Below are 119,631 nucleotides of genomic sequence, written 5' to 3'. Positions count from 1 at the left end.
TAGCTGTTTCTATACACTAGCAATAAACAATCTGAAGAACAAATTAAGACAGAATTCCAGTAACAATAGCATCTAAAAGAATATCCATGAGTAAAATATAATCAAGGAGGTCAAAGACTTATACGCTGAAAACTACAAAACTTGCTGAAAGACATTAAGACCTAAATAAATGAAAAGGCATCTTGTACTCATAGATAGGAACACTAAATGTTAAGATGTCAGCACTGCCCAAAGCAATCTAAAGATTCAACATAATTGCTTCCATAGTTCATAATTCAAATTTCCCATAACTTTTTTTTTCAGAAATGGAAAAGCCAATCCTCAAATTTATATAGAACTGCAGGGAACCCCAAGAAAACAAAATAATCTTGAAAAAGAAGTTAAGGACTCATACTCCTGATTTGGAAACTTATCATAAACCTAAAATAATCAAAACGGTGTGGTGATGGCAAAAGGATAGATACATAGACCAAAGGAATGGAAGTGAGTCCAGAAGTAAACTTTGACATATACAGCAAACAGATTTTCGACAAGGGCGCTAAGGCTATTCAGTGAGAGAAAGACAGTTGCTTCAACAGATGGTGCTGGGAAAACTGGATTTTCACAAGCGAAAGAATGAAGCTGGACTTCTACCTCACACCATATACAAAAATTTACTCAAAAATGCATTAATGACCTAAATATAAGAACTTTATATAACCATAAAGCTCTTAGAAGAAAATGTAGGGGTTAATCTTCATGATCTCGGATTTGCCAACAGATTTTTTTCTTATTAGGTAATCTCTAGGCCCAATATGGAGCTTGAACTCACAACCCAGAGATCAAGGGTCCATGCTCTACCAACTGAGCCAGCCAGGTACCCCCTGGCAATGGATTCTTACATATGACATCAAAAACATGAGTAACAACAACAATAACAAAAATAGATAAATTGAACTTCATCACAACTGAAAATTTTTTTGTGCATTAAATAACAATATCAAGAAAATGAAGGGGCTCCTGAGTGGTTCAGCCGTTAAGTGTCTGCCTTCAGCTTGGGTCATGATCTCAGGGTCCTGGGATTGAGCCCCTCCTCTCTGGCTCCCTGCTCAACGGGGAGTCTGCTTGTCCCTCTCCCACTCCCCCTGCTTGTGTTCCCTCTCTCGCTGTCTCTCTGTCAAATAAATAAATAAAACCTTAATTAAAAAAAAGAAAATGAAAATACAATATACAAAAGGGAGAAAACCTAGTCAATTCTCGTTCCCCTCAATAGTTACATTCTATAAAATCACCATGAACACTGAATTAGTGAATACTGAACACATGTTCCTAGGGTTAAGATCCTGGGAGCTTTGGATGATAACATTTTCATAAACAGATCGACACATAACCTCTGTTCTATGTGTTTTTGTTTAAAGATACCTTATTTAATATACACTGTTGATTGATTAACATTGAACTCTCAGCCAACAGCACTGTAACTCATGCCTGAAAGAAGATTGTCCAACATGTGTTTTCTCCATAAGGCATCTCACAGCCTTCTTGCATTTACGAACACTAGACAGCACTCCAGCACTACACTTGGGAGTCATATTAAATAGCGAAATCACCAATAAAAGACACAAAAATACTTAAAAAGCGGCACTACCAGACTATAGAAAGGATGCTTTCTAGAATCTGAGAGCTGAAATAAAGAGACAAAGCACCACTTTTTTTTTTTTTTTTTTACTTCATCTGGGAACATGCAGATTGGCAAGTGAAATGTTTTGCCACCACTCACATGTGCGTGGATGAGCACAGAAGTGCCATGAATATTTATTTGGGGATTACAAATACATTTTAGTGAGAATTCAAATTTCTATAAACAGAATCTGTGGAAGATGAGAATTGACTGTATTTGCAAATCATATATCTGATAAAGGTGTCATATGAAATATACAAAGAACCCCTAAAACTGAACAACAAAAGGTCACCCAATTACAACTTGGCAAAAGACTTGAACACACACTTAACTTCTCCAGAGAAAATATACAAATGGTCAGTAAGCAGATAAAAGATGCAGAACAGCATAAGTCATTAGGGAAAGGCAAATCAAAACCATGAGATACCATTTCATACCTATTAGGATAGTTCCAATAACACCTTTTAAAACTGAAAACAAAAGGTGTTGGTGAAGGTACAGAGAAACTGGATAATAGCAAAATGGATACAGACACTGTGGAAAACATTTTATCACTGTGGAAAAGTTTGATGATTCCTCAAAAAATTAGAAATAGAGTTACTGTTTGATTCAGCAATTCCACTTCTAGATATATATCAGAAAGAACTGAAAACAGAGACTCAAACAGATACTTAGATGCCCATGTTTACTGCAGCATTTTTCCAGCCAAAAGGTAAAAACAACCCAAGTGCCCATCACAGCAGAATAGATAAGCAGAAGAAGAGATAACAGAAGAATCAACAGAAGGATAAACAAAATGTACAAATGGGGTTGTTTAATCACTATGTTGTATACCTGAAACTACTGTAACACTGTGTGGCAACTACAAAAAAAACAAAAAACAAAAACAAAACACAGATACACTCTGGAATATTATTCAGCCATAGAAAGGGACAGGGGCACCTGGGTGGCTCAGTTGGTTAAGCATCCAACTCTTGATCTTGGCTCAGGTCTCGATCTCAGGGTTGTGAGTTCAAGCCCCACACTGGGCCCCACGCTGAGCCCCATGCTGGGCATGAAGCCTAATTTAAAAAAAAAAAAAAAAAAAAAAAAGAACAAAGTTCTGATATATAGTACAACATGAATGTATCCTGAAAACATGATAAATGTCAGGTATAAAAGGAAAAGTAGTGTGTGATTCTACTTACTTGAAATATCAAGAATAGGCAACTTCATAGAAACAGAAAGTAGATTAAATGTTACCAGGGCAGGAGGGGGAAGGGGAAATGCAGAGTTATTGCTTAATGGCTATGGAGTTTCTGTTTGGGATGATGAAAACGTTTGATAGTTGCCCAACATTGTGACCATACTTAATGCCATTGACTCATACACCTAAAAACAGATATAGTAGCAAATTTTGTTGTGTTTTACCACATTTTTTTTAACTCAGTTAATAAAATGGAAAAAAATCACTCAAAACTACTAATTGCTGCTAACTTTTATTCTGTATTCAAGGACATAATCAACTGGGAGAAGAGGAGTTTTGCTCTGTCAAATATATATATTTAAAAGCGAGCAAAGATCGAGCAGAATGAAGTGCCAAGTTTATAAAAGAGACAGAGGGGGAAATTATTACTAGTTATTTACGGCTATACAAAGTTGACACATTGCAAGGGAAACATGATATAAATGTATTATTCAAAGGCTGATTTCCAATACTTGACATTTCAAATTTGAAAATACGAAAATTGTCAAACAAAACTCAGACCACATTAGCAATGGTTTAAAAAAGGGAGCAATTTAATCATTATAATACAGAGTGCTTTAAGAAGTTTTTAAATGTGTAAAAGAAAGAACAGTTTAGTGCATTAAATTGTTACAGTCTTTACATTGCTTCTTCTTAAAAAAGTTAACAGTAGTATGAAAAAGCCACCCACAAAGCCAGCTGTCTGAGTGAAGAAATCAGCTAAATTGCAGCATTTTGGAATTACTAATAAAGCTATAGTTAAAAAATAAAAAGTTTATAAAAATGAAAGCAGCATGCATATTCAAGGCTTTTTCATAACATTTCATTAGCTGACAAACATTTAGGTAAAAACAAGAGCTTAATATTATTCATTAAATTAGACAAAAGAAACTGGCCGAGCCCACTACATCCGGTCATTCAGAAAAACATTTTAAAATCCAGAGCTAATTAAACTGAACATTTTCTCTATGAAGAAAGCACATTTTGAAAAACAATCCTATAGTCACAAAAAAAGGGTCCTTCTCAACATGAATGAATGAACAGCACCGGTCTTTACAAAGTTTATAAGTTAGTATGAACTTTCAGTCTCCTGATATGGCAAGAGTTAACAGTTAACACTCCCATGATTCATAAGTCAAAAGCTAACCTTTAACTCATTATGATCAGTTCAGAATTTTTTTCCTCTCTTCACTGAAATTGCTACATAAAGTAGAATTTCCCTGAAAGACAATTCTCGAAAATTCTGATCTGATAACTGTACAAACATTTCTGATTTCTATATGATTGTAAGAAAACACTAAGTATATATTTACTATATGGTTCTTCTTCACATTTTTGGTAAAATATTTATTTCAGAGTTTCACCCTATCCAAATTCTTATGCCATTTTCATTTCCTTCTTCAGTATCGATTATCTTTAATTTAATACAAAGCAAATTCGGCCTCTAATGAAAAAAATGAACAGAGTATTACAGAGTAATAGTGGTATCCATGAATGTGTTCAATTAAAGATCCAATCATTAAGGGCCACTGTTATCACACAATTTTATGTTTCAACATGTGTCAATAGGCTGGCTTTTTGTCACGTACATTGAAATTGTACAAGCCCATGCACAAATTTAAATCTTAGTGCAGGGCCTGATAAATAAGACATAGAAATAAATCAGGTTCTTCTTTTTCCTGTTTCTAACAATTTTTACTCTGTAAAATGTTTGGTCACTCAAAGCTATAAGCTTAATCACATATCAAAGAATATAGGCAATAAGGCCCATCTCACTAGACATACAGTATTAAGCTGGACAAAATATGAGGACAGGTTCTAGTGGTCATTAAACCCCCTCAGAAAGTCTAAGGATCAGAACATCTCCATCGTATCAGAATAAAAATGTACTATATTAAAATTCGAATTTTTACAAGTTGTTTAATTAGTGTTCTATTTACATTGCAGAACTTCCGCCAAATGCAGTAGTTTAACTTTGGCACAACATTAAGTTCCATTTCTTTTGGGTATTGGATCCTATTTTTTGAGAATGTGTATGCCCCAAAATGTTTTCAGTGTCATCAAAGATTGGGCCCATTCACAGTAAATCAGACATCTTGCGTTGAAGAATTGATTCTCCTCCAACATTTTAGGCAGCTATAAAAGAAAACATAATAAAATACTAAAATTTTAAAGAAAGCCATATTTTTAATGTTTACCACTTTCAAAACAAAATTTATACAAATTAGCCACGAAAATACATCCTCTGTATTTGCTTATTAACACTGAAATCACTTGCTATATACATCTTACATAAAGCACTAGGGTTTGTGTGCAAGTCCTACGTATATGTTCTGCATATAGACATTTTCACCTATATGTAATAATTTATAAAAACAATTATTCATAGGAAGTATCTATTTCACTGTCAGTTTTTGTAATAAACAGACTGAAATCTAAAGGCTTTTGTATTTTATATACAAGTCTGGCTTGTGCAAAAGAGATATATGTATTTCACTTTTTGCAATAACTACTTTGGAAAAGTTTTGGTTACCTATTTTTGGCAAACTGAACCATATTTAGGTGAAGAAATAACCATTAAGAGGGAACTTACGGTGAATCCTTTTATAAGATGAAACATTTTGTTCAGCCGACAGTAAGTTGCTAATTAATGTGTTTTATAATTTCAGACTTTTGAATATTTTAAAAGGCATGGCTGAATACATGAAGGTGTATGTCTAACATATGATACAATGTTTTAAAAACTGTGGCTTTATATGATTTTTTTTGTTCATAGTATCCATAGTATCAGTATAGAACATGAGAATTATCCACACAAACTTAAAGTCAAAAACTGTACCAAAAAGTTCCCGTTATTTTTAGGCTGCAGCTCCCTGCAGAATCACTGATGAGGTTACTACAACCACAGGGACAATTCACTACAGCAACACATTTGTTGATTTAATCTTGGCCGAGTGAGAATTCTTGTGTTTAGCAATAAAAAAAAAAAAAAAAATGCTTGTTAAAAATATTTTATGCATCTGGGTCAGGAGAAAGCCTGTCCTGAAAATTTCTGACATTAGGAAACAGAGGGCTGTACTTTAGGATAAAGCTGCACAAAACTTTAACTTCCTGTGACTTTCGTTACGCTCCATACCCGCAGTGAGATTTACTCTAAAATAGGTGTATTTTTAGTTTCATCTGTTTTTCTCCTTGAAAAAAAGTGTTAATGAAAAGAAAGTCTGGAAAAGGCATGGAAAGCCTGGAAAACTGCTAGACAATAAGAGAAATGCCTGGTACATATTAAGCTCTCTATAAATAATTGTTTAGCAAAATAAATAAAACCAGTGAGGAAGACATGGGGGAGTTAAGGAAATACTGTGCAGAATAACAGAGCATAAATTAGAAGATAGATAGGGATGCAAACAGCTACGGAAGTAGGTAAATACGCACATATGATCATGAGGATCTATGTTTCGTTTCCTTCTTTACTGTTCGAGAACACCTCAGTAGTTTTGATAATTAAATGCTTTTGGACTACTGATAGATGTAGACAAACATTTCATGAGAAGTGCGTTATTCTCAATAGAGTATAGTTTTATTCTAGAAGACTCCAAAACGGAGAGTAGAGAAGAATGGAACTATGCTATTAAATTCCAAAAGTATTAAGAACTGACGTCCTAACTTTAAATAAGGTATCTGATTTGCAGCTACAGTGAAATTTTAATTAATTCAATCTATAAAAGAATTAAAATGTAAGGAACATGCCAAACCTTTCAGATTTAAAGCATATTTACTTGCACTTTTATAGCAAGAGATATATTTTTAACCAAATACAGTGTTTCTGCTGGTAGCAGGTTTGTTTTCTATCAAAGAATGAAAAGACACTTTAGGCAACTGAGTTAATTTAATATCAAATCTGTTATTTACCTTTTGATCTCTAAGACAGAAATAATTTATATCACAGTTTTCAAAAACAGATGCCATCTAAGCAAATATGAATTTACACAGAGCCTAAAACAGACCTTTGGCTTTCAACAAAAAATTACTGAATAATTTTAACACATAAAGCATTTTAAACTCTAGTTAAAAACCTAATAGTTTGGGGGCAATACAATGAATTTAAAAAGATACCCATTTTTCACCTAGTTTCCTAAAACTGAGCAATCCTCGCCCCTGTGGTAAGTCTGTCCTTCAGTAACTTTTCCCCTTCTTTTTAGTTTTCATTTTTGAATTCTTTCCTTAAATAGGCAAAAAATGAAGCTTTAGTGAAGGAGGGTTGCAAGCAATACATTTTAGTTATCTTTAGTATCCATGAATTCTGCCCCCCCCATCAGTCTCCCTTCTATGAGAATGGGTAACCTTCCCTTAAAACAAAGTGAAAAAACATTTTATTTTAAAAAAGTAAATAATTAAAGCAGCATTAAATTCTACATAATAAATGTAATAGTTATAATAATCAGACCACACATAATAATCATGTCTCGTGGTCACAGTCAAGGTCCCTAGTCTTCTTATTAGCTAAAAGAAAAAAACCATTTTAGAAAAACTGTCAAAAGTGAAGGTGTCAGATACCAGATGACTATTCTAAATGTATGTGGTTGATGAATATACACTCAGATTAAAAACTTACATTTCAGTCATCTGATTTAGAAAGCTTCCGTTTCACATGTCGTGGGGGTTCCCAAGTGTCACTATCATCTGTCTCTTCTTCGTCCTCTTCCTGATCATCAATAACTTCATCTTCCTCCTCATTTTCCTCAAATAATTCTATCCCTAACTCTGATCTCCTCTGTCTTTCTGCAAACCACTCTCTGACCTGCTCATAACCCATATGTGATTTGTTCACAAGTTCGTCAAGGTCTTGCTCATTAAGAAATTTGTGCTTCAGGTAATAATCCTTGAGTATTGCAGTTCCAGTTTTAAATTTTATGAGTGATGGCCCCCTGTCCCAGTTGTTCATTCTCTTGCTTCCTCTTGGCCGCCCACGTGGTCTTCCTCTTCCCCTTCCTTTGGGTCTCCCTCTCCCCCTTTTCCGAAGTGAGGACAAACCATTCATACTACTCGAATTGGCACTTTGATAATAGTAGTACCATTTTAGATTTCCATTTTTCCAAGCATAACGAGTGTCGCCAAACCAACTGACGATGTCTGTTCTAGCAAGCCCGCTTTCTTCAGCCAACTTGTCATACTCTTCCGGTGACGGCCACTGTGTTCGGACAAAAGCACTCTTCAGCATGTGTAACTGCTCGGGTGTTTTTTTACAGATCTTGCCTGTGCTCCCTGGCTTAGGTGCACCAGAGTCATCTCTGGGAGAAGTTTCTCCAGCTTCTTCTTTGGAACTACCTGCATTATTTTCGTCTATTTCTACCTTCTCTTCCTTTAAAGCTTTTGATTTCTTCTTCTCTGTAAACCAAGCATCAATTTCCCTTCTGGTAAGTTTGGTTTGTGCTCTTAACCTATTTAATTCTTCATCGGTGAGTACAGAACTGTTGAGAAAACTCGCCTGAAGGGCACGAAGCTGCTCTGTGGTCTTCTCTTTAAACTTCTGGGGAGTGAAGTCAGGAAAAGGATTCCAGGATTGTTTCGGCTGTGAAGTAACCACAGTGGGGGACTCCGTGGTTTCATCGCTGGAGTCTATAAGAATAGTGGTGGAGGAGTCGTTGTTGAGATGTAAGCACTGATTACTCTTTGAATTTCTCTGGTTGTACCTTGTGTCACTAAACCATTTTTTAATCTCTCCTTTAGTCAGGCCTGTGATTTTCATAAGTCTGATGATTTCTGAATCATGGGGAAACTGGTTTTTAAGGTAGCTGACTTTTAATTCAGCCAGTTGCTCTTTAGTCTTTTTGGCCCGAATGCCAAAGGAATCAGGGTTCGCAGCTGCGGTTTCATGTTTGATGAGCGGAGAAGGTGGGATGGCTGCTGTGGCTGGCTTTGTCTCTGCATTCGGCTGAGCAGCAGGCGCCTGACTTTTTTGTACATTTGTTTGACTTGGAACCCCTGCCACGGTCAAGGCTATAGGTGCTGTTACAGGCAAGGTGTTCGCTCCAGCTACTTGTGTAAGGACCAGACCTGGCTGACCAACTATTTGGCATGTCTGTAAAATGGATGGTAAACCATTACTCCCCGTGGAAATGTGTGTAGGAATAACAGTTATGGTCTGAGGTACAGTGTGTACTGTTCCATTGAATTGTTTTCTTCTGGCCTCCTCTACCTCCTCGGGAGTCCAGCTGACACCATGTTTTAGGCGTTGGGCTGAAAACCAGATCTTGATCTGTTCCTCTGTGTATTTTGCTTGAGCGGAAAGAACAGTAATTTCTGACATTGTTGGGTAAGGGAATTTGTTGTAGGTGTTGAGCAAAAGGGGGTTGTTATCCAATGCAGCATTGTAGGTGGGAATGCTATTAACAGGGATTAAGACTTTGGGAATCAAACTGGAATTCTGCTGAGCTGATACAGCAGTTATCACCTGAGCTAACCCAGGGAGAACTGCTGCGGGGGTCACGAGCGTGCTGGCAGTATTCGGATGTATTCTATTTACAATGGAAGTACTTGAATTAGATTCAGAAGCCGAAGAACTTGGGTTTTCCACAGTTTCTTCACGGTCTGGTTTGATTTCATTCTCTTTGTCTTCGGGAACGTCCTCAGCTGAGTTGTGGTGAACTGTAATCCGTTTGTTCTCCACTTTATTTTTCATCATTTTCATGATCGGAGTTTTACTGATAGATATTCCTGAAGACGCAACTTCTGCAGGTTCAGCTTGCTCTGAATTCTCCTCTTTAACAAAACTACCATCAAAAGTCAGATCATTTATTGTCTGCTCGAAGATTGTCTGGTTATTTCGTTTCACCATAGTCAATTTAAAATTCTCTTCTCCTGGGTGATGTTTCAGATTATGCTCAGAAAGTGCATCATACCTTTTGGTAAGAAAATTGCATTCAACACAGACATAGGATGAATTTAGCACGACATTGGGATGTTCTGAATCCACATGGAAAGTAAACATATTTAGATCTGGGGTTTGAAAAGTACAATATTTACATTCATAGCCACCTTCAACTTTTTTATTTTGCTGATTGTCGGAGTCCACAGATTCATGAACTTCATCACTTGAGATGCTCTCTGCTCTGGTGTTTTCTACAGGTGTCAGTACAGGAGGGCCTTCATCCAAGTCTGATATCAATTCGAGGTCTGGATCCTGTTCACTGGCAAGGACCATGCAGGGGGTTGTGGATTTTCGCCTGCTTGCCATTCTGATGTTATGAGGAAGATCTCAGCGGTGATTAAAAAGCATTGAGGCTTAAAACTGTTCAGTATTCTTCATTTGAAAACAATGGCTTTTGGTTCTTCAAGTCCATTTTTGTGTTCAACAAGTTTTATTAGCAGCTTTTTCATGGTGCAATCAAGTAAAGAGCTTATTCTTGGCAGGTAATATACTGTTGAACTGCTGAAATGTTTGAAGCCCAACTCCAAACACCTATATTAAAATAAAATTAAAAGTGTTTTTAACGCATGATTTTGATCTTGTAAACAAACTGCAGTTATATTTCACTTACCTGAAGTTGTTGGACAGCTCAGTTATAAAGATCTAGAATAAGACCAGAACCAGGAAAAAAGTCCTCTAGGAGCAAAATACGTATCTCCAAGCCAAATCACTGAAGGTCACGTACTGTACTCACAGTCAGCCCCCAGGCCTGCTTACTTGGATTTTCAGCCAGCCCTGTATTGACAGGGAAGTGGGAGAAGGGTCGGCTTTGGCAAGCACACTATTATCATTGTGAAACGATAATGTGATAACAAGGAAGGAAACGTAAAACTATAAAAGACAGTCACAGGTACTCAGAGACTATGGCCATTAAGTGTATATGCCCTCTTCCTCCTGCTGGTCTGTTTTATCATTCCAGTAGCATAGCCGAGTACGACAGGAGCAGCAAAGACGGATATGAATGATCGACGTTTTAGAAACATTATTCTTAAATCATTTTTCATGGTGTTACCAGGATTTATAAGACATATCTGATCCTAAGAGTCTCCTGACTTAAAGTTTCCCCAGTACAGGAAGAATGAAGCCCAAACTCCTCGAGCCACAAGCAGTTCTTTTCATACCTGCCCTCAACCTCAACTTCCTGCCATCTTTCTCCTGACTCTTATTTCTTATGCTTTGGGCACAGCAGACCCAGTTGTTGCTCCAGGAGCACACAACAGGGCTGTTCCCTGTGCCAGGAGCCTTGTTTGGGCATGCACTATGATGATCTTTGTTTGCCCTATAGATCACCTCCTCCCTTTAACTTGGATCCGACCTCCTCCTCCTCAGTTCATCTTTTATTCTAGTACTTACCGTACTGTGCCAGAGGAGTATTACATTTCTGTCCCACAGCCTATCCATACTCCTGGTCTCCTTACCATAGGTGAATCTCATTCTTCCAAGGACCTTTGTATATCTTCAGTCTAATGCTCTTTTAGCTCAACTATCCTCGCTGACTTCTCATTCGTTTCTGTATCCTCTCTGCATACAAAAAGCCTAGAATAAGGGACTCACTAAATATTAACTTGAACTAGAATGAATAGGAAAACAGTCCTATGAAACTCAACATGCCCTGCCAAATTATGGAAAGAGCCCAAATGTCCACCAGCTGATGAATGGATAAAGAAGATGTGGTATATATATTTAATGGAATATTACTCAGCTGTCAAAGAGAATGAAATCTTGCCATCTGCAGCAATGTGGATGGAGCTAGAGCTATTATGCTAAGCGAAATAAGTCAGTCAGAGAAAGACAAATACCATACGATTTCACTCATATATGGAATTTAAGAAACAAAACAGATGAACACAGGGGATGGGGGGAAAAAGAGAGGGAAGCAAACCATAAGAACTCTTTTTTTAAATTTTTAAGATGTTATCTATTTATTTGACAGAGATCACAAGTAGGCAGAGAAAGAAGGGGTAAGCAGGCTCCCGAGCCCAATGCAGGGCTCGATCCCAGGACCCTGGGACTGTGACCTGAACCAAAGGCAGAGGCTTTAACCCACTGGGCCACCCAGGTGCCCCCAAAACATAAGAACTCTTAACAATACTGAAGGTTGGTGGAAGGCGGTGTGGGGCACATGGGCTGGAATGGGTGATGGGGATTAAGAAGGACACTTGTTGTGATGAGCACTGGGTGTTATATTTAAGTGATGAATCACTACATTCTACCCCTGAAACTAATATTACCATATACATTAACTATTTACATAAAAAAATTGAAATAAAGAAAAGAAACTCAATAAGCCCTGAGAGCATCACAATAGAGAACCATAGTTGAAATTCACAAGAATGACTGTGACTTATCAAGAAAAAGTGAATTATGCTCATATACACACATTTTAATAATTTTGCACCCAAATACTTATGCTACACCAGTGAAAAGTATTGTGCTTCTGAAGTCTAAACCAAAGGAAAATGAATTAAATGAGTTAAGTGGTTTATTCTCTATCACAAATTAGAACTATTTTCATTTATTTGTATAATCCTTGTCCTAGCTGAACTGAGGAGAAAAAGTTTACTTCAAATATTATAATGCAAAACCCAGTCTGTATGAGATGTACTGACTTTAGGAAAAGGACAAACATTTTTAGGAAACAGAACTGTCCAAAGAGAGAGTGCCCTGCCTTTGAAAGGGGCAAGATCCTCTTCACTGGGATTATTTAAATATATACTATATATCCATTTGATGGATCCAAGCGACAGATGGGAAGTTGGCCTAAATGTCCCCCACTCCCTGATTTCCCATATTACAAAGCAAAACGCATCAGATTAGTAATAAGAATATCCAATTTTCAAAGAATCCCTATTCTCGAAGGTGATTTTCCACCCCCTCACCGTGGAAAAAGCCTTTGTTTCTAAGGGGATATGAAGAAATCACTGATATTTAAAACTAAGGGGATATGAAGAAATCACTGATATTTAAAACTATTTCTTAACTGAGTATTTTACACAAAGCTAATGCCATCTCTCCCATTCAATTCAGTAGGATTTTAACTATTTCGTTCAAGTGCTAGTGCAGCTGTTTGATCATTTCTTTGTCATTAGAAACAGGGAATTCCTCAAATAGCTTGAAGTAAGGAAGAGTAACAAATGAGCAGCACCTACATTTTTGGCAGTGAAGGAGAATTGTTGAAAGGCAGGGGAGTAAGCTATTTTATAACTGTTATTCTCCTAGAATCTCAGATTATATTTAATTGGGAGTATACTATAGTTAGAAATCAAAGGTAGAAGGTTTTTCTTTTTTTTTCCTGAAACTACCTTTCCTTGGTGATGGTTTTCAAAACTTTTTGTTGTAAGCAGCAGAGCCCCTTCTTCAAACAAAATTCTATGAGAAGCCTTGGGGCAAAACAGATAAAAGAACAGCTGTCTGGCTGGAGAAGGAGAGAGGCTAAACTACTTCCTGATCCCATCCCATGGATCCTACAAACCCTACTTCTACCTTTGAAGGGTTCTGAGATGTGTCTGAAAGCCTGTGCCTTAAAAATTACTTTCAAGACAATGTACCAATGTCACCAAAAATCCTTCTCAGTTTATCACTACTGAGACATGAAATTTGAAAACGAACCTAAACTGAATTTAATGTGTCCTTCAGGTTGTTTCACTGTAGAAGGCAGGGCTTGGACACCTAGGGGTAGAACAGAGTAGCCAGGACTAATAAGAGATACAGAAGAGAAACTTGAGGAGCTAAGATCCCTTTATTACTTTGGCTCTCTAGGTCTTATGTTAAACTGCTTACGTTTCATTTTGTCTTGCTTAAAAATAGGAATTTGCTAAATTATTATTTTTATTTCTCTTCCTTATAGCTTACTAGCTCAGAAAGGTCAGTTCATAAGAACTTACGCAGATATAAACAAATTTTAAAAGCTTAAATATTTTTTGCTAAAGTCATAAAAATTACAAAATATTCATAGGTTATTTTACAATCTAATGATGTATACGCACCATGGTGTGTTCTCCTTTGGAAGCGCTGGTTTTGGCAATATAAACTTAAAACAAGCTACTTAAATGAAACTTTTTTTTTTTTTTAAGATTTTTTATTTATTTATTTGACAGAGAGAAATCACAAGTAAGCAGAGAGGCAGGCAGAGAGAGAGGAGGAAGCAGGCTCCCCGCTGAGCAGAAAGCCTGATGTGGGGCTCGAACCCAGGACCTGGGATCATGACCTGAGCCGAAGGCAGCGGCTTAACCCACTGAGCCACCCAGGCGCCCCTTAAATGAAACTTTTTAAAAATAAGTCTTCAATAATGCAAAAGACTCAAATCTGATTATCTTGGTATTAAACACAGCCTCAAGCTCAGGTGACTGCTACACTCAAATACACAAAAAACAATCTGTCCACTTTACTCCTGATACTGTTTACATTTACCTAACAAAACCAGAGTCACTGTACTGTCTAACATATTTCTAAAGGGAGACTGAGAATTCCCAAAAGAACCTCAAGGTTTGGGCCATTGACTCAGTTCTACTATAATGTATATAGTTCAAAAACAGACCAAAGCACAAATAAAAGCATCTTCAGGGTCCTGATTATATAAATTCATGATCTGGGGGGAAGCAGGGAACTCAGGACAAATACCCCGTTTTTCTGGCAGAAGAAACCAAGGCCCAGAGGAACACATTCACAGAGGCACTGTGATATAGGATCAAACCACTGTTTCTGGAGTCTCCTCTGTCACTCAGTGGTCCAGTGACTGTAAAAGTTACTCAGTATTGACCTCAATTTTCTCACCTATAAAACCGGCATTCTTCAATTCAATAAATTCACACAACTATTTGTTGACTGTCGACCATGGGCCAGGCACTGTGTTAGGTACTACTGTAAGGCTATGACTGCGACAGATTGCCTCAGGTCTGTCAGGTACTGGCAGTTGAACAAGAAAAACAGGCAGTAAACAATCACTTAAAATAGCTGTGATCAATGCTATGAGAGGAAGCATCAGGAACTCTACGAGCACACTGCAGGAGGTTTCTAGAAAGGAAACAGAACCAGTTGCCCTGGAGAAAATAAGAAGGGTGCTATCCACCTCAGAGGCTGATCAAATAAAAATGCTTCACACACTGTGATACACAGGAGATGCCTAATTAGTGTTATTTTCTAGTCTCTGAAAAATTCTTTTGGGAGATGAAGAAATACCACTTATCTAGTATTATTGTCTCTTTCTCTCTTTCTCTCAACTTAATCAGCTGATAAGGCACACAAATTGAATGAAAAAGCAGAAAGGGTAAAAAGAATAAGAATGTCTTTGGTGTAGGTCCAATTTATCTCCTTTTATCATTAAAGTGCAATGGGTCTGAGATAGGAAAATTGCCATACAGAAATCGCTATTAGCTGACAGCATCTCATCCTCTACTTGAAGGTCAACTAAAAACAGAGCTCAAAATCAAAAGCTCAAAATTTGGGGAACCTGGCACTACTTACCTGTAAAAAGAGGGTAGAGTTCAGTTGCACAACTGACTAGTTAACTAGCTAGGTGGTTTTGCAATTAAAACACAAAGTGAAGACGGCCAATAAGATAAAAAGTTATGGGGGCGCTTGGGTGGCTCAGCCTGTTAAGTGTCTGCCTTTGGCTTGGGTCATGATCCCAGAGTCCTGGGATCAAGCCTCACATCAGGCTCCTTGCTCAGCAGGGAGCCTGTTTCTCCCATGCCTGATGTTCCCCCTGCTTGTGCTTGCTCTGTGTCTCTCTAGCTCACTCTATGTCAAATAAAGTCTTTAAAAAAAAAAAAATTTAAAAATTGTGCTCTAAATGCATCCAGCACTGTAAATATAATTATATTTGAAAGCTATTTCAGTTAACTTTTCGGTAGAAAAATGGAAACAAAACAAAACAAAACAATCCGACCTGATCAACTAACTGTTATATGATCATTAAAAATGGTAATCAAGAGTAATTAAAGAATATGGAAAAAATAGCTTCTCAGCCTTTTGGCTAAGATCAAGTGTAGGAATATGAAAAAAATATTTATTCATTTACTGTTAAATTTAAAAAATCAGAACAAAATTTACATATTAATTACAAAATAACTATGGGAAAATATGTAGGCATATGGGAAAAAACTAGATGAGAATATAAAGAAATGAAATTTTCACATGAGATTATGGGTGAAATTTTTAAGAGTGCTATTTACAAATTTTCTTTAATATTATTATAATATTGCTTTATTATAAAATACAACAAACAAATAATTTCAAGGCCTTAAAATTGCAAATAGACTAGAATATTCTTTTTTTTTTTTTTTAGACTTTATTTATTTATTTGACAGAGAGAGAGATCACAAGTAGGCAGAGAGGCAGGCAGAGAGAGAGAGGAGGAAGCAGTGTCCCCGCAGAACAGAGAGCCCGATTCGGGGCTGGATCCCAGGACCCTGGGATCACGACCTGAGCCGAAGGCAGAGGCTTTAACCCACTGAGCCACCCAGGCAGCCCTAGACTAGAATATTCTGATGGTCATTTGGAGCTGGAAACAATATTTACTTTCTATTTTTAAGGTAAAAACATGTGCTACATAAAGGTTTTTTTCAGGGGAAGCAGAAATCCCTGAGTATGTAAAACATTCAAGTGTATTCCACACATTTTTGGGAGCTGCTCCATGGTCTGAGAAGTCAAACTAGTTCTATGAACCCTCAAGAGTACTCAGAATCTGCAGTGTACGGATCTAGGTCAGGCCAATTTCCATAGTTCTCTCTGCATCTTGGCTCTTCTCCTGAGGGTAGGATACCCCTTAAACAGTTCATGATTCTTAATTCATCAAAATAATTACAACAAAGTTTCCCTACAGAAAAGCATTTCATGAAAGCAAAATTCGCTTTATCACAACATAAAAACTGGGGACAATTCTAACAGCAGTTCTTACGTGAAAGAATGTCTACTTAGCTCTCCACGGTAGATCCCCAGTGCCAACGCGTGGCCTCTCAAGGCCTCATTAAGACTTGCAGGAAAAAGAAACCCTTCAAAGTTGTGTATTATAATATTTTACTTCATTAAACACTTATTTATAGAGGAGTTATAAAGAACAACTGTGTTTACTTTAGAGTGGATTACTTCCAATGGTAAAATCCTTACTAATAAAATTACCTTAGTCATTAGAATATTAAAACATCTTTATTTATAGAACTTTCTATTTATTAAAATATAGCAATGAATATGCAACAAACATTTACCAACATCTATAATTCTGTTGTAACAAATCAGCTTTATATATGAGTAGTATATGTTTAAATTTGTGGATTTTTTAAGAATGAAACAAGGGAGATAAATTCATTCACAGAATTAGTCCTGCAGTGAAATTCAGGAGAAAATTGTTCCTGTAAAAACAGCAAATGCAAATCTCAACTTAGAATCATTATTTTTCTGTTCCTGGAGAAAACTATACTCTAATGGTGTTCTACATTTTTAAAGAGATTAAAAAATAAGTTCTCAATGTAATACACTATAATAGTACATTGTTTCAAATTCTATACTTAGGGCTACAAAAAGTCTAAAATTTTTTATAGTTAAGTAGAGCTATAACTATACTGAATTTCTATGCCTCTGTTTCTTTGGCTGTCTTATACTTCAAATTAAATGCTTAACAGACAATTTGCCTCGTTAGCCACAAAAGCATATTATATTGGTAAGACTTTATGTGAATAAAAACAACTTTCATACCGATTCTTAGTCAAATATGAACACATAAAATAACTATAATTTTTAAGGATTATGTTAGTTTTGAGACGGTACCAGCTGAAAACTGTTCTCAGGGAAGCTAAAACATAAACTCAGAATCCTTTGGCATATGTATTCATACCTATACTGAGAATTCTTAGAACTCTGTATCCTATATAGTTTCACTTCTTATTCTCTGAGTCAGAGTTCTGTTTAACCTGAAAATAACTTATTTTAATATGTTTGTATTCAAACTAAAAGTTACAAATCCACCAAAATCACAGAATGCATGAAATAATAATTGAAGTAAAGAATAACAGGGTCAAATTAAAATAAAGAATATTCACCATGTTAAAGAAAAAAGTGTCTGAGAAGACGCTTTCTTTAATTTAAAAAAGGCCATTTTCAGGCCATTTTCAAAGCCAAAATGTAAAAATACTTAGAAACAATGGTCAAGTTCCTTAGAAAATTAAATGAGAAATGTGACAACCTAAATTTGTACCCACAGCGAATGTTTTTAAGAATTATGGTAGCCTAGAATCATTACCTAAGAGATAAATCTCAAGAAAACTGACAAAATGATCTCAAGACAATCAAAATTTGAGTATGAAGGTGTATATAGACAGGAGTAAATGTGATAAAAATGAAAGCATCGAAGAAACTCTGGCCAAAAATTATCTAATTTTAGAAGATCCTTTTGCTAATGCTAAACTAAGCTTTAAGGGTGTAGAAATTCTATCCTCTACCTGTTTTTTTTCCACCTGAGAAAGCCAACCTTAATACTGCTAAAGATTAAGAGAAGAATCCAAGTCAGACAGATTTCTCCTGATAAGCACTGATCCTAGATTTGAGGAGTGAAATGTCTTTTTGAAGTGTCTCTACAACACTAACGTCCTGTTTCTCTGCCTTCTGCTGGCATGTACGTACGTATGTAAATACTGAGAGTGATACATAAATAAGTACTATAATGAAATCTCCTATCTTTGTTATTAAAGTTTGTAGTATTACCCCAAAGTAATTTTTTGCTGGAAATAGTTTTCCCCTACTTTTCTCAAGGAGGTATGTTAAATCTTTCGTGTAAGACAGTCTTACACGAGAACACTATGCTTGATTACAAATGAGATTATCATTAAGAGGCTGAAAAATCATTTATCTGTTTGTTACCTTCCCTACTTATAAAATAACTGTTACATGTTTCACTCAAGATATAATCATTCGATTACTAAAAAATACTTTGAAAGATAATTATGCCAGCTTGTAAGGACTCTAATAATTTTTTAAAAAATGAAAGTTGAACCACCACATTAATAGCTATGGAATCCAGGGCTCCTTGGTAGCTCAGTCCATTAAGCGTCCAGCTGTTGGTTTCGGCTCAGGTCATGATCTCAGAGTGGTGGGATCAAGCCCCGGTTTGGGCTCCACTCTCAGCGGGGAGTCTGTTTGAAAATTCTTTCCCTTTGCACCCACCCCCTGCCACTTGTGTGTGCACATGCATGAGAGAGAGTTCTTTCTCTCTCTCTCAAAAATACAAAAATAAACCTTTAAAAAAAAAAATCTTTCCTAGTATGTTCTGGAATTAACTAAAATAAAATAACAACTGGACCAGGGATGCCTGGGTGGCTCAGTCGGTTAAGCATCTGCCTTTGGCTCAAGTCATGATCTCAGGGTCCTGGGATCAATTCCCACATTGGGCTCCTTGCTCACCGGGAAGTCTGCTTCTCCCTCTGTCTGTTCTGTCTGCTCTGCCTGCTGCTCCCGATGCTTGTGCTCTCTCCCTCTCTCTCTGACAAACAGATAAATAAAAAGAAATAAAATAAAATAAAATAACAATTGGACTAAAGTGTGACTATTTCAACACTACAGCATGTGATCTAATGCTTCTTATAAAAGCCAAGTTATGTCAGTTAACTAAAATATAAAATCATATGCTTAACCTAAAACAAAGTACTTAATCATCAATATCCTAATTTTTAGAATTATAATTAACTATTATTAGTAGACTATATATTGGAAATATATTTTCAGAAATTGTTCTTTTAAGTCTTGAAGAATTTTTCTGGATACAGGTGAAAAAAAAAAAAAGTAAAATTTCTAGATCAATTACCCCACAAAAGTTCTCTGCCTTCATGACCTTCATTTGTCTTATTTACCACTGTTACCACACCACCAGTACAGTGCCTGACACACAGTGTATTTCAGCAAATACTAACTGAAAAATCAATTATTAATATATCCACAGATTTATCATGAATTGTGATGCTGCTTCCTTTGTCATTAAAGCAGCCAATACTCCTATATTTTAAAGTTTAAAAGTATATTTCTTAACAAAGCATCAAGACTAAGTGCTGCTTTTTTAAGGAAAGCTTTTAAGACATTAGCCAAATATAGTATCATGGGATCTAAAGTGAGCATATTCAGAATCTGAGTTTCACCATATCCTATGAAACACATACTTGCCATAGCTTCTTCAGCATTCTGTTCTTTGACATGGAGGGTGTCCCTTCAAATTAGGTGTTTAGCTCAGGCCATCATTACCAACAGGTCTGAAGTACCTATCTGCCATATCCTACAAAAAAACAACAACAAAAAAATCACTTGAATACACTTGAATATCCTGGATATAATTCAGTCTTAGGACTTTAAAGTTTATGCCTTAGCTTTTTAAAAGTAAAGTAGTTTTGAGAAAAAAAATGTAATTTCCTCATAAAATTATAAAAGAATCATTTAAATGCCAGACTCAATGTTAGTAAAAAACACAAAATTTAAAACTCTCAAAAATTCTATTTATAGTATATAAAACAACCAAATCCTATTTTCACTATTGTATTATTTTCAGTAAAAATTATCAAAATGTGAATATATGCAGACTCTAGTATAAAAGTTGAGATAAAGAAATTGGGAATTGTAAATATTAAGTACACAAAAGTTATGAAAGACAACTTAGTTAAACTAAGAGGTGGGAGGAAATATATGTTCCGTATGTTTATACATAAACTCATTGATATTTGTATCCTGGTTTACAATGCATTAATTGGAATGGAGTAGATTATAAATGCTGGCAACAAGCCAATACAACTTAAAGAAACTGGTGGTACTCTACCCCAAAACATGTGGTATCTAATAGAATGACCTGTGTTTATTTCATTTTTGCAAGAAGGCTACTACCAAATGGCATTTCAATTGGTGTGCTGAGAAGCAGAGATTGTACAAACAAACGAAAATCATTCTCCAAAAATTGAGATACAAGTCCAAAAATGTGGCGTATTATTCAGAGTACTTAAACCAATCAGGAAAATTTAATGAAAACTATGATTGCTTCTCTTAGTAAATATCAGTAAATAGTGCATTTGAAGGGTTGAAGCATTTTAGCTGTTGTTCTTTAAACACTGAAACTGTAGACAAAATGAATAAATATTAAGGAAGATGATTTCTTCCAAATACCTTATCCCGTGATTCTGCCTGTTATTATACACATGCTCATGAAGAGGCTCTTAAGAAATAATGTAAATACCCCAAGCCTTTAGTAAAATACTTCTAGGTTAAGTTAAAGCTTGGGCTGAATGGCTACAGTATTTTCATGAAAAGGAAAAGAGCATTTTCCCAGTAGGCTCCGTGGAGCATCCTGTGATCTGCAGCCTGGGATTCTACAGTTTCATTTCCTGGTATCTCCTTGTTTGGAAACTCCTTTACTATCCATCTACAGGATGTGGACTAGAAGAGAAGATAAGAAACAGCTGCTAAGGAGGGGAAGTTATTTTCCAAAATGAATTATTAATACTATAGGAAATTGGTAACCTGTTTGAATCCATTCTTGAATCACACAGTAATTGCAAGATGTTTTACCGAACGAGAGTCTCTTGAGAAGAGCAGCTGAGACAAGTAAGGGCACAAGGCAACTAGAGGAGCAACAAATGAGCTCCTTGATACTTCTGGATGGAAAGCATACTTGCCTGATGTTATTTCAGCTCTGGATACTGGCATTATTTTAAAATACTTCTCTCTAACTGAAAGTATCTTTTTAAATTTTAAGATTAGAATGAACTTCAAAAATTAAAGAACTCATCTCAGCTATATACATTGCATAATAAAACAGATGAGTTGTTTTGGCAGAAGATGGACTGTAAATAAAGATGAAGAGCTTGGGTTTGGGAACCAGACTGCAGGGATTCAAATCTCAGATCTGTCACTTACTAGCTCTGTGGTCTTTGACAAGTGACTTGCCCTGTCTATGTCATCGCCCCCTCATCTAAAATGGGGCTCTACTATGATGTGTTTAAACTAACTCATGTAAAGTGTCTGGCACTAGTAAGCCCACAGTTAGATTTCCCTGACTTTTATTTAAGGTATTTAAGTTATACAATGAAGGAAGTCTTCACATAAACTTTGTACAAAAAAAATTTTAAAGCTCTGGGCAACAATCAATCAATTTTATTTTCCATTTCATACCTTTGAATATATTAAGAAATGCTAGAACAAGTTGGCTTCAACAGGTAGACATTAATCAATCATAATTTATACCCCCCACCCCAATATACACATACTTCCTCTGACCTTAGCTTCAAGGAGAATCATTAATGTACAACACATTTGAAAAGGTGTTTCATAGTACTAACGACGTTCTGACATAAATCATCTTCTTGTAGTCATGAAGAGAAATTGTTCTCTTCTCACCATGCCCTCACTTTCAAATACAGTCCATGCCCAGCAAAGTTTTCTTTCTTTTTTTCTTTGTTTTAAAGATTTTATTCATTTATTTGACAGAGAGAGACAGTGAGAGAGGGAACACAAGCAGGGAGATTGGGAGAGGGAGAAACAGGCTCCCCGCTGAGCAGGGAGCCTGATGTGGGGCTCACTTCTTGAGCCACAGGCAGACCTTGAGCCAAAGGCAGACACTTAACTGACTGAGCCACCCAGGGCCCATACCCAGCAAAGTTTTAAACAAGCTTCTTTTTGACAATATTTGAAGGTAAAAAGGAGCAGACTTAGCATAGAAGAAAAACACAGTTATGAAAGAAGTACTTAGAAATATCAATATCTGGGGCGCCTGGGTGGCTCAGTGGGTTAAGCCTCTGTCTTTGGCTCTGATCATGATCTCGGGGTCCTGGGATCGAACCCCACATAGGGCTCTCTGCTCAGTGGAGAGCCTCCTCCTACCTCTCTGCCTACTTGTGATCTCTCTCTCTCTCTGTCAAATAAATAAATAAAATCTTAAAACAAAATCAAAATCTTTCTATCTCCTTTCATTCCTCATAATAACCAAAAAAAGAGAAAGAAAGACCTTCAGGAAGGGGGAAAAAAGAGTCAGAAATTCTATGGGAAATATGAAATCACTAAAATTTAACAAAAACAAAATTCTTTTATTTAAAATAATATGTATATGTAAACTAATTTTTGATTTTTTCAGATAGGCTTTGAGAATACTATTTTTTAAAAATCGAAATCTAAAAACTGAAAACAAAATCCTGCGTAAAAATTCCTTTGGTTGAGCGAGACATACTCTTGGTCTAGGCTCAGGTCTTGATCTCAGGGTTGTGACTTTAAGCCCTGTGTTGGGCTCCACTCTTAAGAAAGTCTTCTTTAAAAAAAAAAAAAAAAAAAAGGTAAAAAATACTGACTGTCTTGAATAAATGTCATTCTTAACCTGCTCATAAAAACTCCTTTTCCAAAGTCTATCATATTTTTATTTAGATCAAAGGTATAAAAGACCATCTTACTACCTCTTGAGTACGTCATAGAATACCGATTGTATAAACTGCAAAGATTAAGTGTCCTTTAAGGTCAAAACCTGGCAACTATAGAAACATTTACATAAATATTTACTGTAAAAATTAACTCTATGGAATACAGATCTCCAACATGTAAACTCAAATGTATATCCTGATCAGTAATCTAAATCAGCAGCTTCAGCCATTCAAATTTGGTTACTCACAACCACAAATATATCAGAGCAACAAGGATATAATAATATAAGATCAGTAATATTATGGAAACATTGGCTATTATTCAAAGGATAGCATCACGGTTTATCCCCCCTTCAATTAAATGTAATTTAAATTACTTTTGAGATTACATAGGATGATTTAGAAGGATTTTAAGTTAGAAGAAATTTAGAAGTAAAAGTATGTGTTACACTGGCTACAGTACAATAGATATTTCCAAACACCTCCCTAAATTAATGAACATGATATTAGATTAAAACCTAGGTTAGGGAGGGGCGCCTGGGTGGCTCAGTGGGTTGAGGCCTCTGCCTTCGGCTCAGGTCATGATCCCAGGACCGTGGGATAGAGCCCCATATCGGGCTCTCTGCTCAGCAGGGAGCCTGTTTCCTCCTCTCCTGCCTGCCTCTCCCCCTACTTGTGATCTCTGCCTGTCAAATAAATAAATAAAATCTTAAAAAAAAACCAAAAAAACCTAGGTTAGGCACTGGAGTTTTAACACTGCTAATATTTAAATAAGTAGAGTCTCTTGAGCCCAAATCCACGATGATGCAATGTACATAAAAAGGTTATTTGCTAAGCTAAATTTATAATCATTTTGGTAATTTTAATAGTATTTCCATTTAAACATAAAGCCATGATTTACAGCAAATTAAGTTCCAAATAACCCATTTCTGTGCCCAATTAACATTATAAGAAAGAAAATATAAATGCATGATAACATCACCTTTCAGCCTTAATGTAAAATATAATACAAAAGAGAGAAAATCTCCAACATGAACCACCTCACCTATGTTATTAAGTTCATTAATAAAATAACTGTAAAACTTTATTCACATTTAATGAAAAAAAAAACCCTCACAAGTATCACGAGAAGTGAAATAATTGCTACATCATTCACGAACTGTCCTCCCAATCCAGTGAAATAATAAGCTCGCTATAAGCGAAAGACATCTACTATTAATGAGTACAAGCACAGCACAAGCACATTTATGTTTTCAGCCTGAGCATATTTTCAAACCATCTGGCATCAGTGCCACTCTGGTTCATCCAGCCTGATCTGTTCAGAATTGAATACAGAACTAGAGCTACATGCACTTTGGGGAAACCAAAGAATAGCTCATATGTATAATAATACTCCAAATGCGCGGCCCTCAACTAGTTTATACTTGAAATGTGTTTGAGAAGACATTTCCATGAAAGACATGAGAGCTCTTTTTAAAAATACTAGAATGGTTCAAGAAATCTGTATGAATCATAGCTGTCATCAGGTACCCAAGTCTTACTTTCTTTTTTTTTTCTCATTGTAATCCTGATCATTAAATGAGCATTTGAAGAGGTACTTCTACAAAAAGATTCACTAAGGGAAATGCTATCATTTCTATATTGAAACAACCCAAGAATTTACATTTTATTTTGCATGAAGATTAGTCAGCTTTGCCCTAAAATGCTTAGATTAAGGAGAGACGGATTAAGAGGAAAAAATATTCATGAGGGCCCTTTTCATCTTGTTAGTATTACTGGCTTTGGCAGCGCCCACATTTCTTAAGCTTGAAATCAGGAGTCAGAATTGTTACTTAAGAAATTTTTAAAAATCTATATCCCTGTTAAAACCAATTCCCGTTCATCCTCACTGATGGAATAAAAACAAACGACTTTGTTTTTGGATAATTTTTCAGAAACGAAGATAATTCATGTGACACCATAAAGCACAAGTTAAAGCTTTCAGACAAAGACTGAGATACAATGACCAATACCAACGACTCTAAAGGTGCGCTTAGGTAGGGGGTACACACATACACTGCAAACCCACAAACAGGCACTCTTCTTGGAGGGCAAGCTGCTGCTTCCTCCCTGGGAACCCTGTATCTTCCAGTCCTGTCATTCCTCTCCTTTTCTGTTATCCTCTTAATATCCAAGGCAATTGCTTTTTCAAGTTACGTGGAATCCCAACCTAGTCCCATCACAAATTATCAGCTTTTTCTTTCCTTTTTTTTTTTTTTTTTTCTTTCTTTCCATGTCCCCTCCAGAAAGATTAGCTCCTTCTCATGCTTTTCCTATGGGGAGTGATGACAGAGGAGCGCCTGTGGAATTCCCACTCTGCCCCATCTCTCCCCTGGATTCCTTCTCGATCCCCCTCTTTCTCCGCTTCCTACTTCCCCTGCCCTGAGTCTCTCATTGAAGCCCGGCCAGAGCTTGCTGCTCCGTTAATCTAAACTAAGGATATCAAGCGGAACCTTTTCTTTCTCTGGGGTTTTGCTCTTTCTTTACTGTTACCTACAGAGGGGAGAGGTGGAGGCAGATGCACGAAACAAAGAATTTCAAGTCCCTTTACCTAGAACTTTGGTGTAAATCCACAGGGAAAGGGCATCCGCCAGGGCGCTTCCTCGCTGCCGGGAGAGCCCGCTCCCTGGGCCGTCACACCTCCTTCCCAGCCCTCCATCCCCGCCACGAGCAGGACAGTGCTCCCGTTAGGCCCCACGGCCCGGAGGAGTCCGCGGTCGGCCTCCCTTGTCTCCTCCCTTCTGGAAGGGACGGACAACGTTTCCATTCTCCTTAATTAACTTCTAAGTCCCAGTCTTCCTCAAAACGCAATACAGTTCTTAAGGACTCAATTCGGAGTCTTGCCCCGAAGTGGGTGCTTAGCCTTCTCTGCAGTGGGGTACAGCCCCCCCCCACCCCGCGAAGGTTTCCCGGGGCTCCAACCCCAATGCCAATGCGTTCAGCTCTAGCAGGAGGATGTCTCCTTCCCGTCCGGGAGGCAGTCCCCACGAGGCCACGCGCCCCCTCAGGGCAGGCCTTCCGACCTCCTCCAGGACCCTCAGCATCGCTGGGCTCCTCCGTCCCTGCGGCGCCCCCCCCCCCAACCCCCGGAGGCCCCGTCTTCACTCCCCTCAACAGTCCCAAGTTGCTCAGTGCTCTTCCTAAAGACGGGGGCTGAGATTTTTCCCTCACGGAGTCCACCCCCAGCTCTTTTCACCGCCGCAGACACCCCGAAAGAGCGAAGGAGCCTCAGGGGCCCTCCCTCGGTGGCGACTCCCCGGTGCAGCCAGGCCGGGTCCCTCCCCCTCGGACGCCCCGCGCCGCGGCCGCCTCGCCACCCCGCCGCCGCCGGCGCGCTAAGTCCCCGGGGTCTCTGCCCTGGGGCCGCCCTCCTCCGGCCGGCCCGCGAGCCACTAGCCTGGCCCGGCCAGCGCTCCGCTCGCGGGCTCAGCGCTGCCGGTTCCCCCGCGCAGTCCCCCGGCGTCCCGGCCCACTCGTCCCGGAGCCGGCTCGCGCCGCTACCTGCAGGGGCCGCCGCGCCTCTCAGCGCCCCGCCGCCGCCATCTTGCATTTCAAACCGGCTGCACTTTTCAGGGAGTCAACTCTGACCTGTGAACCCTACACCCGGAACCGCTCGGCGGGCCGGCACACGGCCTCGGCAGCTCGGCGGGGCCCGCGGAGCGTGGAGGGTCGGGGGTGGGGGTGCGAGGCGAGGCGCGCTCCCCAGCGGCCGACCGGGGCGGGGAGGGAGGGAAGGAGCCGGCCGAGGCGGGGCCCTCCCGCGCGCGCGCCGTCCGCGCGCCCCCACCCCGCTCCGCGCCAGGCTCTCCACTCCCGTACCCCGCTGCTCCCTTGGGGTTCGACCCCGGCCTCTACCCTCTGGATTGGCCCGCGACGAGGTAGGGAGCCGCCCCGCCCCTCTGTCAACAGAAGCCCCGCCCCGGCCCGCGATAGCCCCGCCCTCTATCAGCAGAAGCCCCGCCTTCCCCAGGTCTGGAAGCTGCCCCGCCCGTTGCGGGAGGTAGCTCCCAGAGCAGGCTCTTCTAGACTCGGATCAATCCCCGCCTTCTGTCATTTGTGGCCCTGCCCTCTGGGCGCTCCGCCTTGCTAATGTCACCACGGGATCGCAAGAAACGCCCCTTGTCATCCTAAGCCCCATCTCTTGGTGGCAGTCCACCCGAGCCCCGCCCCTTCCTCCGAATCCCCGCCTACTGTCAAAAAAAGCCCCGCCTCTCCGAGACCCGTCTGGATTCAAGCCCGAAGCCCCACCTTCTGTCAACCGCCGCTCCGCCTCTTCTCGCCTTTGGGTCTCTGCTCCAACCCAAACAGCAGCTCCACCCGCTAACCCCGAAAGTTCAGTTCAGCCTCACTAAGAGCTGCCGTTGAAGATGGAGCCACCCTTTGCTCCCCGAAAGCCCTCCTTTCCCTCCTTGCGAGCCACTCTGCTCAAGGGCTTTCTTTTCAAGCCATGGTCTTCAAATTTGGACAGCTTCCATGGGAACTAGTCCCGCAGAGGGGGCCCGCCAAGGACCCAGGCTTTGGGGAAAACAGAACGGCGTCACCGCCCCTCCTCACCCTCCCCTCACTTTCAAAATTATGAAACTTGCAAACCAAAGCGCAAAGAAACGTCTCTGCACAGATCCTCCAAGCTACTCTGCACAGATTCATGGGCCTGGACGCTGGACCCTCTGTGCTTTGACAGCAATGCTCCCCTGAGCCACGTTAACCCTAAAACGTGCTGTTGCTTAAAGTGAAAGCCTGATTGTTGAAATCCACACCAGCTTCTTTATTTGTATGTTTCACTTTAGACTCCTAGAACTTGGGGAAGCAGAAGCAAGCTAAGCTTAACGATCCTATAAAGAGAGGTATTCAACCCTACTATACTAAACATCCCTTATTTACAACACGAATGTAACACCACCACTTTACTCTCCTGGAATTAAATTCACAGATAGTGTAAACTACGCAAATAAGTTCAATAAACCAGTGTAACGTTATAAAGGCGGGAAAAGGGAAAGTCGTTTATTCTAAAATACTAATATCAATAAGAATAATAAAATACGTTTTTCACTATGTAACTACTCTGGCCCCAATATGAGAACTACAGAACAAAAACTGCCCCTACCAAATTTCAGGACGCCCCCTAGGGGGCAGTACTGTGCCCACTGAGACACTGCTTAGGACTTTTTCTGAGGAAATGCTTCACATACAGAAATGGATTCTTTTGTTCATGCATTTAACAGCCAGGTTTTGAGCACCACCGTTCGCCAGGCACTTTGGGAAATGCAAAGCTGATTCAGGCAATATTTCTGTCTTCAAGGAGGCTACAGTCGAGTAACCAAGTGAAAAACATGAGCATAAAAACATCAGTCAAGGTGAGAGGGAAGAAGAGATCATGATGGAATCCAAAAAGAAATCCCTTTTAAGGGTATATTCTGATGAATGTAAATCTCACTCTCTCTCTCTCTGCCTTTTCCCTCTCCTTCCGTTCGTTTTTTCCTTCTTTTCCTCCTCCTCTTCATCTTCTTTAGCACCAGTTAATAGAGTCACCTCCTTCTCACTATAAGCTGTCTGCCTGGTTCACTGCCCAGTGCCGGCAGCCCAGAGTCCTCCCAGTTTAGGGCCATGCCCACAGGGCAATTCTGTCCAGGAAAACAACTTCAATAGCACAGTGCTTAGAACAGTGTCCTTGGCTGAGTTGCTGCCAATTATTTGGTATCCTTGTACAAAGCAAGACTATTATCACCCTTAAAAAAAAAAAAAAACTGCTTGCAGACCCAAGCAATATGAATATATGTTTAGCATAGCAGATTGTGCTAGCCCACATAAATCTGTTTAGAGATCATGCTCACAGAGTAACTTGTTTTTATTAAAATAAACTCATTTGTAAAAATTGTAAATATGACTGATTTCAACAGCTGTGTGGCTCCAGAAGTAAGTTTTGCGCCATGGATTGGCACAATTAGAAGAGTCTAGATTTTTTATGCATATGTTTTGCAGTTTGTCATACACAGTCTGGTATGGCAAAACTTCAGTGCTGCTAGAGATGAAAAGTTGTCCAGCAGGTTTTTAAAAAGCACAGCACTTTTGCTATTCAGAGTTTCTTCCGTATTTGGAACAGTGAAAAAAAAATATTTGTAGGAAATGAAGAGCTTTGAATCAAAAGTTCTAAGCTCTGGTGTCCTCTGAAGAGGAATAGGCTTCCAACAGGCCTTTTTTGTAGTAGTTCCTTCTGTTGTTATTTTTCCTTTTTCTACTTTTGGTGACAAAGTCTAAAAAACATGATACTGTGAAAACAGATCAGCCAAGAAGCCGTCAAACGAAGACACTTTACACTTTTAATTAAAGGTAGGTGAACTCAAGAATTTAGCCGGAGTGAAATACGCCCACATTTCTCTCCAATGGCTAGTTCCAAAGGTAAACAAAAACGTTCTGGCTGAAGCTGGTTCAGACTGAACAAACTTTCAAAGTCAGTTTAGGGTCAAGTCATTTCCTATTCCTCTGAATGCTTGCTTTGTGAAAATAGGAATGTTGTTAATAATAACAACAGTAAAAACAAGGTAATATTCTTAGTAATGCTCTCCCCAGCCCCCTCCTCCCCTGTTTCTACATCTAACGTAAGATTATACATACAGGACTATGGGATACAGATGCAAAACAAGAAAAACAGGAAAAACTGATTTCCCAGTATTTATTCAAGGAGTAACATGTTGATACACTTTTTTTTTTTTTTTTAATCATGACATCATCTGGGTTGGTTCAATCCTTGCTATGTATTCTATTTTCACCAAAAAGTTAGTGGTTATGTCAGCACTACCTCTGGGGAAAAAAATGGTGCCAGTATTATCTTCTTTGACCTAAAATCTTAGGACATAAGTAATCCTAGAGGAACACCCAACTAAAAAGCAACTAAAAATGAGAAGATGAAACATTTCACTGTATTTCAACGTCTTAGCAGAGAAGTCTAGGGCAGTGGCTCTTAAACGTTAATGTGCGTGAATATTACTGGGAACTTTGTTTAAGATGTAGATTCTCAGACTCTACTCCTGGAAGAGTCTAATTCAGTAGGTCTGGGATGAGGCCATGAATCTGCCAGGCAGCTGGTGACACTCAGGTAAGTGACCTGTAGGCTTCACTTTGAGAAATCGTGATCTAGAAAAATGCTTATAATTGAGGAAAAGTTATTGCATTCTTGTAGAACTAAAGGTTACAAGTCATCAAAGGTCTTTATCTCGGAGACATCCATTCCTACACCTGTCAGGTGGTTGGACATCAACACTGAAAGCGGAATCCTACTTCAGTCCTCAAGAACTTTTAGACCCATTGCAGACGTCCATCTTCCAGGAAAACACGTGCGGCACACTAAACCCTGGGCCTTTTAGATATACTCTCTCATTTTACCTTCCTGGTGTCTCTGCAAAGTAGTTGCTATTGCTTGAAGGTAACATAATGAGAATGCCAAGGCTTGGAGAGGTTAAGCTGCTGGTCAGTTGCCCAGTTACCTACAAGGTAAGGGGTTTTGAACCCACCGTGACCAATCCTACAATCTAATGAAGATGCTACATGCAATCCTTGTTAGAAGGGGGGGGGAAAGGGGGTGCCTGGGTGGTGCAGTGGGTTAAGCCTCTGCCTTCCGCTCAGATCATGATCCCAGGGTCCTGGGATGGAGCCCCGCATCCCGCTCTCTGCTCAGCAGGGAGCCTGCTTCCCTCTCTCTCTCTCTCTCTCTGTCTGCCTCTCTGCCTCCTTGTGATCTCTCTCTGTCGAATAAATAAAATTTAAAAAAAAAGAAGGGGGAGAAGGTATTGCCTTAGCCTGGCTACAGTGTGCATAGGATTTGAGAGCATTCCCGGGTGTTGAAGTCAGACAGTGTTCCGTTCAAGTCCCAAATCTTTTGCATCAGCAGCTGTCGCTTCATCCCAAACCTATAAAACCTTAGTGGCTTGAAAGCTCAAGCAGTTAATTTAGCTCATAAGTCTGTAGGTCAGCTGGGTGGTTCTGCTGATCTGGGCCAGGTTTGGTTGATCTTGGCTGGACTCACTCATGCGCTGTGGTCAGCAGATGGGTCATCCAGAGGCTGCCTGGTCCAGGATAGATTCGTTCATGTAGCTGGCAGTTGGCTGATGGTCAGTGGTTCATCTAGGTGCTGGCTCATGTAGGATGGCGTCAGTCATGGGCCACCTGTTTCTCATCTTCCAGTAGAATGTAGCCTGGACTCCTTTGTGTGCACAGCGTTCGAAGCAATTGAGAAGCGGTGTTTAAGACTTCTTATGGGTAGCCTCAGAATGGATACACGGTCATTCCTGCCACATCTACTAGTCATAGCAAGTCACAGGACTTGCCCAGATGCCACCTCTTTTATTATTATTTTTTAATTTTTACTAGTTTATTTGACAGAGAGCGATCACAAGTAGGCAGAGAGGCAGGCAGAGAGAGTGGGGGAAACAGGCTCCCCACTGAGCAGAGAGCCCGATGCGGGACTTGATTCCAGAACCCGAGATCATGACCTGAGCTGAAGGCAGAGGCTTACCCCACTGAGACACCCAGGTGCCCCAGATGCCGCCTGTTGATGGGAGCAGCTGCAAAGTCACACTTCAAAGGAGGAGGCTACAGGAGGGGTAAACGATTGTCGCTGCTTTTTGTAATCGATTTTCCACAATGAACTACATGACTCAAGGCAAGTTTCTTAACTTCTATTTCTACTCATCTTCAAAATGGAGATATTAAAATTGTTACCTTAATTTTTCAGAAAATATTGGCCAAGATAATGCTGACACTGCCCTCTAGGGCCTTCCTAGCCTGAAAGTCTTGTGAATCTGCATGGCAGAGAGAGAGAGAGTAGGTGGATTTTTTTGGTGACCTCTTAGGGCAAGACCTTGGTCCTGATTTTCTCTGTTGATTTCATGCTGTTCCACTTAGTACTCATCAGGCTGTGGTACAGAAACCCATTCAAGATAGTTCAATAAAAGAAGCCAAAGCTACTGTTTGTTCCTCCGTGTTCACGCCATCCTCTCCTCCCTTGACTCTCTTTTAAGACTCCTCTAGAACATGCCCCAGCCAAGTGTCCTGAGCCCTGGAGTCTAATATGACTGTTCAGCTTTGTTCATTAGAGCTAAATGGCCTGGTTCTCAGTGTCCCAATTCCAAAATCTACAGAGAGAATCTGCTTGGTCCAGCACATCTCTTCTTAAAAGGTCAGTTCAGTCTAATCCGCCATGGCGGGAGGGGTGGGCAGTCTTGGGGGGAAGGGGCAGCTTTATGTGGGCAACAGAGACTGTTAGCAAAAGCAGTTCCTTCAGGAGATGGCTCTGAACCAGCAGACACAATGATTCACATTTTCTGGACCCAGGCAGCCTTCTCTAATATTTTAAATTACCTTCCTATCAAACAGTCGAAGTACACAAGTTCAAGGACTCTATAAAAATCCATCTCCTTTCTGAAATCTCTAAATGAAGTGGACGTGGGTGGCTGTTTCTCCCACCCACTCACCAAAAACCCATCACAAGCTTTCGCTGTAAGCCTATGTGTATTCGTTTGCTAGGGCTGCCATCACGAGTACCAGAGACCACAAAGGACACTGTCGTGGCTTACACAACAGAAATATATTTTTCTCACAGTTGCGGAGGCTACAGATCCGGAGGTCAAGGCAGGATTACTTCCTTCTGAGGGTTGTGAGAGAGATCTGTTCCAAGTTTCTCTCTTTGACTTGCGGATGGCTGTCCTCTTCCCCAGTCTTCACATCATCTTCCCTCTGTACTTTTCTGTGTTCACATTCCTCTTTTATAAGGACAATAATCATATAGGACGAGGGGTCCACCGTAATGCCCCCATTTTATCTAATTCCCTCTGCACAGACCCTATCTCCAAATACAGTCACATTCTGACTAGGTTAGAACTTCCAACACATGAGTTCTGAGGAAGACACAGTAATTCAGCCCATTTCAGCCTGTTCTTTCCATTGCAACATCACTGCGCGTATCTATGGTTCTACTTATCGGAATGCCCTTCAGTCCCTGAGAGCATCCAGTAACTACTGACTGACTCTTTTCATCTGTCCTTTATAAATAAGCCTTCTTTAAAGCTCCAACTCTGTGAAAAAGCGGCCATACAATGTACTTTTTGAAGGCACTTTTGAAAAAATTCTGTTATCAAACAGCATTTTGCTTATACATTGCCTAAGAAAATGGTTCTCAACCCGGGGTAGACAGTAGAATCATCTGTTGCTTTTAAAAAACAGCCCCCTTCAACCATTCCTACCTCTAAAGATTCTGGTTATTTGGTTTAGGTTGGGATATAAGCACTGATTTTTTTTTTTTTTTTTGAAGCTTACCAAATGATTCTAAAGTAAAGTGAGTGTTGAGAACCAGTGGCTTCAGATAAAACATAGGGGAGGAAAACAACTCTTATAAAGGCACCTCAACCTGCCAGGCCCTGAGCTAAGGTGCTTTGCTATGTAGTTTAATTTTCAAAACAATCCTGTAAATATTAGTACTATGTCCTCCATTTTCCCACACAAGAAAACTGAGGTTCGAGAAGGTTGCCTTACTCAAGTCCCATGAGCTGTAGAAGCAGAAGGTTTAAATGCTGGGTCGTAGAAGCCTGGCTAGAGCAGGAGGTTGGTTAGGCCTTTTCCATTGCAGAGACCATCAGCACAAAAAAACACAATTTTGGGCCATTTAAAAAAACACACACACAGATCTGGGGTCGCCTGGATGGCTCAGTCAGCATCTGCCTTCAGCCCAAGTCATGATCTCAGGGTCCTGGAATCAAGCCCCACATGGAGGGGGGGTGGTCCCTGCTCAGCAGGGAGTCTGCTTCTCCCTCTCCCTCTGCCCCTCCCCCCACTTGTGCACTCACTCTCTCTCTCTCTCTCTCTCTCAAATAAATAATTAAAAAAAAAAACAAAAACAAACAGATCTGTCTTACTTTCACACTGATTTTTCCATGGCAAGACTCAACCACCATCAAAGGAATATATTCTATTTGTCAGAACAGACAAAGCTATGCTGCTATAACAAATGCATGCAAATCTTGGTTTAACATATCGTGATTTATTTCTCATTCATCAAGTTTCCTTATAGCTCTCAGTACCTCTCTGGATCAGTTCCTACCAAACGGTTACTTGGGGTTCTAGGCTGCTCCCTCTTTCTGGCTATACCTTTTGGAATACTTGTCTTCTAGGTTGCTCAGGCGGGAGGTGGGAGAGGGTGGGTATGAGATTTCTTTTCCTTTACTTTTTTTAAAAAAGATTTTATTTATTTGACAGAGATCACAAGTAGGCAGAGAGGCAGGCAGAGAGAGAGGAGGAAGCAGGCTCCCCACTGAGCAGAGATCCCGATGTGGGGCTCAAACCCAGGACCCTGGGATCATGACCTGAGCCGAAGGCAGAGGCTTTAACCCACTGAGCCACCCAGGCGCCCCAGGTAGGAGATTTCTACGAGCTATCAAATATTTCGGTTTACAAGTGACACATGGCCCTTCTGCGTAGAGCTCTTTGATTAGCCCTGATCACAGGAAATTCGGGGGAGCATGCGGACATTTTGGTGAACAGCAAATGTCTCTGTGATGTTACCTTAACAAAAGGCATCTTTTTTTTGGAGAACATGTTCAAGAAGATTGAAACCCATGTTTGACCCCACAAGCCTTCCTTCTCCATTCCACAGCGCAGCCTACGATCCATTCTTCTGTGAAGGCCTAAATTCTTAACTGAGGTCTGAGGCACTTTAGGCGTGTTAACATGTAATTTTACCTTATTATACATTTCTTAGGGGGCAGAGATCATATCTCATTTTTCTCTCTTCTAATGCACACAGTAGGTCCTCAATAATCATATGTATGTGCACATATACATAAATTCAGCAAATGTTAATTGGGCAAGACAGACATAGTCTCTGCCTTCATGACTACAATGAAAATATCCTAATAATAACATACTGGTTTTGTGTCTTGTCATGAGTAATGTGCTTTATACCATTATCTCATTTTAATTATGAATGTCATAAATTTAAAATATAGACCAATTAGCTTGGGCTTCTCATTAATTTCTCAGCTGTTTTGTCAGATATTTTATTACCTACCTCCATTTCTTTCCTTCCTGTTTCATGCTGGATGAGAGGTATGTCGTTTATAGCCGACAAGGTGATATAATGCTATGCTTATGTTATGCATGTTACATGCCTCTTTTCTGATCATGCAGAGATATGTAGGCTCTTAATAACTTTTTTGAGATATACTTGCCCAAAGACAGTTGAGGGACAATATAAAAATATAAGAAATACATAATTTTTCAGTTTAGATACACAAGGGTTTTTTATTTTTGCCTGCCTTTAGATAGCTCACATTTCATAATTAAGAATTATAGCTTAAAAGCAACTTTAAAATTTTTATATTTTCATTACCAAAGGAATATAATCACTTTCAGAAACTTAAAAAACAAAAACAGAGGTAAGAACCCATCTACAGTTCCCCTAACCACTATTAGCATTCTGGTGTATTTCCAGATTAGCTATTTTTAGATGAAAGAAAATACGTTATCTTTGTTTTTTCTCCTGCAGGGTTATTTCATGTAAGAAATTAGAAAACTGTCATTTTGGATAGACATTTTCATTTAGCTTGTATTTTAGTGATTATTATTTCATGCAACAGCTGTGAGGTGAAGGTTCAGAAGAAACCAGGCAATTCATTTGAGTGATGATGGTAAATTACATTTTCTCCCTAGTGGGGTGCGGAAGGAGACTTAGGAAAAATTTGCGGAAGACACAGAAGAGAGACATATGCTGTGGTCCTAAATATAAAACATGTAAATTGAATGAAAAAAATAATCACAGAACATAAGATTGGGGTAACTTATTTTTCTTCCTAAATAATTAAGGCAAAAGCTTGTGTCTTTTTTTAAGACCCTGATTTTCCTCAATGTTCACCACGGTAAATAGCTGCAATTAAGATTCATCACACGTAATCAGTTTCCAAATTATTTCATGAATACATTATCTACAGCAACAGGCCCCTCCTTTTTCCCCCCAAGTCAATCTTTAAGCAAGTTGAAGTTTCACAATGGTCTTTTAAACCAGTATTTGTAGCTCACAATGTCTGCATGTCCAGGGTGCCCATGTTTGGCACTCTTTGATCCAGTAACTGTTTTAGTCCCATATATTTTGGATGTTTAAATCACTTTGATTTGGCATGCGGTCTGAAGGTAGTGGCATTCCAAGAGCCCTCTCACTGCATGTTAAGTGCTGTTCTCTGACTCTCAGCCAGAGCTCGGATGTTGGCAGGGTTGACTGCTCAAATGTAGTGATTTCATTTCCAACCTTTGCATACTAAAATTACATAGCCCAAACATGAAGCTTCCAGATTTTTCCTCTTGAAAACAGAATAGAGACATAATTTAACATTGCTACAAAATAATTAAGACAATCTGTGAAATGGGAATGCATTTGAAAATTGTTAAGCTGTCACAATACTGAGGAAATTAATGCTGGTTTGTGAGGTTCGATACTAGCTGAGAAACAAACAAAAAAAAAACAGAAAAAAATTAGGGAATTTCATATTTTTCTACTTTTCTACTTTATAAAGGGAGTGTCATAGATTTAGTTCTCCCTAAGGTAGACCCTGAATAAAGGATGCAAGAGCAAGTGCTTATTTGGGATGTGGTGCCAAGAAGTACGGACGGGGGAGAGAAGCAAGACAGGGAAGGAAGCCACTAGTAGAGACTGTGGTTTCAAGATCTAGGGCCCAAGCCCAGTGGAGACTAGCGACAAAGTGCAAGGGAGCTAGGGTGTTATTATTCATCAGCCTCTCTGGTAGCTATTCCCAGGGATGTTGTACTTTCTGTCACCCCCAGCCTACATCCAGCATGGCCCATGAAGACACCTTCAGGTGGGGTCACAGGTGTTGGCAGGAGGTTACCAATGGCACACACCAGAATGTTGAGAGCCAAGACTGTATGAATAGGGCACCACAGCGTCTGGTTAGGGGAGGTGCTTAAATAGGTTTCAATCACACACACCTAGTAGGGTCCTGCTTTTGCCAAGTGTGTGTGAAATTGAGTAGATTACCTCATCTAGCCATTTCATTTGTAAAATAAAAATAATACAGATTTTTACCTCCTAGGGTCTTTGTAAGGATTAAATCAGATACTGGGTATATACTACATACAACATGAAATTTCACCATATGTATCAAAGGATGGACCCAAACACAGATTAGAAATTATGTCAGCAAATTGTGACTTTGTTAACCTGTATGACAGACAACTCTTGGGGGTGCCTTCTGGTTTTGCCCTTCCTTATAACGGTGATTTTAACAATGTCGGAATCATGTGGCCCTGGCCTCTGGCCATAGCTAGGGGGAATATCAAAACCAATTTAATTCTTTGATGGGGGGCACTTTGAAATCTGAAATGGAATTGGGGCGCCTGGGTGGCTCAGTCAGTGGAGCATCAGACTCCTGATTTTGGCTCAGGTCAGGATCTCGGGCTTATGGGACTGAGCCCCTCCCCCCTTTTCCTGGCTCTGCACTCAGCCGGGAGTCTGCTTCTCTCTCTGCTTCCACCCCTCCCCCTGTTCGTGTTCTCTCCCTTTCTAAAAAATAAGTCCTTAAAAAAATCAAATGGAATCAGTAAGCATGGTGTCTTTGTTGTGTTACATTAATTAATAACGACTATTTTAAGAACTCCTGCAAAAGCTTGGAGCAGCCATGATTCTCTCTACTGACTTTTGGTTGTTCTGACCATCCGTGAGGTAACTTAAAACATTTTAAAAATATGCCTTTTTGCTAAAGTTAGCCAGAGAGAATTTCTGTTGCTTGCAACCAAAACAATCTCAGCCAGTAAAATCCATCTGTTCTTAATTCAAAACTTTGATCCTGCTCTCTCATCAACATTTATATATAAACATAATTTAAAAATACACATGAAACAATTTAATTACATATAAATGATATCTTTTCATGCATGAATATAACTTTTATTAAATATGTAAATATTTTTTATATATGTAAATACTCCAGAGCTAGTGAAAAACAAAAAATGAAAAACCCCACAGCCTTCCAGTCGCTCCAGTCATTGTGCTGATGACCTGGACACCGGTTGCAAAGCTGAGATACAGTCCTTAGATGGGTTTCAGTTTCATGAGAATGCCCGCTCTGTGGACAATGAACTGTTAGCACATTGAAGTGAAAATCTCTTTTCACTTTTTAAGATTTATTTATTCATTTAAGAGAGAGAGAAAGAGAACATGGGCAAGCGACTGAGGTGGGGGGTGCAGAGAGAGAATGAGAGAGAATCCTCAAGCACGCTCCTCACCCAGTGCAGAGCCCAATGCGGGCTTGATCCCATGACCTTGAGATCATGACCTGAGCCAAAACCAGGAGTTGGGATGCTCAACCAACTGAGCCACCTAGGTGCCCCCAAATCTGTTCTTTTACAGTCCTGGAGCTGTATAAATCTAAGAGAAGCAGCTTCTAAAAATATAATCAAGAAGATTTTGTATCTTTTAAAAACTTAGATGCTGTTAGCTAGACCCTACTTTTTCTGAGGTATGGGGTTCCCTTCACTGTAACCCCCACGGGCCTCCATTTTCTGTCAACTTCAGAACTTCCTATTCTGCTCCTTATCTCCAGATTTCCTTTTCCATCACCCAGGCATTTGGTCAACTCAACTGATATTTATTTAGTGTCAGCTGTGCACATTATGTAAGTGCTGGATCTATGATCATGAAACAAAATAGGGGCGCCTGGTGGCTCAGTCAATTAAGTGTCTGCCTTTGACTTGGGTCATGATCACAGGATCCTGGGATCGAGTCCTGCATCGGGTTCCATTCTCAGTAGGGTGTCTGCTTCTCCCTTTCCCTCTCTGCTGCTGCTGCTCTCTCTCTGTTAAATAAATAAATACTATCTTTTATATATATATATATATATATATATATATATATATATATACACACACACACATAAAAAATCATAAAACAAAACAAATAGTTCTTGACTTAAAAAGCCTATAATCTCACGGTGAGACAAATGTTAAGTAAACACTGTAAAATATATAGTTACAAATTGTGAAAAATGTCATGTACGAATATTGGGGATTAAAAATGGAAGATTAAAATAGGAAATCTCATTTACATTGAAGGGGCATCAGGAAAACTTCTCTAAGATGATGACTTTTATGCTGAGAAATGGAGGATAGGAGTAGGAGTTAGACATGCAGTGGTGGAGGGAAGGGCATTCTAGACAAACGGAATAGCATATGAAAAAGCCCAGAGGTGGGAAAAAATAACTGAAAAAAGGCTAAGGGTGGCTGGAGTATTGTAGACCAAAAGAGTGGGGAGATGAAGCTGAGAGGTAGGCAGGGGCCATAAGGAACTGCGATGGAAAGCCCTAATGAGTAGGAGCAAATGATATCCCAGATCTAAGATCCTTAAAAGAACATTTGGACTACTGAATGGAGAATGGCTGGTAGGGGCAAGAAGAGAAGCAGGGCCAACCAAGAAGCTCCTGCAGTAGCATCGTCACGCGACTATGAGGTGAGAGAGCTAGTGGAAGAACCAGAACTGAGAGGTATGTGGGAGGCAGAAAATCAGGACTTGGTGATGGACTGGAAACTGAAGAAGGAAGCTTTAGGTGTCTGGCTTTAGCATTTGGAAGGATGGTAGTGGCATTTTGTTGATAATGGGAATTCTGAAGGAACAGTGGATTTCAGGGAAAGATCAAGGTATGTTGTTAGTCTATAGTTCAGGAAAGTGATTATGGACTGGAGACACACACTTGGGAGTTGTTGAAATACAGGTAGTATTTAAAGCCTTAAGAGCCGGGAAGGAGTGTAGAGTGAGAAGGGAGCTGAGGACCAAGCTCTGGAGAACAATATGAAGGTCAAGGATAGAGAAGGGCCATCAAAAAGGCAAAAGGCAAAATAAATAAAAAAGCAGTCCTGGAATCTGGAGGGAAAACCATATGAGTGTAGTGTTACATAGCAGGCAGGAAAAACAAAAACAAAAACTGTTTCAGGAAAGATGTGCTCTGTGGCATGGGATGGTGATGAGATGACAAAGAAATCCATATGTGATTCAGTGAAATGGCAATCATTGGTCCCCTCATTTAAGAGTAAAGCATTTTTGCAACCTGCTATGTATGCCCTGTTCCAAACGTGCCCTAACGCCTGATCAAAACCCAAAAGGAAGCAGAAACTATTCTTTTTGCTTTGAAACTTAGAGCACTCCTCCAAGGCGAGATTGATAAAATTGATTCAGAACCCTTCTTTCCTTCGCCATCTTACTCTCATATGACAAACTTATTTCCTGAGGAAAACTCATCTCAAGGAAATAGGTTCTCACCATCATTCCTTATAGACAATTACATCACCCCTCCAATTCTGAAGGCCAGAAATCCAAAATCAGGATCACCAGGCTCAAATCAAAGTGTTGGCAGGGCTGCATTCCTCTGAAGGAACGAGTGGAGAATCTGCTCCTTGCTTCTTCCAGCTCCTGGTGGTGGGTGGGCTGTCAGCATTTTCTTGGCCGCATGATGCCAGTCTTTGACTTGATGGTCACATCTTCTAAGATTTTCTAAATTCTCCCTCTGTTCTCCCTTCCATAAAGATACATGATTGCATTTAAGGTTCAACACAAATAATCCAGGACAATCTCCACATCTCAAGATCCTTAATTACATCTAAAGACCCCCTCTTTTTAGTTTCAGAGAAGGAAACATGTACAGATTCCAGGGATTAGGGTGAAGATGTCTTTTGGGTGGCTGCTTTTCACAAAAGTTATGTGACAAGCAGGGACTACAAAGGCTGTATTCCTTTCTGCCTCCTGGCATCCCTATATTACCTGAAAACCAAGTTATTTCCTACTGTATTCAACTCATCCCTAAAACTGACAACTCTTATTACTGTCAATATCCTCAAAAAAATCCCCTGGGCGTTCATCTTTACAACTATGGAATTATCTTTAATGTGTGCCGTATTACCAAATAAGGCCTAAGTCTTCTTTTGCCTCTGAGAGCTTCTTTTAGTCTCTCTTGCCTCTAGCCTGTCACTTTTCTACATCATCTAAGAAAATCTTTCAAGTTCATTTGATCATGCCACCTGTGTACTCAAGGACTCACTGGCTCTATTTTTTTAGCTTTCACTTCCTATGAACAGCAAGTCCTGAATAAGACCTTTCAAGACCTTAAGCATCGAAAATATTAATGTCCCTGATTCTTTATGTATCCTATATGCCTTTGCTGGCTAAGAACTGCATTCCATTATCAATAATAGAGACCCACCTAACAGCAGTTTAAACAAGAAAGTATCTTTCAATTAAGAAGTCCAGATATAGTTAAGCACTTGAATCACAATCCCCTGAAGTTATTATAAGCCAGGTTCTTTCTTCGTATACTTTTATGAAGTAGGGCATGGGTTCCATCTTTACGGTCACCTCATAGTCCAAGACAGCTTCTGGAGTTCCAGCCATTACACACACACACACACACACACACACACACACACACACACACACACACACACTAGGCAGCAGGTAAAAGAAAGCACAGAAAGATGGAAAGTGTTCTCACCCCCTTCCTTCTCAGCAGGTTTCCTAGAAATTGTGCACACTTCCCTTTGTATCTCCTGTGGTTTCATAGCCACATTTTGCTGCAATGGAAGAAAATCTAATTTTCCAGCAGGACAGGTTGCTGAGGGTATTGCTCTAAGGAATGAGAGAATGGATATTAGGAGGCAACTATCTTTGCCTCCATGTCCTAATACAGAGTGAGTTTTTAGCCCCACAATATCCTTTGGCAAGAAGTGGGACTCAGTTGCAAAGAAGTACTGTGTATGTGTGGTTGAGAGGGTAGTGGGGAGAAGACAAGTAAATCTGATATACCCTCAATTCATCCCACAGTGTATACCTATCAGGATCCCTGATAAAATCAGATTTTAAAAAAGGCAGAAGGGGGAGCAGAAGAGCTTCCCCATGCTTATGAGTAGGCTGTGCACAGTGATCTTCCAGAGTGTGCTACTGAGAGGGAAGGAAAAGCGATTTTACAGTGGTGAAACTGGAGAAAAACTAGTTCTGCCAGGTGATCAAGGGCAGTCAACAGCCATAAATCACATTGGCAGTATGCAACCTGATAGAACCACTTCAGTTCTGTCATCTTCCTCCCCCAAACTCAAAATCCCACTCGAATGAGAAAAACAGACTAATTTCAACAGAGAGGTGTCTTCCAAATACCTCAAAATTGTTAAGTCATCAAAAACAACCCTATTACTGAGTTACCTTTTGGTTGTTGAGCTTTAATAGTCCTTTGACAGTATTTATAAAAGAGAAAAGAGGGCTTTTCATTTTGATGAAGTCTTATCTACTTTTCCTTTTGTTGCTAGCGGTTTTTTTTTTTTTTTTTTTTGCCACATTTAAGAAATCATTGCCAAATTCAAAGTCAGAAAGATTTGTCCTTGTTTTCTTCTAAAGATTTTATAGTTTTAGGTCGTAAATTTAGGTCTTTGATCCGTTTGTGTTCATTTTTGTATATGGTGTGAGGCAGAGGTCCAACGGCATTCTTTTGTGTGTGGCTAGCCAGCTTATCCAGCACACCGTTTGTTGAAGACGCTATTCTTCTCCCATCGAATGGTCTTGGACATTATTTTAAAAAATCAATTGACCATAGATTAATGGATCTATTTCTGGACTCTCAATTCTATTGATCTTGTATCTATCCTCTATGCCAATACAACACTGTTTTATTGATGTAACTTGTGTAACTTTTAGAATTGGGAAGTATGAGTCTACTAACTTTCTCTTCTTTTTCAGGATTGTTTTGGCTATTCAGGGTCCCTTGCAATTCCATTATGCTACTGACTTCCAAATCTGCAAAAAAAAGCCACTGCGATTTTGATAGGTATTACATTGAATCTGCAGATTGCTTTGGTGGATAATACCATTGGGACAACATTAAGTCTTCTAATACATGAATGCAGGATGTCTTTTCATTTCTTGAGGTCTTAATTTCATTCAGCAACACTTGGTACCATTGTACCATGGTGTACAAGTCTTAGACTTCCTTGGTTAAATTTACTCTAAGATGTTTTATCATCTTAGATGCTATTGTAAAAGGAATTACTTTCTTAATTTTCTTTTTGGATTGTTTATTGCTATTGTACAGAAATACAATGGATTTTTATGCTGATCTTATATCCTGCCACGTTATTGAATTTATTAGTTCTAACAGATATTTTGTGAATTCTTTAGGATTTTGTACACATAAAATCATGCCATTCATGAATAGCTCTACTTCATTCTTTCCAATTTGGATGCCTTTTATTTCTTTTTCTTAAGTACCATAGACTGATTGCACTTTTATGCAAAAAATGTTAAACATTCTCAGCCTGCAATTTCAGCATGATTTTTAAAGTCTACATAGGAAATGTATACATACTACTTCCATGTCTGTAGATAGTACATCATGAAAAGTACAGGAGCACACTCGTCTTTGTAGCTAATGAACATACACATATGAACATTCCAGTGTCAACAGCATTTTAAACTATGCACAGTAACAAAACAGATTTTGTATTTGTTTTGCACTGGGTTATCTTTGGGATATTTTAAAATAATGAAGAAATAGAAACAAGTTTGAGGGAACCTGAGTGGCTCAGTGGGTTAAGCCACTGCCTTCGGCTCAGGTCGTGATCTCAGGGTCCTGGGATCGAGGCCCGAATTGGGCTTTCTCCTCGGTGGGGAGCCTGCATCCCTCCCTATCTATCTGCCTGCCTCTCTGCCTACTTGTGATCTCTCTGTCAAATAAATTAAAAAATCTTAAAAAAAAAAAAAAAAGTTTGAGAAGCAATTCTCACTTTTAAAATTTATTACAGAAGCTGTACATACAAAATAAAAGCCTAGTTACCAAAGATCTATCTGGAGTTATAATCTTCAATAAAAATGAGTATGTGTGTATACGTAAGTACAGAAATACACACTTTAAGGTTTTATAGTACTCCATTGCTTTATGCATTATGTAAGAGGATATCTATTAATTAAGGTATCTAAATTACTAGGTTCTATAAGGCTTTAAATACAATATCCAGATAAACAACAAAAGGCAGCTCAACTCTGAAACAGTGTTAGAATCCAGAATCTCTCATATGAGATCATTATCTCCTATTCCCTTTGAAGGAAGTTTCCAACTATTTTACAAACTAATATTAGAATATCTCTGTGAAAAAAACAAAACAACAGAATATGCATGGCAGTGAATGACTTTATTGCTTTAAGAAAGAAATGTATTTTTGGTATCATTAATACAAAATTTAAAATATTTATATTTATATAATTATATATAAAAGCTATCTATAGAATATAACCTAAACACAAATTTAGAAAGATATAATTTTCAAATATAAAACCTTTGTGCTATTAAAAGGATATTTAACAAAATAGTTATTAATACATTTGCTGCATGTATAATCACAAAAATAAACCAAAAAATATTTAAAATCTTTATTAACCCAAATTAGAATCATAAAAATTTTTATCTAAATTTTGACATTCAAGTACACAAGTTGTTCAGGGGCCTTCCCACAGATGACTTGAACCCTGGCTTTTAAGTAAATGGGGAGAGAAAGTAAAAGCAAATGGGAGATGGACACTGAAAAAAAGGACAAAAGGTTGGCAAAGACACAAAGACACGATACTTCAGTCAGTTTTTAGTCTGATACAAGACAATATTTTTAGGAAGGAAAAACCTTAAAAGTGCTTAAAACAAAAAATTGTCAATGTCACTAATTACTCTTAAGTGCCATAAAATATCAGTTAGCAAAATAACTTTTATTAAGAGCTGGCCATACATTTCAACTACCAATACGCTACAGAATTACTATTACTACAGTGCCTTGTTTAATCAAACTTCCAATATTTATCAGCTATAGCTGTAATATATCTTACACATGTACATAAATACCAGGAAAGTTTAAATATTTTTATTTACTATTTTAATCTTTTCCTTAAAGATGCAGGATTTCATCTTCCATCAGTTATACGGACATGACAACGGTGACTTAAATAGCAACTGAATATAAAGAATATTCAATACCAGGACATCATGATCTGGAACAACTGAAGTTTTCTACCTCCTGCTCCATTTTCTGGATAAAGGGCAAAAAGGAAAAACAGTAACTTTCAGTATGAAAAAAGTTAAAGAAACATTATTGCTATTTTTTTTTTTTTTTACATTAACCTCAAGAATATTAACCCATGTATATATCTGAGAGTTAAAATAGAAACTTAGGTCAGTATTTATGACTATCACATAAACTAGTATCACCAATGGGACTTGATTATTTAAATCCCTTTGAAATAAGTCTGAGATGCATTCATCTTAAGTTCAAATAGTTATAATCAAGGCACTAGTGTATTTCTAGATACTAATATTTTGTATTTATAGGTGTTAATATTACATACCTATTGTACCATGTAGGTTCCACAGTATACTTAGTAGGTATAATAATTACTATGTATATACTAGTAGATACATTAGTAGGTACCTACTAACACATTATACTATAGTATCATAGTAAACATATTATAGATATGTTATACTACATTGTTACAGATATATTATATTATACTGTTATTATCCAATATCTGTTTTTAAAAATTAGTATTAATGCCCAATACAAAGCAAGATAAGCAAGATTAAGTGAAGAGACATAGGTCTGTCTTAAGTCTATCCTGAAAAAGAGGTGTGTATCTTCATTAACACACACACAAAACAGATTTTTTTCATAGTCTACTGATACGATAGTTCCAATGTTTATTGAAGAAACATAACATAGTGAAGTGCTAGATTTTAAAAAGTACAGAACTTAGTTGTATCTAGAAATAATCCATAGTCCATATATTAAAAAATGGTCTTTAAAAATTCCAATAATTTTTTAATTTCTTATATAGATCACCTTACCTGGGTAAGTGTCGTTTTGTCATAGTCCATGCGATGCTGGTAAATACACTGGCTGATAACTGCGTATAAATTTTCCAACTGAAAAATATTGTATTCTTGACTTTTTTTCACAACAGTCTTCAAAAGATTCTAAAAGAAAACATGAGTGTTTACACATGTGAGAGATAAATTCCACGAGATATTTTAATTTTGAAGATTTGGGCAACTTTTAGCATATAAACCAGAGAGAGGGCAGACCATTTTATTTGATGAGACATGGTGACCTCTGACACTTAGCAGTAGCTAACTCAACCATCATCCTGTGGTCCTGATCTCTGCCCTAGGTAACTCCCACCTAAAGACTATAGCCGAGGAGGTAGCCAATCTCAATTTTAGCCATAAATCTCTAGAGACAAATTAAAATATAAGCTCAAACTAGATTAATAAGAAAAAAAGCAACATTTTTGCAGGGTATTTTATGGCAATGCAATTACATTATAATGTGAAACAAAGGAGATAGTACATAAATGATGAGCCACCTTATTACTCCTTTTTTTTTTTCTTTTTTTTCAAAGATTTTATTTATTTATTTGACAGAGAGAAATCACAAGTAGGCAGAGAGGCAGGCAGAGAGAGAGGAGGAAGCAGGCTCCCTGCTGAGCAGAAAGCCCGATGTGGGGCTCGAACCCAGGACCTGGGATCATGACCTGAGCCGAAGGCAGCGGCTTAACCCACTGAGCCACCCAGGCGCCCCACTCCTTTTTTTTTTTTAAGGACTTATTTATCTATTTTAGAGAAAGAGAGAGCAGGAGAGAATGAATGAGTGAGTGAGGGGCACAAGGGGAGGGAGAGAGACCTAAGTAGACTCACTGCTGAATGCGGAGCCCAAGGTGGGGTTTGACATGGGGCTCTATCTCAGGACACGAAGATCATGTCCTAAGCCAAAACTCAGAGTGGACACTTAGCAGACTGTGCCACGCAGGCATCCTGGTTCTTTTTCTTATAAAGAACCATCTTTATAAGAACTTTATAAAACTCCATCTGCTCAGTGTTTAAGGACTGAAATGGACTCACTAGATTTCTGTGATTCCTTAAGTCTGGGCCTACAAGGATATGCCATTACCTCTCAGTTAACAAAAACAAAACAAAACAAAACAAAAGCCATTATGATTGAGTAAAAACCAGCTAAATCATCACTGGTGATGGTCAAAAAACAATGCATATGGGCACTTGGGTGGCTCAGTTGGTTGGGCATCTGACTCCTGTTTTGGCTCAGGTCAGGATCTCACAGACTGTGAGAATGAGCCCTGCGACGGGCTCCATGCTCAGTGGGGAGTCTGCCTGAGATTCTCTCCCTCTCCCCACCCACCATGCTCACCCTCTGTCTCTAAAGAAATTAATTTAAAAAAGTGTACAGGATCAGTAATGCAGATAAGTATGTTAAAAACCAGAATATCAAGATATTAGACATCTCCAAACACTGCTTTTATGAAAATGATTCTATACCAAGTTCATCCTTTTATTAAAGATCATTATTTACTGCATGTCAGATTGATAAAACATTCTATCCCAAATTCATTTTTGGTGGGTTCTGTTATTAATCTGCACAATGAAAGCATTACAATTTCAATTTACATACTTTTAGTCGTTCATGGTCCACAACAAGTGAGGGTGTAGGCTGGGAAAGGATTGCCAAAGCCTTTTCAACACTGATGAGCTGCTGCTGTTCTACTTGGGAACGTCTGGCTCGAGTCATTCGCAGAACACACATTTCTAGAATGAAAAGTTTAGTAACTATTACATGGTTCACAGACATTATGTTTAAAATACACATTAGGCAGGACATATTTACTAAAACATAATCACCAACTCTGGTTTATTGGCTCTGCTGTAAGATGAAGATGCTACCACTTCTACTCTCAGAAAAAAAAAAAAAAGAATTACTTTTCAAATGGAGTATTTCAAAGGATCCTCAGCAGGCTCCTTTGCACTAAATTAGTTTGGCACAACAGTCCTAGAATGTAAAAGCTGGAAGGGACCTCAGTAATCTGGGAGTTGCAAACTGCCATGGATAGGCCCAATCTGCCCTACGGGTAAAAAGTCTAATTAGAACACAACCATGCCCATTGTACATGTGTGTCAATGTGGCTTTTCTAACAGGGTTGAGTAGCTGGGACAGAGACTGTTATCACTAAATATTTACCATCTGTCCCTTTACAGAAAAAGTTTGTCTATCTCTGAGCTAGAATAATTTACTCACTGATAGTAAGGAAAATGAAGCCAAGAGAGGTGAAGGAATTTTTTAAAATATCAACGTACCTAATTATTATAAGAGCCAGAACAAGAACCCCAAATCTGCTGATATGTAAACAAGTACCTGTCCCCCTTTAGTGTCCTTTAAAAAAAAATGATAGAAGAAAAATAAAACAATTCCGAACCCAAACAAAACATACCAACAGCTAGAGGATTAAGATTTAAAATATCCACATTGAGGGGCGCCTGGGTGGCTCAGTGGGTTAAAGCCTCTGCCTTCGGCTCAGGTCATGATCCCAGGGTCCTGGGATGGAGCCCCACATCGGGCTCTCTGTTCAGCAGGGAGCCTGCTTCCTCCTCTCTCTCTGCCTGCCTCTCTGCCTACTTGTGATCTCTGTCAAATAAATAAATAAAATCTTAAAAAAAAAATAAAAAAGTAAAATAAAATAAAATATCCACATTGAAAAGGCTATACTCCATGTCTATTCTGCTATGATTACTCAAACACACTAGAACTCATTTCAAGGAAGTTCTTGAAAAAGAACTGCCCATAATTATTAAGCCACTGAAAAAACACCAGTCTCATCATCAATACTTGTTTCTGACCAAAATAAATTTTTTTCTTTTTTTTAAAAAAATATTTTATTTATTTATTTGACAGAGAGAGAGAGATCACAAGTAGGCAGAGAGGCAGGCAGAAAGCAGGCTCCCCGCTGAGCAGAGAGCCCGACGCAGGGCTCGATCCCAGGACCCTGAGACCACGACCCGAGCCGAAGGCAGAGGCTTCAACCCACTGAGCCACCCAGGCACCCCATCTGACCAAAATAAATTTTTAACTGTTACTCTTCTTTTTGCTTTTTACTTGTTTGACTTTTCCAAAATCCAAACAAATCTACTGCTAAGGATCCAAGAAGATCCAGAGAGAAGACAATTCTAAATGAAAACCTTTGGTGGAAGGATCATTAGAATAAGTATAAATAATCTTGGACTTAACCTACAATAGAAATAGAGCAATGATAGGGGTGAGTAACATTTGTTCTATATCACTCAGCCAGAACTACAGAAAACTGCTGATTTTGCTTAAAAAGAAGAGGCTATCCTGCCAGTTTTTGAAAACTGTATAGCCAAGCACTTTGCTACATGCTTTAGATGGATTATTTTATTCAAGTTTCAAAATATTTCATTACCTGACCACTATCTACCCAAATTTTACAGAAGAGAAAACCGATAGTGATTGGTCAAAACCTTGTCCAAGGTCACAAGTTACTAAGTAGAGGACTAGGGCTCAAATCCAGGTCTATTTGATGCCACCTTGTGCTTTTAACGACAGTGATTTACAAGCTCTATAGTTATCAAGTAAGGAAATTGCTATTTTTCCTAATTAACACCTGCATTCTAAAAGACAAAGACAAGGAAAAATAATAAACTGAGATGGTAATTAGTCATTTAAAAACTTTGAGTGAATTTTTTTTTTTTTTTAAATTTATGTATTTATTTGAGAGAGAGAGAGGGAGAATATGAGCGGGAGGGGCAGAGGCAGAGAGAATCCCAAGCAGAATGAGCTGAGTGCGGAGCCACCTCACGAACCTGAGATTGCCACCTCAGGCTGAAACCAAGAGTCAGACACCCAGCAGACTATGCCACCCAGGTGCCCCAAAACATCTTTTAAAATTAAAAATAGGGGACTCCTGGGTGGCTCAGTCAGTTAAGCGGCTGCCTTCAGCTCAGGTCATGATCCCAGGGTCCTGGGATCAAGTCCCGCGTCGGGCTCCTTGCTCTGCAGGGAGCCTGCTTCTCCCTCTACCACTGTCTGCCTCTGCTCACTCACTCTCTCTCTGACAAATAAATAAATAAAATCTTAAAAAAAAAAAAAAAAGATAAAATAAAATTAAAAATAGTAAGTTGCTTAATTGAGAAAGACTTACCTTTTGCTTCATTTTCATCAGAAATATCTATTATCTGAGAACCAGAAGCCTCTCCATTGCAAACAATTTTATTCCTCACTTCTGTGCATGCTGTGGTCTTCCCAGATTCTTCAAGTTCGTTCTCAATACCACAGATACTTGAATTATTATTCCCCAATTCTATTTTGCTTTCAGAGGCATTTTGGTTTTTCTCATTTTCTTCTACAGAGGACTCTCCTGTGTTTCCAGTCTCATTGTGGTCTACACTTGTATCTTGATTTTCCTCTGTATCACTCTCAATTTTGTCGTCTGTGACATTCTGGCTCTCATCTTTCACCTGTGAAATCCTCCTTCGTTTTGTTATGGTGCCTAAGTACCACTTTGACTTTTTGCGGATTTTTCTCTTCAGCTGAGCTTCAAAGAATTTGAAGAAAAAGGATAAAAGAACATTGGACAATTGGACAAGTTCCTAAGGTGTAAGCAAGTGGGGGGGGGGTGGGAAATACCTCCTGCGATCTAAGAAGGTAGAGAATTTGAGACACTGCCGTAGTTTTTTTAATGGTTGGAACACAGCAAGAAGGGTAGCAAGTACTGTGAGAAGGCAGGCGATACCATGTGGCAATACCGTGTCATTCTAAGGAGTGTGGATTTTATCCAGAATAACTTTAAGGAGGGCGAGGATACCAACTCTCTGACGACTCTATTACAATTGCTGTGGCGGGAGTATGAGGAAGGAACTAGAGGAACGGCAAGACTAAAACTGGCCTACACTTGTGTAGGACCACGTAGTGGGGAGTCTTCTAAGCTCTTTATGCGAGTACCGACCCCCTGAAATTTCACTTTCACCTGGTTGGGTTTGCTGCCATTATCAATATTGTTTCACAGATGAAGAAAATGAAGTTGAAACATTCCGCCTGGACCAGATACAGAGTAACTACACTGTAATATTCTGTTTGGGAGATTCACCCACACTGTTGCATGTGCTCGCATTTGAGTCATTCTCACTGTCGTATAATAAATCCATATTTCCCCATTCTATCGTTGATGAACATTTGGGTTGGTCCCAGTTTGGGGCTATTATAAATACTGGTTCTAAGCACATTCTCATACATGTCTTTCAGCGAACATAATGTATGCAGTCCTGCTGGGTATACAGCTAGGGATGGACTATTTTAAAGGAGACCATTTCCATGTGCTCAATTTCCATATATACATACTTGCTCAAGGCTGATTTGACCAAGAGTATCTGGTAGTACAGGCCTCTTGCTCCTTTGCCCTTCTAATTCTCCCTTTCTCAGCTGCCAACTCCCATTTTATAAAAGGGCTTACTCCACCAATCTCAAACCACTTATCCCAGGATGGACAAGCATGCAATACGTAATGTTCCAACCCCAGCAACACACACACACACACACACACACAGAATTTTAAAAATTGTATTTAAAAGCATCTGAGATCTAACAAGGCACTGAGGAATTATGATACAGAATCTGGAAAAACAAATGAGTAACTGAGAGTCTAAGTTGCTGAGGAGAGTTGGGGCATTCACAGGGCTTAAAGAACCGAAACTGGAATTAAGAGCCTGCCAAGGCAGGCAGGCCTTGGGAAAAACCATGGGCTCTGGGTTAGTACCCTCTGGAGTTATACCCTAAGAATAAGGAGGAAGAGGAAATAGACTAGAATTTATAGAAATGAAAATCAATTTCAAATCAGTCAATCCGCAGTTAGGTGATGGTGACTGGGACTGCAAATGGTGTATCATATAAACCTGGATTTATTTCAAGACTGCAAAGTTGCCTTAACATTAACAAAATCAAGGTAATTTATTGCATCGATATAAATAGAGGAAACTAAGGAGAAAGTAAATGGCATCAGCAGAAAATAAAGGCTAGTTTCATTAAGGAAAAGCTACCCGAGGGCACTTACCAGGAGTACTGCAAGCCACAGGAGTACTGGTTGTCTTGAGTTTTTCATTCTGCTCTGGATCTGATCTTTTATCACCGGCAGAGGTGGAATTTTGCTTTGGCATCACATGATAGTAAGATGGGGCATACTTGGAGGAGCTACAACCTTATAAATAGACATGGGATATCAAGTCAAATGTCTAGATTTCAAAATTATCTGAAGGGTTAATGTAAAGGACTCAATACACTACATCAGAAGCATCTTTTTTCTGATGCCACATCATTTTCCTACCTCTCTTCTTCCTAGACTCCTGAATTTCTTCACAAAGCTGCTCAAAGTCTTCATCAAGTTCTTCTTTAATTATTGCATAAGCAGTATCTCTTAAAGCACAGGCTCTATGCCTAATAAGACGATCTGAGAAATGAATAAAGAATTCAACTCTAAAATCACTTTTAATAATTTACCAAAAATAAACTCAACATGTTGAGCTAAGATTATAGTCACTAAAATTCCTTTTTTACTTTTACCATGAATTGTGTTACTGCAATTGTATCATTCTGTTTTTACTGTTACTCTAATGTTCTGGACATCTGATTCAATATAGCAGACTAAACCTGAACGAATTTATTGCTCTGTCCTATCTAGCTCCCCTTGAAATATCATAAAAAAAAAAAAAAATCAATCAACAGCGAGACTATACAACAACATGATGACAACAAAAACAGCAAGGAAGGCTACTGGTGTCATTACTGAGCTAGAGATGTCAAGGAATTTTAGAAGATTGGATGCTACTGCACTGACAGAGAAACTAAACAGACAACGGAACAGCAACCTGACATAGGAAACACTGGGAACGCCCCTCTACTCAAGAGCCTAAGCACTGTGAACCGAACATGCTTTGAGGCCGAGGACAGGTAATGGGTGAGTGTAAAATTGCTTGAACAACTAGACTGGTGCCCTCCCAGGGCAGCAGGCTGCACTGTTCTCACCCAGCTTAGCCTGGCAGCAACAGCTGTCACATCAGAAGGATTCCTCAAGGGATTTCGAACATCACATTTGGGCCTGAAGAAAGGCACAGGCCCTGGTTCCCCAGGTGTGGCAGCATCAGCGTCACGTGGAAAGTTGTCAGAAAGGTCAATTCTCACGTTCTACCCTACATCTACAGAATCAGACACAATGGGGATGAGGCCTTGCAAGCTGCATCCTAACAGGCCTGTAAGGAGATGCTGACTGCTGCTACAGGCACTCCACTGGTCTCAAGTAATTTTAGATTGTCACACGGACAGGAGACGTGGCAGCAGCATGACTGCCATGATACAGCCTCCAGCATAAATGCTTCCTTCTTTCTACAATTAAGGGGTGTTCTCAGGTTGGTAGCCTGCTCCCCAGCATGAACCTACAGAACGCTGAACTGTAGGGAAAAGCCTAGGGGAGGTGAGGGCAGGGGCCCCGGAGCAGAACAGTGAGCTTTTCAAGTGTCAAAGAAACTTTCAGTAGGTCCCTATGCTAATTGGTCTAATTTATAAACACTACCAACTAGAAAAACAGAAAGCCAATGTACTCGGGGAGGGAGTTAACACAGCAAACAGGACTATTAAAGAATTATCCACTGAGAGTGTTAAGGACACTATCCATAAAACAAAAATAGTAAGCTAGGAAAAAGAAATTTTCTAAGAAATATTTTGGGGCGCCTGGGTGGCTCAGTGGGTTAAAGCCTCTGCCTTCGGCTCAGGTCATGATCCCAGAATCCTGGGTTCGAGTCCTGCGTTGGGCTCTCTGCTCAGCAGGGAGCCTGCTTCCCCCCGGCCCCCACCTGCCTCTCTGACTACTCATGATCTCTGTCAAATAAATAAAATCTAAAAAAAAAGAAATATTTTATAAAAATTTAAAATATTATTTATATTGATTATTATATTATATATTAATATAGTTAAAATAAGTATAAATACATTCAATATTTACTTATCAATATTTAATATTTTAAGAAATATTTTAAGAAAAATATTTTTTGATATGAATAAGTTTATATCAAACATATAGTTGACTATATCATTATATATATGAACAAATAAATCATTAAAAATCCCTTACTTTATAAGTTTTATTTTTTTAATAGATTGCATAGGAGAGGACAGAATAGGTATAGGTATAGAAAAGGTCTAAAAAGATATCCCCAAACTTAACAGTGTCCACCTTTGGAGAGAGGAAATGAGGGACTTATGAAGTATAGATGACTTACAATATTATATTAGTTTCAAGTGTACAACACAGTGATTCGACATTTATATACATTATGAAGTGATCACCATAATAAATCTAGAGGGTTTAGTTTTTAAAACATTAGCACGTTGGGGTGTCGGGGTGGCTCAGTGAAGTGTCCAACTTGGTTCTGGCTCAGGTCATGATCTCACAGTCCCGAGACGGAGCCCCACATCAGGCTCCATGCAGCGTCTACTTGAGACTCTGCCCTTCTCACTGCTCTCTCTCTCTAAAATAAATCTTAAAAAAAAAATTGGCAAGTATCCTATATTACTTCTGTAATAAAAATCACAGTGGTCTTAACTAAGAAAATTCTTTTAAACCTTTTTTATTGCAGAGTGTTTATTTTCCACTTGGACAAAGAGCGCTGATAAAGGAAAGAAGTGAAATTGTTGTGCAATTTTGTGTCATTAGAAGGTAGGCCACAGAACTGTAAACACGGGTATTCTGTAGTCAAAGAAACCTGCATTCAAATTCTGCCTCTGCCACTTCCTGGCAGTGTGACCCTAAGTTTGTTTGTTTGTTTTTTTTTTTTTTCTTAAAGATTTCATTTACTTATTTGACAGAGATCACAAGTAGGCAGAGCAGCAGGCAGAGAGAGGAGGAAGCAGGCTCCCTGCTGAGCAGAGAGCCCGATGCGGGGCTCAATCCCAGGACCCTGAGATCATGACCTGAGCCGAAGGCAGAGGCTTTAACCCACTGAGCCACCCAGGTGCCCCCTAAGTTTTTTAACTTCATTTTCATCAACTGTAAAGTGAGAATAATGTTGTATTGAATGGCACTGTGAATGTAAAATGTTTATAATATGTCAACTCACTACATGTTAGCGGTCCCTGTTCCACCCCCCCAGGGGGAAAAAAACCCACTAATGCTCACCTCCAGGATCTCTATCTGGATTGTATTCTAAAGCATTACTACAGATTAGATCAATATCACTCAAATAGTCTTTCACAGTCAGATACTTGTGGAGATCAATTTTACTGATTACAGATGAAAGGTCCATTGGTTGCTTTATCACAGTGACATAATCAGGAACCTAAAATTCAAGCAAATGACCAAATCACTAAGTTAACTCTAAACATAAAAAAACATCTGAGTCCAGTTGCTCTGCCAGGCAATACAGGGGAGAGAGAACAAATACATAAGAAATAACAATAATGTATTAATATGAAACCTTTGACTCTATTTAAAGCTGGTTTTGTTTTGTATTTACTTCTGTTCTTAGGCACTTATATCTCCAGTAATATCTTATTCCTCTTTCCTTATCCAAATGTCACCCATCCTTCAATGTCAACTTAAGACTTCAGCTTCACTCTCTAGCTCACTCCAAACCATGTAGGTCACAATAATATTATGTACCATTAAGTCAATCTTAAATCATGTCTAGAATGTTTGGGTTGGCAGACAAAGTTAACTGACTACTCTTGAGAGAAAGAAAAATGCATTACGCATAGCTTTGAAGCTTCCACGTGGTTAGGACACTACTCAGTATATTCTACATAAAATAAGCTCAGAGAGTAGACAGGGAACCACATAAACAATTCAAATATTCTCTAGTTCATTATAGTTTAGAACACATTCGAGTCAAAGATTAAAGCAATACCTCATCAGGGTCAACAGGTTTAGTAAATACTCGGAATCGCTTGTCAATAGCAAGCCTATGTGTAACATTCCTCAAGAAAATCCTCAGTTCTCTAAAGGTATCTTCTTCTTGTTCTTCTAGTCGTTTCACTTCTTCTGCTGTCAGTGGTCTTGGCTCAGGTGGTGGTGCTACAGGGAGTACCTCCAAGGCCTGCAAAACTTCATGCGAATGCAAGATTTTAGTTACTACTCTCCCATCACAACAAGAGTGACAAATGATTCAGTGGTCAGGCTTTAGGGGCTATCCTCCTTACATCTGTCAGGATTTAGAGGATTTGAAATACTCAAGTGCTACCATAATCTCTATCCCTAGCTCCCCTCCAGCAACAACTGGTAATTTGTAATTTTTAATGTTAATTCCTAGGTCATTACCTCTTTTCCATTTTAAGATCATTTAAGAGGCTATTAAAACTTTGAAAATGCATTATTTCCAGCACAAGAAAATTCTATTAAAAAAGCTTTTTACTAGTTAATTTCTGAACTAAGAAAAAATTGTGGTATGTTTCCAATGTAATAAGTTTAATTTTGTTTAAACAGACATGCACTGAATACTCAGGATAAAAGAAGGCATATGAGAGTGCTGCCCCAACAAATTGACAATCTATAAGGGGGTAAGACAATGATCACATCACTAATGTCATATCAGTAGGATGAAAAAAAGTACAATGGGTCATAATGGTAGAAAATTAATTTTGCCTAGCTCTGTGAAGGAGGAAAAAATGAGTTATAGTAGAAGGACAAGTGGTTCCTTAGGCAGAGATAGGTAAGAAGGATAGAAGCATTGATGGTAGAGAGCAAGCATAAATGAAATTACGAAAAGACAAGAATATGTTGCATGTAGTGTAAAGACGGAGTGTTTTGCGAAGAAAGAGATGGAGGAAGGTGGGGAGAACAAATGTGCCAAAAATGGGCTTGGGAAGACAGGCTGGAGCTTTATTATGAATTCTAGCTCAAATTCTCCATGGACTAGGACTACACTAGGAAAGACCTTGTACACTTAAATGGGAAGCTTAGAGACATGTAAGCAAACCTAATGACTGAAGTTCTGAGTTTGAGTTATTAGAAGATGATGATGCCATTAATATTTTATTCCCACTTTCTCAAAATTATTATATGTCAGACTTTGATAAACTAACCTGCTTTCTTCTTTGATAAAGGAGGCTTAGCAGCTTGCTTTAGAATTAGATCTTCAAAAAATTTTGTTCGTTCTTCTTTACCAGGTAACTGGACATTGAAAATTTCTCCATAATCACGGATAAACAATTCTTGAACCTTAAAAGAGAAAATATATGATTACATATGTGTATACACAATACTATGTAAATATCATTCAATGCAACAGTAGGTTATTACACATTTTTTTTTAAAGATTTTATTTATTTATTTGACAGACAGAGATCACAAGTAGGCAGAGAGGCAGGCAGAGAGATAGGGGGGAGCAGGCTCCCTGCTGAGCAGAGAGCCCGATGTGAGGCTTGATCCCAGGACCCTGAGATCACGACCTGAGCCGAAGGCAGAGGCTTTAACCCACTGAGCCACCCAGGCGCCCCTACACACATATTTTTAATGACCTGAACTGTGTAAGAAAGAGATGTTTTTAAAACAGATCTTTTATATATGCTGGAGTTACATATAAATGACGTATGCAACAGATTAGGAACTAAAATATATGGGATCTTCTTTAAAATTCAAGACTCCAACATATAATTCATGTGGCAACTGACATGGCAATATTTAATTTGAAGGGCTTTTCTGAGATCAGCTGATTCACTTTCATAGCCCCAGTGAGATACCCTGGCTGGCTCAGTTGGTAGACCATGCAGCTCTTGATCTCGCGGTTATGAGTTTTGAGCCCTACCATGGGTGTAGAAATTACTTAAAAATGAAATCTTTAAAAAGAAATTTAAAAAAAAAATAGTAAAGGCTAGAAAATAACAAGTGCTGGTGAGGATGTAGAGAAATTAGAACCCCTGAGCTAATGGAATGTTAAAATGGTGCAGCCTCTGTGGAAAACATAGAATTACCATGCAATCCAGTATACAGATATGAAGAGCTGAAAAAAAAAAAAAAAACAAAAAGCAAAAAACCAAATAACCCACCAAACCCACCACTCAAACACATACTTGTATACCAATGATCACAGCAGGATTATTCATAGTAGGCAAGAGGCAGAGACAATCCCAATGTTCATCACCAGGTGAATATAAAAAATGTGATATGTACATAAAATGGAGTATTATTCAACCTTAAGAAGGAGTGGAATTGTAGTGCATGCTACAACGTGGATGAATTTTGAAAACATGCTAAGTGAAATAAGCCAGTCACAAGAGGTCAAATACCATATGATTCCACTTATACAAGGTATGTAGAAATTCAGAGAGAAATTTATTATAACAGAGGTTACTAGGGGTTAAAGAAAGGAGGGAATGGGGAGTAACTGGTTAATGGGTATAAAGTTTCTGTTTGGGATGATGAAAATTTCTGGAAAAGATAGTGGTGATAGCTGCACAACATTGTGAATGTACTCAATGCAATGTATTTGAGGTCACTGAATTATACACTTAAAAATGGTTAAAATGGTAAATTTTATGTTATGCATATTTTACTGCCAAAAGAAAGGCAAAAAAAATCCCAAAAGGATGTTTCTAAACAACTCTTGACCTTTTCCAGTAGTTTTTACAAAGGTTTTATTTACTTGACAGAGAAGAGAGAAAGTGCAAGGACACAAGCTGGGGGAGGGACAGGGGGTGAGGGAGAAGCAGGCTCTCTGCCGAGCAGGGAGCCCGATATGGGCGATCCCAGGACCCTGAGATCAAGACCAGAGCCAAGAGCAGACACTTAACTGACTGAACAACCCAGGTGCCCCCCCTTTTATTCATTATTACTATTAGAGGAAAATAATGTTTATTTCTTGTGTGATGTTTGTGTACTTTGTTTTGGGTATCTCTGACATACAGAAGTTTACATTCATAGCTTTTGCATTACCTCATTTACAGGATCTTCCATGCTCCCGTATAAGAAAATGTTCCTGGTATGTTATATGAAGCTTTTTGTCCTATTATCTCCACATCATTTATGAAATGTCTCTATTTTTGCTAATTCATTTACTCAACTTTTTTGTAAACAAGAGTCTCATGGATTTTATTACGTTAATTTCTCTAAGCCAGCCCAAATTCCACAATTTTAATTTCTAATTTTGAGGTATGCTTTAGTATTTGGTAGGCCAAGAACCTCATTGCTTTTTCAATATTTTCTTGGAAATTCAAGCACTTTTTTTCCTTCAACACTGAATTTTAGGATCCTAGCTATTTTGCTGGGGTATTTATTGGAATTTGTGTCTCTTCCCCCTTTCTGGTGGCCTGAATGTTATATGCTCTATTTCTACTCTTTTATTACTCTAAGTTTTAACAGATAAAGTTAAACTTTTTCTAGCAAACTGTAAGGTTAATATCTACATACCACAAAAAATCTGAACGTGCTTTTACTTCCTTATTCTCCTCCACTATGCTCTTCCTGGCATTATCAAATTCAGACTAAGACCAACTTAGTTTCATATTCCTTAAACATTTTTTTCTATCACAATTTTGTGACAGTAAGTTTTACTGTTTTCTTTGTTCACTGCTTCTTATTTCTACAAAATAAAGATCCAAGAGAAATTTCTAATCCTTTAATAATTAATTCTTTCAGTCAAGGGTTTATAAGTAATAGATTCCTAGGCATTACATATTCAAAAATGTCTTTTGGGGCATCTGGGTGGCTCAGGTGGTTAGGCATATGACTCCGGATTTCATCTCATCATCTCAGGGTTGTGAGTTTGAGTCCTGCATCAGACTCTGCGCTGGGCACAGAGCCTACTTAGGATTCCCTCTTTCCCTCTCCCCTAGCCTATCTCTCTAAAAAATCTTAGCTTTGTTCTCTCTCTCAAATGCTAACTTTGTTGAAAAGAAAACTATTTTCCTTCAAAACTATGGAAATAAATATTGCTCACTTGTCTCCTTAGTAGCTAGTGTTACGAATGAGAAGGTAGAAGCAATTTGATTTTCAGTTCTTCCTATTTTCTCTCTTGGTAGATATTTTCTCTCTTGGTAGATTTTTAAATTTTCCTCTGTACTTCTGAAATCCTGAAAGTTTATCTAGATGTGGGCCTTTTAATATCCACCAGTTAGAACACAGAAACTCTTACATCTGAATTTAAGGTATTCCTTAACTCTATAAAATGTTCTAGTATGTGAATATTTTCTCTTCTACTTTATTTTCTCTTCTCATAAGGCCCAATAAATGGGGGTTAGACGCGAATTGATTGCCTTTATTTTAGCTTTTTTTCCTCCCTTTTCAAATCCCTGTCCTTTTGTATCATACACCATAAGAATTCCTGGTCCTGTGATGTTCCATTTCAATAATTGATTCTTCATCTGTGTTTGCTCCTTTTCAAAAGCTTCATCGAATTTTTTTTATTTGTGGGGGGGGGGGAGTTATTTCATGCATAATTATCTCCAATTGGTTCTTTTCTACAACAGTCTGTTGGTGATGCACGGATATGATTATTCATTGAACTGTCTTTCTCAAACACTTCTTTATAGCTCCTCTTTGCCTTTGAATTCTTAACTACCCATAGATGATGCTTCTGTTTATTCTAGCTTCTACTTCCAGTGATTAGGAAGAAGCCTGTCTATACTGGAAATAGAATGTACCTGTAATTTGCTTTCTGGGCAACAGGGTCTCCCCATTCTTCCGGATATTGGCAGCCATAGATAGTCCCTGCTCTAACATGGTAGTCTTTGGGTCCACCCTCTCAGCTCTAGCTAAGGACGAACAACTCTGGTGACTGCTGCTTGGCATGGCAGAAGTGAGGTGGAATGAAAGCAAGCTGGAAAGCCAGGTGATGAAAAGGGGAAAGCTCTCCCAGCCCAAGTATGTGGAACGACTACATGGGGGAGGATAGACCTGAATGTAGTCATCTGCGTATAGTTAAGTGAACGAGAAATAAACTTCTGTTGCATTAATAACACTAAGGAATATACCCTATCACAGAAGAAATGTTTAGTGTGAAGAAGCCTGGGTCAGATTGGGAAGATACAAATAAACAGAGTAATCATATATACAAAGAGTTTTCATGATGAAGAGAGATTTAACAGGTTCTATATAGTACCCGGAAAACAGAGATTAAGATAAGAAAATCTTTCAAAATAAGCTGATTTTTTTAGAAGTCAGTGCTAACAAACCGAACGGTGAGGAAAGTGTCTCAACAAAGCTAAAATATCCATATGAAGAAGCCAATCTAAAGGAAGTGTCCAGAATCAGATTAACTAAACTAGAAGCTTTTGAGTCTATAACATACACATGCTTATTTCCTGGATTATTCAATTTTCAGTTGAATAACTCACAATCAACTATTAGAACAGAGGTAACAGGGACAACATCTTGTCCTCCGATACCCTGAGCTCATTTCCTTCATTCTGCTCTTCACTCACTGCTCTGACCACCCTGGTCTTGCTGTTTCTTCCAACACACCAAACACACTTTTGCTTCAGGGTCTTTGCACTTCCTTTTCATCTGCCAGAAACCCTTGTCCCTCAGATGCCCAACTGGGTTACTCACTGCCTTACTTTTTTCAGGTCTTTCCTCAAAAGTCATCTTCTTAGTGAGGTCTTACCTAAGACTGTTTAACATTGTGACCAATCACACTCTTTTGGTATTGCTTGGCTAAATTTTCCTCCATAGCAAGAGGTTAATATTATATATTTTATTTCTTTTTCTCTCCCCCTACAATTAAAATGTAAGCCCTAGGAAGATAGAAATTTTTGTCTCTATTTTTCAATGCTATATTCCCAGTATCTAGAACTATGCCTAACAAAGAATAAGTACTCAATAAATATTCCTTTAATAAAATATCTGAATTTATCTTCCTACCCATAGTCTTAAAAAAATGCAAACCAATTTTGTCAAAGGTATGGAAAAACTTATTCACACATAGATGCCTACAATATGCCTATTATGTACTCTGATAATTGAAAGATGGGGGGGGAAGTCTTACTTCATGTATTTTACATTCTGCTAGGAGACAGAAAGGCAAACAAATATTTAATGGCAGGCAGTGACAAAAACAAAGTAGAGTAAGGGAAAAGAGAGTGATAGAAAAAGGAGCTAATCACTGTAACTGAGAAACTGATCAGGGAAGGCCTCTCTGAGGTGACACCTGGCAGAGACCTGAGAAAAATAAAGGGTCATGCCAGGCAAATATCTAGAAGAGTATTCCAGGCAGAAAAAGCATGAACTTCTGTCACTGGTAGTTGTCTAGATGGGCATAAACTCGAAAGACAGTAATTTGGTGCCATCAAAAATTTTAAATGAGGGGCGCCTGGGTGGCTCAGTGGGTTAAGCCGCTGCCTTCGGCTCAGGTCATGATCTCAGGGTCCTGGGATCGAGTCCCGCATCGGGCTCTCTGCTCAGCAGGAAGCCTGCTTCCCTCTCTCTCTCTGCTTGCCTGTCTACTTGTGATTTCTCTCTGTCAAATAAATAAATAAAATCTTTAAAAAAAAAATTTAAATGAGCATACTCTTTACTAAGCTACAATTATTACACTTTTAGGAATGGACGCTAGAAAAATACACAGTAATGTTCATATAAAATAAAACCCAGTAGCCCAGTTGGGCAGTTCAACAGAAAAAAAACTAAAAAACCACAAAAACATCTATGAACAGGAATCTGGATAATTTTTGGTACATCAAAAAAATGGAAAAAGCTATGCAGCTTATCAAGATAATGGAAAAAGCCATGTTGCTTTTAAAAGGAATGAGACTGTGTCCTGAAAAATACATTATATATAGATACACATATAAAGCAAATTGCAAAATAGTATACAACAAATAACTCCTATTTTTGTAAGAGAAAAAAAATTTATAATGTAGCCCTACCATACATACACACACATACATACCATCCTGCCCAACAAGTCTATATACCAGATAGTTAACGTGACCTTTCCGATAAAAAAAACTTTTCCATATCCTATTATTCACCTCTGTAAACTTGAAATTTTTACAATAAATTTTTAATAAGTCTCTTTTCAAAGTCTAGTGATTTCCCCCCCTCAGATTACCTCTTCCGGCAGAGCAGAATGGGGTTTGTCAGAAGTTGCAAGTAGTAAAACTGGAGCGAATGAAGGAATGTTCTGTAACAATGTAGTGAATGTGGCTTTGAGTGTTGGTCCAACTATTTCCCACCACAAGTGGATATGAGGAACATATACTATACTTGGTGCTGTTCTCTTAGCTTCACGAATCATCTAGTAGAGGGAAAAAAAATTATATTTAGTTAAAGTCAGTATATTAGTAATGCTTGCTTTTTTAGTCTGGAGCAATGTTTAACTTCCTAGAATTATCATATAAAACACTCAAGTTTTTAAAATGCTTCTCTAGTCTCATAATCTTATGTTTAAAATGTTTTGTAAAAGTCTCATTTTTAGGAAAACAGGGTTGCTTCAAGCAATTAGAAAGAAAACATCTCAATCAGTCTAGAAGACTTGTGTTAAATATAAAAATATAAAACTTCTACGTTTAAAAAATTTTAAAAGGAAAATAGCAAAAACAGAAGCAGTGGAAAATCTGAGTACACACCACATAGTAGTTACTGTTTTAAGTACTTTATTCACTTAATTCTCACATCAGCCACACAAGGGTACTATTATTACCTCCAGTTTGTACAAGGGGAAAACAAGGCAGAGATCTAACAGCTTCCCTAAGGTTACACAGACATTAAATGGTGGAAATGTGATTTAAATCCATACTCTTTGATGAATAGGCCATTACCTACAGTTCTTTTTTTCTTTTTCTTTTTTTTTTTTTAAAGATCTTATTTATTTGACAGATCACAAGTAAGCAGAGAGGCAGGCAGAGAGAGAGAGGGAATCAGGCTCCCCGCTGAGCAGAGTGTGCCTGATGCGGGGCTCGATCTCAGGACCCTAAGACAATGATCCAAGCCGAAGGCAGAGGCTTAACCCAGTGAGCCACCCAGGTGCCCCTACAGTTCTATTTCATAAATCTGGAGGCAGAAATCAGAACGACAAGAAAACCCAGTTCAAAAAGGGTAAAGCAATTCTAGATTGTGTCTCTAGAAGACTGTTCTTCCAGGTTATTTGTCTGGGCAACGATGAATTTACCTGAGCACACGTTTCTTCAGGAGATGTAGCACTGACTCCAAAAAGAACAGGAATGTCTAATGTATATACTGCAAATTTTTCCAAAGCATGGATGACAGCTGGTGCCAAATGAGAACCTTGCCCAAAGCCTGGTTCTCCCACTATCAATATTCTCGGTCGAAAAGACATAGGTTGATAACATGCATTTCTGAAAGAAAGTAGCTGTATTTTAGAAAAAGCAAAAATTTAAATTTTTCCTCCCAAATTACCCATTTTTAACTCTCTTAAGGTAAAAATTTTTTGACTATGCAGCTTGTTAATCCATAACAACATGGTTCACATGGTTTCTGGAAAATTAATTAATTATTAAAATTAATTAACCTTCACAGATTTAGGATTACTTTATTCAGTGAAATTTCTATTACAGTGACAACTGTAATGATAAAAATGTTTGATATTTTTACTTAAAAAAAGATCAGTTAGTATCTCTTATTCAATCACCATCTTTTAGTTTTAGGGAACTTATACACCAAAAAAAGCTATATACATTCATTTGCAGGGGAAATATACCTATTCAAATGAAGAAAATTAAAATTTTCTTTTGCCTTATTTAAGGATTTTTGAGAAAGGCCATTCTCATATACAGAGGGAACTTCATCATCACTGTATGCCAAGTCACTTTCTAGCAGAGGACATGAAATATCTATAAAACAAAAGAATTGTGCATTAGTAACTTTTCTGGATTACAAAGCAAATGTTTATGTAATGCTTCAGTTATTAACAAATCAATATACAGGAAATGTATAATAAAATTTTTTAAGAATATAAAATATCTGTATAGACATGAATAAGAAATAAATATAAAAATGCCATTTCAAACTTAAAACAGATTTAATTGAGGGCAATCTGTGAAGTAAATTTCCTTCAACTACCCAGGCAAAACATGACTAAATTCCTTTCAAGAGGCTCTTTTTATTATTATTTTTAAAAGATTTATTTACTTATTTTGAGAGGGAGGAAAAAAAGAGAGCATGCGTGTGAGCAGGGGGTAGGCGCAGAGAGAGAAACTCAAGCTGACTCCGTGCTGAGTGTGCAGAGCCCGACACAGGCCTTGATCCCAAGTCCCACGGCAAGATCGGACCTCAGCTGCAACCAAGAGTCGGACGCTCAACTGACCGTGTCACGCAGGCGCCCTGAAGAGGCTCTTTTGTGAAGAAACATTTCGGGTGTATAAAACATTTAGCTTGACTGATTATGAAAGCTAACTTTAAACGGTCAATCAAGTTGCATACCTGAGTCCAGTGCTTTATTTGCTTTGATTTCTGCATGTGGAAATACTCTGTGCAGAGCTTCTAAGATCTTGTGAACGGTGCTTTGCAGGAGTGGTTTCACAACAGTGGACAGTGCCTGCCCAGGTGACGTCACAGCTCTCTGGGCAGCTGGTATCATCTTCTGCATGGCTACCTCAAAGTCCTTAGCGGAGATGTTAATTGATGAGAGATCCAACTGTAGTTTCTCACTAGTAGTATAGATCTGCGGGTAGCGTCGACGCAGAGCACATAAGGCAGCCTCAGAGCATATTGACTTAATATCTGCACCGCAGTATCCTATCCAAGGCAACCAAAAAAAATTTTTATTTTTATTTATTTTTTTTTTTTTTAAAGATTTTATTTATTTATTTGACAGAGAGAAATCACAAGTAAGCAGAGAGGCAGGCAGAGAGAGAGGAGGAAGCAGGCTCCCTGCTGAACAGAAAGCCCGATGTGGGGCTCGAACCCAGGACCTGGGATCATGACCTGAGCCGAAGGCAGCGGCTTAACCCACTGAGCCACCCAGGCGCCCCCCCAAAAAAATTTTTAAATGTAAATCATCACCCTATTAGCATGACCATGGATAAAAGAAGATTAAAACTCCACCTAGCAATATACTAGAAAAATACTTAGAATAAGGCTAACATTTCTCTTTCACCCAGTGAACTTACAATGGTAGTAATAATTACGTCAACAAATCTAGCAACTTTTGCAAGTGTAATGTACAAACACTAAATACACAAAGCATTCAAGAACAAGTTTTAGAATCAGACAGACTAGGGTGAAATTCCAGCTTATCACTTACTACACGTATGATCTTTGGAGGAACATTTATGCTCTCTCAGCCATTTCTACATCTACATAGGGATAATGCTACCTACTTCGCTGGACCGATGTGAGAATTTCTTGAAATAATATATGTAGAATGCCGAACAGAATGACTAGAGAAATGTGACGAGCCAAAGATGGCTGTTGTTATTATTATTATTATTGTCTAACTTGGCTTTCAAATTCCGCAACAGCCAATTCATCAAGTCTCTCTATTTAATATCCAGGATTTTTTAAGAAGAAAACATGCCACAAATAAGAGATTAGAAACAAACATAACCTGTATTTCTTTAAACATAACGATGCAAGGCTACAACTTGTTTCATCTCTGAAACGCATGCATTTTATCTTTTAATGCGTAAAGCAATGTTTACCAACACAGTTTTCTGCTAGTTCTTCTAGAAATATGTCCAGTGGTTTAGGATTCCAATCCCTTGTGTGAATCTTAAGAATTTCTTTTCGAGCCTACGAAGAAGAACAATTTAACTTTTTAAGTAATAAGGTGCTATTCAGATCTGAATAACTTCAGTTTAAAATAATTTTATCTAAAATCGTAAAGAAATCAATACCTATTATAATAAAAAATATGAAACACTAAAAATGAAAAGAAGATGATGTTATTTGCAAGCATTTAAGGAGTTTATGTTAAATAATATTTCCATTTATAGTGCTCAAGTTCTAGTCACCATAAATGTGTATGAGACAAATTAAATAATGATGGGACTAGTCTTCATTCTGGTACGCATTAAAAATTGTGTATTTTTAAAGATTTACTTATTCATTCCAGAGAGAGAGAGAGAGCACCCACCTGTGGGGAGAGGGGCAGAGGGAGAGAAGCAGACTCCCCACTGAGGGCAGAGCCTGATCTCATGACCTGAGCTGAAACTGAGTTGGATGCTTAACCAGCCGAGCTACCCAGGTGCCCCGAGAATTGTTCTTTAAAGCACTGGCAGCTCTACTCATATTTTTCTGCTTGGTTCTCAAAAGATTAAGAAGTTTTTTGTTTTTTTTTTTAAGATTTTATTTATTTATTTGAGAGAGAGAGAGAGAGAGAGAGAGAGCATGAGAAGAGAGAGGTCAAGCGGGAGAAGCAGAGTCCCTGTCTAGCAGGGAGCCCGATGTGGGACTCAATCCCGGGACTCCAGGATCATGACCTGAGCCAAAGGCAGTGGCTTAACCAACTGAGCCACCCAGGCACCCAAAATATTAAGCAGCTTTAAAATAACTGTGTAGGATCATATGGTAGTACCCATGAAAAAGCCAATGCTAATAAACTGGCTGAGGACTGACTGTTCATTGGGCCACATGTTCTAAAGCAAAATAAAGTTGTATGGTAACAACCAAAGGCCACACTCAAATTGAGAAACTTTTTTTAAAAGGATGATTCATTGATTTGAAAAAGAGTGAGAGCCGGTGAGTAGGGGAAGGGGCAGAGGGAAAGGGGACGGGAGAATCTCAAGCTGACTCTGCCCTGAGCATGAAATGCACTGCAGGGCTCGATCTCGCAACCCTGAGATCATGACCTGAGCCGAAATCAAGAGTTAGATGCTTTGCTGACTGAGCCACCCAGGTGCCCCGCAAACTGAGAAAATTTTTTTGGGAAGGCATTACTTTATTAAAAAAAAAAAAAAAAAAAGAATTAAAAAAAAATCCAAGTTCTTTTCTTTAAATAAAATAATGCCTTCCTAAAAAACACACACATATATATTTGGATGTTAATCACATAGGACTTTTGCTTCAGAACATACAAAACTCAATTTTCAAATTTTTACTGTGCCAAGATTTGTCCATGATATGGACAACACATTCTGTCAAAATCTGAATAATGTTAAATTCCTACATCTTTGTCAGGTAGGCTGAAAAGGAATTCTCTGTCAAAGCGACCAGGCCTTCGCAAAGCAGGATCGATGGAATCCAGTCTGTTGGTTGCACCAATGACCACAATTTCCCCTCTGCTGTCCAATCCATCCATAAGTGCTAGCAGGGTGGAAACAATGGAACTAAATGTAAAAATAAGAGAGAAGAGATTAAACATATGATGCTGAATATGTTATTTCTTCTTTTGCTAAGATTTAATAGATTAAACATGTGAACACATTTTCTCAGAGCATGCCATTACTTCCAATAGATTAAAAACTGTAAAATAACACACTAAATGGCATACAGAGATTACAATCAATGAAAAACATAAATGGCCTTTAGAATGCCACAATGGGTTCTGGAAGACATTTGGTGAAGCATAACTTCACATAGGAACATGAAAGTCGCCCAAAAAGGATACAATATAAAAAAAAAAAATACTGGACAAACTTTATGTAAAAAATGCTCCATTGTGTATACATTATCAAAGAACGCCCAAATAAAATGAAATATACACAAATCATAAAAATAGAACTTCAATTACATTTTAATTATGGATAGACAATAAAACAACCTCCACATCTTCATCATCCACTTTCTCCCCCCCACTTTTTTTAAGATTTTACTTATTTGACAGACAGAGATCACAAGTAGGCAGAGAGGCAGGCAGAGAGAGAGGGGGTAAGTAGGTTCCCCGCTGAGCAGAGAGCCTGATGTGGGGCTCGATCCCAAGACCCTGGGACCATGACCTGAGCCAAAGGCTGAGGTTTTAACCCACTGAGTCACCCAGGAGCCCATCCTTTTTTTTTTTTTTTTTTTTTTTTAAGTTTACTTAAATCTCTACACCCAACATGGGGCTCGAACTTATGACCCCGAAATCAAGAGTCATGTGCTCTTCCAACTCAGCCAGCTAGGCACCCCTTCATCACCCACTTTCAACAATTATCAGTGTCTTTTTTTTTCTGATGTAATCCAATAGTTCTTTGAGGAAGAAAACCCCAAAACTTCACACACATCATTTAATCCGTACACATTTCATATTAAATAATGTATTTATTTCTGAGATAAGGACTACAGAACTCCACAGTTACTAGGATACCAATGGAAATGACAATAATCCCTTAACATCACCTAATATTTAATTTTCCTGATCGTTTCAGAATATCTTTTCACATTCGATTTTTTTAAGCCAAGACCCATATACTACACTTGGTCAAATGTCCCTCAAATCAAGAGTTTCCATTGGATCTTCCTTTTTATTCCTTTATGCCATGTATTTGTTGAAGAAATTGGGTCATTTGCCTTTTAAAATTTCCTTCCCATATTCTGGATTGGTCTGCTTGCCTCCTAATAGGGTCATTTAACCTGTCCTCTATCTTTCATATTTTCTATGAACTGGCAATTAGATCTAGAAGCTTAACAGATGCAGGCTGAACTACTTGGGATAGCATATATCATAGGAACATACTGTGTACTTGCTATGGTATATGCAGAAGGCACATAATGCCAGTTTTCCCTTTAAGATCAGCGAACTGGGTTTAAGTGAGGTGTTACCAGTTTACAACATTCACCATAAACTTCACTACCAACCTTATTACCTGTTTTTATAGCCTCTGATTGCTTAGATCAGGGTTTCTTAATCTGGGCACATATTAACATTTGGGTTAGGTAACTCTTTGTTGTACAGAGCTATCCTCTGCACTGCAGGATGTTTAGCAGCGCCTGTGGTCCTTACCCATCTCCTCTAATTTGTGACAATTAAAAATGTCTCCAGACATTTGACCCATGTAGGGGGAAGAGGCAAAATCCACTACCAGCTAAAAACCACAGGCCTAGATCCACTATTTGCGAAAGGGCAATTTTCTATTTTCAATAATTTTCCTTGCATTTACAAACTATGATTTTCCTATAAAGAATAATGTTACTCCATTAATTATTAAATTACTCTGAATCATGGTCTGAATCATAGTTACAGGATAGGAAAAAGAAATGCTTGATTCATCTTTTTTATCAATTTTCAGAGTAGTGAGTCACTATTTTAAGAATCCTCTGGAGTGACCAATTAGGTTTTTATTTTTAAAAAATCATTAAAAACGGACAGTTTTTATGTATTTGATACTATTCACTCTGTTTTAGTCATTCTTTTTGATGCTCAAATTATCCCATCTTGGTTCATGGAAACTCCTTCAAAATTTTTTGACTATGTCATTCTGATGTGACTCCGGTAGTTTTTGATTGCCTCCTTGCTTCCAGGCATTACATGATATTCCAGGCTTGTCTTTATTTCCAGACTTATTTCCATTATCTACCATCCGTCCTAAGAGCTATAGTATTTAGAAACCACATTTTGGGTACTAGGGGTACGAATTGTTACTGGATTGTAAAAGCTTCTAGGCCTTTTAAAGTGTCCAGAGCTAGAAACTATTTTTTCTTCAAAAAATTCATTGTGAGTTCATACTGATACTCCCAATTCAAAGTAAAGATTTTAAGGTTTTAATTTAACTTATTTTATATTTAATCCTCCTTTTCTTAGGCTAAAAATCATATATATTCTAAGGCATTCACAAGCTTGCTTATTTGCATTATCTGACTGGTATTATTACTAACAAATAAAAAATACAGTTTAATCATGTAACACTTATTTACTTATTTATTTATTGTAAAGATTTTATTTATTGGACACAGAGAGAAAGAGATCACAAGTAGGCAGAGAGGCAGACAGAGAGAGAGGGGGAAGCAGGTTCCCCTCCGAGCAGAGAGCCCGATGTGGGGCTCGATCCCAGGACCGAGAACATCACCTGAGCCCAAGGCAGAGGCCTAACCCGCCGAGCCACCCAGGCGCCCCAAATCATGTAACTTTTAAAAATGCTTACTTAACAAAAATGTTTATGCTCAGATTGTTTAAGTCTTCAGTTAAAAAAAAACAAAACCAGGTGCCTGGGTAGGTCAGTTGGTTATGTGACTGCTTTTGGCTCAGGTCATGAGTACTGGGATCATGTCCCACATTGGGCTCCCTGCTCAGTGGGGAGTCTGCTTCTCCATCTGACTCTCCCCTCTCTCATCCTCTTTCTCAAATAAATAAATAAAATCTTAAAAAACCAAACAACCCCCCCAAACTTGCACACTAAATTTCCCATATATATATATATTTCCCATAAATAAATTATATGTATACACACACACACACACACACACACACATATATATAAAATGTAGCCACCAGGTGCCTCATTAGTGCAGTAGGTAGCACTCAGCCTCATAAAACGTAGCCACCTGGTTTTCCCAATACCATTTACGGAAGAGACTGTCTATCCTATAGTCTTACACACAATGTCCCCACTGCATATTCCTGCCTCATTTGTCACAGATTAATTGACCCTATAGCGTGGATTTACTTCTGGGCTCTCTATCCTGTTCCTTTCATCTATTTTTGTGCCAGTGCCATACTGTTCTGATTACCATAGCTTTGTAGCATATTTTGAAATCTGGGACTGTGCTCTATACAAAGCAAAATCTTTGCTCTTGCTCACTTTCTTACACCATTCACAAAAATAAACTCAAAATGGAATAAAGACCTAAATATGAGACCAGAAACCATAAAATTCCTTAAAGAAAACATAGGAAGTAATATCTTGGATGTCAGCCTTTGCAACATTTTTCTAGATGTGTCTTCTTGGGCAAAAGAAACCAAAGCAAAGTTAAACTTCTGGGAATACACCAAAATAAAATGCTTTTGCAAAGCAAAGGAAGCTATCAACAAAACAAAAAGGTAACCTACTGAATAGAAGATATTTCCAAATGATATATCCGAAAAGTTGTTAATATCAAAAATATATAAAGAACTTCTACAACACAACACAAAAAAACCCCAAATAATCTGATTAAAAAAATGGGAAGAGCACATTCTTTGAAAGGACATTTTCCCAAAGAAGCCATACAGATAGCCACACAGGAAAAGATAGTCAACATCACTAATAATCAGGGAAATGCAAATCAAAACCACAATGAGATATCATTTTATACCTGTCAGAATGGCTAATATCAAAAGACAAGAAATATTAACTGTTGGCAATGATGTGGAGAAAATAAAACCCTTTGGGAATGTAAATTGGTACAGCCACTATGGAAAATAGTACAGAGGTTCCTCAAAAAGTTAAAAAATAGGGGCGCCTGGGTGGCTCAGTGGGTTAAAGCCGCTGCCTTCGGCTCGGGTCATGGTCCCGGGGTCCTGGGATCGAGCCCCACGTCGGGCTCTCTGCTCACCAGGGAGCCTGCTTCCTCCTCTCTCTCTCTGCCTGCCTCTCTGCCTACTTGTGATCTCTGTCTGTAAAATGAATAAATAAAAAAAATCTTAAAAAAAAAAAAAAAAGTTAAAAAATAAAAATACCAATCCCCCCATTTAATCCAATAATTCCACTATTGGTTATTTACTGCCCCCCCCAAAAACCCCCACTAGTCCAAAAATGTACATGTACCTCTGTTTAATAAAGCATTGTTTACAACAGCCAAGATATGGAAGCAACCTAGCTGTCCATCAATAGGTGACGGATAGGTAAAGATGTGGTATACAGGTCTACAAGGGAATATTACTCGGCCACAAAAAATAATGGGATCTTGCCATTTGCAACAACATAGATTGACCAAGGGGATGTTATACTAAGAGAAATGTCAGGTAAAGACAAATACCATATGATTTTAGTTGTATGTAGAATCTAAAAACAAAACAAACAAAAAACCACAGAAACGAAACCATAAACACAGAACAAACTGGTAATTGCCAGAGGGAAGGGAGCTGGATGACGAGCAAAATGAGTGAAGAAGATCAAATGGCACAAACTTACAGTTATAAAATGCGTCACGAAGATGAAAAGTACAGCATGGGGAATATAGTCAATACTGTAATAGTGTTGTATGGTGACAGATGGTAACTACACTTATCCTGGTATAAGCATAGCTTAATGTATAGAATTGCGGAATCGCTGTTTTACACCTTAAACTAACAATATTGTATGTCAACTATCCTTCAATTAAAAAACATATGTACTTGAGATACATGTGATGTATCTCACATCACATGTGCTGTGAGATGGCATGTGAGATGGCATGTGCTTCCCAAACTGCGCTATAATTTTTGTTGCTAAAATTTGTCCAATTCCTTACAGAACTGTTGCAGAACACGGTAAGCACTCAATTAGTTCAACACAATGAATCCAGTATGGCTGATGACGACGACATGTGCCATGTATAAAAAGTCTGTATGAGGGCGCCTGGGTGGCTCAGTGGGTTAAGCCGCTGCCTTCAGCTCAGGTCGTGATCTCAGGGTCCTGGGATCGAGTCCCGCATCGGGCTCTCTGCTCAGCAGGGAGCCTGCTTCCCTCTCTCTCTCTGCCTGCCTCTCTACTTGTGATCTCTGTCTGTCAAATAAATAAATAAAATCTTTAAATTAAAAAAAAAAAGTCTGTATGATTACTGGTAGGGTATTACAGACACAACAATTTTTATCATAGTATTTAACATTTTAATTTACTGACTGCAACAAATGAAACCGTGTAGCGTCAAGTCAAAGAAGGCTATCAGGCTACAGTAAATATTGTTAGGTATTATTAGAAAAATAAAAACCTATCTATCATTCACATCACTATGTCTTGCTCCTCTTTATATTATTTACAATAAAAAGACAATGCAATACTGGTATATATGAAGGCATGCAAACATTTGCTTTAGGGCATCCCAAATTAATTAAGCAATTACAGATAATACATGAGACCAGCTAAAAAGAAGTTCTGAAAAACTGAAGATGAACTAGGATTAAAAGTAGTTTAGATTCAAGATGAGGCTGGGGCGCTAAGGGAAAGTGCCCCACTTGGGCAGTCAGCTTATCACAGGGGAGTTGCAATTTTCCCATCCTAAAAATGAAAAAGTTGACCCAATCTGTGAATCTCCAACTAGTAGTCATGCGCAAAGACATATTTTGTTTGGCTAAGGCAGTGTCTTAAAAAACCTTAATTAGCTGGCAACATTTAAAAGATACTTAACACAAAAATTTGAACTAACATTTAAGAAAGAGAACAAATTAATTTTTCAAATCTGAGTCAGCTTCTGCACTTCAGTTAACAGGTTGGAGCTAAAAATGACTTATGATTAGATGCTCGGCTACATTCTCAGCCATGGCCCAACTCTCACTATTGGTCTGTCTCACTTATTCCATTTGCTTTACACCTCACTGGTCCATGGGCTTTTAAGTTTGTATCATGAATTAAACCTGCATCATGAACTAAATGAATATTTTTATACTGTGCTTGTGAAAACCTTGCCGTGCAGAAATGGTCTATTTTATCTTTTTGTACTATATATTAAGGTTCTACCAAAATAAGGAAACTATTGCTTTGTAAAGTATCTTTCACTGTTTAACATTCTATTCCTCATGCAACATCAATATAGCTCAGAAAACAGGAAGAAAGGCAGAGGTGCCATCAAGCAAAGTTTACCTGTGAATTTGATCTTGCCTGCTTGATCGTACTGGAGCCAGACCATCGATTTCATCAAAAAAAATAATGGATGGGCGCATCTGATAAGCCTAGAAAACAGGTCCAGTGGTTGCATGTTATCATGAATAACTTCTAATACACTTTCATTCCAACTTGCTTATAGAATTTATTTATAATTCATAAATCTAAATGTAAATCCCAGAACCAGATTTTAAGGATCCAAACTAAAATATAATATATATAATTTAATTTTACTTGCATTCTCAATTGGAGATATTCAAAATACATACTTCCCTGACCACATACCTCAGGTTTCATATAGCTATAGTTATTGGGACAAATAAAATTATCTATTCAAGACCAAGTTAAAACAAGACAAAGACCAGAAGACAATGACATAGCCTTCTTCTAGGTCAGGATGGTAAAATATTAAGCAAGATGCCATTGTTGTCTTTTTTAAAAGTCTGCTTCAATAAAGTCGAAGAAACTCAGTGAGCTATATAAAGAGATTTAAGGGCATTTGCAGCAATATGCCTCAGTAGATCAGAATGTATTATCTCACAATGTGCTATCGATACAATCTGGGATATGAAATTGAAAGTCTCTAGGGCAGAACTAATCTTCAGCTCACACACTGAGACATCTCACTATGCTAGGTATGAGAGTTTCAGTCTCTCTCTAGATATGAGACTTAAGACTCCAAGGAACTTAAGATTCAATCATTTCTTTGTCTTTTTCCTATAGAACTGTTCATCATAGGTCAGTATTATCTTGACATACAAAAGAAAATAATCCATAGAGTATATATTTGGTCTAATTCTTCTGAGTTTATTTCTACGAAATATGATGAAATACAAGACTTATCTAATCCTCCCATACTTACATTTACATTGATTATAGGTCTACATAGGTAAATGAATTTTAATATCATACCTGATCAAATAATAATCGTAGCTGTCTTTCAGACTCTCCTACCCATTTACTCAGACAATCAGCACCTTTCCTCATGAAGAATGCTACTCTCTTATCCCCTTGACTGCACTCATTGGCAAGTGCTCTAGCAACCAGAGTTTTTCCAGTTCCAGGTGGACCATAAAACAAACAACCTCTATAATAGAATAAGCATTATTTTAGTATTACATTAGAAAGTAGACTATTTAAAGAAAGTTAGAAATCAATTTCACAAATGCAGTTAGTGAATAAAAAAGTAAGACAAATGAAATATTGTTTCAATCCATAGAGCACAATTTAAAACCTGAAAATACCAATACTACAAAATTGAAATTAATAACACCCTCTATTTGAAACATGTTTTCTTTTATTCACTCACCATGCTCATCATATTATTTACCTTGCACAGAAGTCAGGCTTAGACAGGCTTGATAGTTTACTTTTGTAACATTATCAGGGTAAAGAATAGCAGATTTCACCTACAACCCTTGGTTTCAGTGCCAGTAACATGGGACCAGAAGTTCTGTATGAAAACATGATGGGAATGAATAGAAAAGAAAGATAAAAGAAGAGAGCTTAAAGAAATAATAGGTGGGGACACCTGGGTGGCTCAGTGGGTTAAGCCTCTGCCTTCGGCTCAGGTCATGATCTCAGGGTCCTGGGATCCAGCCCCACTTTGGGCTCCCTGCTGAGCAGGGAGCCTGCTTCCTCCTGTCCCTCTGCTGCTCCCCCTGCTTGTGTGCTCTCTCCTTCTCTCACTGTCAAATAAATAAATTCTTAAAAAAAAAAAAAAAAATAGGTGTTTCAGTTCCAGGGACTAGGACAATGTAAATAATTTGGAATCATTCTTGGTGATATCACTGTAATGGGGTAATCTATAATTTTTCACATATTTCCAAAGTTATTCATTGCTCTTTGGATAGAATTCCCCCCAAAATGGATTGTACTCATAATTCTTATTAGAAATGTAAAAAGGATATAGAAATAGAACATGTCAGGGATTAAGTGCTACTAAAGTAACATGAAATAATCAATTTCAGATCATCATATAACTGCTCCTGAAAAATAACATTAAGAAAGATTCCAGAAAAGCAAAAATGACAAAATAAGAATTGTGAGGGAAAATTCACACGTAATAGATGAAATCTATTAAAAGAGTAATATATAAAAAAAAATAAGAAATGGACATGATCAAATGCAAATAGAAAAAAATAAAACTTAAAAAACACACCATATGGGGGTGCCTGGGTGGCTCAGTGGGTTAAAGCCTCTGTCTTCGGCTTAGGTCATGATCCCAGGGTCCTGGGATCAAGTACCGTATCGGGCTCTCTGCTCAGTGGGGAGCCTGCTTCCCCCTCTCTCTCTGCCTGCCTCTCTGCCTACTTGTGATCTCTGTCAAATAAATAAATAAAATCTTTAAAAAAAAAACAACACACCATATGAAAACAGTAGGTTAACGCAATTATATATTTGATATTATAAAGGGAAATATATTACAAGGACAGGGAAATGAGAAAAAATTAGAAGAGATGTTTCTTTTTAAATCTAATTACTTTTTTTTTTTTTACAGTATTGCAGTATTTTATTCTGTCCATTAATAACTAAAATTTGAGAACATTTATAATATTAACGGAACTTTAAGAGAAGTTCAACTTTTTTTTTTTTAAAGATTTTATTTATTTATTTGACAGAGAGAGAGAGAGATCAGAAGTAGGCAGAGAGGCAGGCAGAGACAAGGGGAAGCAGGTTCCCCGCCGAGCAGAGAGCCCAACTGGGAGCTTGATCCCAGGATCCTGAGACCATGACCTGAGCGAAGGCAGAGGTCTAATCCACCGAGCCACCCAGGCACCCCAGTTCAATTTTTTTTTACACTTCAATATTGGGTATTGTAAATGAGTCAAAATACAGGGCTGTCTTGGTGGCGCATTTGGTTGAGTGTTTTGGCTCATGTTTTGGTCTCAGGGTTGTAAGACTGAGCCCTGTGTCAGGCTCCATGCTCAGGGTGGAGTCTGCTTAAGACTCTCCCTCCCTCTGCCCCTCCCTCCCGTTCTCACTCTCTCTCCCTCAAATAAATAAATTTCTAAAAAACAAAAATAAGGGGTGCCTGGGTGGCTCAGTCAGTTGGGCATCTGCCTTCGGCTCAGGTCATGATCCCAGCATCCTGGGATTGAGCCCCACATCAGACTCTGCTCCCAGGAAGCCTGCTTCGCCCTCTGCCTGTCACTCCACCTGCTTGTGCTCTCTCTCTCCAATGAATAAACAGAATCTTTAAAACAAACATACAAACAAAATGTGGCCAAATTACATCAAAAACTTATAACAAATGCTTGGTATTAGTCTACATACTATTCAGTTTTTGGCATAAAGTTCTTCGGCTGCAAGGAAGAACATCTGATTTACTTCACTAATAGGAATAGCTCTGTTTAATGCTGGAATGGCCTCTTCTTGGTATTTCTTCTGCTGTTGTTTTTAGCATAATTACCTGTGATTGTATGAATGGACTTGAGTGGACAGAGGTACTCGTTACGTTTATTTCAAATAAAGGTAAATAACCAGTCACTACAGTAATGAGGAGACAGACAGGCAATGCAACTGCCCTATATTTTTAAGGCCAATAGGGTTAGCCTAAGAAGGTTAGCCAAGATTCAGGAATAAAAGCCCACACAAAATGTAGTATGAAGCCAGACTGGGAGCTTAAGAAAAGAACAAAGCCATAAATTGCTCTCTGTGGCAATGGGGACAGTAAATTTTCCACCATTTTCCTTGGCTTTAGACAGTCTTGGGTCCTTGAAATGCCCACTCATGCTCCTCCTGACAGCTCTGCCACCTCAGCGGCAAAACACAGTAGGGGCAGAGAGGGAAAACTGAGGGAAAGGCTGGGTCATAATGGGTCTCCCCTCCTCAGACCCAATTTACTAAATTAACCAGTACTTCTTATAAGCAGCAAGTGCTGTTATTTAATATTAATATCTTTCTAATTAAAAACAGGTTTCATTCACCAATGTTTAACTATGTATGGGAAAGGGGAAAAAAGCGTACTAATTTAAAAAAGTTTACTTAAATCAATGTTTCCATACAGGATGATTCAGGAAGAAAAGTTTCATAAGGAAAAAAGAATCAGGGGCTAGGGTTTAAAAATGGGTTAATAATGTATAAAAACTAGAAGAAAAAGAAAAAAGACTAAGTGTGGTGATATGAAAACTAAAATAAAATAGCTCCCAATAAGAAAGCTAATTTGTGGGGTGCCTGGGTGTCTCAGTCAGTTAAGCATCTATCTGACTCTTGATTTTGGCTCAGGTCATGATCTCAGGGTAGTGAGAATGATGGTATCGGGCTCCATGCTAGGCAAGGAGACTGCTTAAGATTCTCTTCCTCTCCCTCTGTATTGCAACTTCCATAGCCCTCCCTCTCTCTTAAAAAAACAAACAAACAGGGCGCCTGAGTGGCTCAGTGGGTTAAAGCCTCTACCTTTGGCTCAGGTCATGATCCCAGGGTCCTGGGATTGAGCCCCGCATCAGGCTCTCTGCTCAGCAGGGAGCCTGCTTCCTCCTCTCTCTCTGCCTGCCTCTCTGCCTACTTGTGATCTTTGTCTGTCAAATAAATAAATAAATAAAAATCTAAAAGAAAACAAACAAACAAACAAAAAAAAACAACAAAAAAATTAATTTGCAAAATACCTCTTGAAATTTAGAGGTAATATTATCTCCAGGCAGGAGAGAAGGGTTGGGCTTAAGTTTGAGGAGGATGGAATAAGACATTATTATTAAAAACTGGTGAGACCCCCCCCCCCACTTTCTTTTACTACTCTGTGCAGGCAAATTGCTTGGCTAATTTACTTGCCCGTACGAGAAAAGATGAGATGCTGCAGAAAGTAAGTTAAGAACTCCATGCTGAACAGTGTAGACTACTAACCCTTTCCCAGGCCTACTGCTAAAATGCTGGCAGCCAGACTCATAAGTTTCAAACGGAAAACTGCAAGATTTGTCTCTGGTGGGGAAAAACAAGCCTAGATACTGACTTTGAGGACTTCCGGTAAAAGAATCACCACCCAACCATCATCCTAAGGTAAGGCCTAGAAATTAACAAGCTCTACAAGTGAGCTTTTAAAAACATGCTCCATTCTGGGGGTGCCTGAGTGGCTCAGTCAGTTGAGAGACAGACTCTTGATTTCTGCTCAGGTCATCGTCTCAGGATTGTAAGATTAAGCTCCATGGGGGTGCTCAGCAGTCTGCTGGAGATCCTCTCCCTCTGTCCCTATACATGCCGGCATACGCACTTTTGGTCTCAAATAAATAAATCTTAAAAAAAAAAAAAAAAAGCTTCACCCTTAAATATTAACAAAGAGCCAAGGATCACTATACACTTAAAAGGAAATCCCCACTAGACACTTAAGGAAAAAAGATCAAAAGAGATGGAAACAAGAAAAAAAGTAGATTAATCTAGAAAGTCCAACATTCAGTTGACATGAATTGAGGGAAAAGAAAAAATGGAGTGGAAAAATTACTGAAGAAGTGATACAAAAAAACTTGCCTAGAAATCAAAGGACACTTTTCCGTACTGTAGAGGCACAGCACAATGAAAGCAGGAGGGGAAAAAAGACACATCAACAGACTGTGGCTCCAAGACCATTCTCAAAAAGAAAATAAAAATAACCTCTCTTCCATTCTTTTTTTCAGGATATTGCTGGAATGTACCCCATCAAAACACAGCTGTAAAAAACGGCCTTAGGGGCACCTCGCTGGCTCAGTCAGTGGAGGGTGAGACTCTTCATCTTGGGGCTGTGAGTTCAAGCCCCATGTTAGAGGTGAAGATTACTTAAAAATTAAGAAAAAAAAAAAGGTCTTAGTTGATTCCAGGAAGCAGGAAATCCTGAAAGATAAAGGAAATCCCACTGATTGTGACGAGAAGTCCCAAAGCTTAGCTGTGCTTCAAGACTAAGAATAACCAGTCTGGATGGAATCAAGAGAACAAAGCTCCAAGATGTGTCTAGAAAAATGAGGAGTCAATAAATTATTTGTTATGTTTAACTGTACTGAAGAGTTTTATCACTAGCATAAACTGAAAAGTACATATAAAACTAATTACAAAAACCCTAAAGAACAACAACAACAAAAAACCCCACCCACAGGCAAACAATATTAAAGCTGATGGGAAAGAACAGAGTTGGAAAAGAGAGAAAATGTAGTCATAATATACTATATATGGTTCAGCTGTAAGAAATATTTACATAATCATAAAGAACACACTTAAAATTGACTCAACAATTTTACATGTGCATAAAGAAGCTACCAGGAGCATATGAGGACGGGAAAAAAATGTATATGTATGGAGATAAGGGAAACCAAAAGAGCCTGTTCATGTTACAAGTCAATAGATTCTAAAACAGACCAAAAATTACAGTATAAGTGTATTATTTAAATATGTATTTAAACAGATAAACAGGAATGAAAGTAGTTGGCTCTGGAAAGTGGGAGGAGGAAGAGTAGAGAAGGAACTACTATCATTTCTTCCTTTGTAAGACTTAGAGTGCAATGTGACTTTTAAAATTATGTATATGTATTACTTTGGTATAAATCTAAAACTAAAGTATAAAAGTGAAAGAACAAAGTAAAGAATACGTATGGGAAGAATTTCACTAAATGTATGAAAAGCCTTGAAAACTATTTTTCTTTTAATAGAGAATCAATTTTGAAACCATTTTTTGAGTTAAACTTTAAGAAAGTAAAAATATTCAAAGTACCCAGGAAAGCATAATAGATTACTATAGGCCTAAAAAAATTCAACAGACAAGTGTTATCTTTCTGGACAATAGTAGCATAGCCCAGAATTTGGCTAAAATAAAATGTACAATTAAAATTACCTTGGAGGTTGAATTTTGAATTTTTCAAAGACTTCTGGATAAAGTAATGGAAACACCACCATCTCTTTCAGAGCTGCAATATGATTAGACAGGCCCCCGATGCTATCAAATCGTACCTGACAATGGAAGGGAAACACGGACATTCTCAGATTTGGAGTTACAGTTAAAATGCCATTCCATCCCTAAACTGTACTCAACCCATACACAGTCAAATGAGTAACAGCATTTTAGCTGTAGCCCGAAGATTTGAAAAAAAGAAAAAATGTCTGTAAAGTTTCTGATTTAAAGAAAATTGGTTTATTTAACTTTAAAACTAAACTGAAGCAAACAGTATTTGTGTTCAAGCATACAATTCAAGGTAGTATAACTCACTGAAGAATCCAGTTGCATTGGATCAACATCTGCAAGACTTGCTCCAATCTTCATTCTATCTTTATAAATTCCTTTTAATTCATCTTTCCGAAAATTCAGCGGGAGGCACCTATTTAGAAAAGATTAAAAAAACCCCACCCCATTAGTTCACTTTTCTCCCCCGAATTCCATGTTAAAATATGGACATTTTCCTCAAAATCTTTTAAAAAAGGTTAAATTTCAATCACAATCATTGTGAAACTACCTATTTCAACTTCCTCATTTTCTTTATATAGGGTGAGAACTTCAATGTTAGAAATATTTGTCCCTGAAGTTTTATCATTAAAGATATACAGTCAAATGAAATACCAGTGTTCAAAACGCCACAGCAACATAAAGTAAATTCGTGTTTGTATCAATATACTTCATATTGACTAGGCTTAACATATACAAAGTATTTACTATTTTCCAGGCTGTTTTAGGCGGCTTTACATGTAATAATTCATTAAGTCCTCACAACAGTCTTATGGAGTAGGCATTATTATTTCCCCTATTTTAAAAGAAAACTGAGGCATAGAAAGGTTAACTAAAATGCTCAAAGTCACACAAAGTGGCAGATCCAGGACTCAAACCAAAGCAGTGGGCCTCTAGTCCTGCAACAATTCTGCTACAATACCTCTCAGCGAAACAGTCTCACGGTCCACCAAGCATTTGGATCCACATCAATCCTCTCAAGCAAGAATGAATCACTGCTTTCCTAACTACTTTCAGAAACAGTTATGGTAGATTACACAGAGCACACCTAGAAGAACCTGCTTGTTTTACAGATGGAGAATGCAAACTGCTCTTGCTAGAGGCTGAGACACTTAGGTTGGAGCACCTAAGCAAAGAAAGATGCTGTGGCTGAACATTCGTGAAAGCACTCCAGCCCCACCTCGAGTGCCAGCTCCTGCTTAGCAGAGAGCCCGATGCGGGGTTCCATCCCAGGACCCTGAGATCATGACCTGAGCCAAAGGCAGCTGCTTAACACACTGAGCCTCCCAGGCACCCCTTAAAAGGTATTTCTTAAACAATCCTTAACAGAAGTGTAACTGCATGCTATAAAATCCACAGGATTCAATGCACATTTCTAGGAATGAAGCCAAAGAAAAATTCAAGTAGTCTAAATAATACAGGTTGTGGATGATTTAGTTCACTACTGCCAACGGAAATGAAAAACAAGTCAAAATGTAATTTAAAATTTTGTTTTACACACACTAAACAAAAAAGTAAAACCAATTTTAACAATATATTTTATTTATCTAAAACATACCATTTCAATGTGCAAAATAAATATTTACAAAATTGGGATATTTTACATTCTTTCTTGTACTAAGTCTTTGAAATCCAAGAGTATATTTTTTGCAAAAATTTATAGTATTTCTCAATTCAGATCAGCTACATCTCAAGTGCTGAAATAGCCACATGTAACCAGTGACTACCACATTAGGGCAGATCTAATGTTACAAAAGAACAGAGCTTACGATACAAAGAATGGTTGGTCTGCATATCCCTTCAATTATTATGTTCTAATTGTTTCATCCAACACTGTTTTCTACTCTATAAAAATATTATTTTATTAGGATACAAGCACCGCATTTTTCACTCACCCAGCCACATCTGTAAAATGGGAAAAATCCTTGCTATGAACTTAGAAATGCACTTACACTATAAAGAGTTATAAATAAAATAAAATAAAATAAAATAAAATAAAAAGTTTATTTCCTCAAATCAGTGTGTACCAAGCACCATTTTGAGTTATACCCTGGTTGTGTAAGAAAACATATGTTCTAATCTATTACTAGTTTCAAATACAGATATTTCAAAAAAAGATGGCATTTTGGTTTATACATTTACCTCTTACGTAATTCTTAAATTTGGTCAAGCTGTATATATTCCCAAATTATTCAGCCTTCTCACCACTTAAGAAAAAATAGCTTGTAGTTTCAAAAGGCATCAGTATGACACTTACCTGTTGATAGCTCTATTACGGCTCCTTTTTCTTCGCCTCTCGAAATGCTGTTCATCTTCAGAAGAGGAAGATGAAGTAGAGTCACTACTGTGGATTGCATGCCTTCGCCTAAAGTAAAGAGGAAAACTGAAATTATGACGAAGGGGAGCAGGAAAAACAGAGGAGTAAGATGCAAACATCAGAAATACCTAATGATCCAAAGACATTTATCCTAAAACTAATACATTTGCTGAACCAATTAAGTAGGCTTTGTTGGTTGAATCTTTTGAGAAGAATACAAGTCCTGGATAACTGAGAGGAAGGGGAAAAAAAAGATAGGCAGGAGGCTGGGGTAGAGCTGATAATCAAATGTTCATTATGATAGGAATGGTTCAGGCAGAATGACTTCTTAAGTCTTGATATAAATCAGTTATCCTCAAAGAGAAAGGTGGGAAAAAGAGGGTATTAGACTCTTTGGGACTAATTTCAGAAAGTATTTTCAATATTATACTATATATAATTTCGCATTTGGAAGGGAATTTTAAAATGTCAACCTCAAAAGGAGAACACAGGAGTTTTCATGTAAACCAGAAAGGATCAAGTTAAAAATACTAGGAAACAGTGAGAAATACAATGTCCTTCATCTACAGCTATCACCGACTGTAAATTCACAATAGCCACTTAACAGCTGTTAAGTGTAAAATGTGGATGAGCTACCTAACCCATATAAGCCTTAATTTTCTCACTTTCAAAAAAGGGATAAGAATATAATCAATTGATTACATTCAAATTCTTAGGCTAGTTGGTAGGATTAAATAAGATTCCAAGTGCTACAAATATTGAAAAAAATTTTAAATCACTTCTACCTTTGCACTGTTGCAAAGGACCCATAGGAAAGACAAAGAATCTAGCTGGGAAAACCTTTAATAATCATTCTATTGGTCAGAGTTTAGAGCTTTTCCTGAGTTAGAGTACCATCACAGTAAGTAGGTATTTCCAAAAATTTTATAAAACGTTCACAATCTATTATCTGCATAATGGAGGGTCCAGAATCTTGTACTCGGAAAACAAGTTTTTCCTCTATTCACGTACCAGAATCTGACATGTCATAAAGGCAATTCACAGTCACTATTTGTCCCACTTACTGTGATTATTCATATGTTCTGCTATAGAACACATGTGACTAGGCATTACTGGCCCAGACAGTCCTAGAGATGTTAATGTTGCACATTACCTTTGTGACTCCCCACCCTTCCCTCCATCCTGAATTCTGAAACACAAATGGCCCTTAGGACTTTGGATAGGGGTTATGGAAAAACAGATATAAATGAGAAAGTGATCCTCCACTCACCTCCCAAAGATGCCCAACACTATTTTTGTGATGAGCCTGAAACTAAAACTATCAAGCACAAGTCTGCAATTTTATATGAAAGACAAACTTGTTTAATATTCCCATTAATATTATGAAAAGATTAACTTGTAAACATATAATTCACATAACTGTGTGTGAATTCAGTATGTATTCACATAATTAAGACCAACTTCACAATTAATAAAAAGGGCTAACAATTATTAAGTGCTCCTTTTACCAGACCAGTTAGTAGACATATTAGCGTATTTAATCTTAAACTTAAACTTTGGACAAGTACATATGGCATGCTCACTTAGAGTGGGGCCAATGTGGCTGGCTCACAGCTTAAACAATTTGCTCAAAATGTAAGAATAAGATAATGATGGCATCAGAATTCAAACCACTGTCTTTCTATTCCAAAAATCCACATTATATATACACTGGTGATTCCCAGTTGTTGATTTCATGAGCCAAAAGAGTTAGAAGCAAACAATAAAACCTGTGGCCTGACATAAATTTTCCATTTGAGTTGCAAAGTAGGATTTTTAAGCATCAAAATACAGCCAAGATAACAAAAGCATACAGCACTCAACATAAGCCTGATAGTATCTTAAATGCTTTACATGCATTAACTCATCTAATTTTCACAATACTATGAGATAAATAATATTGTCCTTTTCATTCTATGGGTCAGAAAACTGACACAAGAGAGGGTAAGTAACTTGCTGAAGGTCACTAATAAATGGAAAAGCTGGGCTTGCAACCTGGGCAGTCCTAGTCACGGGCCCAGGTTCTTTATAATTACACTGTAGAAAGGCCATTATTTCACTTTTAAAAGGATTCTAAACACACATGTCCACATTCACTTATTTTTTTCCCAATTTGCTTTTTAAAAACAACTGAACTTCTGACATGGATAAGCACTGGATCAGACTGTGAATCTAACCAGTGTCTAGAGCTGCCAGTTCTAGCACCTTGACAACAGGTATGGAATACTCTGGAATACTGGTGAAGCAACTGTACTCTTATGTTACCTTTGCGTTCAAAGGACTAGGCTTGTTCCAGAAACTGCAGATTGAAGCTAAAGAATAAAGCTTAAGTGAGTAGAGGTTTGTAATCATAAGAAAGAAAATCCTGCTTACAGGCAGCAGTCCTAAAGCTCGGCTGTAAGCATGCCAAAGACCCCTGTAAGATCCTGTCCTGTGGGTGCAAGGTTTCTGGACCATTTGCCATACTAAGAGCAACGTTCAGACAATTCTCTGAATGGGTGCTTTGTTTCCATGCCTAGGTAGGTGAAGTAGGACATGAACTACAAACAGAAGCTGGTCTCTTCAAGAAGAAGTAAAAAAGGCTGAGCAAAATCACCATTAAGGTTGTTAAAAGGGAAGAGATGTTTACACAGCCTTGGCTAGTGTTATCAAAAAAAAAAAAAAAAAGAAGAAGAAAAAAGAAAAGAAAAAAAAGGCTTAAAGGGCTATATTCAAAAGGTCAGGTAATAGTAAGGGTTAGTTAAGATGTCAAGAAATTGGAACTCTCATACATTATTTGTGGGAATGTAAAATAAAGCAGCCTTTCTGGAAAATCATCTGGCAACTCTTGAAACAGTAAATAGAGTTAGCATTTGATTTAGCAATTCCACTCCTAGGTACATACTTAAGAGAAATGAAAACACAAGTTCACACAAAAAGGTGTTCACAAATGTTCATGGTAGTATTCACAGGAGCCAAAAAAGTAGAAACAACCCAAATGTCCATCAACTGATAAATGGATAAACAAAACATGGTATATTTATACAATGGAATCTTACTTGGTAATAAAAAGAATGAAGTACTGGTACATGCTAAAGATGGATGAACCTTGAAAATGTTGTACCAAGTGAAAGAAGCCACTCACAGAAGAGTGCACATAAATGAAATACCCAGAATAGGCAAATCTAGAGAGACAGAAAATAGATTACTGGTTGCTTAGGGCTGAGGGGGTGGGGGATGCAGGAATTGGAGAGAACTAAAGAGGACAGGGTTTCTTTCTGAGACAAGAAAAATGTTCTAAAATTGTGGTGATAGCTGCACAACTGTGAAAATACTGAAAGTCCTTGTACACTTTAAATGGGTGAGCTATATGGTACGTGAATTATATCTCGATAAAACTTATCAAAAAGTAAAAATCTTTACAAGGCTATCAGAACCAAAATCAAAATCATTAAGTCAAATAATGTGACTTGGGTACAATTTAAATCTCTTAGTTTATACTTTAATTTAAATGGGTCAGAATGTATAAACAAACATAAAGCAAATCAGACCTATACAGAGAACTGATGGTTGCCAGACAGGGGGTTGTGAGGGGGGAATGGGCAAAATGGGTGACCAGGAGTGGGAGATACAGGCTTCCAATGATGGAAATTATTAAATTACAGGAATTAAAGGTACAGCATAGGGAATATTGTCAATAGTATTTCAATAGCGTTGTTATAGTGACAGATGGTAGCTATACTTGTGGTGACCATTGCATAACATACAGCTGCTGAATCACTATGCTGCATAATTGAAACTCATGTAACATCATGTGTTAGCTACACTCAAATAATAAATTAAATATATAAATAAAAAATAAATGTCAGAATCTTCCACTAGTCAATGTGACCCAAGGGCCAGAATCCTGACTTAGCCATTTTTATATCCATAGTGCTTAGCACGTGGTAGAACTCAAAACATTTGTTAATAATTGTAGCGGAAAAAAAAAAAAAATCCTCTACCCAAAGAGCTAGAGACACTTTCCATAAAGGGTAGATTCTGCAAACCAGATATGAGAACTTGAGCACCAAACAGGCAAAAAAAAAAAAAAATTCCCACCTGCTCTAGAGTAACATTGTAGGTGGCGACTACAGAGGCAATCAGTAATTAAGTGGGTTACTTCCAGAAACATATCCGTTAAGAGTGAGAAAAGAAACTAAATCTCAAAGTAAGTGCCAGCCTTTCACTTCTGTTGGATCTAATAGAGGTTTGTCCTTTGAGTCAGGCAACCAAGACAGCTGCCCTGGGTCTTATGATTGGTGGCGATTCCAGGAAACACCACACCTTATGCTGCTTTTCTGTAGATCATTAGATTTCACCACCAAAATATAGGTCTTTAACAATATTCTGTTGTGTGGCCTCCTTTCAATTGATCATGGGCAACCCTGACAGTTTACCCTCCATCCTTCTGGGCTCTGGTTTTATGTAAAGAGATGACGAAACAGGAAATCTAGATATATACTTGTGATTTATGACACTCAGAAAATGAAATTAAAAGACCCAGGGACACAAATCGTATTTCATATTTTTCCTAGAAGAATCTGTCAACAAAATTTGTCAACAAAAGTGTTGCTTTCCGTGATCAGATTACTCTGTTTCAATGAGCAGACTTCCAAGAACTGTTTGAATAGTTGAGTCTTGTAGGATTTAAGTCTTACCTCTGAGCAAATTTATATTAGGAAAAAGAAGTACCATTTCCACATCAATGTCCTTTTTTGGGGAGGGGAGCTTCTTTAACCTTTACTAACTAGTTCTTTCATTCATGAACTACTATAATGTTACTATTACCCAAAAAATTCTAATGAATCAGAAAACCTTTTATTACTTGGGAGAATGAGAAAATAAAAAGAATTACGCTTTTGGACTTAAAAATGACAATCAACAAATGTTAGGATGTAGAAGGGGAAAAAAACCTACAAATAATTTGAATGGTCAAAGAAAATCAATGCTTCCTACTATATGAGAGAAACAAATTTTTAAGAAGTGCAAGTAAAACTTGGAAAAAACCCCAGATCTATAAAAGGATAGTATCATGAAAAGTCTAGAAAGTTATGTAATCTAGAATGTCATAGTGAGAAAATAGGTCTGTGATACCATGTGAAGACAAGAGTACACCTACACTTGAACAATGTGAGGATTAAGTAAAACAGTCTATGTAAGATGCTTAACACAAGCCAGGAATACAGTAAACACTGAAGCAAAGGTAGCCTCTATTATTAAAGTGTGGAACAATGGAGTAAACTACCTTACCATGGTAGTTATTAAGAATTCCTATTAATGCAAGCAAAAGCAAAAACCAGTCAGTGGTAGTAAGGGTAAGAGCACTATAGGCATAGAACCAACTCTCCCAAATATGTATGATTCTAGAATTCTATTTGGATACAAGCAATCCTAAGACTCTAGAATCCTACCCTAACACAGCCATAATTATATTGTCATAAATCAATCACTACTTCAGAACCAAACCTGTTCATTCGTTTACAATAAGGACTTCTTGGTCCAGTAGAAGATAGTCTATATCTTGGTCTTGCAGGAGAAGCTGGGCCACTATAAAATATGTTGGGCTTTCTCTGGTGACGAGGTTCTAAAAAGAAGAATTATAGGTATGTGATATAGAAATATGTATGAAGATAATTTTGCTCTTCATCTAAATACTCACAAAGATGCTGCCTTCCGTGAAAATACTAGTACATATCTACTATAGACTGCTTTACTGTTCACGTTTTAAACCATTTATATCTGCAGCGTTGCTGCTGAAAATATGTATAGCACAAGACACCAACCAACCAAAACATACACTGGCCATAAACAACCATTATGATTATACTGATGCATAACAGCTGGTGATCAGCCCTGCATATATAAGCTCACAAGTCCTGAGGCAGAACTTTAACATAAATGAAGAACAGTCCTATTTACACAAAGTGGGAAAATAAACTAAGAAAGCTGTGAAATCTAAATAAATAAATAACTCTAAAAAAATTACAGACAGACATGAAATTTCAAAATAGTCCAATTATTTGCTTTGGTCAAGGCTAACATCTAACTTTCTTGAAGAAATGACTTCTTGTGCATTTAACATCGTTTATGAAAGACAACAGCCATGAGTATTCTGCACAATGAAAACATGAAAAATAAGAATGATAGAGAAAAGGCAGTAAAGATAAGTGTAATCTATTATAGCTTCTCCTGGAAAAATATACATAAGCACTTACTTTCCAGTGGAGCCTGGTAGTACACAGTAGCTTTTCTCTGTCGAAGATAATATCGTTTCTGATTATCTTCTTCCCCATCCTCTTCATCTTCATCCTCATCCTCATCCTCATCATCTTCATCATCATCTTCATCTTCATCTTCACCATCATCTTCATCTTCTTGGTCTTCACCCTCTTCAGATGATTCTACAGTTAAGAAACATTTACTTTCAAGACAGTCACCAAAATGTTAGCGATTTTTAACGCAATGGAATTGAAATTTTTAGACAAGGGTCTAAAAATTTAGACTTAAAATTTTTTTTACCTCTAGATTGTTCATGAAAATGATCTAAAAGTCTTTTGCAGCATTAAATGAAGATTTTTAAAAAGGAAGTAAAATGCAGAATTAAAAATAACCAGAGGAAGGAAAAAAGGAAGTAGGGAAATAAGTTTAAAGGCTACTGTCATTAGTACTAAGCTAAAGTTTACGGTATTGCTGCTTATTTTATTAATATAAGTGACTATACTTAGGTTTCCAAGTTAATTTAACATGTTGACAAATTAGAGAATCCCCTTATCTAGCTTTTGCCTTTCATACTTAAGTTTTAAATTCCATCCAGCCCTTCTGGCTGTCACTGAGTTACACAGAGCGTAACTCAAATAATCTACTTATGAAAATGTGAAATACCCTCACCAAATATTTAAAATGCATTTGAGAAAACCGGTTTTCACTCAAGAGAAGTTTTAATAAATTACAGTAGCAACTTCTAAACAGAAGAGCGAAACTTAATTTTAATCACCTTTTAACAGGTAGAGATGTGTTGTCTGCAGATGTATTATATATGCAAACCAGGTTTGTTTGCTTTAGATTTGTTGATTTCAAGTACTTTCCCAAATAGGACCTATTATCTTTTAAAACACTCCCCTGCCCTCACTTTTCAATTATGACCAATCCTTTGACCTCTCACAAACTACCAGAAATGTCAGAACTTCTGAATAAAAAAGCTATCTCTTACTAAATAAAAAGTGCTGAAATTCAAAACCAGAAGTAGAACAAAAGACTAACCCACACTGCCTTCTTGATTGTCAGTCGTTTCCTCATCAGTTCTTTGAATACCTTTTTGTTTTCCTCTTGTGTACATATTAAGATTCCCCTAAAAATGTTTAAACAAAAGCCATTAACATTCAGTGTATTAAAAAAATTCAGTAGGATCTTCCTATCCTGCTTAAAATGAAGGTATTTATATCTACAAACTCTTACAACTACAGCAATTAACTAGTGACTGATCAAACAAATGTTGGACAGTTTAAAAATGTTGAAAATGATGAATAATTTAACCAAAAAATGGACAGGTATCATAGTTAACTGGTTAAACTGGAGGTTATTAAATCATCCCCTAAATGGAAGGATATATATATATATATATATATATATATATATATTCTTTTTTATTGCAGTATAGTTGACACACAATGTTACACTAGTTTCAGGGCTGAGGAAGGATAGATTTACTTCTTCTGTTTCATTAAACACTCCCAAGTCTTCAAGTTCCCTCATTCGCTGTCTACGCATCTTCTTCATGTCATCCATTTTCTGAAGTACAGCTTCGGCAGTGCTTTAAGAAAATTGACATAATATAAGCTAAAACTGTTAAAGAGTAGTACATTTTATTTTTTTATTTTTTTTTTAAAGATTTTATTTATTTATTTGACAGAGAGAGATCACAAGTAGATGGAGAGGCAGGCAGAGAGAGAGAGAGGGAAGCAGGATCTCTGCCGAGCAGAGAACCCGATGCGGGACTCAATCCCAGGACCCTGAGATCATGACCTGAGCCGAAGGCAGCGGCCTAACCCACTGAGCCACCCAGGCGCCCGAGTAGTACATTTTAAAAAACTTTATTTGTCTTCCATTGTATTTTTGAGTGCTGGGATTTTAAATATCTTTATACGAGGCACTAATTTACCTGCGTAAAAATATTCTAAAATTTCCTCCCGAGAATTTAAATACATATATAGAACTATTACAAAGCCCTCTAATAATCAGTCTCCCTTATGCTTTACACGGCTGAATAGGCAAGCTAGTTTAAATTTAAATTTATGACCCCTCCCCAACAAAAAGTTTTTCCAGCTAAATCATCTTGATCTAAATAATTTTTACTTACTTCGTTATAAGTTTGTCAAACAGCACAGACTGGTTCACACTACTATAGCGGCTCCTAATCCTGCAACTGCGGCGAACTTCAACATCACCATTCTCTTCATGCAAGTGTTCTTTAGTTTGAACAACGTTTCTAGTCCTCAGTGACCGAGTAACTGGAATCACTTTGTCTTCAAGATGTGTACATAAAATGGGAAGATTTTAAGTAATGGCATTTATCAACTGATTCTAAAATCAACAACTGAATAGCTACACTTTCATATAACAAATCACAAGATCTTGAACTTACTTTTCTTAAAAATAATAGAAAACAAAAATAAAGTCACAACATACACCTACCGTATGATCCAGCATTCTGCTTTCCAGAGGAAAGGAAAGATATGTAATACAAAAATTTGTACACAAATGTTCAAATGTGATAGCCCCAAACTGGAAACAACTCAATGTCCACCAAAAGAGTAATAAACTAATTACGGGAAAAAAATCCAAGTGTTCCTCAATTGATGAATGGATAAAGAAGACGTAAAATATACATATTATACAATAGACTACCATTCAGCCACGAGAAAGAAGAATCCTGCCATTTGCAATAACATGGATGGACCTTGAGGGCAGGATGCTAAATTAAAGAAGTCAGAGAAAGGCAAATACTGTGTAACATCATTTAAATGTGGAATCTAAAAAAAGCCAAACTCACAGAAACAGAGACTAAATCTTAGTTACCAAGGACTGGCAAGTGAGGGAGAAGGAGAGATGTTGGTCAGAATATAAATTTCCACCTATAAGACAAGTTGCTAAGAGAGTAGATCTTAAATGTTGTTGTCCCCACAAAAAAGAAATGGTAATTATGCAACATGATGCTAGTGTTAGCTAAAGCTATGATAGTAATCATTTTACAAGATATAAATGTACCAAAAGTCAACATTTACTGTATACCTTAAACATGCACAATGTTATGTGTCAATATATTACAATAAAACTGGGGGGAACCAAACTGTGGTATATCCATATAATGGAATACTTGGCAAGAAAACGCTACAATGTGGATGATACTCAAAGCAATTATGCTAAGAGAAAGAAAGCCAGACAAAAAGAATGTAACTGCATAATTTCATTTACACGCAAATGAAAATGAAAATGAAAACTAAATTACAGTGATAAAGAGCAGACTGGTGATTACTCAGGAATCTTGGTGTGTGGAAGGCCTGGACAGGAGTTGAGGGAGTGATTATAAAGAGGCCTGAGGAAGTTTTTGGCAGTGACAGTTCACTCCACTATCTTATTGTAGTGGTGGCTTCACAGCATACACTTATAACAAACCAACAAACTACACACTTTAAATATGTACAGTTTATTTTATGTACCTCAATATATCTGTAAACAAAATATGACTTACATGTTTTCAATCTGAAATGCCTTTAACATTACTTACCTTCTTTGCACTCTTCTTTTTTCTTATCAGCCTGCTGTCTGGCCAACTGCCTATATGAAAAAATATATTAAATAATTAAAAATAATTGACATAATTTTAAATCTTATATTTCATAATACTACAAAGTAGGGTAAAAAGGTATATCAGCTTAGAGAGTAAATACTCCTAGATACCTAAAAGCCTAAAAAACACCAAAAATTAAAAAGCTTTAGAGTATCTATGCTTATGTCAGTTAGGGCTAAACAAAATCTGACAACCCTGTTGTGAAATGCAATGATATATATATTAATTCTTAAACAGAATTAATCAAATCAAAGTATCCAACCTAAAAAAAAGAAATTATATCCTTAGCCTAAATAGGTTTAATTGAACTGTAAGTATTGAGCAAAAATAAGACAATGTATTTTATACCACAGGGATATAGTGATCCTACATCCTTGAGATATTTATTACTATAAACAGAACTAATATCCCTTAAAAATATGTTAATTTTCTTCTAAAAACATTTGCTGGCTACAATCTCTATATGACATGCATTATCTTTCATACGCAGAAACAATCCCATTTGTGAATCAGATATCTCACTTACAAACTGGCAGACAGTATCTACTGAAATAGGAAAGAAAACTTTCCAAGGTTTTAAAAAAACAATTATCTTCTCCTCATCTTTTTTCCAAAACCCATTGAGCAAACAAAACCGTTTATCTCATTAATTTATTTTTAGGGATTCAATTATCCATATTTGGATAGCTACATCTATTAAACAACCCATGTGTCAAGCTATTTCGAAGTGGGCTCATTATACACATGTGATTTCAAATGTGACACTTTAAAATAAAATGGAACCATCTTACCCAGAAGAGTTAAATCATATATACTTACAGCAATGTAAGTCATCACTAATTCTCTCTTTTGGTAAGAACCAAGAACAAAATAAAAACATGTGAGCAATCCATCCACAGGTCAAGGCCTCGTCTGTTCATGGGCTCATAGACATTTCTCATAAAGGAGGCCCCTCCCTCCATACCATGTAGTTCTACACTTCTATAAACAAGGCCCCTATTAAATGCTAGGAACACAATGATTAAAGCAATGTTTGTTCTTTTTTTCTCTCGCTCCCTCTCTGCCCTTCTTTACTTCCTTCCCTTCCTCTCTTTCTTTCCTTCTTGCCTTTAGGGGAACAGGAGCACCTTTCCCCTTAAACAGCTGGATAGTAAATATTTAGGTTTGTGAGTCACACAGTCTCTTGTCATACAACAACTTTGACACTGAAGCAGGAAAACAGCCTTAGAACGAATGGGTATGGCTGTGTCCCAGTGAAACTGTTCATAGAAACAGGTGCCTGGACTTTTGTTAACCTCTGTAAATCTGATAAAAGCTACAGATCTTTTCTACCTCGAAAACTATATACACACATACAAATTTATACATTATTTCAGAGGTTTCATCATGTGCCCCCTGAAAACTACAATTACTGGACCCTAGTTAAGAACTCCAGAACCAAAGAAATATAGATCCTGCCCTCAGGTACAGTTACTCAAATCTTTCTATATTATTCTAACAGTTTTGGTCTCCTGGTCTTTGAGCTTCAGACAGAAAACAAAACAGATGGAGGGACACAGAAAGGAAGTAAGTAGAGAGATTACTACAGTCAAGCAAACTAGCAACAGCAAAAAGGGTCACCCTAATAAGCAGCAGGAAACTACATAAACCAAAATTCAATACTGAGGGCCAGTTTATCTAAGTCTTATACAAACAGAGCTTAATGTTATCACTATGTAAAATAACAGTCTTTGTAATAAAGATCTGAATACACAGATTATTTTTTAAAATAGAAGTTCTTCTCCACAGAAGACATATAAATAGCCAATAAGCACATGAAAAGATATCCAATGCTATTAACCATCAAGGAAATGTAAATCAGAACCACAAAGATACTTTTACACTCACTAAAAATGGCTAGAGCCAAAGACTATGACAAGTGTTGATGAGGAATGGAGAAATTGGAACCCTCGTTTGCTGCTAATGGGGATGGAAAATGGTACAGCTGCTTTAGCCAACTACTCAGCAGTTCCTCAATGTTAAAACAGTTGCCATTTGACCCAGCAATTCACTTCCAGGTATATACCTCCAATCAATCAAAACCCTATGTCCACACAAAATTTGAACACCAAGGTTCACAATATCATTCAAAACAGCCACAAAGTAGAAATAATCCAAATGTTCATCAACTCATGAGTGGATAAACAAAACATGATGTATTTATGCAATGGAATCTTACTCAGCAAAAAAAGAATGAAGTGCTGAGAGGTACTACAGTAAAATAAACCTTCAAAACATCATACTGAGGGAAAGAAGCCAGACACAAAAGGCCATGAATATGATTCCATTTACATAAAATGTCCAGAATAGGCAAATTCATAAAGACAGAAAGTAGATTAGTGGCTTCCAAGGGGCCAGTGGGGAGGAGGAGATGGGGGTGGGAGTTAGAGGGTTTCTTTCCGGGGTGATGAAAATGTTGCGAAACTGGACAGCAGCGATGACAGCACAATACTGTGAATCTTACGGTATGTCAATTACATCTCCATTAAGTTGTTATTCAAAAACAATTTTAGAGGTGCCTGGTTGGATCAATTGGTTAAGCATCCAACTACTGATTTCAGCTCAGGTCATGATCGCAGGGGTTATGAGATGGAGCCCCGGGTCAGGCTCTTCACTGGATGTGAAGTCTGCTTAAGATCCTCTTTCTCGGGACGCCTGGGTGGCTCAATTGGTTAAGCAGCTGCCTTCGGCTCAGGTCATGATCCCAGCGTCCTGGGATCGAGTCCCACATCGGGCTCCTTGTTTGGCGGGGAGCCTGCTTCTCCCTCTGCCTCTGCCTGCCATTCTGTCTGCCTGTGCTCGCTCGCTCTCCTCTCTCTCTGACAAATAAATAAAATCTTTTAAAAAAAAAAAGATCCTCTTTCTCCCCCTCCCTCTTCTCTTCCCTCTCTAATAAAAATAAAAATAAAAAAATTTTAAAAAACAGCAATTCAATATATTTTAAAAGGAATCAAATTCCAAAATACCAAGTCACTCATCTCTAAATCTAGATCGAAAAAGCACTTATTTTAACACTCCTCTAATAGTGTTTGAGCATAAAGGCCAGGACAATGTTTCATAAACTTGAGTAAGGTACATATACTTTTAAAAGTAAAGACTTTTAAGGACTTCCAACATTACATTTTTAAGATTCTTTTTTTTTAAAAGATTGATTTATTAAAAAAAATTTTGATTTATTTGAGAGAGACAGTGCATGTGAGAGTGAGCAAGGGGAAGGGCAGAGGGAGAGAATCCTTAAGGAGACTCCCTGCTGACTGCAGAGCCTGACGCTGTGCTTAGATGCCAGAACCCCAGATCCTGACTTGAGCTGAAATCAAGAGTCTGATGCTTAACCGAATGAGCCACCAGGTACCCCCCCCACATTAATTTTTTTGTGACTATATACAAGCCAAACTAAAGAGAAATTCATTTATATCTTATACAAATAAAACCAATAAAACCACTAACAAAAATATTAACATATGAGGTTTTGCTGAAATAAAATAGCCCTTTGTTGTGTGAATGTGGTACAGACACACTGTAACTGTGGTACAGTTTCTCTTGAGTTTGGTATGTTGTACATCATGTTTGTTGTGTATCATGACTCAATTCATCCACTTCTCTTTATTTCAAGTGCTCCAAAATCTCATCTGAACAGCATGTCATGACATCAAATCCATGGCTTCCTCTTCAAAGTATCACTTATGTATCAAGGTCAGACTTAATTTTTACCTCATGAACCTGCGCTAACTCAAGCAGTACTAGGTGGTGCCTACTTAGTTGTAAACACCAATGTAGGGCCTGAAATTTTGATTATTCTCTAGAAGGTAGCAATTTAGATGATCCAGAATGTTTATTTTTTCTTCAGATCATAAAATAAAGTTTAAAATTCTCACAGAGAATCCATGGCCCACTTTCCTGACCCCCAAAAAACTTCAAGTTTCAGAAATACAGGGTAGCTTAAATTGTATTTCACCAGTTCTGTAAATCATACATTTCCCTCCATTTTTAACATCTCTGAAATTTTAACATGTCTTAAAATTGATGGAATATCTTATTTTAACTTTCAGAGTTTTTTCTTTTTTACTGTCTCATAAAACAATGAGTGTTTCAATTCTGCTATTTGGATCCTGTGAAATACAGTAGTAAACACACCATAAATAATGGATGAAATGGGGGCGCCTGGGTGGCTCACTGGGTTAAGCAGGGAGCCTGCTTTCCCCTCTCTCTCTGCCTGCCTCTCTGCCTACTTATGATCTCTCTGTCTGTCAAATAAAAAATTTTTTTTAAATCTTAAAAAAAAATAAAATAAATGGATGAAATGATGCAAATTTATATAATGAGAGACTACTTAAATAATACTAACAAAAAGCAAAAGGCACGATGTCACTTATCTGGAAAATGTTACACAAAATAATCAAGGTTTTAATTAATAGGAGCACCCTATGGGTGCTCGGCTGGCTTGGACAGTGGAGCGTGTGACTCTTGATCTCAGAGTCATAAGCTTGAGTCCCACATTGGGTGTAGAAGATTATTTAATAAGTTTAAAAAAAAAAAAAGTAGGAGGGTTCCAGTCTTGTGAGTTACTATGAAAAATTTCTTTATGAGAAGAATTAATGTATAAAGCAATTATTTCATCAAAGAAATTTTATTCTAATTGGCACCCCTCACATTTATGTCAGGCCCACCAAAGTGGGAGGAAAGGTGAAGGTTTTTAGCTAATTAGATTTAAATCTGTCCCAAACCAAACAAATCCAAGTTCCCTGGATTACCTAACTACCTAATTCACTGAAAATAATTTCTTGAATATTAACGTGGAATTCAGGCCATCTAGCTCAGGGTTCTTGAGAAATGAAATTTACATATGTATAAATCATCTAGTCCCCTCAGACGAGTTAAAAAAAAAAATGTTCCACTTCCTACGTGAAAGACTGCTTTTAGAAGTGCACCAACACACAAATTCATAAATGACTCAGAACTGATGAAATACTTGATAGCAAATGATGAGAAAAATAACTACTATTTTAAATAAAGACTTTGTATTAAGTATGAAGCAGAACCACATATCATAAGCAAGTTGAAATCACAAAGTCACACAGATACTCAAGTAATTATCAAGCAACTTTGTCAGCTGTGCTCACACATATCTCAAATATCATCTTTGAACAAGAATATAAAAACAGCACATATTAAAATTTTAACTCAGTAATATTCATCTGTGGCAATTTCATTTCAAAATATATTTTACAACCCTGGAATCTTGATGATGGGGCAAGAATACACTTAAAAATTAATGCAAATCCTAAATTATTTTAAAACTGTTTTGAATTAGCATTCAACCATCTTGTTTTACCTTGTAAAATGCCTTCCATTAGCATGTTTCTCTGTTATTTCCAAATTCTTATCAAAACTAGAATCTGAAGAATTCTGGGCATTTTTTCTCAAAGATCTCAAAGCACGTGTCCGGTGGTAGGTCTCAACTTCTTTAACTGAAGACGCATCCTTTAAGAGAAATTGAGAAAGGGATCTAAGTTTTTCTTCAGTCAAAATCCCCAAGTTCAACTCCTTCTGAGAGTTTTCTTTGATTACAAGTTTGTAACAACTGCTTTTGGGGCAGCATCATTCTGCATCTCCCCAAGAAACTACAACAGTTATTATTTAAACTAAATAATCATTTTTATGATAAACACGTATCAGCAATGTCTATGAAATGGCGAACAGAAGATTTATTGATGGCTTATAGTTCTGTTTCATAGCAAGCAGTCTAAAAAGGTTTTCCCCAACTGACAAAAAGTTGTAACAGCTCATGACACTAAATACGCCTTTATTTTGAGGCTACAGAAATTAGAAAGATACGCAAACCATTGCCTGCCATGCAACCCACTGGCAGCAACCTTCGACTAGACCAGCAGAATTGTTAATTTGGCCTTGGATGATAAAAAGGAGTTACGACCATCTATTTCAGTTTCATCCCGATGATGCAACATCTGAATTCAAAGACTGTTTATGTATGGTTCATCTGCTGTAAAAGCCACAGTGCTCTATGTGACTTTATTATTGTTCAATAGACTAGAGTTTCTCTTAGTGGCTACTTTATGAGCTACAGAGGTTCTGTCGGAAAGTATCCAAAAATTCACACACATCTCTCTGAAATCATATAAAGGCTACTTTCTTTTTTTTTTCTAAAGATTTATTTATTTATTTGTCAGATACAGAGCATGAACAGGGGGAGCATCAGGCAGAGGAAGAGGCAGGTTCCCTGCTGAGCAAGGAGCCCAACGTGGGACTTGATTCCAGAACCCTGGGATCATGACCTGAGCCAAAGGCTGAATCAACCGACAGAGGCACCCAGGCAAGAGTCCCCATATAAATGCAACTTTCACATAAGAAGAGAAGGTAAAAGTACCTAACAACACTGATTACACGCTGTACTACTCTGAAAATTGGTAATTAAAAAAAAACAGACAGATATTTTAAAAAACCTGCAATATTAGTATTACCCACCCCCCCTTTAGGCTGGCTTTACATAGTCATTTCATTTTGTTTTATCAGGACATTTTGTCATTTAATTTTGCTTTGAGCAGAATATCTCACTGGTTCACAAGTAAAATAAGGATATTTAATCCACAAGGATTTGTGTTGATAAGACAGGTATTGGGGCACCTGGGTGGCTCAGTGGGTTAAGCCTCTGCCTTCGGCTCAGGTCATGATCTCAGGATCCTGGGATCGAGCCCCCCACATCAGGCTCTGCTCAGTAGGGAGCCTACTTCCCCCTCTCTCTCTGCCTGCTTCTCTGACTACTTGTGATCTCTCTTTCTCTCTGTCAAATAAATAAAATCTTAAAAAAAAAAATTAAACAGGTACTTCATAAAATATTAGTGATATGTATGGGTTTGTTACTTTTATCAGTGTACCTATACATAAAGATGTTTGAAAAAATACGTAAGGATGTTTGAAGTAGGTGTATTATTTTTAAAATGAACACCTACATCTTAGATGTAATATAACAGACTTTCTAAGAAAAATTTTATGGGAATCTACTTCCAGATTCTTAACTTCCTATGTACTTTTTCTTAAAACTGATCTGCCTGAGAAGGCATCTTCTTTCATTTACCTTTCTCTCACTTTACAAAAGAAAGTCACCTCACTCACTCATTCTGAATCTTACTATGATGGACTGCCTCAAGGCCCTAAAAATCTTCTTAAAGCCAAACAATGAAAAAAACTAGTGTTAGGTGTTAAGAAATTGAATGACAGAGATCGGCAACAAATCCTTTCCTTTGTGAGGCAGTTTCTCATTCTCTGCTTTCAACAAAATTGAAAAGAGACCTAATCAAGCTAAAAGACCATGAAAAATAATCTTGGCAAGTGTTTTTGGTATATAAGCCAGAAAAACTGGGTGGCACTGCTAAACTCCTTTCATTACTGCCTACTTATTTATATGAACAATGTTTCCCGGTGCTTACACTTATAAGAACAATGGAACTGATGCCAAACACAGGCTTCAGCAGTAAGATTCCTCCACAGACATATGAACTAATTGCTGGGACTTCAATCACATGAAATCCCAATGAAATCTCACTTTCTGTTTCATCATTTTTAATCAAAGTAAGTATGCTTTTGCTGTTTGCATCAATTGAATATTATAAGCTGTATTTTCTTAGAGACTTGTGATCACAGAAAAGTATTAAAAAGTTTAAATTTTGTTTTACAAGTATGAAAGGATACTTAATAAATTAGTTTTAAGTATAAAAATATATCAAGATAAAATGCTGTGGCTTGGGACGCCTGGGTGGCTCAGTTGGTTAAGCAGCTGCCTTCGGCTCAGGTCATGATCCCAGCGTCCTGGGATCGAGTCCCACATCGGGCTCCTTCCTCGTCAGGGAGCCTGCTTCTCCCCCTGCCTCTGCCTGCCATTCTGTCTGCCTGCGCTCACTCTCTCTCCCTCTCTCTCTCTCTGACAAATAAATAAATAAAATCTTTTTTTTTTTAATTTTTTTTTAAGATTTTATTCATTTGACAGAGATCACAAGTAGGCAGAGAGGCAGTCATAGAGAGAGGGGGGTGGGGAAGCAGGCTCCCCGCTGAGCAGAGAGCCTGATGCGGGGCTTGATCCCAGGACCCTGAGATCATGACCTGAGCCGAAGGCAGAGGTTTTAACCCACTGAGCCACCCAGGCACCCCAAATAAATAAAATCTTAAAAAAAAAAAATGCTGTGGCTTCCATGAATTAGAAATACAAATTAAAGGAGGAAAAAAAAGAATCAAGATAACATTTCTGATTGCTAAAGAAGCATGCTTATGTATTATCTTTTTAATGTTCCAAGACAGGTATCACATAACTATGGTTTTCAAATTTCAATAGATAAGAAAACTGGTATAATAGTTTCATTTTTTAATGTCAACACTAAACAATGACTGAAATGATCTCCTTTCTAACTATTTAAACCAATGGGAATGGGGAACACCTTAGATAGCAAAAGCATTTTAAAGGAAACTTTAAAAATTTACAAGAGAGGGGTGCCTGGGTGGCTCCAGTGGATTAAAGCCTCCGCCTTCAGGTCAGGTCATGATCTCAGCGTCCTGGGATCAAGCCCCACATCGGGCTCTCCACTCAGCAGGGAGCCTGCTTCCCTTCCTCTCTCTGCCTGCCTCTCTGCCTACTTGTGATCTCTGTCAAATAAAGAAATAAAAACCCTTAAAAAAAATGTAAAAGGGAATACGGAGCTAAAAATTTAGACATTCTTAGAAGAAAATACGGGAAAACTTTCATTACACTGGATTTGGCAAAGATTTCTTAGATGTGATACTGAAAGCATAGATAAGAAAAAAAAGATAAGCTAGACTTCATCAAAATTACAAACTTTTGTGCCAAGGACACTATCCACAGAATGAAATGGAAACCCATGGACTAGAACATATTTACAAATCATGTATCTGACAAAGGATTGATATCCATAATCTATATGGATAATAATAATTATTATTATTATTATCCAATAATATAATAATTATTATTATTATCCAATAATAATAATCTATTATTATTAAATTAAAATATAATAATTATTATTATTATTCAATAATAATAATCTATAAAGAACTCCTATATTTAAACAACAACAAAAAACAAAAAATAGGCAGAAGACTTGAATTTCCCCAAGAAATTCATTTCCCCAAGAATATATACAAATGGCCAATAAACACATGAAAAGATGCCCAACATAACCAGTCATAGACAAATACAAAATCAAACCCACAAATGAGATGTCACTTCACATTTGTTAGGATGGCTATTATAAAAAAGAGAAAATAAGTGTTGGCAAGGATGTGGAGAAACTGGAACCCTTGTACATTGCTGGTGGGAATGTAAAATAGTGCAGCCACTATGGAAAATGATATGGCAATTCCTCAAAAAATTAAACACAGAATTACCATGTGATCCAGGAATCCTACTTCTGGGTATACTCAAAACAAATGAGAGCAGACATTTGTGTACTCCTATTCATAGCAGCGTTATTTACAATGCCCAAAGGTAGATGTGATCTAAAAGTTCATTGATAGATGAATGGATTAAAAAATTGTGGTACTTACAGTAAAATATTATTCAGCCTTAAAAAGGAAGTAAATGTTAACATACTGATACAATAAGTATGAAACTGAAGACATTATGCTAAGGAAATCAGTCAGTAACAAAAGGACAAATACTGTATGTTTCCTCTAGGGTCCAGGGTAGTCAAATTCATAAAGACAGAAAGAAAGGTAGTTGTTAGGTGCTAGGAGGAAGGAAGAATGGGAGTTATTAAATGGGTACAGAGTTTTAGTTTGGAACATAACAATTCTGGAGGTGGACAGTGATGATGGTTGCAGAATGAATGACTGTACTTAATGCTACTGAACTGTACACTTAAAAATGGTTAAAATGGCACATTTTATATTATCTACAATTATTACAATAAAAAAAGAAAAGAAAGTAAATGTCACTCTATTCCTGGGAATAATAAAAAAGGTTTGTTTCCATAGGCAAAAAGGGGGGTGCTAACTACTGGGAAAAAAGATTCCCTGAAAAACTTGGAAGATTTTATTTTATAAGTGGTATAAGAGAATCTTTGACTTGCATAGTGAGTGGCTTCGTTCATACTCTCCAAACAAGTACTAGGCATCAAGAAAGGCTTTCCTTAACAGCATGAAAAAACAAATAAACAAAACAGGCTCCTGGGGAATCACCTATATAGATGTACACACTGGGAAATTTTAAAATAATAACTTTCAAAAATACTTCTTAAAAAAGCAGTATAAAAATAAAAGCAAAACATGACCATTATAATTGGGAAAAAAGAAGAAAAGCACAAAGATGAAAATATCACTCTTAACTCTAGCTACCTATGATAATCACTGTTAATCTTCTGGTACAGAAGAACTATTCTCTTCCTACGCAATCATATTCACATGACTTTTAAATTGGGATATTATTTATGTTTTGTAACTTTTTTCTAGTAATACAAAACATTTCCTCATGCCATCAAATATTATTCTAAAAATCTTTTTAAATGAATGACTAGGAGTGTCTGGGTGACTCCGTTAAGTGGCTGACTCTTGTTTTAGGCTCAGGTCATGATCTCAGGGTTGTGGGATCAAACCCCGCCCCCAACTCTGCACTCAGCAGGGAGTCTACTGGGGACTCTCTCCACCACTTTGCCTCACCCTGCTCATTCTCTCTCTCTCAAAATAAGGAAATAAATCTGAAAAAATAAAATAAAATGAATGACTAGTATTCCAGCTATTACATGAATCAATTTAAGAAACTGCTTAATGTATATCTAAACTATCTGCAATTTTTTTGTGTTATAAATACCTCTAGATGAGCTATCCTGTACACGTAGCAGTTATTAAACCAAAGTCACATTTTAATACGGCTTTTCAAAATAATTCTCAAGAGGGAAGTTAAATATCAACCGGTGACAGTAATTAACACTGGATGATAGAAATGAGGACTTTCACTTTCTATTTTTAACATTTTACAACTTGCATTACTAGAAAGAATATCCTATGAAATAAAAAGCAAAAAGAAAACATACTTAATCTGAAAACTAAACCTGCAGATGTAGTGTCCTCATTGTTTTGTTAAAATCTACTTAAACACTGAGAGCACTGATAGTTCTTCCAAAGTGGAGTTTTAAAGGGGAAAAAATATATTTTGTTAGCTTTTTAAGTCTCTTATAATCTTGCAGAATCAGTAAGTTAGTAGACAAGAAGCAACTACAGTAACAAAATCTTTTCCCCAAAGTAGACACAATTGTATAATAGAAATATACTAAGTAATATGTTGTTTTCCCAAACAAGACCACGCTTATCCAAGCTTTAATTCATAACAAAAAATATATGGGTTAGTTGGCTGAATCAATTCAAATATCAACCCAACAAATGAGGTATAAACCTAATGTTTTAAATCACAGTTAAATAAGCATGCAGACATAGGGCTCCTTGAAAACTTCATCAGAATATTCTAACCCAGTAGAGCTGTGATATCCCTCCTTAGCTTCATCTTTAAACATAGACATGGTCAAGTCTTCACCACGGATCCATTCCAAAAGCTCCTGCAATTTGATTTCTACCTCTACAGCTCTTACAATAGCCCCAAAACGATCACCCGAAAGTTAAATCCAATGGCCTCTGCTCTACCTCACTGATTTCTACGCAACTGATCACTCCCTTCTTTAAATGCTTTGACCCTGTGGTTCATATGATACTCTCTTAAAAACAATTCATCCTTTTCTCATCCTTAAAATAGAGCCATTACTTCAGATCTTCTTAAATATATTTGTGTTTTCTATTCACCTTTAAGAACTCAACTACCAGTTTTATGTAGGTGACTCCCAAAGATATATAGTCTTAACCTTTTTAAATTTTTTTTAAAGATTTTATTTATTTATTTGACAGACAGAGATCACAAGTAGGCAGAGAGGCAGGTGTGTGGAGGGGCAACAGGCTCCCCGATGAGCAGAGAGCCCGATGCGGGGCTCAATCCCAGAACCCTGAGATCATGACCTGAGCTGAAGGCAGGGGCTTTTAATCCACTGAGCCACCCAGGCGCCCCTATTGCTCACCTCTTTAGAAACAACACTGCCTTCCCTATTTGTATCTAAACTCTCTGACCCCTTGCAGTATTATTTAGCATTTTTTTCTGTTCCTTCTAGTATCACCTTAACTTAGCTTCTAGTTTTCTATTCTTTGGGCTATTGTGACAATAATGTATCAATTAAGAGCCCAAACTCTTAATGACAGACTGCCTTGGATTGATCCTTGGGATGTCACTTAGAACTGTACAATTTTGTCCAAGTTACATAAGGTCTCTGTGTCTTGACTTCCATATCTGCAATGGAGATAATAATAATAGTTACTTAATAAGGCAAATTTATGTGTGTATCTTAGGTACCATGCCTGGTACACAGCGACTACTATGTAACTGATAGCTATTAATATTATAAACTTTTTTTTTTTAAGATTTTATTTATTTATTTGACAGAGAGAGATCACAAGTAGATGGAGAGGCAGGCAGAGAGAGAGGAGGAAGCAGGCTCCCTGCTGAGCAGAAAGCCTGATGCGGGACTCGATCCCAGGACCCTGAGATCATGACCTGAGCCGAAGGCAGCGGCTTAACCCACTGAGCCACCCAGGAGCCCTATATTATAATCTTTTAATTGGTCTTCCAAACTCCATATTTGTTCACTATAATCCATCTTTTTTTTTTTTTAAGATTTTATTTATTTGACAGAGAGATAGAGAGAGCACAAGTAGGCAGAGGGCAGGCAGAGGGAGAGGTGGAAGCAGGCTCTCTACTGAGCAGGGAGCCCAATGCGGGTCTCGATTCCAGGACCCCGGGGAACACGACCTGACCCAAAGGCAGCCACTTAACTGATGAGCCACCTATGCACCCCTCAGTATAATCCATCTTGAACAGTATTTCATCAGATCCCTGTTCTAAAAGTTGTAACTTTTTTTTAAAGATTATTTATTTGGCAGAGAGAGAGAGAGAGAGCGCGAGCGCGCGAGAGCGAGCACACTCACAAGCAGGTGGAGCAGGAGAGGGAGACACAGGCTCCCCACCAAGCAGGGAGCTTGATGCAGGGCTTGATCCCAGGACTCTGGGATCATGACCTGAGCCGAAGGCAGATGCCCAACCGACTGAGCCACCCAGGTGTCCCTAAAAATTGCAACTTCTAAGCATAAAATCAATGGCCAGTCTTTAATACAAACTGACAAAAATGGACTGCCTATCACTACATCAAACAAGTACACACTCTTGAATTCAGAGAACCATGTCACTCAACTTCAGGATGCAACAGTCATAGCAACATGTCAAAATATTCCTATTTATGCTTTGTGATAATTCACTAAACTGTACACTTTTCATTTTTCTGTGTTGTGTATTATACCAAGTTGTTTTTTTAATTTTTAAAAAGATTTTATTTATTTATTTGACAGAGAGAGAGATCACAAGTAGGCAGAGAGGCAGGCAGAGAGAGGGGGGAAGCAGGTTCCCCGCTGAGCAGAGAGCCCGCCGCGGGGCAGATCCCACGTCCCTGAGATCACGACCCGAGCCGAAGGCAGAGGCCCAACCCACTGAGCCACCCAGGCGCCCCTATATACCACATTTTAAAGAATCTTCCATATGTTGTATATATGTGTCATTCATAGTACTTTTCAAACTTTTAAATTAGACACCTTAAAAACTTCTACATACCACAGCATATTTTATTTTACCAAACATATAGAATAAAAAATGTACATAAATACAACCTAATAAAAAATGTACATAAATGCAACCTAAAAGTAATGCACTACTATTCCTTATGTATCCCCTACTATTACATGAGAACCCTAAATTTAATATGAATCAAAGGACATCAGACCCGTGAAAGCACAGACATAGGCAATGCCTAGTCTGACTCTGGTAGAAAAAGAAACCACAGAAGGGGCGTCTGAATGGATGAAAATGCTAGATCTCATGATCCAATTAGGATGAAAATAAAAGTTTAAGAAAGAAAAAAATTTAAACAAAACTTCAGGGAAACCATACAAGTAAGGACGAAAAAAAACCCCAAAACAAGCAAATCCTTAAGCCCACCTGATTAAGATCATATTCAAACTATAAAGGTAGAAAGAGGTTAATAAACAGGTGATTATAAGTACCTTCAGAAATTGAATATAAGGTCACCTTCTGAGCTGAGATAAAGGAAAACCCAAGTTAACAAATAGGAATAAATTTAATCATCTTTAAAAGTAACTTAACCTAAAAAGTGATCTGTCAATAGATATGTAGCTTCGCAGATAAGAATACCTAAAGACAATCAGGGTGATCAGGAGTTAAGTTTCTGAAATGCATGACTGATGTAAATAGCAAGCTGTAATTAAGTCAAATGAATTGAATGTAAGACCCCAAATTAGAAAATATTCCAATCACAAAGGTATGTTTCATTTTTGGTATTGGTAGGCTTTGACAGCATGAATACATTATCGATCAGGGCTAACCATTTCTTTTGATCCAATCCCATGCTAAGTAACCCTTTAATTATAATTTGGTCTATGGAGAATTTATAGAAGATAGAAGTACTATGTCTCAAAAAGGTATAAACCCTAATGGAAATTCTAGCCTGGGGGTAAATAAATCCCTTTCACCCTACAAAATCCATCTGAGTGCTACCTGCTCAGCCACCACATACCATTGATATGACAAGAATGGCAAAGAGTCTCTGTATATTGATGTGTTAGTTCTACTCTGCTAGACTAGCTCCTTTAGACCAAGGATAGTTAACAACGAATATTTATTATGCCTCTACTACACTCTAGGTTCTGTCCTAGGTCCTAGAAATATAATACTGAAGAAAAGGTCAAACTCCAGAACTGTACAGTTACATTTTGACTTAGGGAGAGAGAAAATATTTTAAAAAGTAGGAAGTTAATAGAACATGTAAGAAGATGATAAGTAATAAGGAAACATAAAGCAGAGTAAAGAGGTATGTCAATGAGAGTGATCTGTAATTGTAAATAAGGTGGTTAGGGTAAGCATCACTGAAAAGGTAAAGTTTTAGCAAAACTTGAAAGAGACAGATTCCTAGGTTCTCCTAGGTAGAACCTAGAGCTCTATCACTTATTATAAAAGTAAATTCGCGCACGTTATTTAGGTCTCTCTGTCTTGGTTCTCTCACCTGCAAAACAAAGATGATCATATCTATCTCACAAGGGTAGGAGGACTGAGTTCTTGGAAAATGTTAAATACTACGACTTCTGAGACTTTTTTTTTTTTTTTTAATTAAAAATAAAAGGAGAGCCTGGGTGGCTTAGTTCTTAAGTGTCAGCCTTTGGCTCAAATCATAATCCCAGGGTCCTGGGATCCAGTCCTGCGTCGGGCTCCCTATTCAGCAGGAAACCTGTTTCTCCCTCTCCTGCTCCCCTTGCTTGTGTTCCCTCTCTTGCTGTCTCTCTGTCAAATAAATAAATAAATAAAATCTTTAAAAAAAAATGATAAAAATGTCGAAGGTAAATTAGGAACAAATCATGCAGATATTCAGGAGAAGAGTATTCTCAACACAGGGGAGAACAAGTACAAAGGCCCTGGTATTCAAGAAGCAGCTAGACCAATACAATGGGAATAGACTAGGTTTTGCAAAAGGCAAAAATGGAAGAGGATGTCATCATGAAGAAAAAGGGGTGTAGGGCTACTCCCAAACTTTTCAACTTTCACTCTTAGAGATTTTTGAGCAGAGGAATGATCAACTTTCTAACTTTTATTTTTATTTTTTTTTAAGATTTTATTTATTTATTTGTCAGAGAGAGAGAGAGCACAGGCAGACAGAGTGTCAGAGGGAGAAGCAGGATCCCTGCAGAGCAAGGAGCCCGATGAGGGACTCGATCCCAAGACGCTGGGATCATCACCTGAGCCGAAGGCAGCCGCTTAACCAACTGAGCCACCCAGGCGTCCCGACTTTCTAACTTTTATAAAGATCACTCTGGGGGCACCTGGGTGGCTCAGTGGGTTAAAGCCTCTGCCTTTGGCTCAGGTCATGGTCTCAGGGTCCTGGGATCAAGCCCCGCATCGGTCTGTCCTGCTCAGCTGGGAGCCAGCTCCCCCTGCACCCGCCCCGCATCTCTACCTACATGTGATCACTGTCAGTCAAATAAATAAATAATTTTTTAAAATCTTAAAAAAAAAAAAAATTCACTCTGTAAGCTATACTGAGAACTGACAGTTGTGGAAGGCGATCATTATATACAACGGTGGAAAACCAGGAGGCCAGTCAAAAATCCCTTTTAACAACCTAGGGAAGAGATAATGGCTTGGACCAACATGGCAACAACAGAGGATCTGAAAAGTGGTAAGATTCCAGATATACTTTGAAAGTAGAACCAAAAAAATTTGTTATTATGAAATGAGAGCTGGGTCAGGACAAATCTCAGGTTTTTGGCCCGAAGAACTGGAAAGATGGGCTTGGGCATTCAAATTAACAGTGGTCTTAGTTGCTGACAATGACTGAGTCCTAACTATATGCCAACTGTTCAGGTAATCTCCTTACATGCATGATCACATTTAATCCTCACTAGAAATGTGGTATCACCTTTTTTTAACAAGTGGAGATTATTGGTAAGCTGAGATTCAAAACAGTTGTTTTAAGTGTCTATATTACTTACTGCTCAATACATCATTACAGTCATAGGATCTAGCACTGTACAGAAAATAATATTCAATAAATATTTATTGAAATAATCAGATTTTCTGAACATACGTTAGTAAGTCAAGGGAGCCCAGTACACTGAAGAAGTGTCTGGCCTCCTCAGATCTCAACATGTGATCGAGAAATGACCCTGAAAGTCAGGAAAATTTTTTTTTTCAATTCAGCATGACAACTGCAGAGATGAAACACTTTTCCACTCCCTTCAGGAGAGGAGCAACCAGTACAGCTTGTCTTCAGAGGATACTGACAACTAATTTCATATAGTGGTCACTCTCTTAACTATGTTTTGTAGTGCTCTCTCTCCCTTGGCCTCTCATTCTGACTTGCCACTTCCTAACCCTCTCTCCCGTCCTGTTTTTCTCAGCCCTTTGCCTACCCTCCCTCAAAGAGAACTAGACTACTTCCTGCTGCCTTAACTTTTCTAGTGCTGCTTCCTCAACTTCTCCAGCCTTTTGTTAACGGGGTCTCCTCCACCTGCGCCACTTTAAGCAGCTGCCACAGGGAGGTGGAGGGACGGACTCTCCCTCCAGGCCTTACCTCTGCAATCAAAGATCCAATCTGTACTGCAGACCTAGAAAGAGAAGCAACTCTTTCAAGACTTCACTGCTCCACCCCCTTGGAAACATCCCCTATAGACATTGTTTATAACTGCAGCATGATATAATAGAGAAAGGTTTTGGAGGCAGAGGATCCAAGTTCCAATTTTAGATCTACCCGTCACTGGCTACTTTGAGTCCATTTTTTCGCCTGTAACATAGATATCATAACTATCCATTCTTATGGAGCTGTTTAACGAGGCTTAAGTGAAGAAGCTGTACGTGAAATGTTGGTCTCCATCGCTCCACATTATGCAACCTGGTACTATTCACGGCTATCTTATATCCGAACCTCTCTGGATCGCAAATGAAGGTCAGGAAACCTCAATTACAATATTTCTAATCCCGTGGCCCCTAAAACATCTATCCTACATCCGGCAGGGAGTCAGTTAACGTGTGCTGCGCTCAACAGATGCGAACCTAGGGCAGGGGCCGGGGCGCTAGGTTAGGGAGGTGTGTGAGATGGGGGTGGGGCAGCCCCACAAACCAAAATTCCGGAGGGCTTCGGTTTCCTCTTGCGTGAAATGAGGTAGTGTCGAACTGCCTAGCCCTGTTCCAGACTGCCCGATCTCTTGCCCTGACCCACATCCCTTGGGGCTCCGATGTTCGGAAGCCTTCCATTTTACTTGTCCTCGACAACACTCCTCCCAGCCCCCTCCCCCCACCAACTGCCACCCGGACCGCGCCGCCCACCCCCAGGCCCCACCCGGCCAACCGGCCGCAGGCAGTCCTACAGGCCCTGCCCGAGGGGCCCGCCCCAGGCCGGCACTCACGCCCGCGGCGGCCGCGGTGACCGCGGACTGTTCAGCGGCTCGGGCCGAACGGAGCCGCCTCCGACCGATCTGCTCCAGGCTGAGGAACTCGTTGGACAGGTCCAGAGGGTCCGTGGCCGAAGAGGCGGAGTGGCTGTGCAGCTCCAGGCTGCTGCGGAGGACCACCATCTTCCCTGTCTCCTCGCCCAGCGTCCGCGGCGGGAGACGGGTCCCAGGTGGACCGGCAGCCGCTCAGGCTCTTCCGCGCTCCGAATTCTGGCGCCACTAGCTCCGCGCCAGCGGCCGCAGCGCGCGCACCCGGAATCCCTCCGCCGCCTGTCCCGCCCACGCCGCGTCCCTGCAACGGCCGGCTCGAAACTTTTTGCCCTTCTGCCGGGCGAAGGACTTCGGGTTGAAGTTGAGGAGGGCCTGCACCGACAGTGACCAGGACCTGAGCGGACAGTGGCGGGAGAACGCTGACTTCTTTTTCTTATATAGTTCCGGCTCGCTGAACTCGGCGGAGGGAGATGACGGGTAGCGGAGAGAGGTCCCGTTTGGAATTTTGGCGCGTGGCTGTCGGGGGTCGGGGGGGGGGGGGGGCAGGGAGGCTCCAGCCTGCTCTGATTGGCTAGAGGGGGCTTGGCGGCTCCGCCCAGCCCCGCCCTCCACCTAATGTCAGCTTCCCGCCACGCAGGTTTCAAAAGCAAAATGCTGAGTCTTTGACTGTAGCGGCATAAAGCACTGGGCGTTAGGCAGGTTTTGACTGTGATCCTTAAGAACTTTTTACGGATAGCTTAACTCAAACAATTTACCTATCAAAAGAAAACAGAAAGAGACCTGAAAATGACCCTGCAGAATACTGTAGTTAAGGGCGCAGGTTCTGTACCCATCACTGCCCTATCCGTGTGTATGATCTTGAGCAAATTACTCACCTTTCCCCGTCTTAATTTCCTCAGCTGTAAATTAACGTAATAATAGTAATAATAATCCGAATACCAACGACTCTAAGATATAATACCTTAGAACCGTGTCTGCACCTAGTAAGAGCTCAATAAATGTTTGCTACTGTTAAAGAATTACAGAAAACAGCTTCTCTAAGATACAGCAGTTACTCGACTACTTTGAAATAGACAGCATGCTGAATGATCAGAATGTGAGAGGAGTTCTCCTGAAACTGAAATAAGTTTTATTGATTTGGATAACTACATTTCCTTAATTTGACATTTGTTAAATATTTATTGAGCATCTATTATGTGACAGGTAGTATTCTCAACACTGGGGATACAGCAGTGAATAAGTACAAAAGTGCCCTTATGGAACTTCAATTCTTGCCGAAGGCAAGAGAAAATAAATGAAATAAATGTTTATTATCATAAGTGCTGAAGAGAAATATAAAGCAGGGAGGGGGAGAGGGAATCCTTCAATTTTAGAGAGGATGATTAGGGAAGGTTTCTCAGGTAAGTGTAAGCAAAGACCTAAAGAAGTTAGGTATATTTCGGATAAGAAAGATGCAAGCAGAGGAAAAGGGAGGACAGGGAGGCTAATGAGACTAAAAAGGAAAGAGCCTCCAGGAGTAGATCTTGCAGGGCTGTGGGCCCTAGCTTTAAGGTTTTCTGTTTAAAATTTTTTTAAATTCAATTAATTAACATATAATGTACTATTAGTTTCAGAGGTAGAGTTTATTGAGTCATTAGTTACAAATCACGCCCAGTGCTCATTAATTGCCTTCCTGAATGCCCATTATCCAGTTACCCCATCCCCCCCATCCGCCTCCCCTCCAGCAACCCTGTTTCCTATAGTTAAGTCTCTGATGGTTTGTCTCCCTCTCTGACTTCATCTTATTTTTTCTTTCCCTTCCCTTATGATCCTCTGTTTTGTTTCTTAAATTCCACATGTGAGTGAAATTATATGATAACTGTCTTTCTCTGATTTACTTATTTCACTTAGCATAATCCCCTCTAGTTCCATCCAGGCTATTGCAAATGGTTAAGATTTCCTTCTTTTTGATGGGTGAATAATATTCCATTATTCATTTATGTATATTTACCTATATATGGACATCAGGGCTCATGACATATTTTGGCTATTGTGGACACTCCTGCTATAATATAAACATTGGGGTGCAGGTGCCACTTCAAATTACTGTTTGTATCCTTTGGGTAAATACCTAGTAGTGCAATTATTGGGTCATAGGGTAGCTCTATTTTTAACTTTTTGAGGAACCACCATACTGTACAGAGGGGATGTACCAGCTTCCATTTTCACCAGCAGTGTAATAGGGTTCCCCTTTGTCTTCATCCACATCTGTTGTTTCCTGACTTGTTAATTTCAGTCATTCTACTTTTTATTAAAACTGAGGTAAAAAGACATTACAGCGTTTTGAATACAGGATTGACTTTTTCTGACTTCTTCAAAAAATCCCTCTGGCTGCTGCATGGAGAACACAATATTTGGGTTTCTATATACACTAAAAAATATCTTCTTATCTGAACTTCAATTTTACTGGGTATCTTGTATTTTTATTTGCTAAATTTGGCATCCCTAGTTAGGAAGCCACTGCAGTTGTTCAGGCAAGAGACGATGGTGACATGGGCCAGGATTAGATCAGGGGAGGAAATAAATGGTTGAATTCTGGATGTGTTTGGAAGAGCCAAGTGAATTTGCTGATTAATTGGATTTAGGTGTGAGAGAAAGTGAGGTATCAAGGATGACTCTAATTTATTTTATTTTTTGGCTTCAGCAAATGGAAATGGACACTACACTTAACTGGGATGGAAAAGGTTATGACTACAGCAAATTTGGAGAGAATGTCAGGAATTCTCTTGATGCACATTTAAGACACACAAGTTTTTGTATATATGTTCTGTACTTGAAATTTGGCCTTTTAGAAGTTTCAAACATGTTATGCAGCATAATACTTACCGCAGTGTTATTTATAATATCAAAAAAGCTGAAAACAGGGGAGCCTGGGTGGCTCAGTGGGTTAAGCTTCTGCCTTCAGCTTGGGTCATGATCTCAGGGTACTGGAATCGAGCCCCGCATCAGGCTCTCTGCTCAACGGGGAGCCTACTTTCCCCCTCTCTCTGCCTGCCTTTCTGCCTACTTGTGATCTCTCTGTCAAATAAATAAGTAAAACCTTAAAAAAAAAAAAAAACTGCAAACAACTTGAATGTCCCTGAGAGAGACTTCACTTAAGAAGGATACTATATAGGGGTGCCTGGCTGGCTCATCGACAGAGCATGCAACTCTTGATCTCAGTTTGAGTCCCATGTTGGGTGTAGAGATTACTTTAAAAAATAAACTCTTAAAAGAAGGATGCTATACAGTCATTAAAAATTACGATGTAACTGTGTTAAGTATATTAAAAAATGGGCACAATGCATGGTAACTTGTTAAACTACAAAGAAGTAAGTATCATACTGTTCCATCTTTGTTTTGAAAAAGTACATGTGTATACTTGCATTGGAAAAAAACCAGAATAAACTATAATAAAATGTTAATGGTTAATTTCTGGATTGTAATACTATAGTTGTGTCATTTCTTTGTACTTCTCTCAATTTTTCTGATTTTTTTTGCACTAAATATGTGTCATGTTTACAAGAGGAAAAAAAAAGCTTTAAAGTGATTGTTTACCTAATATAAGTGGAAGAGGAAAGAACAATATGTAGGGTAGCATAGTCTACCCTTATGATATGTGCACTTTTCTTTATGCATGTTATACTTCAAAAAAGTTATAAAAAGAACTTCTACCCAGAAAATGCATATGCATTTGAGATTTTGTTAGATATTACCAGATTGACCTCCACAGAAGTGGTAGTAGTCGTTTTAGTTCTTTTAAAATAAGACATAGAAATTTTAGAACACCAAAAGACAGAGTCAGCCAAAGGGTTTTCTTTGTCCCTTTATTTTCTCTCCAACAATATTAAGAATAAACACACTGACTTCAGATTTTGGTTGATATAATGGGTTGAACTGTGTACCCCGAAGGGATATGTTCAAGTCCCAAACTCTGATACCTGAAATGACCTTATTTGGAAACAGGGTCTTTGCAGGTATAATTAAGGACTTTAAATCATCCTGGATTTATGGTAGATCCTAAACGCAATGACTGGCGTCCATATAAGAGAAAGGAGAGGGGTGTTTGACACATAAAGAGATACAGAGAAGGGAATGTGAAGATGAAGGCAGAAATTGGAATGATGCATCTCTAAGCCAATGAACTTGGCAACTTCTAGAAGCTAGGAGAGAGATACAGAACAGACTCGCTCAGAGCCTCTAGAAGGAACCAACCCTGCTGACACCTTGATTTCAGACTTCTTTTTTTTTTTTTAAAGATTTTATTTATTTATTTGACAGAGAGAGATCACAAGTAGACGGAGAGGAAGGCAGAGAGAGAGAGTGAGAGAGAGAGGGAAGCAGGCTTCTTGCTGAGCAGAGAGCCCGATGTGGGACTCGATCCCAGGACCCTGAGATCATGACCCGAGCCGAAGGCAGCGGCTTAACCCACTGAGCCACCCAGGCGCCCCTATGCAGTTCTTTATAGTAATGTTGATAAATTTGATTTTTAAGAATTTTTTTTATTTAAAAAATTTTGTTAGAAAGTAATACAGTTAACCCTCGAATAACATGGAGCTTAGGGGCACTAAGATCCATGCTGTGAAAAACCTGCATATAACTTCTGACTCCCCAAAAATATAACTATTAAAGTTTTTTTTTTTTTAAGATTTTTATTTGTTTGACAGAGAGAGACACAGTGAGAGAGGGAACACAGCAGGGGGACGGGGAGAGTGAAGGGGGGGGGAAGCAGACCTCCCGCTGAGCAGGGAGCCCCATGAGGGGCTTGATCCCAGGACCTTGGGATCACGACCTGACCGAAGGCAGACACTTAATGACTGAGTCCCCCAGACGCCCCTCCAAAAACATAACTATTAATAGCCTAGTATAGACCGGATGCTTTAATGATAACATAGTCAATTAACACTTATTTTGTATGTTATATGTATTATATATCATATTCTTACAATAAAATAAGGTAGAGAAAAGAAAATGTTAAGAAAATCATAAGAGAAAATAGATTTACAGAACTATACTGTAAAGACTGTAAGTGGACCCGCGCAGTGCAAACCTATGCTGTACAAGGGTCCACTGTACATATAAAAAAGTCAGGCAGTACAGAAACGTAAAAAGTAAAGGTACGAGTTGCTCTGTGAGATTGCTACGAGGAAAAGGGAGTTTTCTCTTTCCACTGGGGTTGCCAGGCCTGGAAACTATGAATATGGGGCTGCCGACAGCCATCCTCCCCATAGCAGGAAGTGAAGTCACCTGGGGATGAAGCCAAGCACTGAGAAGCAGTCTGAGAGCTGGGGAGAAAGAAGGTGGGGAAGAGGGCTCTGCTTCCGGTCCCTTGAGACCTCGGTATCTGCAGCTAGTCTTTTGACTCTGAGAGCCACTTCAGCGTCCTTCCCATTAAAGGAGCTAATAAACAGACTTTCTGCCTTGACTTCTAACTGAATGAGTCATGACTAATACTGGGCCAGCTGCTTTGTTGGAATCAAATTATAGTGCTTGTGCTATAATTCTATTCTAATGATCAATTAATTCTTCCAACAACATGAAATGAGGTCCATGCAGCATGAAATGGGTTTGGTAAACCACTAAAGGCCCCTAAATAATCCCCTTTTTTCACGGTCACAAATCATCCTGGGAATAGGCATCTGGTTCACAGAATACAGCGTCTGGAACACTTATTTTTCCTTTTTATGAAACTTAGGACAGCAAGTATCCCTATTTAGTCTCATGTCATCTCCTCCAACAGACTTTCTCCAAGATCCAGAGTTAAAGGCTTTGGGGTCATAATCTACAGCACTTTCAATATGCTGGGATAGAACTCATCTGGGCCTGAAGATTTTTAACCCGTTTAAGGCAAATTGGTGCTTTCTTCTGCTGCACCTATCTTGGCTTTAATTTGCTCTCACTGCTGTTTCCCTTATTCTTTACAGCCTGAGGATCATTTTCTTTGATAGAGAAAAGAGAAAACACCATCAAAATAGACATTGGGCATTTGTTTCTTTCAGTTATATGGTCCCTTACTACGTATCAGCTGGTCCCAAGCGACAGGATTATTTTTTTCTTTTTCCTTCTCGCTTTTAATATTGAGCGTTAAAAATACCTCTTCCCCCAATTAAAAAAAAAAACCCTTTTGTGGTTAAACCTCAGTGTATTATGTGCTGCCTACTTCTTGATCTCCCCGTTCACATCTGTGGTCCTCTTTTATACTTTCCTTTGTTCTGTGACCTTTCTATAAACCCCAACCCTTTAACATCCTGATTTCACTGGGATTGGGGTTCTTTGACTGTACTCTTATTTCTTCTTCAACCAGCTCTTTGGAGTTTATAGGTCAGAATCTGTTTCTAAGCATTAGAACTTTATTCCTCTGAAACCATATACCTTTTTATAGTCTCTACTATGAAGTCACATGCATATAAAAACACAATATTTTTTTTGTTAAAAAATTCCTACTTTTGAGAAAGTTTGAAGCAAAAAAAGTATGTTATGGCAGAGACTTGCTGGCTCTTCTCCACCCCCGTCTCTGTTGTTTGCCCAGCAACTTCAGACCATCTCCAGACTGGGTAAACCAGTGAACTCTGAAATCGGGTAGGCAACCCATGCCTACTCCAAGCGGGTGCAAACTTTCCTTGAGTACTTGTCCTTAGCCCTAGGTACCATATAGAGTTTCCTTATTTCTTTGGTTATACTTTTATTGGAGTTAATTTTTTTTAAAAGATTTTATTTGAGAGAGAGAATGAGATAAAGAGAGCATGAGAGGGGCATCTGGTTGTTTCAGTGGGTCAAGCCTCTGCCTTCGGCTCAGGTCAAGATCTCAGGGTCCTGGGATTGAGCCCTACATCGGGCTCTGCTCAGGGGGGAGCCTGCTTCCCCCACCCCCTTGCCTGCCTCTCTGCCTACTTGTGATCTCTGTCAAATAAATAAATAAAATCTTAAAAAAAAAAAGAGAGAAAGCATGAGAGGGGAGAGGTCAGAGGGAGAAGCAAACTCTCCACTAAGCGGGGAGCCTGATGCAGGACTCGATCCTGGGACTCCAAGATCATGACCTGAGTGGAAGGCAGTTGCCCAACCAAGTGGGCCACGCAGGCACCCCTATTGGAGTTAATTCTTGGCATTCTACTTCCCTTTAGCAAGGTAGAGAAGGGGGCAAAGGAGAGGAATCACCAACAGTGGCATGGGGATGCCTTAGGAGCCTGGGAGCCAGCTGGAGTAGAAGGCTCTCAGAATGCCTAGACGGGAATGGTGGGGTTGAGAGAGGAAGGGGAGGCTTGGTGAGGGAATGACTGCTCAGTGTATGACTCTGGGGGCCACAGATAACTGTGCACAGGCCATTGAAGGGCCTGTCAAAGAAGTGTGGGCAGGTGGCTGCCTGCCGGCCTCACAGGACTCTGGTTTCTGGGTTACGAGGGCTGCAGGAAGTTTATTGCCAAACCAAAACTGTACGGTCACAGAGGAATCGGGTTTGAGCCTGTGACCGGGGCAGACCCCACTGGCTGTTCTCAGGACCACACTCCCAACTTTCGCACTGCCCCAGAAATTGCAGGAAGCTTCTTCTTCCAGCACACTTTACTGAGAAGGCTTAACTCGG

General features: G+C 38.3%; 2 protein-coding genes and 1 pseudogene across 7 annotated transcripts; all 3 read right to left on the bottom strand.

Annotated features, from left to right (window-relative positions):
• Positions 1–3,416: 3,416 nt before the first annotated feature.
• Positions 3,417–27,127, bottom strand: ZHX1 (zinc fingers and homeoboxes 1). 6 transcript variants are annotated; one of them, XM_047724034.1, is made up of 5 exons: positions 26,763–27,126; positions 25,813–26,002; positions 19,995–20,107; positions 7,498–10,344; positions 3,417–5,021 (listed from the first exon to the last, which is right to left on the bottom strand). In XM_047724034.1, exon 4 carries the CDS (start codon positions 10,117–10,119, stop codon positions 7,501–7,503), a length of 2,619 nt encoding a protein of 872 aa, XP_047579990.1. In that variant the 5' UTR covers positions 10,120–10,344; positions 19,995–20,107; positions 25,813–26,002; positions 26,763–27,126; the 3' UTR covers positions 3,417–5,021; positions 7,498–7,500. The 6 variants fall into 6 exon arrangements, with proteins under 6 accessions (XP_047579990.1, XP_047579991.1, XP_047579994.1 ...); XM_047724035.1 differs by lacking the exon at positions 25,813–26,002 and adding an exon at positions 19,246–19,324; XM_047724038.1 differs by lacking the exon at positions 25,813–26,002 and adding an exon at positions 19,246–19,324 and having other exon boundaries at positions 26,850–27,126.
• A 17,709-nt stretch (positions 27,128–44,836) lies between these two features.
• Positions 44,837–112,468, bottom strand: ATAD2 (ATPase family AAA domain containing 2). Its single transcript, XM_047726499.1, has 28 exons — positions 111,999–112,468; positions 99,250–99,398; positions 93,816–93,865; positions 92,388–92,553; positions 91,739–91,841; positions 91,292–91,379; positions 90,247–90,432; positions 89,498–89,615; positions 83,912–84,019; positions 81,922–82,030; positions 81,550–81,665; positions 75,672–75,846; positions 74,739–74,827; positions 68,231–68,390; positions 66,765–66,855; positions 65,545–65,859; positions 64,823–64,955; positions 64,274–64,460; positions 63,215–63,400; positions 57,252–57,387; positions 56,078–56,274; positions 55,351–55,510; positions 52,507–52,629; positions 52,237–52,380; positions 50,332–50,724; positions 47,793–47,926; positions 46,175–46,303; positions 44,837–45,359 (listed from the first exon to the last, which is right to left on the bottom strand). The coding sequence occupies exons 1-28, from the start codon at positions 112,164–112,166 to the stop codon at positions 45,315–45,317; spliced, it is 4,158 nt and encodes a 1,385-aa protein (XP_047582455.1). The 5' UTR covers positions 112,167–112,468; the 3' UTR covers positions 44,837–45,314.
• LOC125098077 (phosphatidylinositol N-acetylglucosaminyltransferase subunit P-like) lies at positions 77,969–78,952 on the bottom strand (annotated as a pseudogene).
• Positions 112,469–119,631: the final 7,163 nt, after the last annotated feature.

Source organism: Lutra lutra, chromosome 4, assembly GCF_902655055.1.
Source record: "Lutra lutra chromosome 4, mLutLut1.2, whole genome shotgun sequence".
Classification (NCBI taxonomy): Eukaryota; Metazoa; Chordata; class Mammalia; order Carnivora; family Mustelidae; genus Lutra; species Lutra lutra.
Note: the sequence above shows the minus strand (reverse complement) of the source record. Positions and strands in the feature narration are given on the sequence as shown.

Coding starts and splice junctions, on each gene's coding strand:
- ATAD2 (XM_047726499.1), bottom strand. CDS start 112,166: ATGGTGGTCCTCCGCAGCAGCCTGGAGCTGCACAGCCACTCCGCCTCT. Junction 93,866..99,249: donor AATGGAAGGCATTTTACAAG/GTAAAACAAGAT, acceptor TTTTTCATATAG/GCAGTTGGCCAGACAGCAGG. Junction 57,388..63,214: donor ATTCTGCTCTGCCGGAAGAG/GTAATCTGAGGG, acceptor TTCTCTTTTAAG/GTTCAAGAATTGTTTATCCG.
- ZHX1 (XM_047724037.1), bottom strand. CDS start 10,119: ATGGCAAGCAGGCGAAAATCCACAACCCCCTGCATGGTCCTTGCCAGT.